General features: G+C 45.0%; 4 protein-coding genes across 7 annotated transcripts in view; 3 read left to right on the top strand and 1 right to left on the bottom strand.

The window, feature by feature from the left end:
- Positions 1 to 21,810: 21,810 nt before the first annotated feature.
- On the top strand, positions 21,811 to 42,503 carry ACBD7 (acyl-CoA binding domain containing 7). The gene is made up of 4 exons (XM_045005439.1): positions 21,811 to 22,008; positions 40,837 to 40,954; positions 41,179 to 41,241; positions 41,329 to 42,503. Exons 1-4 carry the CDS (start codon positions 21,997 to 21,999, stop codon positions 41,400 to 41,402), a joined length of 267 nt encoding a protein of 88 aa, XP_044861374.1. The 5' UTR covers positions 21,811 to 21,996; the 3' UTR covers positions 41,403 to 42,503.
- OLAH (oleoyl-ACP hydrolase) lies at positions 42,313 to 77,254 on the bottom strand. The gene is made up of 7 exons (XM_045005438.1): positions 77,030 to 77,254; positions 54,159 to 54,289; positions 51,620 to 51,758; positions 49,073 to 49,172; positions 43,177 to 43,346; positions 42,709 to 42,791; positions 42,313 to 42,467 (listed from the first exon to the last, which is right to left on the bottom strand). Exons 2-7 carry the CDS (start codon positions 54,286 to 54,288, stop codon positions 42,313 to 42,315), a joined length of 777 nt encoding a protein of 258 aa, XP_044861373.1. The 5' UTR covers position 54,289; positions 77,030 to 77,254.
- A 1,071-nt stretch (positions 77,255 to 78,325) lies between these two features.
- LOC123363726 (peroxisomal carnitine O-octanoyltransferase-like) lies at positions 78,326 to 114,615 on the top strand. Of its 4 annotated transcripts, XM_045005035.1 has the most exons (17): positions 78,340 to 78,381; positions 80,456 to 80,579; positions 89,033 to 89,157; positions 94,309 to 94,490; positions 94,701 to 94,825; positions 97,260 to 97,368; positions 100,814 to 100,907; positions 100,999 to 101,124; positions 101,750 to 101,851; positions 102,526 to 102,609; positions 102,698 to 102,805; positions 103,078 to 103,208; positions 104,658 to 104,781; positions 110,085 to 110,163; positions 111,526 to 111,619; positions 111,786 to 111,905; positions 112,387 to 114,615. In XM_045005035.1, the coding sequence occupies exons 2-17, from the start codon at positions 80,465 to 80,467 to the stop codon at positions 112,505 to 112,507; spliced, it is 1,839 nt and encodes a 612-aa protein (XP_044860970.1). In that variant the 5' UTR covers positions 78,340 to 78,381; positions 80,456 to 80,464; the 3' UTR covers positions 112,508 to 114,615. The 4 variants fall into 4 exon arrangements, 1 of the variants encoding a protein (XP_044860970.1); XR_006576875.1 differs by lacking the exons at positions 110,085 to 110,163; positions 112,387 to 114,615 and having other exon boundaries at positions 78,332 to 78,381; XR_006576877.1 differs by lacking the exons at positions 103,078 to 103,208; positions 110,085 to 110,163; positions 111,786 to 111,905; positions 112,387 to 114,615 and having other exon boundaries at positions 78,326 to 78,381.
- Positions 114,616 to 141,471: 26,856 nt separating this feature from the next.
- The window catches only part of LOC123362699 (acyl-CoA-binding domain-containing protein 7-like), a 23,481-nt gene continuing 22,060 nt past the window's right edge, over positions 141,472 to 142,892 (top strand). Inside the window, exon 1 of the mRNA XM_045003127.1 lies at positions 141,472 to 141,686. Coding sequence (XP_044859062.1) covers positions 141,675 to 141,686 — 12 coding nt within the window. The 5' untranslated portion in view covers positions 141,472 to 141,674. The remainder of the gene's footprint in view (positions 141,687 to 142,892) is intronic.

Here is a 142,892-nt window from a genome sequence, read left to right as displayed (position 1 = left end):
ATCACCTGCCTTGTAGGTGGGAAATTTCCTGGGATGGGAAACAGTGCCTAGAGAAGAGTTGTTAGGGTTGGCAGGAACATTCTGCTTAGCCTTTGCTAATTCCAGGGCCTGCTGGTGGGCCTCCCTCTGGAGCTCCAACACCCTTCTGTGGTTAGCCTCCCTCTCTTTTTCTTTTATTTCCATCTCCTTGAGTTTTAATTCAAATTCCTTTTCTTTTAATTCCAGTTCTTTTTGTTTTGTTTCCAGTTTAGATGCTTCCTTGGTACTCATGTTTTCTGCTTTCTGGTGCTGGCCACACACCCCTGCAGTCAGTGAATTGACTGTGTTGCTTCAGCTCAGGTTGCTTGGTTTACAGTTTCCTAACCTTTTTATTCCCGACTGAATAAAAAGAAAACAAAACTTTTCATTTGCAAATGACTTTTGCTGGTGGTTGCTGGCTCACAAGAAACCAGAAAAACTGGTTTTGTAACTTGTCTCTTGCAAACTGCTAATGCTCTCTCAGTGGGGGTCCTTTCTAACAAGCCTTGTTAGAAAAACTTTACACCTCTTCCCTCAGGCTGTTTTTCCAACAGCCAAAAAGGAAAAACTTCTCTGCTTTGGTTTCTAAAAAAAAATCTCCACTGCTGCCTACCATGTCATAGGTTTATTCCCCACTTGGAACTTTAGCGTCCACAAGATGGGGACCTGCATGGGCTCCTCTAAACTTAAATCCTAGTTTAGATCTGATAATGCTGCCACCAGCTAGAAATTCCAGTGTCTAGCACACTCCCTGTTCCCCCAAAACCTTTCCCTGGGGAACACAGATCGAAACTCCTTGGATCTTAACACAAAGGGAAATAAACCATTCCCCCCACCTTCTTCCCCCTCCCTTAGTCGTTGGGAGAGATTACCTTGATTCAACTCCTTGAATCTAAACAAAGAGGGATTCACCTCCCCCACCCCCACCTGTCCCTGGTGAGTCAAACTAATCCCCTGAGGTTTCAAACAAGGGAAAAATCAAACAGGTTCTTAAAAAGAAAACTTTTAATTAAAGAAAAAAAAAAGAAAAGTTAAAATTTTGCTCTGTAAAATCCAGATGGAAATTTACAGGGTATACAGCTTATAAAAACTAGAGAGAGCTAGCATCAGTTCAAATACAGCAACCAAAATTAAAATATTTCTCCAGCAAAACATACATTTGCAAATACAGAAATTAATTAGAAGACTAATCCGCCTTTCTAATACTATACTGAATAGAAGAGAATACTTCAGGAAGCTTGGAGAGCCTGGAGATACGTCTGGTCCCTCTTAGATCCAAAGAGTGAACAGCCCCCAAACAAAGAACACAAAGACTTCCCTCCACAGAGATTTGAAATTATCTTGTCCCTTGATTGGTCCTCTGGTCAGGTGTCCGTCAAGTTACTGAGCTTGTTAACCCTTTACAGGTAAAAGAGACCTTAACCCTTAACTATCTGTTTATGACAGGGGTTGTCCTACGTGAGAACACAGAGCTGACAGGTAACAGCATGCAAACCATTTAAGAGGGTACATGAGACTTCTGTGGAAGGGTGCAGAGTGCTAAAGGATTTTTGGCCATGCATGGCAGGTTACTTGTCTCAGTAGACAATGAGATACCCCTCTGCCTGCACACAGCCCCTAGCTATCCCCTCCCTTCACCCTGAGCTACTTTCAAACTGTTTGAGCTGAGCCCCCTATCTTTGAGTTATAATTCTGGTTGCATCCCCCGCCCCCCACCCAGACAGGCTAGGTGACCTGCTGAGGTGAGTCAGGGCACCATCTGCAGCTCCTCCACGAATGCCACCAACAATTTTGAATTGGTTGTCGCTATATCCTGCACCACATCTGTTCTGGGAGGAAACATCATGTCCACCACATCTGTTCTTGTGGCTCAGTACATGCTGCATGATTGTGCAGAGCCATGCAGGCTGCATGCTTCTGTCAGAGATGGCAGAGAGTGAGGAGGGCCACACGGGTTTGTGGGATATAGGAAAAAAGGTGCAAAAAATATGCATAATTGTACATATGCGATACGTATAACATTAGGGGATGGTGAGCACTGCACTATGTGAAGTTGATCCCTGTGTGACCCATTTTGCCCAGCATGCATTGCCAAAACTTCCAAAAGTACAGTACGGTGGTGAGTTGCACAGTGGGATACCTATCAATGATGCATCACACTGTGTATTGTTGATGCAAACATTTCTGGTGAGTACACTCAGCACCGACACAAGGACTCAAGAAGGCATGTGCACATGTGACATACGAACTGTGGTGATTCTACGGTGACATAAGTTGAGTTAATATAAGTTTGTAGTGTAGATACGGCCTTACCTATATGAACTGTTTGGAAGAGGTAACAGGAAAAGTATGAGGATAGGCCAAGATTCATTCAGGTGTTTAGGCTCCTGCTTTTGTGGAACTGGGCCTACTACACCCTAAAGGCTCATGAACAAAGAGGCACATAAAAAGAACCCAATATCATTTTTTTTTTATAATTGCATGACTTGAGGGTTTATAACTCATGATTTTCGAATTCTTGTGGTTGTCAAGCTATCTTGGGGTTACAGATGTGTGGTCATTACGTTGTGAGGGCCAAAACAATAACCGAGTTCAAAAAAGAATTTTATAAGTCCCTCAATAGGTCTATCAATGGTTATTAGTCAAGATGACCAGGGATGCAACCCCACTCTCTGGATGTTCCTAAACCACTGACTGCCAGATGCTGGAAGTGGACAACAGGGGATGGATCACTTGATGATTGCCTCTTCTATTCATTCCCTCTGAAGCACCTGGCACTGGCCACTGTAGGAAACCAGATTACTGGGCTAGATTAACAATTGGTCTGATCCACTATGGCCCTTGTTATATTCAACAAAAGTTGCAGAAGATTTTTGCCCTTGGGAAGGATGTAACATGAGACAGTATAATGCCCTTATTGAATATTTGTGAATCAAGTTCTACACAAAAGCAATGATGTGAAAAAGCGCTAAGGGCTGGATTGAGAGGTAAGATAACTAGCAAAAGGCAATTCTAATTGGTGGATCAACTACAAATGAACTGTTGACAACAGGGCAGGCAATCAGTCATGCTGGAAGTCACATGACCCAACAGAATAAACTTGTGCTATAAAAATAAAAAACCAAAAAGTTAGAATTAAAATCTCTAAATTATATATCACAGTACAAAAAAACATAGCAAGTGTTATACTAGAATTACAGATGGAATTGATAAAACTACTAGCAACTATTTACTTATAAATATTTTTGATGAGCATTCGCTATTAAAATAAAAAATAAATAGCGCAATGACATGCATCTGCACTATGATAACAAAGATAAATGATGAAGTGGTCAGAGCAATAAGAGTAATTGAAATAACATTTTAAAAAGTGCAAAACTATAATTAAAATGGATTACAAGGAAGGGAGCGCAATTCAGGGAATCACGGCAGCAAATAAGACACATTTGTGAACTGTTATGAGACTTCATGTAGACATATAAACTGATAGAGGGAGTGTATGTAAAATATTTCACTGCATCAAGTCTCCTATACCTCAGCATGTACCTCCTGTACCTCTCAGCATGTTATATCAGATAGAGAGGAGCTGCCATGCCTAAGGTATTGACAGTCTAGGAATTGGGATTGGGAATTGCGCCTGCACCTTTAAGAAACCAGCTCTGGGAAGCCTGCGCTGAGATGTAGCATCTTGTGAGAGGGGAAATAAAAAAGGTCCTCTGCCCCCTCCCCCCTATTTTTGTAAACATGACAGGTGGCTCATGCCACTGGGGTAATTGTTACCCCTTCTCCCCCTCCCTCTGCGGGGCTTTTGCCCCTGCCACGGTCTGGAGCATCTCCCCCCCCCCCCATCCTCCCGGGTTTAACCACAGCTCCTACCCCCCATCCCTGATTTTTCCCCTCAGCCTCTCTCCTGCCATTACCTACAGCCTCTTGACACACACCCCCTCCACCAGGCCAGTAATTTCTACCCCCTGCTCAGACCCTGACCTCCACCCTCCAATTTGCCCCTTTTTAAGCCCTCTAAAGAACAGGCAGCAGAGTAGAAGTAAGGGCAGAATGAGGGCAGCAGCATCAGCAGAGGTTACTGAGCCTGCTCAGTTTGTGTGAGCAGGCCAGGACTGCCCCCACCCCACCACCACCACCACCAGACACACACATGTGTGCGGGAAATTAGCCCCAGCAGGCCAACCCTAGCCCAGCACCCCTACCCCAGACAGGCCAGCCAGACCCAGACCTGCCCATCGTAGTGCCTCTCCTCCCCCCACCCCCCGCAAGCAGGCCAGACTTCCACCCAGGCCCCACCTTGTGCATGGTGAGGGCACAGTGCGTGCCCCCAGTATGGACCACCCCCAGCTTGTGTTAACCGGGCCCATTCCCCCAGATCCATGTGCTAGAATTAAGGTTGCTCATGCCACTATTCAGCCCCTTTGTGCATATGCATTATGACACAATCATTTCTATGATCACACTCACACACTGTTTTTCTCTCAGGTCCTCTTTCATCATTGAGTGCTCAGGGGATGCCCTGGGGATGAATCATGTTTGTGTAGTGAATGAGGCTGTTGGCTGTACAACTCTGCCTCCAGGTAGAAGTTGAAAGGTGTTTTAGCAAATAAGACGGGGCTGCTGGGAGAGAATGTAGTGCTCAATGTCATTCAGGCTTAGATCCAAATAGGTATTCAGACTCCTACCTTCCACTGATTTCCATGGTAGTTAAGAGCCTAAATATCGTTGTGTATTGGGCCTCAGAACTTGCAAAAGTTTCTGGTTTATTCAGTGTCTGGCTGTGCATAACGAGCTTCGCAATGCCCCACACAGACTCTTTGAGAAACTGAGTCCTTAAAGGCGTAGTCCCAAGTATGACATTTTCCCTTCCAACCCAGAACTTAAGCACAATAACACTTTTAAAAAAACAATATTAGTATAACACACAATTCCAAATAATCAAACTTGATAACGTTCAATTAATATTTGAGGTGTTTTGCATTGTCACATGGACTAGTGGGGTTCCCCCGGAACATCAGCCCTACTCCCATCAGGAGGTGGCAAGTCCACTTGCTCTGGGAGTTCCATGTTCTGGAGCTCTGGAGTCTCAGCCTGATGTGGTTGTTGCCTTTCTGAGACCCTCCTGGGCAAAACATCAGATTCCATGTCCCCTTCTCTCCGGCCTTTCTGTGCTTTGGAAAAGGTGTCACCTATCTCTCCTCAGTATGTATCCATCTAGGTGAGGGTGACCACCTCCTACAACCATGGGGTAGCCATTTGGGACACCATTGCTCTTTGTGAGCATTGTTTTCCATCAAAGAGACACACAACATCATTTTCATGAAGTGGTGGTTGCTCCCGTGGCCCCAAATTATATTGGTTTTTTTGTTTTGCTTTTTGTATCTCTTGTAATATTTTGCATTCTCAATCATGTTATAGTGTCCGCCACCCAATAAGCTTCATTCTGGACGGGGTGACTTGCTTCCATTGCCTGGCAAATTCTAAACGCTTTGTCAAGGGTTAATTCTGGATCTTCCATTAGTCTTGCTGTGAGTATTTTGTTCCAGATTCCATTCATATAATCTGGTCTCGTATTAGGGACTCTGAGCCCTCAGATCTCAAGATTGGCTTTCCAGCCTCAGATTAGTCACAAACTTGTCTATAGTTTCACCTTCCTTTTGTACCCTGGGATTATAAACATCTTTCAGGTCTCTCATTCTCATGTATAGTGCAGTATTCTTCACATTTCTGTACTACAGTTTTATAGTTAGAGGCTCTGCCTGAGTTAACTGAAAACTATTAAAGGGCGTCAGGTGCTTCAGAAACGGCCACTATCAAAAACAAGGTGACTTTCTAAATGTTTTCTGTTTTGCTCACACCAATTGCTAACAGATACAGAGTGAAACATTCTCTAAACTTCCTCCAGTTGTCTTCCACATTCCCAGAGAGTTTCAGCTCTGGTGGACCTTTCAATTGATCCATTCTTCCACACAGAGTATTTTCTTAATTTCTTTTTACCCTTTGTACCATAATGTGTTCAGTGATCAGTCGGCATTGAAGGTGCTTGCAGGATATCTGGTTTATTCAGTTCTCAGTGTTGTTAGATGTTTGGCGTGTGTGTGTTCTCCCTGGTGCTGTAATTTGTCTTTTTTTTAAATCTGATGTTGCATGTAGCAACACATTCCCATTAGTGCAATTACTGTTATGACTTGTATTCCCATTAGTATTACACTAAGTGTTTGGACTATTGGGTGTAGAGTAACATTCTCTGGGATTGGCCACCAAGGTGTTTTTACCTCTCTTTGCACACTTCCTATTTCTTTATTTGTTGTTGAATAAGATGAGCTGTGGGTATTAAGTATCAGGTTAGTCTGTATCCACAAAAACAATGAGGAGTCCAGTGGCACTTTAAAGGCTAACAGATTTATTTGGGCATAAGCTTTCGTGAGTAAAAAACCCACTTCTTCAGATGCATGGAGTGAAAATTGTAGATGCAGGCATTATTATACTGACACATGAAGAGAAGGGAGTTACCTTACAAAAAACTCCCTTCTCTTCATGTGTCAGTATAATAATGCACAGTGGGATAGTGCTGTACATAAGTATCATTTACCAAAGTTCCCACGCTGCTAGCATAGTACACTTTGGGTGGATTTTGCATCCACCTTGGGATGGCCATTATGATGTGAAGGGAGGCAGGGAGGGATAGCTCAGTGGTTTGAGCATTGGCCTGCTAAACCCAGAGTTGTGAGTTCAATCCTTGAGGGGGCCATTTAGGGATCTTGGGCACCAAAAAAAACCCCAATAATCTGTCCGGGACAGTACTTGGTCCTGCTAGTGAAGGCAGGGGACTAGACTCAATGACCTTTCAAGGTCCCTTCCAGTTCTATGGGATAGGTATATCTCCATATAAGGCTTTTTACTGTTGTTATGATTCAAACATCAAAATTAGCAAATTGTAAAAACACTGGTGCAATATTATTTACTCCTTGCTCCTGTATTTGTTTTAAATGGCTGTGCAGTCCAGTATTGATGGCCAATCTTGTAATTTTAATTGTAATAAGCTTTGCTTGATGATTTCAATTACTCTATCACCATAGGCCACACAGGCAACTGTCAGTGAAACATCATTTTTTTATGCTGTTAATAATTAACAGGATAGTAGAATTTAGGTGGCTGAACCCTAGAGGAATTGAATGTATATCATCAATGGTAATTGCATGTTGATTTAGCAATAAGAACATAAGAACAGCCGTACTGGGTCAGACCAAAGGTCCATCTAGCCCAGTATCTGTCTACCGACAGTGGCCAATGCCAGGTGCCCCAGAGGGAGTGAACCTAACAGGCAATGATCAAGTGATCTCTCTCCTGCCATCCATCTCCATCCTCTGACGAACAGAGGCTAGGGACACCATTCTTACCCATCCTGGCTAATAGTCATTTATGGACTTAGCCACCATGAATTTATCCAGTTCCCTTTTAAACATTGTTATAGTCCTAGCCTTCACAACCTCCTCAGGTAAGGAGTTCCACAAGTTGACTGTGCGCTGTGTGAAGAAGAACTTCCTTTTATTTGTTTTAAACCTGCTGCCTATTAATTTCATTTGGTGACCCCTAGTTCTTGTATTATGGGAATAAGTAAATAACTTTTCCTTATCCACTTTCTCAACATCACTCATGATTTTATATACCTCTATCATATCCCCCCTTAGTCTTCTCTTTTCCAAGCTGAAGAGTCCTAGCCTGCTACTGCCTTACTTATTACATTAATGATGCTGTTTATTTTTAGATTGAGATTTTTGATATCTGCTGAATTCCAGATGGACATGCCAAGACCTGAGCCTCCCAATATGGTCCCCATAAGACCTCTTTTTTCCCCATCTTTGCAGTAGGGGATTTTGAAAACCCTTCCAAAAATACAATTGCATTTCAATTTCTGAATTGAACCAATCTTTGTATTGTTAGGGGCATTGTATTGGCAGGGTTATACTAGCAAAATTTAGTTTTAGTGGCACATACATTTATCCCACATTTTCTACCATATACTCTGTTGTAGGGTGCAGGAAGATTCCTTATGCGGGCTAAGGTTGTAGAGTTGGACATTCCATTGGTGGGGTAATGATAGTGGTGAATAGAGTGGATGGGGATAGGGTGGTGTTTGAGTTGGACAGGCTCCTTCACATATCTGTCCATGATAAAGGCATTTCCTAATATTTGAGGCCATTGTCCAAATTCCTATGTATGTACCTTTGTCTTCTAGCTGAATGTTCTTTATATTAATGAAGACACTCCACCTATCCTCCAAATTAACAAAGGGCTCTATTTGACAATACCCCATGTGTTTTAACAGTTCCTTTGCTATAACTAATTACTATGTCATTTGCTCTAAATCAAACAATCCATACTCTCGCTCTTCCCTTTGGGTATGATTGAATATTACACGGTAAAGCCAGATTATCTCCTATCAGGACCACTAAGTGATGTTCCATTGTTTGTTGTGTGGTTAATAAAACTTGTGTCCTTTTTGGTGTTCCTGTTTTTTGTTTCTTAATCTGTGTGGGTTCATGGTCTATGGATGCCCCTCTCTCAGGTGTATTACTAGAACTGGTCTTTGGAGATATGGTAAGGGTTAGGAGTTGTTCACAATTAACCTCCTCATTCAATTTCCAGCAACAAGCATAGTGTCCCTGTGTCTCCTTGGTTAAAGTCAGTTCCTTTTCAATTCTTCGTTTGACTTTACTAATGTGTCTTGTGGGAATATGCTATATCTGGGTTGTGTCTTTCATACTCCATGCCCAGGCCAAAAGTATGGCTACAGGTGATTCTTTAAGGATGTCTTTCACTTGTTGTTTTCCTTCAGCTTCGCAGACCAATTTCAAAACAGTTCCAGCAGGATGGATTTGGTTTGCCACAGCCAGCACAGTAGAGTTGTTTGGAATCTCAATCTACACATTTCTGGTTATGAAATATGTTTGATTTATCTTTTTAGTATTTGACAGTCATTTTGCCTTTTGGATCATCACCATTACACTCAACAGTCTCCATATCCAGGTTGGCATCAGAACCTATGAAAATATAAATCAACAATCGCTTCTTTTTTTTCCCAAGCAGCAATAGTAATAGGTATAATATACCTTTTAACCTGCTCTTACTTTTTGGGTTTCTTTGCCACAGCACCTTCTGGGCAATAATTTCAGTCCAGTATAGCCAGGACCTTCTCGTCATTCCAGGGGCTTTATAAACAGATATTTTGTGCATAGGGGAAGAGTAGGTGTTGTGTTCATTCATCTGATTCCTGTACCCAACAGCCAAATAGACTGCTTTCCTTCTTGGTCCAATTTCTGTATCGAGGTGTGTTTGTCGTTCTACCAGATGGTGATTACATTTCCTCTGCCCCACTCAATTTGTCCCTTTGCACTCAATTGTCTTACAGGGTAAGGTTTATACACTTCAAATCTTTTTAATTGATTCCAGGCAATATGAATCAATATCAGAGGTGTGGATATGGCCTGGAGATTTACATTTAGTAAACCTTCATCATTCATTTGAAATGATTCATTGTGCTTACCTTAACCAGTTATTTTTTACACTTAATTTGCAAAAAAGCACAGAACATATAGTATGCAGTTTAACCCTTGTATTCCTTTAACTGCATGGCATGTTTCCAATGAGGCTGATCTTTTATTTTAATCAGATATAATGAGGGTCCCAGCTTGTTTATGATTGGCCATGGACCTTGTCATTCCTCCTCTGGAAATTTTTATTAGGTGTTGGTTTACTTTTAACCATTACTTGGCTTCCAATTTGCCACTGCTTAATATCACTGTTTTCGTCAAATGCTTGCTTCATTTTTTGTTGTTTTGCAGCTTGTTGTGCTGCAGCTGCTTTTTGGACTGTACCGAACCAGTGTTTAAGACTGTTCATTCAGATTGTTGTTGTCAATGCTGTTATAGTCTCCCAAACTGGGGATACAGCAAGTTTTCCCAGCCAGGCATGGGTCTCCCAAAGAGCACCTCATAAGGACTAAGTCCTGTCATGCGGTTTGGATGGCTCTGGATCCTCATAAGAACCCGTGGGAGCACCATATCCCAATTTGTTCCCAGCTCATTGCACACCTTGGATAATTCAATTTTAAGAGAGTTATTCATTCTTTCCGCTTGACCTCTAACTTGAGGGTTGTAGGGGATATGCAGTAGGAAGGGGATACCAGCCCACATACCCATGTTCCGGTACACTTCCCCAATGAATGCAGGTCCATTGTCAGAATCAATACTGTGTGGTAGTCCCCATTTGGGAAATACTTCCATCATTGCCGTTAGCAGCTGCACGGCTGTCTTCCTTTTTGGTGGGAAATGCCTCTATCCACCTGTAAGTGCTGCAAGTAAAGTGACCAGACAGCAAATGTGAAAAATCGGGATGGGGGGTTGGGGGGTAATAGGAGCCTATATAAGAAAAAGACCCAAAAATTGGGACTGTCCCTATAAGATCAGGACATCTGGTCACCCTAGCTGCAAGGAACCCTTTAAAGCCTGGTGCGTTAGTTCTCCACACCTTTTTCCTTCTAGCAGGGTCTTGCTTTGCACACTTTAAGCTGCTATGAATATGCATAGCAATATAAACCCTCTTTCATTTCAGGCCGCCAACCCATTTGTTTAAGTTTTTCTAGGGCCTCTTCTCGTTTAGCGGTCCCCCAACAACAGAACCATGTATCCAGTCTAAAAGGAAGTATTGCATTTGCTGAGGTATGACTAAGACCCATTCATTGTCCGGCTTTGCCAGAACTAAATTTTCTTCCTTTTGCAGAGACACACCTTTCCATTTTTAGGGACACTCTGCAAACCATTGCTGTATTAGCTCATCTTTTGCCTGCATGTTCTGCAATGCATGTTCTGGTATCCTTACTTGCAATCCTTCCTGGGTTTTTTTATGAACAGGTTTTACTTGTGCCCGGCTGATTACTGCCACAGACTTGTGTTCCAGTAAGTGCTGCTTCTTTGGCAAATTTATTTGCCTGTTCATTTCCCTTTTGTAATGGGCCTTTCCCTTTATGCGCTTTTATTTTGATGATCCTGACTTTGCTACATTCTACTGCCATTCTGCTGCCAAAGGATTCTGTGTTTAATTTCAGATCCATCTGTTCCCGTAAAGCTCATGGTATTCCACCATCAGGGCTGGCTCCAGGCACCAGCCGAGCAAGCTCGTGCTTGAGGCGCAGATTCTTAGGGGCGGCTTCTGTCCAATCCTAGGGCGGCACGGCTACCCTATTTTATTTTTATTTTTGCTTTGCCTCTGGGTCCAGCCACCCTTCACACAGGGTTTTGGGTTTTTTTGCTTTGCCTCTGGGTCCGGCCGCTCTGCACCCAGGGTTTTTGGGGTTTTATTTGCTTTGCCTCTGGGTCCGGCTGCCCAGTTTTCATATATATATAGCCATTTATATATATAATATATATATATAATATTTTGTTTGGGGCAGCAAAAAAGTCAGAGCCGGCCCTATCCACCATGAAAGGTAAATGGTGGTACCTTTGTAAACATAATCAGAATCAGTACTAATATTATTTCAGTTTGTTTGTTTTTCATTCTTTTTAACACTTCTAGAATTGCTAACACTTTTGCGAGCTGTGTTCCTTCCTTTCCTAATTTGTACTGGGAATAGTCAATTATTTGCATGTTTCCAGTGAGGGCTTGGCTACACTTACAAGTTGCAGTGCTGGGAGTTACAGCGCTGGTCATGCAGCTGTGTAGGGCCAGCGCTGGAGTGTGGCCACACTGACAGCTACCAGCGCTGCAGTGTGGCCACACTTGCAGCACTTTCCAGCGCTGTATTGAGAGGTGCATTGTGGGCAGCTATCCCACAGAGCACCTCGTCCCATTTTGGCGCTGAGTATTGTGGGAAGGGGAAGGAAGTGTGTGGGTCATTCCGCTTCCTGTGCCAACGCCCCGTGGTGCATCGCTTCACATCCCAGCATTCAGTCTTTCCGGCAACGTTTGGCGCCATTGTGAGTGTCTTTCTGTTACTGTGTGTGAATCGCGATTTCTGTGGGAAATGGAGCCCGAGCTGCTGAGGACTGTGCTGATGAGTGTCGCCAGCACAACACGTTTGGCAGTCGAGCTATTCCTTCAGCTCCAAAGTGACAGTGAGGAGTCTGACGATGATATCGATATCGATTTGCCTGCCGCGTGTGACACTACAGTGCTTGTGGCATTCACGGAAATGCTCAGCACCGTTGAACGCCGCTTTTGGGCTCGGGAAACAAGCACTGACTGGTGGGATCACATCGTCATGGAAGTCTGGGATGACGAGCAGTGGCTGCAGAACTTTCGTATGAGAAAAGCCACTTTCATGGGACTGTGTGCTGAGCTCGCCCCCACTCTGCGGCGCAAGGACACAAGATTGAGAGCTGCCCTGACGGTGGAAAAGCGGGTGGCTATTGCAATCTGGAAGCTGGCAACTCCAGACAGCTACCGGTCGGTCGGGAACCAGTTTGGAGTGGGAAAGTCGACCGTTGGAATCGTTTTGATGCAAGTTTGCAAGGCAATTAATCGCATCCTGCTAAGAAAGACCGTGACTCTGGGGAGCGTGCAGGACATTGTGGATGGCTTTGCACAAATGGGTTTCCCTAACTGTGGAGGGGCGATAGATGGGACGCATATTCCTATTCTGGCCCCCCCCCCCACCTGGCATCAGAGTACGTTAATCGTAAGGGGTATTTCTCTATGGTTCTCCAGGCGCTTGTGGATCACTGTGGGCGTTTCATTGACATTTACACAGGCTGGCCTGGAAAGGTGCATGATGCACGCATCTTTCGGAACAGTGGCCTGTTCAGGAAGATGCAGGCAGGGACTTTTTTCCCAGACAGGAAGATCACAGTAGGGGACGTCGAAATGCCCATTGTGATCCTTGGAGACCCCGCTTACCCGTTACTGCCTTGGCTCATGAAACCCTATACAGGGAAGCTTGACAGGAGCAAGGACCGGTTCAACTACAGGCTGAGCCGGTGCCGAATGACTGTGGAGTGTGCTTTTGGGCGTTTAAAAGCCCGCTGGAGATCCTTGTATGGGAAGCTAGACTTGGGGGAAAGCAGCATCCCCGCGGTTATATCCGCTTGCTGTACCCTCCATAATATTTGTGAAGGGAAGGGTGAAACATTCAGTCAGGCATGGACCACCGAGGTTCAAGTCCTGGAGGCTGAATATGCACAGCCAGAGAGCAGGGCTAATAGAGAGGCCCAGCACAGGGCTTCAAGGATTAGGGATGCCTTGAGGGAAGAATTTGAGGCTGAAAGCCAACAGTAATGTTTGCTGCCTTGCATGGGAGTGAAGTGCACTGTTTACACTGTTATTCTATTATCCCTAAAATGATTTGCAGTGCCTCTTTCTTTACTGGGCTAAGGTATCTTTCACTATCTGCTATAATAAAGACTGTTTTCAAAGCCAAGAATTGTTTTATTGAAAAGAAAAAAACTTCCTTGACAGACAGACAGACAGACACACAACATTTCATGAACACAAGAGGGCAGGGGTGTGGGTTGGTGAACTGTACAGTCACAAGTTTGCATATGTCCTGTCTGGAGTGCTGTGCAATGAATCCTGCACTTCAGGGTGCATATACTGAATGGGGGTTGGTGATGGGGGTTGAGTGCAGAGGGTAAGGGTTGTAGTTATCAGGGCTGGTTGGTGAACGTACAGGTGTTGGAGGCAGCTGGTGGTGGTAAGAACCTGGATGCTGGGGAAAGGGGGTTTGAGCTGACATTGGGGCACAAGGCAAAAAGCTTTGGGATGGGGGGGGGTGGGGGAGTAGCACGGTAGTGCTCTGCTTGCATGGCTACGAGTGACTCAATAGAGTCCGCTTGGCGCGACAGGATGCTTAGCAGCTGCTCTGTGCTTTTCCTCTTGGCCACTGCATTTCTCTGCCGGTTCCTGCTTTCCCTCTGGCGGATCCTGCTTTCCTTTTCTCTCCACTCCTGCAAGTTTTTACTCTCTCTAGCAGAGTGAGCAATAACAGGTTTCAGCATGTCCTCCTTGCTCTTTCGGGGATTTTTCCTCAAATTCTGCAGTCTCTGTGCTGTGGTACATCTGGTCAGTCCAGCAGTCAAGGTCACTTTAGAAAGGCAGAAATGACAACATTTAACAGGGTAGCATTGTTTTCATTATCTCCAGACAGTAATTCCCACACACTGAAGGAGTTCTTAGTCCTCACTTTAGCATTCTTTTACCACACACATAACACAACAGAAGACACGAAATGGTGAGTGAGGGGTGCTGCATAGAGGGAGAAGTGGGGCTTGAGTGATAGAGGGGTGCTGGTTGCTTCGGGGAAGTGCACCGAACAGCTGCAGTGATAGAGGGGTTGAGTGAAGATGCAGCTGCAGGGGTGATCTTCACTATCTCCCTATCTCCTAATCACTATCTTCACTAAAGAGTCTCCCAACATTTTTCACAGGAGTTACTCCTGGAAGATATCTCCCTGCTGCGGGTCACTAGGGAAGAGCGGGAGGCTCTTCTTGAGCAATGTGGATTCTGCCCTGGACCCTATGCGGGTTGCCTGTGTGCAGCAATGGTCCCACCTCCCCTCGTGGCACAGTGGCGCAGACGCGTTAGCCTGACTGGGACAAGGACCACAGTGGCTCTCCCTATAAACCTGCGCAGGCATATTGCCCACGCTCTGGCTGAAACTTTTGAGATTACTGCAGCCGATTACCGCGACGTGATAGACCACATCAATGGGCTATTCCACATCTAGGCTGGCATGCATGCAGCCCTAACCCCCCTTCCTCTCCAGAAACATTTCCACCCAGAAAATAAAAGCCGCTTACCGGTAACCCGCTGCTCTGCTTGTCCTTCTGCAACTGCTGGCTGCTGCGATTGGGTACTTTCCTCCTGGCTTGAGAAGAGCTCCTGGCTGCATGCCTCCTGGGACTCTGGGGTGTCTTCCCCCATCCCAGTAGCTTCACTCGCGTTTTCCTCCCCCCCCCCGCCGCCGCCTCCACCTCCTCCTCGTCATCCTCCTCCTCCTGTCCCCCACCCTGCTCAGAAGTGTCCATCGTGGTCCTGGGATTGGCAGTGGGGTCACCCCCAAGTATCGCGTCCATCTCCCTGTAAAAACGGCAGGTCGTGGGGGCAGCTCCGGATCGGCGATTCCCCTCGCGGGCTTTGTAATAGGCACTCCGAAGCTCTTTAACTTTCACCCTGCATTGTAGTGCGTCCCGATCATGGCCCCTATCCAGCATGGACCTTGATACCTGCTCAAAGATATCGTAATTCCTACGGCTGGAGCGCAGCTGGGACTGCACAGCTTCCTCCCCCCAAACACTAATGAGGTCCTGCAATTCGCCAGTGCTCCATGCTGGGGCTCGTTTGCCGCGTGGAGGCATGGTCACCTGTAAAGATTAACTGATTGCACTCCACACCTGGCTGCAGCAAACAGGAAGGAGATTTTTAAATTTCCCGGGGCATTTAAAGGGCGGGTCACCTGAGGCAAGAGCAGTAGAGTGCAAACTGATGAGCAGAGTGGCTGAACAGGAATTCTGGGATAACTCCTTATTCCCTGGAGGACAATTAGAGCGCTGGTGAGTCTCCACACCTGATGAGCAGCGCTGGATCACCAGCGCTGCACTCCTTATACCCCAACCCGGATGGGTTTTCAGCCAGCGCTGCAACCAGGGAGTTGCAGCGGTGGTTGTGCCCTGCAAGTGTGGACGGGGTGTAATTGCAGCGCTGGAAAGCCTCCACCAGTGCTGCAACTTGTAAGTGTAGCCAAGCCCTCAGGCATATCCTTGCAAATCCTGTAACTCGCTTCCCTCCCTTATAATATGAGCTATCATCCACAAACCAGATTGTTTGCCCAATTACCTGTTCAACCAGAGCTGAATAAAGACATGGTGCGCTTTAGATTCCTCTTGGGGTTCACAAACATGTTCTTGACAATTTAAGGTCAGACCCCATACAGATATTTTAGGGTCTTTCAGGATGATCACTTGAACATTTTCTGTATAGCCTTATTCACTCTCACATGCCCTTTGGATAAATTTTCCTGACTTAGTAGTTTTCCCAGAGCATGATGGCTTTTTACAATTATTTTACTTGCTCCGACAATTGCCTGGGCTTTCTGTATGTCCAGTAAGCAGCAAGAGCAGTTTGCTCAGATTCCCAGATTGCTTTCTGGAGCTGTTAACGCTCTGCTATAGTACGCAACAGGTCTTTCCCTAGTACCAGTATCCTGAGTGACCACACTAACAATACAGAAATGTTTAACACTAGGATATAACATGAAGGGGAACTCATTGTGAGGGGCACCCAAAGTAGGTGCGTCCATTAACCCCCTTTTCAACTTTCCCATGCACTGGCTGTTTCTTCTGTTCAAGTCCATTGTGCTCTTTTAAGCGCAAGAGACCCGCCTGCTGCCCTGCTAGAAGAGCTTGGCTTTCCAAAGCCTGAGTTACCTCTTTTACTTCCCTGGGTTTTTTCCATTACTTGCCTGGCCAGTACTGTGGCATATTGTTTAAGACATTTTACTACCATGGCCATTAATTGCAATATTGTACATTTTTCATTTTTGTTATCGTTTTTTCAAAGTTTCAGTTTCTGCCATTGCTTTACATATTTCAGTTCACGTTTCCCCACTTTCTTTTTAAAATTCATATGGACCCCCCTTGCTGGCAATCCAGTGGTTCCAAATTTCATCAAACTCTGAGGGGATTTGCAGGGAAGGGATAAGGGGGTTCTCCAGCTCTTAGTTTTTTGTCATGTTAGATTGCGATTTCTACAGAGGACAGCTCGCTTACTTACCAGATGAGAGGTTGTGGGTCACCAGTGTTGTTAGATTTTGGCTCTGTGTGTGTGTGTTCTCCCTGTGTGCTGCCCCATCTCTGCACAGACAGCTGGCACAGCAGACCTTGACAAAGCATGGAAATAGCACCTGGTAGACTCTACAAGGATATGAAGACATGTATGCTCGTGACAATGGATGCGGCTCAGGGAATGGCAAGACTTTCCATTCCTCCCTCGGCTGGACAAAGATACTGTCTGTTCCTGTTATCCTTGGGGGAATGTTTTTGTACCATCCTTGATATCGGGATGTATTTGCGTGAGCACTCTGTGCTTAGCACTTTTTACAAATGTGTATTTCTGCAATATCAGCCCTGTTCTTTCCAGATTCTGGGAGCAGATCCTGCCTCATACCAGACCTCTGATACAAGGGCTTATGTCTTAGACTCTCTTCCTACTATACCCAGTTCCAGCAGGCTGTGCATGACAAAAAGATCTTCAGGGCTCCCTGCCCAGTGTGTGTCTGTGAAGTTCAGCCCTTAGGCACAGTCCACAATACCACAGAGAAATTATGGTCTTCTGGTTTAAATAATTGAATGCTAACCTATGGGATTCGATTCTATCCCTGCCTCTGCCACAGAGTTCCAGAGTGATGCTGGACAAGTCACTTAAACCACATTTTTCATAGGTGGCTACTAAGAGCATGTTCCTTATTTTCTGGGTGCCCAGTTTGAGACTCCTGGGGTCTGATGTGCAGATGTGCTGAATATATAAAATGCCGTGTACTCTCTCTCAAAGTGGGCACCCAAAATTAGTGACAACTTTTAACAATCTCTCCTTAATCTCTCTGTGCTTCAGTAAAGTTCCCAGTGTAAATAGGGTTGCCAGGTATCTGGTTTTCAACCAGAATGCCTGGTCGAAAAGGGACCCTGGTGGTCTGGCCATTAAAAGTCCGGCTGGCGCTGGGCTTCTGGAAGCAGCAACATGTCCTTGGCTCCTAGACAGAGGGACGGCCAACCCCTGCCGCAGCCTGGTGAAAATGAGCGAGTGAATGAGGGTGGGGAAGAGCGCGTGACAGAGGGAGGGGGGATGGAGTGAGCAGGGCTGGAGCCCCTGCCCTGCCTCTTCCCCCCCTTAGGCCTCACCCACCATTTGCTCTTCTTCCCTCCTCCCTTTGTCGCTCGCTGCTTTTCCCCTCTCCTCTCCTCCCAACCCAGAGCTGGGGCTGGGAGCTGCAGCAGCTCAGTGTAGGTCGGAGGTGGCCCTGGCTGCATAGGGGATGGCAAAGGTGATGACCCGGTGCCTCCTCCATCACCTGCCTGCAGTAACTGGATTTTGGGTGTCCAGTCAGTAGATCTGAGCAAACACTGTCAGGTCCCGCTTTCAACCAGACTTTCTGGTCGAAAACTGGACACCTGGCAACCCTATACCTCACACAGATGTAAGGTCTGAGGCCTTTTTCTGCAGCCACATTAGGACAGCAGCAGCTATAAGCCAAGAAGCAGAACGTCAGACCTTCACATTCCCTCTAAATTATGTCAAAACAATGTACTATCAGGCTGTTAAGACGATCCTGGCCTAATAGTACCCACCCAAGATATGCTCCACATCTTGCAGGCTCAGCAGTCTCTTAAAAGCATCGTGGAAAATGACTATCTGGAAGTGTTGTAGTTAGCAAAACAGTGAAAATGATCCCTGGCTCTCTCAGTATATTGATTGTTGTATAACTTTTGTATTTATGATTTGTCTATGGTAGCACCCACAATGCCCTAGGTCAGGGGTCGGCAACCGGTGGCTCACGGCTCGCCAGGGTAAGCACCCTGGCGGGCCGGCCCGGTTTGTTTATCTGCCGCGTCGGCAAGTTCGGCCGATCGCGGCTCCCACTGGCCGCGGTTCGCGGTCCCAGGCCAATTCGGGAGGCAGGAAGCGGCGCGAGCCGAGGGATGTTCTGGCCGCGGCTTCCTGCCTCCCGCATTGGCCTGGAGTGGCGAACCGCGGCCAGTGGGAGCCGCGATCGGCCGAACTTGCCGACGCGGCAGATAAACAAACCGGGCTGGCCCGCCAGGGTGCTTACCCTGGCGAGCCACCGGTTGCCGACCCCTGCCCTAGGTGCTTTCCAGACACTAAAGATGGGATTGTTGAGGCCCTGAGAATCCCACATTCTGAGGGCAGACAGGCAGGTGGACAGAGGTTAGGGGAAGGATGATGCTTCCCAGGGGTATCCAGGTTGTGAGACACCTCGCAACCACCTGCCCTTAGCATGAGGAAGTCATGTCTGTTCCTGCTGTCAATCAGCTCCCTGAAACCACCAGCCCCTGGCAGCACAAGCACTACCTTCCAGGTCTCTGCAGGCCTGGCTCCAGGGGTGAGCTGCAGACGGTTCGCAACGGTTCACGCGAACCGTTTGCTAAAATTAGACGCCGGACAGAGAACCCGATGCTAAAGTTCTCTGTCCGGTGTCTAATTTTAGCAAACGGTTGGCGCGAACCATTGCGAATTCTGCCTCCACCTCCTGCCATGAAGCTCCTCCTTGCTTCTCCTCCCCCACGGCTTCCCGCGAATCAGCTGTTCACGCGGGAAGCCTGGGAGGGCTGAGAAGCAAGCAGGCTTCCCCGGCCCAGGAAGACAACGCTGAGGTAGGAAACTAGAGGGGCGTGTGCCCCGGCCGGTCCCTGGCTGCGGCCCGTCCCCGCCTCCCCGGTCGCGACCCTGCCCGGCCCCGCGTCCCCGACTCCCCCCGAACCCCTCCCCGGCCGCCCGGCTCCGGCCGCACACCCCCCCCGGCCCTGCCGTGCCCCCACCTACCGTCCCCGGGTCCCCGCCCGACCCTCCCTGGCCGCCTCCCCCCCCCGCGTTCCCGGCCCTGCGTTCCCGGCCGCGACCCTGCCCGGCCCCGGGTCCCCGCCCGACCCTTACCGGCCTCCCTGGCCGCGTCCCCCCCCCCCCCGCGTTCCCAGCCGCAACCCTGCCCGGCCGCGACCCTGCCTGCCCCCCCCCCCCGCCCCGGGTCCCCGCCCGACCCTTACCGGCCTCCCCGGCCGCGGTCCCCCCCCCCCCGCGTTCCCGGCCCCGCGTTCCCGGCCGCGACCCTGCCCGCCCCCCCCCCCCGCCCCGTGGCTCCAGCCGCCCCTGCTGTTTTGCCGGGGGGCCGGGCTCCGGCAGCGCGGGTCTGGGCGTGGCGGCGGCCCCGGCTGCCCGGCTCCAGCTCTGGCCGCAGCCCTCCCTGGCTCCACCCGGCCAGCCACCTGGCTCCGGCCGCTGGGCTCCCGCCGCATCCTCCGGCCGCGCGACTCCTGTCCCGGCCCAGCCACGTCCAGGCAGCGCGGTAAGGGGGCAGGGAGGGGGTGTTGGAGAGAGGGTAGGAGAGTTTGGGGGTGGGGGGGTCAGAGGGCAGGGAACAGGGGGATTGAATGGGGGCAAGGGTCCGGGGGAGCAGTCAGGAAAGAGCAGGGTTGGATGAGGTGGTGGGGGCACTCAGGGACAGAGAGAAGGGGTAGTTGTATGGGGTAGGGGTTCTGGGGGGCCATTGAGAATGAGAGGAGGGGTTGGGTGGGGCGGCAAGGGGCAGTCAGGGGACAGGGAAGGGGGGATGGGTCAGGGGTCTCGGAGTGTGTGTGTCAAGGAACATGAGGGGTTGGATGGGGCACGACCCCCCCCGGAGGGGGGGGAAGGAGGGAACCCGTTGTTAAAATTTTGGAGGGAGGAGGGAACCCGTTGTTAAAAATTTGGCAGCTCATCACTGCCTGGCTCTCTGTATAAGCAACAGGCACCCCCCACCCCCCCGAGTCCTCTGAGTGTCTCTCTCGAGTGCTCAGACCCTGTTCCTCTGAACTCTCACTGAACACTCTCAGATTTGCTACTCCCAAAGGAACAGTGCATGCCAGGATGCAAGATTCAACTCAGGCTCCCCACTGTGCTTAACACTCAGCATTTATATATATAAGTGAAAAGAAAAATATTTTTTTTATCAACAGAATAGTGAGAATATTGGAAACAAATGGTTAAATATAAAACAAAACACAACACACTTTCTTGAGCCTAAACTTAACTAACAAGGAATTCCCTATGTCCTACAGGATAGCTTCCCCCTTTCCCAGCATTTTGAATCAGGTTGGTTGAGATCCCTTCGGCTGTCAGCTTGTTCTCACAGACTGAAGAACTAACTGCGGGTTCATCTGCATCCCAGATGTAGTTTCAAAAGTTTGTTGTCTTGCGTCTAAACCGAATAACCCTGTCTGTTGTTGTTTTTTCCTGCAACCTCTGCAATCTATTGATTAGCATTTTGCTCAGACTGTAACTGGGAGTGGGGGGCATTGTGAATCATATAGTACATAATTTGCATATGACCAGCCAGAGTGATATAATCATCTCTTTCCCACTGCTTACCAGGACTATGTGGATCACCTTTTGGTGACTTGTCTTAATTCACAAACCTAAGGAGCATAATTTTTAGTATAGATGCATAACACTTCACATATTTTCTGTAAATACATCTCACAATGCTTATGATGACCAGTGGGACATTTGAGACCTTACATGACATTCTTTGGCAGACTAGTATGCAGATATCAGACCCAGGGGATCGCTGTAACCCTTACGTACCCCTGTTCACTTTGCCAGTTGGCAACAAGAGGTCTTTGGGCCACTGGAAGGGTAACAGCAAACATGGAGGTTTTAATACAAATCAGATTCACAGTAGGCAGCAAGGCAGAAGTGTTGGTTTCACAAAATAACTTGTTAAATGCTGCAGTGTCTTTTTTCCTGTTGCCAGTAGCCCATCACGCAGGAGTATAGAAAATGAGCCAGTGTGTATTTGTAGTTATCATTCTGATGAGGAATTTCAGAAAGGATACAGATTTGGGCTTTGTTGCCAATGGCGTCCTTGTTCCAGTGCATCCTTTGAGAGGGACACAAAGGATAAACGAGTAGTTAACAGCTGTTCTCTGCATCCAGCTCCTCCTGTAACAAAGCTGCTTTAGCTTTGCTGTTCTGACACTCTCAGCTCATACACAGAAGCCAGGCGCCTGCTGAGGGAGAAGTCCTTAGAGCTGATGTCATTTCAGTCCTGGTCCAATGAGGAAAGCGAAGTGCAGCCTCTTTTGTGTGGCCTGGGACTATAAGTGGAGCTGTAGGGCAGCACTGGAGGGGCTGAGCCTATAAGCACTGCATCTCTGCCCTGGGAGAAGTTAATTCATTGCTGCTTCTGCTGCCACTGCTATCATCATCATGACTCTCCAGGTAAGAGGGGGGTCTGCTGCAAGGTGAGGCAAAAAGAAGCTCAGTGCAGGAGAGCAAGGGATAAGGATAGGGATGTATTGTAACATCACTGGGCAATGCCCACCCCTGGCAACACAAGACAGAGCAAGGATTATCATTGCATAATCTGGGTTGTTTTGCAGCACAGCAAATAATTTTATTTTTTTTTAGTGTATGATGCAGGGGGTTGGACTAGATGACCTCCTGAGGTCCCTTCCAACCCTGAGATTCTATGATTCTATGCTTAATTGGTGCATGAATTTTTGCAGGGAGCAAAGGGTTGCCTCTTTGAAGTCTGTTATTTGGTTCATAAAATTTTCAGGGGATGGGTGGGCACCTGCTTTGAAGTCTGCATGCATTTTGATTGGGTATATGCATTATTTTTCTTATTGTGTGTGGTTGTAGCAGCACTATGATTGGGTACCTGCCTTTGGGAGGATGCATGTATTATTTTATGAGGGTGGGGTTAATTAATGAATTAATTTAGATTGATACAGAAATGAAAAGGGGCACCTTTCCCAGGATCTAGATTATTGGTACATAGATTTTTGGGGCCATGAGGGGTCAGTTAATTGTAGATGCTCTATTGGGGGTGCATGCATTATTTTCTAGGGGGGGTTGTGTTGAAGGCTGCATGCATTTTGCTGGCAAAGTTCAACTGCGTATGGACTGCTAGAGAAACTAGTTGCCTCCTTTCTGAGTTGGATTTGAAGCATTGCCTCTGCTGCTGGTTTTGAGCCCTCAATCGTTGCAGCAAGAGGGAAGCAGCCCTTTCCTTTTTTTTTTTTTGTCTATATCGTGAGCAATTTAGCCAGTTTCTCCACAGCAGTCACATTAAAATGATCTTTCCCGTTCCCAGCCTGTTCCATTGCCCTCTTCTCTGAGGGATTGGTGTCTATTTTGTGCAGGGAGGAGCAGTGTGGTAGTGAGTGATGCTTCCAGGGGGAAGTGATGGCAGCTCTCTCCTAATTCCTCCGTGACTCAGATGTTGGGAGTATATTGCCAGTAACTGCCGCTTCACTCCAGAGAGAGGGTTAATCTCCTCTGAAGTAGCTTGATCTTCAAAGGGGCATGAGCTGATGTGTGACTATAGTTTAACCGTGCAGAGATTTTTGTGTGTCACTTCACAGACAAAACTCAGACCTTCTCAAAGAGGTTGGGAACAGAACAGCCAAATCCCAGCTCTTGCTCCAATTTTAGTTCAGACCAGGTTTTGTTAAATGTCCAGTAGGTTCTTAAATTTGTTTCTCTACTTTTCAATTCACCCTTGAATGTGCAAAGTTGGAGTTCCTTTTGTTGTAGATTTTTGTCAGCACTGAGATTTTAAAAACAAACACCAAACCTGAGTGAGATTAGCTGGGGTAAAACACATTTATTACACGATAAACCACCTCCACAAAAAAATGCCCCTCATTCTATACAATGATCAAATACTCTGGCCGGAAACCATTTCAGTTCAGCATTTAAACAGCAATAATACAATGTGGAAAGAAACTTAATCATCTCCATAAAGAGTCTCAGAATCAACTTGGAGAGGAGTGGCAAGAGATTGAGGGAGCAACGTAGTAGCCAAGAATTCAGTTTTGCAAACCGTGGAAACACGGCATAAACAGAGGAGAGTAACTAAATACTCTCGCTTAAATAAATAAATGTCCTCGCTTATAGACAGCCTCCCAACCTGAAGCAAATACTCACCAGCAACTGCACACCATACAACATAAACACTAACCCAGGAACCTATCCTTGCAACAAAGCCCGATGCCAGCTCTGTCCACATATCCATTCAAGTGACACCATCATAGGACCTAATCACATCAGACACGCCATCAGGGGCTCATACACCTGCACATCTACCAACGTGATATATGCCATCATGTGCCAGCAATGCCCCTCTGCCATGTACATTGGCCAAACCGGACAGTCTCTACGCAAAAGAATAAATGGACACAAATCTGATATCAGGAATCATAACATTCAAAAACCAGTGGGAGAACACTTCAACCTCTCTAACCACTCAGTGACAGACTTGAAGGTGGCAATTTTGCAACAAAAAAACTTCAAAAACAGACTCCAAAGAGAAACTGCTGAACTTGAATTAATATGCAAACTAGATACTATTAACTGTGGGTTAAACAAAGACTGGGAATGGTTGGGTCATTACACCAATTGAATCTATTTCCCTATGTTAAGTTCTCCTCACACCTTCTATGGGCCATCTTAATTATCACTTCAAAAAGTTTTTTTCCTCCTGCTAACGATAGCTCATCTCAATTGATTAGACTCTGCCTGTTGGTATGCATACTTCCACCTTTTCATGTTCTCTGTATGTATAAATATCCCCTGTCTGTGTGTTCCATTCTATGCATCCGAAGAAGTGAGCTGTAGCTCACGAAAGCTCATGCTTAAATAAATTTGTTAGTCTTTAAGGTGCCACAAGTACTCCTGTTTTTTTTTGCGGATACAGACTAACACGGCTGCTACTCTGAAACCTGTCATTATGCAAGGCACTGCATTTAGCCGTATGGAGTGGAAATCCATCAACTTCATGAAAAAACTCGTACAGATACAGACAGACACCATCTTCCTTTCCAAATGCAAACAGATGGACATCATACCAAAAGGACTAAAGGTAAAAAATCCATTACCACACAGACTATGCTGACAGATTGTGCCACACACTCTCAAAGAAACTGCGAAACCACCTGATCAACATCCTATACAGCAAACAGGGGAAGATTAAGACTGAACTCTCTAAACTAGATATTCTGATGAAAAACCAACCTTCTGCACAAACTTCCTCATGGACAAACTTTACAAAAACTAGACAAGCCATTTACAACAAAAACTTTGCTTCTCTACAAAAGAAAAAGGACACTAAACTGTCTAAACTGCTACATGGCACAAGGAGCCACAACAGTAGCTCCCTTAACCCACCTAACAATATTGTTAATCTTTCCAGCTATTCTCTTAGCCCAGCAGAAGAATCTGTCCTATCTCGGGGACTCTCCTTTTGTCCTTCCAGATCCATGAATATGATACAGTTTTGCGGTGACCTAGAATCCTACTTTCGCCGTCTCCGACTCAAAGAATACTTCCAACACACCTCTGAACTACATACTAACCCACAGAATCCTTCCTACCAACGCTATAATAAAAAGGATTCTGCATGGACTCCTCCTGAGGGTCGAAACAACAGACTAGACTTCTACATAGATTGCTTCCGTCACCGTGCACGGGCTGAAATTGTGGAAAAGCAACATCATTTGCCCCATAACCTAAGCCGTGCTGAACACAATGCCATCAACAGCCTAAAGAACAACTCTGACATCATAATCAAACAGGCTGACAAAGGAGGTGCTGTCGTCATCATGAATAGGTCGGAATATGAACAAGAGGCTGCCAGGCAACTCTCTAACTCCACATTCTACAAGCCATTACCCTCTGATCCCACTGATGATTACCAAAAGAAACTACACCATCTGCTCAAAAAACTCCCTGAGAAAGCACAGGAACAGATCTATACAGACACATGCCTGGAACCCCGACCAGGTGTATTCTGTTTGCTACCCAAGATCCATAAACCTGGAAATCCTGGACGCCCCATCATCTCAAGCATTGGTACTTTAACAGCAGGATTGTCTGGCTATGTGGACTCTCTCCTCAGGCCCTATGCTACCAGCACTCCCAGCTATCTTCGAGACACCACTGACTTCCTGAGGAAACTACAATCCATCAGTGATCTTCCAGAAAACACCATTCTGGCCACTATGGATGTGGAAGCCCTCTACACTAACATTCCACACAAAGATGGACTACAAGCCATCAGGAACAGTATCCCCGATAATATCACGACTAACCTGGTGGCTGAACTTTGTGATTTTGTCCTCACCCACAACTATTTCACATTTGGGGACAATATATATCTTCAAGTCAGTGGCACTGCTATGGGTACCCACATGGCCCCTCAGTATGCCAACATCTTTATGGCTGACTTAGAACAACGCTTCCTTAACTCTCGTTCCCTAACGCCCCTACTCTACTTGCGCTACATTGATGACCTCTTCATCATCTGGACTCATGGAAAAGAAGCCCTCGAGGAATTCCACCGAGATTTTAACAATTTCCATCCCACCATCAACCTCAGCCTAGACCAGTCCACACAAGCGGTCCATTTCCTAGACACTACTGTGCTAATAAACGATGGTCACATAAATACCACCCTATACCGGAAACCCACTGACCGCTATACTTACTTACATGCCTCCAGCTTCCATCCCGGACACACCACACGATCCATTGTCTACAGCCAAGCTCTAAGATACAACCGTATTTGCTCCAATCCCTCAGACAGAGATAAACACCTATAAGATCTCTATCAAGCATTCTTAAACCTACAATACCCACCTGCTGAAGTGAAAAAACAGATTGACAGAGCCAGAAGAGTACCCAGAAGCCACCTACTACAGGACAGGCCTAAAAAAGAAAATAACAGAACACCACTAGCCATCACCTACAGCCCCCAACTAAAACCTCTCCAGCGCATCATCAAAGATTTACAACCTATCCTTAGAGATGATCCCTCACTCTCACAGATCTTGGGAGACAAGCCAGTCCTCGCTTATAGACAGCCTCCCAACCTGAAGCAAATACTCACCAGCAACCGCACACCATACAACATAAACACTAACCCAGGAACCTATCCTTGCAACAAAGCCCGATGCCAGTTCTGTCCACATATCCATTCAAGTGACACCATCATAGGACCTAATCACATCAGACACGCCATCAGGGGCTCATACACCTGCACATCTACCAACGTGGTATATGCCATCATGTGCCAGCAATGCCCCTCTGCCATGTACATTGGCCAAACCGGACAGTCTCTACGCAAAAGAATAAATGGACACAAATCTGATATCAGGAATCATAACATTCAAAAACCAGTGGGAGAACACTTCAACCTCTCTAACCACTCAGTGACAGACTTGAAGGTGACAATTTTGCAACAAAAAAACTTCAAAAACAGACTCCAAAGAGAAACTGCTGAACTTGAATTAATATGCAAACTAGATACTATTAACTGTGGGTTAAACAAAGACTGGGAATGGTTGGGTCATTACACCAATTGAATCTATTTCCCTATGTTAAGTTCTCCTCACACCTTCTATGGGCCATCTTAATTATCACTTCAAAAAGTTTTTTTCCTCCTGCTAACGATAGCTCATCTCAATTGATTAGACTCTGCCTGTTGGTATGCATACTTCCACCTTTTCATGTTCTCTGTATGTATAAATATCCCCTGTCTGTGTGTTCCATTCTATGCATCCGAAGAAGTGAGCTGTAGCTCACGAAAGCTCATGCTTAAATAAATTTGTTAGTCTTTAAGGTGCCACAAGTACTCCTGGTTTTTTTTGCGGATACAGACTAACACGGCTGCTACTCTAAATACTTTCAGGCATTTTGCTTTACACCAAAGAAGCCATTTAAGCTTATGTTTCTCTCCCATTTAATTGACATAGTGGTGATGCAATAGTAATTTGTGCATTCAAGTATAGCGAATGGGTTTGTGTACATGTGGTTTTAAATGTGTATAAAGTTTACTTATGGTAGAAAATTCTACTACTTCTAATTTGAGGAGTCAGAAGGAATTTCAGTCAATACATGATTAAAATAAGCTGTATTTTTAAGAGACACTTAAAAATTTTTAGATTCAAAATTTACCTATTTTACAAGAAACTAGCTCCTGTGCAACATTCCATGAACAGTGACTTATGTAGGGAGTGCTGAAGAGCGAAACAATGTGTGTTTATATTAAACTTAACTGTTTTACGCAGTTTAAGTCTTCCCTTCTATTCAGTTCTTATTGCAGATGGGAATGCATTTTGCATATATCATGATATGCTATTCCTGTAATATCTATTTTTACACTTGCATATGCAGCCCAGTAAACTAGGATTATATGCAGTATAAAATCATTTAGAGGCATATTAACTTAATTTCACAAATTAATTTTGATGTTTCCTCTCCTCTGACAAGTATGATCCCAAGCACAATCTCACTGCACTGTGAGGCCTGATCCAAATCCCATTCAAGGTAATGACTCTGCTGGGTTTGGTATAAGAACCTAGATAGAACATTTTTATTTGTTTGTCCTAGTAACTAAATATGACAATTCAGTGGATGTGTTATCATTGGTGTGTATCTTTGTCTGATTTGTAAAAGTTAGGTAAATGCTATTTTTATTTTAAGTGCTTGGATGGTGCTCAGAGATGTCTGTGATGGGGTACATATCAATACAGTCTGAGAATTTTGTTGGTGCTTTGAAGCCCATACGTATTTGTGTCTGTGGGGTCTTTTTTTTTTTTTTTTGGATGTTTTTTTAAAAACAGATTTTTATCCTTAAAAGGAATACACTTGATGTTTAGGCCCTCAGATTTACTTCCTTAAAGACAGGTAAATTCCCTTGGGAATGTCTTTTTTATATATTTAGGCCAAAATATTCAAACTTAGCTGCTTACAAGCAGGGTCCTTGATTTTTCAGAGGTGCTGAGCATGGACAGTTCCTATTTATTTCTGGGCTTATTTTAGATCCAGTTATTGGTGCAATTTTTTTACACTGGTCACATAATATATAAATGTTAATATTTTAAAAATATATTTAGTATTGGTTTCTATGCTTTGTAGGAATGATGTTTAGTTACATGTGTGCAAAACTCTTTTTATGATACCTGAAAAACTTTCCATTACATCAGTCTGATGCTGCACTGTGCAGAGAGCCACCTGAGCACGTCCCACTTACTCTCAAACAGTAGGTGGCTGGCAGTGTGGCCTAACTGATAGCACAATGGAGTGGGACTCCAGCAATGTAGGTTCTGTTCTCAGCTCTGCTGCTGACCTTCTAGGTGACCTTGGGCATGTCAATTCAGTCCTCTGTGTCTACTTCCCCATCTGTGGAATGGGGATAATTTATATTTACCTCCTTTGTAAAACGCTTTGAGAAGTGGAGATGCAGAGAACTAGATATTAGCTAACTAGACGGTAATCTGTACTTCTTTGATCATTTAATGTGTGTTCGCGTTGCTCTGCCAGAAGAATGAAGAACAACATTAAAAAAAAAAAGAAATAAAAGCCCCAAGCCTATCAAGAAAAAGATTAGCTGTCAAATACAGAAGTATTATGCAAAAATACTTTTTGCGGATACAGACTAACACGGCTGCTACTCTGAAAGAAGTATTATTAATTACTTTCTCACAATGGCAATGAGTCTTTTCAGAACATTTTGCCAGTAAAGAGACTCTGATGCAATCTCCTCTTGATGCTGATCATCTATGGTGGCCTTTAACTTTAGTCTCATCTCAAGCTCTTCACACCTATGGAATGCTCTCTGGTGATTTGCTACCTTCTCATGGCATGCCAGATTTTTCCAGTCCTTTGTTCCTGTAGAAGCCAATGTGGCTGGAACATTAGACTGGTAGAGTTTGCAACAAAAACAGTATTGAGCATTCTGCGTCTTTGAGTACATAAGCCTGGCCTCTCCACTTTGTCACCATTGGGGATTTCGTGCCAGTAATGTGTTGGATGGAAATTTCTATTTTCATTGTCTTTGGGGAACATGAAGTTTTTCACTTGCTGTGGCCCATGCAGTACAAGGAAGTCCTTCAGGCTACTGCTCAAGTGGGTCCACAGTCCTGGATCATCAAGACTTAAGGAACTAAACTCAGCAGCAGCTGTTCCTTGCGCCTCCACCACACTCTTCACTGATCTACACTATTCTTCAGGAATGTGCATGGTTACATCCATTTAAAGTGGAGATATGGATGCGGCAGTAGTTGCCAGGTCACCTGCACTCTGACTAACTGAAAGATCAGGCATCTCCCCACCACTCACCGTGAACATTTGTGTCTATGTATCTCAGGAGAGCTCCTTCCTGCTTAGATAGAAAAGCTTCCTTTGCTTTCTTTCTTTTTCTGAATGCTGCCCCAGAGGGGAGTTTTCTTCTTTCACTCATGACTGCTGTTCTGTGCCAGCTAGAATGGCTCTCAACACTTGACTGAAGGGGACAAATAAGCAGGCTGGTAGCAGGGCCCGAGTGAGGGAAGATATCAATGTCTTAAGGGCCTAACTGGCTGCTACTACTTCAGTTGACTGCCTGTTCTCCTCAAGTGGGTTCAGGGAAGCAGCAGAAAACAGGTAGCTCCGTGAGAAGCTGGTGTTAATCAGTCCAGGATCCTGGGGGTGCTAGAGAGGTACATAAGAAGCTCTTCCTTCTCTCTCTCCTTGCAGCTCCTGCTGCTTTCTGTTACAGGGCCGCCCAGAGGATTCAGGGTGCCTGGGGTCTTCGGTGGTGGGGGGCCCCTACTTCGGCGCTAATTCGGCCTGATTTTCTGATTTTCCCATTGCTAACATTTAGGGAAGATGCAGGATGGGACAGGACCGTCAGTTCAATCAAAAAGGTTTATATTGTACTTGAGGGTTTTTTCCTCCACCTTTTTTTTAATGAAGGGAAGCTATCAAACATGTCATGTCACTTCTGGATAAAGAAAAGACGACCTATTTATCTCATCAGTGTGCCAAATTTGAAATTACATGTTTGTTTTTATGGAACTAAGAACAAGCAGTTGGGGTTTTCTGATTAGCTTGCATATTAACCTAGCAACTGATTCCAAGGACGAGTATGCTCACAATCTGTGCTGCAAGCATTCTGAAGTTCTGCCAGCTAGTCTAAGAAATTGTGCTGCCTAAGCACTTATAAAGAAAGAGCTAGTTCAATTGTGTTTTGTTGTACCATTTCTTGCCTCTACTTAATCTGCTGATCAGCAGCTTCAGTATTCAAAGAAATACTAAATAACACAAAATCTCTGTCCTTTACCCACTGTAAATGCTGTGAAGCAGCTGGGCCATAGTTTTAATTTTTTTTTTAACCATCTTTATCCCTGGCAAAACTTCAATGACTTCTCAAAGGATGAATTTGTTCCATGTGGCCAATTGTTAAAATCTGGTCAGCAAGTATGAGATTTTTAAAGTCTTAGCACTTGCTGACCGGTATTAGAATCTACAGATTTCTTTTGTCCCTTCTTTGCTTAAATTCAGTATAATTATTATTATCTGATTAAATCTCACTTCAACAATGGTTACTTGTTTCATTTTAACATGGACAAATAAGACAGATCTTGGAAAGGATATAGATTAAATAACTTTTGCATTATGTGGTAAATACAATGGCCATTTGTCCTGATCTAACACGTTAAACTGCCTTAAAATACATTTAAGACTTGTATCAGTGATTAGTACATGTACTGCAATGGCCTCGTGGGATTAAAGTTGGTACAGTGATTTGAATGAATAATGTGCTGTATAACGTATTAGTATTTAGTTTAAATAAGGCTAGGCGTTAAATAACTGGAGGTGCATCTAGCTGCACTTTGATGCTTGCATTCTAAAGCATCTTATAACACATGTAAATGCTACTACTGTTACTGTTCCCCCCCTTCATTTCAGATGACACTACATAGAATCATAGAATATCAGGGTTGGAAGGGACCTCAGGAGGACATCTAGTCCAATTCCTTGCTCAAAGCAGGACCAATTCCCAACTAAATCATCCCAGCCAGGACTTTGTCAAGCCTGACCTTAAAAACCTCTAAGGAAGGAGAGTCCACCACCTCCCTAGGTAACCCATTCCAGTGCTTCACCACTTTCTGAGTGAAAAAGTTTTTCCTAATATCCAACCTAAATCTCCCCCACTGCAACTTGAGACCATTACTCCTTGTTCTGTCATCAGGTACCACTGAGAACAGTCTAGATCCATCCTCTTTGGAACCCCCTTTCAGGTAGTTGGAAGCATCTATCAAATCCCCCCCTCATTCTTCTCTTCTGCAGACTAAACAATCCGAGTTCCCTCAGCCTCTCCTCATAAGTCATGTGCTCCAGCCCCCTAATCATTTTTGTTGCCCTCCGCTGGATTCTTTCCAATTTTTCCACATCCTTCTTGTAGTGTGGGGCCCAAAACTGGACACAGTACTCCAGATGAGGCCTCACCAATGTCGAATAGAGGGGAATGATCACATCCCTCGATCTGCTGGCAATGCCCCTACTTATACAGCCCAAAATGCCGTTAGCATTCTTGGCAACAAGGGCACACTGTTGACTCATATCCAGCTTTTTGTCCACTGTAACCCCTAGGTCCTTTTCTGCAGAACTGCTTCCTAGCCATTCGGTCCCTAGTCTGTAACAGTGAATGGGATTCTTCCGTCCTAAGTGCAGGACTCTGCACTTGTCCTTGTTGAACCTCATCAGGTTTCTTTTGGCCCAGTCCTCTAATTTATCTAGGTCCCTCTGTATTCTATCCCTAACCTCCAGTGTATCTACCACTCCTCCAAGTTTAGTGTCATCTGCAAACTTGCTGAGAGTGCAGTCCACGCCATCCTCCAGATCATTAATGAAGATAGATCATTAATGAAGAGTCATTGTTGTAGTACTTGACCCATCCCAGAGAAATTCAGTAAAAATCAGTTTACATACTGGCAGTACTGAATTAAAGAATTTTAGGTCCCTCTGCACTACGGAAATCGGGGGCCTCTTCCCCATCCTCCCTGTCACAACAGAGGGGCAGGCGAGCCAAACCTGAGCAGCACTACAACTCCACACACCAGGTCGCAACACCAATCACTCAAATGTGGGCCAGCCACCCCTCCATCATGAAAGAGGGGTGTCAGGGCCAAACCTGAGTGGTGCTGTGACCCCATGTGCCAGGTAACAATGCCACCCACCCAAATCAATGGCTTAGGAGGCTCCCTTAAAATGCAAGTGCACCAAGTACACATTGGTTAATCTGGATCTGCATACTAGGACTTCCTGCGTAATAAAGAATAGTCAAAGTACTAGAATCCCAGTTAAATTAAACTTTTTTTTTTAAAGAAAAGTTCCCAAAATCTAGGTGCTATCCAGACATATGGTGAGATGCAGGTCTTGCTCCAAAGAGTTTAGTGCTTTAAAATAATCTATATATTTTCAGATTCCAGACAAATCTTCTCTTTCTGTTAGTAAGAATACTGGGCAATGGCTTTAAAACTGCAAACCCACCTGCCACATACAGAGCAGAGATTCTTCCTTACTTCATCCTTCAATCACAGGCCGGAAGCCACCATTATGTAGGTAACCTCTACAGTCAAGGGAGATGCACTATGGTGCTACCATCCATTATCCAAATGTCTATGATGGAAACCTCCCTGTAACCTGTTCACCATGCTAATTTAGGTCATATTTCCTCCCTCCAATTATAGATCAAATTTGTGTTAATCTACAGTATACATTGTGGCTCCATCCCTTCACAGTATGCTTCATACACCTTCCTAATACAGCCCCAGTATAGGCATCCAGGGTAAGTAGTGTTTGCTATACAACAACCCCCATTCTTCTCATTTATTTATATATGTGCAACAGGGCAGATGTAAGTCTCTTTTATGAGGCAGCTGGTGGGAGGGGAGGGGTTCTCCCCAGTTGGTCAGGAAAGGATGGGCAGATATAAGGTTAGTCATGGAAAGTTAATTGAGAATTTCTTTCTTTCTTTTTTTTTTTTTAACTTATTAAGTCTGGGTGTATTTTAATTAGGTTGGGCCTGAGATTTTTTTTGTAATTGATACTGAATCATTAAGATGCTAATGTAGCGTCTGTTTTTAAACAGGTTTCAGAGTAGCAGCCGTGTTAGTCTGTATCCACAAAAAGAACAGGAGTACTTGTGGCACCTTAGAGACTAACAAATTTATTTCAGCATGAGCTTTCGTGAGCTGCAGCTCACTTCTTCGGATGCATAGACTGGAACACACAGACAGGAGGTATTTATACATACAGAGAACATGAAAAGGTGGAAGTATGCATACCAACAGAAAGAGTCTAATCAATTGAGATGAGCTATCATCAGCAGGAGGAAAAAAAACTTTTGAAGTGATAATTAAGATGACCCATAGAAGGTGTGAGGAGAACTTAACATAGGGAAATAGATTCAATTAGTGTAATGACCCAACCATTCCCAGTCTCTGTTTAAACCTGAGTTAATTGTATCTAATTTGCATATTAATTCGAGTTCAGCAGTTTCTCTTTGGAGTCTGTTTTTGAAGTTTTTTTGTTGCAAAATTGCCACCTTCAAGTCTGTCACTGAGTGGTTAGAGAGGTTGAAGTGTTCTCCCACTGGTTTTTGAATGTTATGATTCCTGATGTCAGATTTGTGTCCATTTATTCTTTTGCATAGAGACTGTCCGGTTTGGCCAATGTACATGGCAGAGGGGCATTGCTGGCACATGATGGCATATATCACGTTGGTAGATGTGCAGGTGAACGAGCCCCTGATGGTGTGGCTGATGTGATTAGGTCCTATTATGGTGTTACTTGAATAGATATGTGGACAGAGCTGGCATCGGGCTTTGTTGCAAGGATAGGTTCCTGGGTTAGTGTTTATGTTGTATGGTGTGCGGTTGCTGGTGAGTATTTGCTTCAGGTTGGGAGGCTGTCTATAAGCGAGGACTTTCCTGTCTCCCAAGATCTGTGAGAGTGAGGGATCATCTTTAAGGATAGGTTGTAGATCTTTGATGATGCACTTTCATGAAACCTCAGAGGTGTGGCCCAGAAGTTCCACCAGTATGACTAGGTGTAGAGTCCAACAGAAATTGTACTTTGTCTTCAAAGGCAAGCACCAGGGAAATAAAAGCCTGCAACCCACATGAAAGCTACATTTGAGACCTTACAGTGGGTACAAGTTCTGATAGTGGAGCATGTAACTAGTGTGATCCCACTTACTCCAAATTGTGCACTTAAACTATAGGACCGATAGCAATGTAGATTATAACTTTCACCTGATAGTCCTGGTGAAAATTTTGAGCTCATATTGGCTACAGTTCAGAATTGAGGCTTAACTATGGTTTTTTTGTTTGTTTTTTTTTAAAACAAACACCTGATAAAAACTTGGGAGAAAAAGTCTTTATGAAATATTCAACAACTCCACCCCCGAGAGCTGAGAAAGCTTGCACTTTACTTTTCTAGTCTTTTGGCAAAACAAGTAATCATACCTGGTGTTTCTAAACACCACCTTCCTCCCCTCCTAACCTTCCCCCCTCACCTTTGCACAACAAAATGTTCATACTTGCGTTAAACCTCATATGACGGTATAGACTGTCACACCTCAGAAATAAACAAAAAAGCCATAAGTACATTTTTTCCTCTTTGCAAGTCACTTTTAACTCTTAATCAAGTCATAGTCAACTTAAAGCAGTTTTCATGGTCAATTTAACTCCCTTGAGAACACTGAATTTACAGTGTTCAATTAACAATCAGAATATACTGAAAGGCAACACATATTTAGCTTTGATAGTGAGAAAAGATCACATGGTGTAATTATTTTAACACTAGAAATACAGGTTTCCTATGTATTGTGGAGCCTGATGAGGCTGTATTTGGAGACATAATTTTGACCAAGTTCAGTATAGCATTCTCTGCTAACTTATTATTCTTAAAAAAACCATGTACTTACCCTTCACCACACCTTATGCCACCAAAATAAAATCTGTTTACTTGGTGCACTTTCACATTAAATAAATCACTGAGTTAAAATATATAAATCATTTCACTCCCTGCTGATACAGAATTTAATGCAGTAACTCTACAAAAATCACATTCTATGTAGCACAGTTCAGGGCAACTGCACCTGCATTCCCCCCATGTGGTCCACCAAGGGCACCCATTCTAGGCACCCAGCTCCCCTGATGTTACCTCTCTTGGGCAAAGTCCCATCTCTCTCTCCCTCCTGAGGGGAATTTTTTGAGGCTGCACAGTTTCCTACATTGTGAGTTCCTCAGCAAGCCACACTGCCTAAACAAGCCAACATCTGCACTTTGCTTTCTCTCCAAAGACTATGAACCAGTTGTAATTGCCCTCAGTCATAATTACCACTTAGCTCTTTATAAGCAAGTACATTCATTCTTAAGGTGAAAGCATTACATAGATAACATTTAAAACATTAAAAGAATCTACATGCATGCTAATAAACTTACCAGGGATTACATCCAGCTCCAACAAGAGCTCTGGTAGGAATCAGTGCTTCGAATCCCACAAAGCGTTGACTTGTTTGGTTGGTTGTTTTTTTTGTGTTTACAAATTCATAACAGCCTCAGTTCAGAAGTAGCACCTGCCTGAATAGATCAGTCTTCCCTTTACAGAGCTTGGGCCTTTGATCTTGAGACTCCAGGAACAGGTAATCAGCAGACTGTGGTCCTCTCCTACACCCCCCTACACATTATTGCTGTTATATAGTTAAGAACATAAGAATGGACATAGTGGTGTTGCCGGCCCAAAGGGCCCGAGGGGGGGGCAACAGCGAGGTTCGTTGCCCAGTGTGCGTCGCACTAATCAACACACCAGGGTGGAGAAGTAAACCAAGTTTATTTGAGCCCAAATAAGGTGCAAGGGAGACATAGCAATCTCAAATCCTGCACACCCGCACGCAGGCGGGGTCCCAGCATTTATACCCCTTTGTGAGGGTTTATCTGTACTTTCCCACCGTGGGGGCTACGTTCTCATGCATATAACTTTAATTACAGCATCTGCTTTCCGCCTATCTTATCTAGTATTGGCTGCATCTAGTGCCAAGCAGCCTTGCAGCTGCCAGTAGTCAGCACATAACACAAGAGGTTACAAAAGTTTAGTAAGGCTAACAAAAGCACTTCACATAAAGGTACTTTGGTTCACATAGGCCCAAAGCCATCCTCCCGAGTTACCTAGATTTATGCCTAGTGACACCAACTGTGGGACAGCCCAATGGTCCATCTATCCCAATATCGGTCTACCATGGTTGGCCAGTGCCAGATGATTCAGAGAGAATGAACAGGGCAATTATCAAGAGAGCCATTCCTTGTCCTGCAGTCCCAGCTTCTGGCCATTACAAGTGAGGGACATCCAGAGCATGGATTGCATCCCTGGCCATCTTGGCTAATAGCCATTGATGGACCTACCCTCCACGAATTTATCTAATTCTTTTTTTAACCCAGTTATGGTTTTGGCCTTCACAACATTCCATGGCAATGAGTTCCACAGGTTGACTTTGCATTATATACAGAAATACTTCCTTTTGTTTGTTTTAAACCTCCTGCCCATTAATATGATCAAGTAACACCCTAGTTCTTGCGTTATGTGAAGGGGTAAATAACACTGCCTTATTTACTTTCTCCATACCATTCATGATTTTATAGACTTCTATCATATACCCTCCCAGCCCCCTTCCCTGGCTCTCTTCTAAACTGAACAGTTCCAGTCTTTTTAGTTCCTCCTTGTATAGAAGGTATTCAAGGTGTGGGCATATTATGGATTTATATATATAATATATTTATGATATTTTCTGCTTTACTATCTATCTCTTTCCTAATGGTTACTAATGTTAGCTTTTTTTGACTGCCGCTGCACATTGAGTGGATGTTTTCAGAGAACTATCCAAGATGACTCTAAGATCTCTGTCTTGAGTGGTAACAGCTAAGTTAGACCCCCATCATTTTGTATGTATAGTTGGGATTATGTTTTCCAATGTGCATTACTTTGCATTTATCAGCATTGAATTTCAGCTGCCATTTTGTTCCCCAGTCACCCAGTTTTGTGAGAGCCCTTTCTAACTCTTTGCAGACAACTTTGGATTTAACTATCTTCAGTAGTTTTGTATCATCTGAAAATTGGCCACCTCACTGTTTTGCCTAAGTGTGACTAGTGTCAGAACAAGCATGTCTCAACTAAGATTTTAAAGAGGGCTACAATAAGGAGGGTTGATGTCAACGGTACATATGGTACTTCAGCAGAAGCTATCAGTGAGTCTATTGTGTCCGCTTTCTTATCCTTTTAGGAGAGTTAGGGTAGAATGTTCAACCAATGCAAAGCACTTGAGGAGTAGATGTCAAAAAAAACAAACCCTTTTCACGGAGATTTGTGTCCAAGTGTCTAAATTTAGAAGTAAATTAAATGCACCGATCCAACCTGATCCCTACTGGTTATGAAACCATAACTTCAAATCAGAAGTTTGCACAGCTACACACCACAGGGTTAAAACCGCATCTCTGACCACTCCTGCCTGTGTGACCTAGTCAAAAATGAAGATTTTTTTCAGCGTCCTGGCCAGCTTCTTCCAAATCCAATTGGCATCATCCTTCCCAATCATCTTCTTTTATTACTATTCACAGCTCTAGCTAGCGGAGTTCCTGGGCTTGGCCACTCAAATGCTGTTACTTCTAGTTAAAAAAGAGTAGAACCCCTCCGCCCCCAATAATAAAAAGTACCATGCTACTCGGTGTAGATTAGTGCTCAGGTGCAGCCCGAACTCTGGGACCCTCCCACCTCACAGGTTGCTAGAGTGCAGGCTCCAGCCTGTGCCTGAACTTCTACACTGTAATTGAACAGCCCCTTAGCCTGAGCCCCACGAGCCTGAGTCAACTGGCACAGGCCAGCCATGGATTTTTAATTGCAGTGAGGTTCTACCCTAAGTTTGTCTCACCCAGTTTCCAGATTCCTCAAAAACAGTCTTCTAGGTACCAGCTATGATCTCTGCCCTCTGGGAGTCCATCCATCCAGAAATCCATTTCCAGAAAAAATCAAAAGTTCTTTCCACCTCAGGAAGCAGCAATTAACTCTCTAGGTGGAAAGGGTCCAGGCCTCTGTGGACAAACACTGCAATGCAGCTACCTAACTGTCCTTGCATATTTCTACATGATGTTACTGCCTGAATGTGCTAGCATCAGCTGATGTGTCGTTAAGTTGATGAGCGCTCAGTCTTGTGATCGCATGATGGGTCCTTTGAAAGGAAAGAATGGGACAAGAATGCAGCCTCTCATTAATTCTTTTCTATTTCCCTACCCCTCATTTTTAGCCACAGTAATCTGTGTTTCTTTTAGTCCTTGTTCATGTGGGGACTGCAGTACAGAACACTCAAGTAGGTGACAGTAAAAGCACAAAACATCAGCTGTTGCTCCTTAGTTCTTTATTTCTGGGGCCTATTCCAGCCAGTACAGTCACTCGCCCAGGACGGTTTCAGGGTTAAGACACAGATTCGTGCTAGGGTGGGTTCTAAAATATGAGGGTGGGGCTGACTTCTCCCATTGCAAGAGAAGTTCTCACCTGAATAAGAAGAGTTGACAACCAGTATGGAGAGGATGGTTGCATCCTGCTTGGGTAGAATGATAAGGCAACTCCCCAATCCCTGCTGAGGAGACCAAGCCACAGAAGTCAAATTGACAGCTTAAGGAACACTGACTTTATTGAATACATAGCATATTATAGCACAGACTTGTAGGGAATACATTTTAATTTACAAATACTACACATATGTATAACATATACCCTACGGTGTTTTACAATGTCATTCTTGCAAATATAGCAAACTTTGGATGAAACTTTCAGAAAAATGCATGTAGTAATTTTGCATCATTATATAGAGTTATGTATTTGCTTTACAAATCATTGAAACTAACAGATTGTGAATTACATTATCTGCACTTAGGGGCTAACCCAGTGCAAAGGACCAGAAGCTCTGAGGTCACAGAAAGCTAGGTAGGTGGTTTTGGAAAAGGGTAGAGAACTCTGCACTAAGGACTTAACTGGGACCAGTAACATAGGGACAGAGAGCAGCTAGCTCAGTGTGATTAAGATGAAAAGAGACTTTCAAACCAAATCGCCCCCTTTGTGTTTATGTAATGGGTAGCTACAATGTGTCCTTGCACTTCTGGCATATAAGGGTGATGCATCAGTTAGACTGACTGTTGCATTAGCCCCCCATATACAGTTTTGTCACCACTGTCATGCACGCACACAAAGTTGCACTGGCAGCAGAGAATTGAAAACAAAGTGGGAGTGTACTGAGCATCTTTTCAAAGGGCTTTACAGATCCAGGAATTGCTTCTTGGATGCAGTTTCCATAAACTGGGGGGTATAATAGGCCAGAGGAGGCTAAGCCTCCCCTAGTGCAGACGCTGCTGCCCTGCCACTGGACACTTGGGCCACGATGGCCCCGCCGACGCTCCGCCTGTTCCTGTCCCTGCTCAGCCCCTTCCCCGAGGACCCCACCGCCCGCCAGTGCCTGGCTGAGTCCCTCCTCTCCTGCACTCCACTCCCCACTGCTCACCACTTCCTTGTGAGCAGTGGGGGCCTCACAGTGGAGGGGGGGCATGGAGAAGAGGAGGGATTTGGGGAGAAGTGGGGGGAGGGGCTTATAGGGGAAGAGGATGGAGGAGGGGAGAAGGCAGCAATCAGTGGCAGGGGGAGCCGAGGGGGGAAGGGGGCCAAATGGAGGTGGGGCCTGGAGCAGAGCGGGAGTGGAGTGTTGGGTGGGGCTGCAGGCGGAAGTGGAACCTAGCCTCCCCCAGGGGAAGCTTCAACCACCATGGTAGTTCCTCTGCATCCCTGACTTCAACTCAGACTCTGGATACAAAAGACCTATAGTTCATAGAGTTTATAAGCAGCTTGCATGATCATACCTGTGACATTCCATTTCACCAATTAGGCTGTATATGGCTTCAATTATGTAGCTGTAAAAAATATGTATTCTCTTTTGGGAGGAGAGTGTTGGCTTCTTTTAAGTGTTGATTTATCAGCCAAGCTGGCCAAATTTCTGGCCAAGTATAACTTGATTAGGGAAGTATTGAGAATCATTTACCTTTGTGTATCACTGATGGCAGGGAAGCAGTTAGTAAATTTATGAGGATGCTACAAAGCCTAAAGCACACAACATAGGGATTAAAATGTCTAATACTCTATTGTTTGATTCCACACACCCCACCCCCGCACCTTCAGGCTGATTTCGACAGTGCTGCAGAAGATGTAAAAAAAATAAAAACAAGGCCAAGCGATGATGAGCTGAAGGAACTATATGGACTCTACAAGCAGTCTACTGTTGGAGACATTGATACTGGTACTGCGTGTGTGTGTGTGTGTGTGTGTGTGTGTGTGTGTGTGTGTGTGTGTGTGTGTGTGTGCGCGCGCGCGTACACGCGTAACCCCGCCACCACCATGACACACACATTTAATTCTGTAAATTTACTAAAACTAAACAATCTTTAGGTAAAATGGTATAACAACCACCAACAAATGTTTGTGGGATTTTTTGGTTTTTTTTTTTTTTTTTTTTTTCAACAGAGTGTCCAGGAATGCTAGATCTGAAAGCCAAAGCCAAATGGGAAGCATGGAACGTTAAAAAAGGTGTTTTTACCATTAAGTTTACACTAAGTAATCAATGTTATAGAATACCAAATAAGGAAAGATAATGAGTACTATTTTCCTTTGCAGGTTTATCAAAGGAGGACGCCATGACTGCCTATATTTCTAAAGCAAGAGAGATGATAGAAAAATATGGGATCTAAAATACGCCACAATAATTGCCATAATTCATTATCTTTTCAGTAGCTAATGAACTAACTCTTTTGAGGAAAAAAATGCAATACTAACATTTTCGTGTTTAGTTTGACACTAAGATTTACCAACATGAGCTACTCACCTACAAGGTAGCATTTACACATATACTGTACTACTTAAGACACTAACTGTACTTATTTTAGAAACATTTTTACCTACAAGATTTATTTAGGGTTTTAAACACTCTTCTTTTTCCCTTTTTTTGAGGAGGCAGAAAGATCACATTCCTCCTGAAGACAAAACTACTTACCTGTCTTTTTCTCCAAAAGATGTAATGGGATACAGGGAGGGGGATTGAAAAAGAAAGAAAAAGAAGAGTCGTTTTTACGATAGTTGAGTCAGGCTAATGAGGTCTCAAAGAGTGCCGATTTAAAGGAAACATTAGTTACTTCTTGGATCCAATAATGGATAAATGAACTTGCACAAATATATCTCCCTTCTGTTACAGTCATAGAAATGCTGGTGTAGAAAAACTACATTTTAAAGGGAAATAACTTTGGGTCTCTCCCACTCCGACAGAGCTTATTCTTGCTTAGTTGCTTTATTGGGCCAGATTAAGCTATGGTAAAGGCAGAGGGAAGCCACTGAAGCCCGACATACTACCTTTGCAATGCTTTTAGCCTACCATCCTCCCACCAGCCCCAAACTCTAACCACCACAGGGAAGCAAATTAATGTACTGGCTGTTTATTTTTAAGAATCAGAATTTTCCTAAGTATCGTCATAAATTATATCCTGGAAAAACCTTTGGCTGTAGGATGCACCTGTATTAATACATCAACTGTTAGCCCTGTTGCTACAGAAAGTTGCTGACCTTGTCACTGTGGTAGTTGTAAAGTTGTATAGAAAATGTTTTGTATTATTTACTGCTTTGGACTAATCTTTGATCAGCAGTTTCTATACATTTTCTCATATGGTCTGTCATGAAAATTTCATTAGCAGGGTCCAGCAGATAAAAGTGTCCTCCAGGAAGCATGTGAACAGTGGTATCTCCACTTGTTACATCTTTCCATGCTGAAAGAGAATTAAATATGTAAAGCATGAGAGAAATATCAGCTTGTGTAATTGTTTTATGTAACTTGTTTCAAGATTATGGAAATCTTTCTAATTCCTTACGAATCATTCTGGCTCATATAGTGCAAGAATCCTTCATATTTCCATATTGATTAAAATGAGATTATGGACAGAGCTGCTCATTAATCTGATTCAACAGAAGTATAGCTAAATATTAGAGGCAAAGCACGCTACTAGTTACCTTCTAAATCAAGTGGCATATCTTCAGACCCACCAAAGCATGTAAGACCACAAGAGAGACCATCCATTACCAGTTCCTTAAAGCTGTGAATATAAAGGAGAGCTTAAATCTTTCCATTCTAGGTTCCCCCTCCATACACAAAATATCTTTCTCTTCCCTCTCTAAAACATAATAAAACACTTTGCCAATGTACTCTTTAGTGCAGAATGCAACCTGCTATTTACTTACTATAAATTGGATGGGGAAGAACTGAAGGAGAAGGAGTTGTTCTACCTTTAAGATTCTAGGCTGGATCTTTAATTATGCTGTTGTTTCTATTACACAAATGCTTTTATCATGGAAACAAAGATTCAGGGACAAAAATGGGAGATCCTTGTGTGATAGGTCTCAGTACAGGTGAATGTTCTATTTTAGACTATGAATGAATAGTCTTAGTCTCAGAATATACTGTAAAACTGTACTACTTACAGAAAGGAATGAACAACTGCCAGATCTGCTTTTAATGCAGGAATGTAGTGTTTCATAAAATTTTTGTTCTGCAGAAATGCAGGAGGAGTACCTCCAAGAGACTGTAGCCCTTTGATAATTTCTTCTTCGCCTTGGTCTTTTACCGTGTGGAGAGGATAACAAAGTGTTGTCTGAAAGCATCATATAAAATATATTAGGTGTTTCATAAAATACACTGTAAACAATTGTACCTAAAAGATTTAAGTCTTAGGAAAGAACCTTAAAGAACATCTAACCTGTGGTGTTTTCCCCTGTCCCCAATATAATAGTTGCATTATGATTTAGTGGCTGGTTGGTTTCAGAAGTCACACAATCTTTATAGAGATGATAATCTTCGAGTGGAAAAGAGGCTGCCCTAACACTTTCATAGAACACGCTGTACTGGTTATTCAGTGGATTATAACAAAAGGCATTGCTAAAGCTTTGTGTCTGTCTCTTGCTGCTAGACAATAGTTTCTGAAAATGTAGCATGTGAGGGAGACAGAAATATAAAAGCTATTCAATTTTTGGTGTGAATTTTTTTATTCTAAATGCTGAAACCAAACTACCAAAATAATGTCTTTATCAGAAAGCGAAGCAGAACTGTAGACATAAATTCAGCTGTAGTGGTGCTTGAGGGACCCACAGGCCCAGAAACCTTGCAGGAAATATTGTTTTCATGGAGGGATGAGACGTCATCCAAAAACACTGTTTCTAAATGGCCTGGAGGGAGATGCAGTAGGCGGTGCATGAGAAGCAGCAGCCTGGGGAAAATAGCCAAATCCCTGCTGGTCCCCTGAGAAGAGTGGCAGAACCACCAGGAACTCCGGAGTGTGAGGAAAGAGGCAAAGCCACCAAAGAATGGGGTTGGGAATTAAGGAGAGGGCAAAGGTACCAAGGACTGAGCAGGAGGTCCAGGAGAGGTGGTGTGTGTTAGGAGGGTGATGTACACCACTTCCATTTCTGGGAGGAAGGGTATGCTGGGTTTTGCCTGGATGCCTATCTGACTAGTAAGTGCATCACTGTAACAGGTAATGTGAGATGCTCTAACAACCTCAATTTAAGCTCCTCACAGATAATGGACTATACATGCATGAATCCTCATGTGCAGTGGTTGTCTTTTCTCTATAGACTTTACTAAACTCTGCATGCTAGGGTAGAGTCAGCTGCACTTTGGAAGGCCAAAGCAAGTACTTTATACATGATGGTTGTTGTTATGTCCTAGGGGCAGCCGGTGTAGGAAGCAATCACTTGAGGCTAGAGAGCAGACAGCTAACCAAAACCTCCATTTTATTTACAGGAACAGAGAGCTCACTCAGCCGGTTGAAACCGGCTGAGCTATCCCTTAATAGTCTAACTCAGTTGCCATAGTAACAAAACCCATGACAACCAAATACACAACATATTCCTCCCCCCCTAATAAGAACATCCCCTAAATAAAACACACACTAAACTAGAGAAGGAGGGTAGACTGCCTCCATTCCCGGCTAAACCCTGGGGATCATTTTGCCTCATAACCGTGGGTTCGCCCTAACTAAAGATCCAGCCGATGAGGAGGCCTTCTGTCTCTAGGTGGATTACGGCGAACTTCTGGTGTTGTTGCACCCAAAAGTACTAGGGGCTCAGGGTCCGCAGCACGAATATGTGAGGAGGTGGTATCAGCTCGTGCTGGGCAAAGGGGTATCTCAGCTGCCGGCAGTAATGGAGGAGAACAGTCAGGAACAGGTGAGACTCATGATTCGGTGTCTCACCAGGAGGGGTGAAGTCAGACCCCTCAACTGCAGATGGGTCCTGAAGACTGGCATGACCTGGCAACAGCTGATCTACATGTCGCCGCCAGGTAAGATTCTCTGCAGTCCGGACTGTATAGGAAACAGGTCCTGTTTGAGTGATGACTGTGGCCGGGACCCATTTAGCTCTGGAAGTATAATTCTGAGCCAAAACTGGCTGCCCTGGGCTAAAGGTTTGGTCTTTTGCTCTGGGTGCCCGTCTGATTACTTGATATTGCTGCTGATGTTGCACAGTTTGTCTGGGTTCAGAAGGTTTCAGCAGATCAAAGCAAGTGCGCAGCTGTCGTCCCATCATTAGAAAGGCTGGGGAAGCCTGGGTCGTAGCATGAGGTGTGTTTCTATAGGAAAGTAAGAAGGTATCCAGACGCTTTTGAATGGAGTGTTGTCCCTTTGCTGATTTCAAAGCGTTTTTCATTGTCTGCACAAATCTTTCAGCTAATCCGTTGGTGGACGGATGATATGGTGCTGACGTGATGTGGTGTATCCCATTTGCCTTCATAAAATTTTGAAACTCCTGAGAAACGAACTGCGGTCCGTTGTCGCTCACAAGTTGTTCTGGCAGACCAAAACGACTAAAGAGTCCTCGTAGTTTTTGGATAGTACTCTCTGCAGTAGTGGACTGCATTATAGAGACTTCTGGCCATTTAGAATGGGCATCTACTGCCACCAAGAACATGCTTCCTTCAAGGGGGCCAGCAAAGTCAACGTGAATACGTTGCCACGGGTTTTCAGGCCAGTCCCATGGGTGTAGGGGTGCCCACTGGGGTGCATTTCTTACACTCTGACATGACATACAAGCTTTTGCCTTCTCTTCAATAGCACTGTCCAATCTAGGCCACCAAAAATAGCTTTGTGCAATTTCCTTCATGCGCACTATTCCACAGTGACCGGAATGTAGCTGTTCTAACATCTGTGATCTCAGGGGTGGTGGAATAATGACACGCCTCCCCCACAACAAACAACCAGATTGGACCGATAACTCCGTCCGCCTGGACATGTAGGGAACAAGGTCGGGTGAGACCGGAGAGGTTTGTCGAGTTTTTCCATGCATCACCAGGTCCATAACTTGGGATAATACTGGGTCAATGCGGATTGCCTTCTTTATCTGAGTAGCAGTGATGGGTGTATTCTCTACCTGTTCAAAGTAGAAGATTTCCTTTTGGGCACTATCTTGATGTTTGACCGGTAAAGGCAACCTTGAGAGGCCATCTGCATTGCCGTGCAGAGTGGATTTCCGATATTTGATTTCATATGTGTGCAGAAAGTATCAATGCCCAACGTTGCATACGACTAGCAGCTAATGGGGGAATGCCTGTGTAGGGTCCAAAAATTGATGTCAGAGGTCGATGGTCTGTAAGAAGAGTAAACTTTCGCCCAAACAGGTACTGATGAAACTTCCTAATTCCAAAAACAATTCCTAATGCCTCACGTTCGATTTGGGCGTAGTTAGTTTCTGCTTTGCTTAGAGTGCGTGAAGCAAAAGCAATAGGTCTTTCTTCTCCCGAAGGCATAATGTGTGACACGACCGCTCCCACTCCATAAGGGGAAGCATTGCAGGCCAATTGCAGGGGTAAGGATGGATCAAAGTGCGTTAGAACTTCAGAATTTAACAATGCATCCTTAACTTTGTTAAATGCAACATCACAGGCTTCAGTCCACTTCCAGGCCTTGTTCTGCCCAAGGAGCTCATGAAGTGGTTTTAGCAGTGTGGCTAACTGTGAGATGAACTTTCCATAATAGTTCAGTAGTCCTAGAAATGAGCGTAGCTGGCTTACATTTCGAGGTGGGGGAGCCTCCACAATAGCTTTAACTTTTGCAGGGGCCTTATGAAGACCTGCAGAATCGATGATGTGTCCCAAATATTCAACAGAGGGCTTGAAGAATTCACACTTGTCTTTGCGAACTCGTAGGCCATACTCTTCCAGTCTTTGTAGGGTAGCCTCTAAATTCTTTAAGTGATCCTCTTCATTTCTTCCAGTGACCAGGATATCATCCAGATAGCACTGAACTCCTGACAAGCCACACAAGATCTGGTCCATAGCCCTCTGGAACAGGGTGGGAGCCGATGTGATTCCGAAGGGTAGGCGACAGTATCGATAAAGCCCCTTATGAGTCACAATAGTCAACAGCTCTTGGGACTTTTCATCGACGTGCATCTGTAAATATGCTTGACTCAGATCAATCTTACTGAACTTTTGTCCCCCAGCCAGGCCTGCGAAGAGGTCATCGATGCGGGGAAGCGGGTATTGCTCTGCACACAACACTGGGTTGACAGTGACTTTAAAATCACCGCAAATCCGGAGAGAGCCATCTTTCTTCACTATTGGAACGATAGGAGTGGCCCATGAGCTATGGGTAACTGGTATTAGGACTCCATTGGTGACCAGGCGCTCCAGGTCTGCTTCAACTTTTGGCCTGATGGCATATGGCACAGTTCGGGCTTTCAGATATTTTGGTGGACTGCCAGGTTTAATGTTCAATGTCACAGTGATTCCCTTCATACTTCCCAAATCATCTCCAAAAACTGCAGCATGTTTCCTTAGTATAGGGGTTAGACTGGTTTCTTCTTTAGTCATCCGGTGCACTTCTGCCCAGTTCAGCTGAATCTTCCCAAGCCAAGACCTACCCATTAAGGCTGGGTAGTCACCTCTCACCACAAACAGTGGCAATTTAGCCGCCTGTCCATTGAGCTCCATCTTAACATCAATAGTGCCCAACATGGGCACAGCTTCACCTGTATACGTCTTCAGAACAGTTTTTGTTGCCTTAAGCGGAAGATGCTGTAGCTTTTCCTTATACACAGTCTCAGGAACCAGCGAGACAGCTGCACCGGTGTCTAGTTCCATGCGTATAGGTTTGCCCTCCAATAAGGGGGTTACCCAGTATTCATGTGAGCCCGCTGCCAAAGACAAAACATGCAGTGGCACTTCCTCTTGTGAGGAGGTGTCACCTTGATCATCCTGGGTCTGCTCTAGGGTATGCAAGGTTCCTCTTTTTGTCGGCCAGACCACAGGCCTCTTTTTCTTTTGTTTACAGGCATACTCAATGTGTCCCTTTTTCCCACAGTGTCGACACACCAGGTCCTTACACCAGCATTCTGATGCCTGGTGACCCAGCTTACCACAGCAGTAACATTCTTGACTCTGCACCGTTTTGTGGGTCAGTTCTTGTGACACTTTTTGCACCCTAGGGGATGCACCGATGTATTGTGCCTCCCTTGTAGCCAATTCCATGGAGACAGCAATATCAACAGCCTTCTGTAATGTAAGCTGAGCCTCTGTCAGTAGGCGCTTCCGTATAGCTTCACTGCAGAGGCCACACACTAACCTGTCACGCAGGGCATCATTTAACATCTCTTAAAATTCACAGTGTTCTGCTAGCTTTTTTAAAATGGCTACAAATTGTACAACGGTTTCATCTTCCTTTTGGTCTCTTTTGTGGAACCTATATCTTTCAACAATTACCAGTGGTTTTGGGGAGAAATGAGACCCCAGGATTTCCACAATGTCACTGTAAGATTTAGTCTCAGGCTTAACAGGGTGTAGTAAGCTGCGTAGCAGAGAGTAGGTTTTAGCCCCTACAACAGTTAAGAATATTGGCACCTTCTTCGCTTCTGTAATGTCATTTGCAATACCAAAAAGCTCAAAACGCTCAGTATACACATGCCACTGCTCTGTATTCTCATCAAAAGGCTCCAGGGGCCTGGTCAGAGTAGCCATGATTTTTAGTTTCACTTTCACAGTCAGTGCAAACAAGCAGCTTTTTTTCTTTGTTTGGTCTTTACCTTGACTTCTACTTCCTTCTGTTACTGGAGCAGCACCAGGATCCCATCCTCGTCGCCAGTGTTATGTCCTAGGGGCAGCCGGTGTAGGAAGCAATCACTTGAGGCCAGAGAGCAGACAGCTAACCAAAACCTCCATTTTATTTACAGGAACAGAGAGCTCACTCAGCCGGTTGAAACCGGCTGAGCTATCCCTTAATAGTCTAACTCAGTTGCCATAGTAACAAAACCCATGACAACCAAATACACAACAGTTGTATAGCTAAATACTATTTTATTTCATATTATCAAAGATTATATCACTTACATGTGGGGCACCTGCGCTTGATATAAAAAGATGCAATGGTTGTAATCCATATTTTTCTTTCAAGTGTACTGCAACCGCAAAACTAACATATGATCCAAAACTGCATTTAAAAGAGAAGCCAAATTAATCTGACTAAAAACATATCTTGCAGGACCCATTTAAACACAGTTAGAATCCCAACTCTAGTAAGGTGCAATTACTGTGGTAAACATTCTTAGAAACCATAAAATGGTACTTTGGTGCAGTGTGTTATAGGTCTCTAATTACGAGAAGTAACTCTAATGAGTAATGATGTTAGTCAATTCCCATGTAAAAGAGAAATCAGATTGCAGACCAGACCTAGTACAGCACTTTTGCTTCTTTCACTGTTCCACTTTGCTTACAATATGAATGAATGTTTTGAATATTCCTTGAAAACTAAGTAACCTTCAAAATCCATTTGCTCTTCCATTATTAGTGTAAGCAGCAACATTACTATTAAGAGTAAACAGTCATAATCTAAGTAATTATTATTACACTAATACACTTATTTAGAAGGTATCTGTACCTGAAAGGTTCTGACCCTGACCAATATACATAACAAGAATTTCAAAAAAGCAACAGTGAAAGGATGGTCTAGTGGTTAGGGCATTAGCTTAGCCTGAGCGCAAGTCCCTGTTCTGCCACAGACTTACATTGTGATCTTGACCTAGTCATTTAGTCTCCCTGTGTGTTCATTCTCCCTCTGTAAAATGGGGCTAGTAGCATGTCCTTGACTCACAGGGGTATTGTGAGGTTGAATAGAGTAAAGATTATGAAGTTCTACAATGATGGGGGCCATATAAATACAAGAGAGAGATCATGGCCATAAGCAAACAGATCTCAGAACTTACCCCCCCACACACATTAGTGCTACTGATGTACTTTGGCTTGTAGTGTGGCAGGCATTCTAAAGACAGGTTGTTGACTGAAAGTACTCTGCCGCAATGGCACTGTGCCATTGTACACCAGCAGAGGATCTGGCCTGCAGGGTGAGACAGTGGGCAGTTCCAATTCTGTTTGTTTCACATGTCACTCTCAAAGATAAGGCTGAACACTGTGCAACCCAGAGAGTGGTCATTTATTAGTTAAGGCTTTATGTTATATGTGCTTTGACAGGCGTAAGCTCTGTAATATATACTTGCTGACAGTTGGCTTTCAAGGATATCCCAAAGCAGTTCCTTGCAGTAAAACACAAAGGTGTTGATTACTAGGGAGAGATCACCATTCAGAACAAGTAAACTTCCAATATTTTGAAAATGGAAAAAAGCACTTTTGACCTCCCCCACAATATGGGCCTCCATATTCCACTTATGGTCATAACTGACTGCTCAGTCATGAATCCAGTTCTGTAAATCCCATTAAGAGAGAGAGCTACTGAAGAAGAAATATACTCCAGAAGTTTTCCACTATCCAGAAGCAATAGCTCAGTCTTATGTGCACTGAGCCTCATCCACTTGTCCCACATCCATCCTTGCAAACTCAGCTAGGCAGGAAAGGCACTACTCTGTTGTGGGGACACAGTACTGTAGATCTGGGCATACTGCAGATATCTCAGGGTGGGTATCATATCAGTTCACTGAATGGCTCCACTTGTACACTGAACAACAAAGATGACAATTGATCACCACTAGAATCCATATAGAAGTGATTTCAGGATAGGTGTGTAATCACCCAAGCTCCACATCTACAAGTAGATCTACTCTGGAACAATCCTAGTAGGACAAACAGCTCCTTGTGGTTGATGGTTTCAAAAGTACTGAGCAGATTTTTCTACTGGTAACATCAGACTGTTTCACAGAAATGACAGACACTACATACCACTTGGCTATACCACAGCCCCAGCTGGATTGGTCTACATCAAATAGTCTCCTTCCATGCATATGCTCATGAAGTGCACCCAGTTTAGCCACCATTCCTTTTTAAAAAAGGAAGGTCAGAGTCTAGGTAATAACTAAGCACAGTACTTAGTTTCAACAAGAGGATATTGAACACATACATAATAAAGAATAACTGGCTAGATGGTAGTACTCCAGAAAAGGATCTGGGTGTTATAGTGGATCACAAATTGAATATCAGTCACAATGGAAAAAACTCTTTCATAGTTCTAGTCTCTACAAATGTGCTGCTGTAGCACTTGTAGTGTAGATCTACCCTCTGATTCTGTTTCAGCCAGTCCAGCACTCTGCCCTGGGGGAAAGAGCTAAGGAAGTCACTGTCTACACTGTGCACCTTACAAGGGCGCAGCTGTGCCGCTGTAGCCACACCGTTGTAAGGTGCATTGTGTACCTGCTCTTTATCAAAATAAAACCACCTCCAACAAGGGGCGGTAGTTTCATCGCTGGGAGCATGGTTCCCACCGACAAAGCGCTGTCCACACTGGTGCTTTTCGTCGGTATAACTTTTGTTGTTTCTTCACACCCCTGAGTGACAAAAGTTTAACAACAAAAGTGCCAGTGTAGATAAAGCCTAAGTATCCAGCCACAGATTTTAGGCTCCTTTGCCACATATTTAAAAAGATTTTTTTACCTGTGACCAAAAAATGCAAAAGGTTTCTCTTGCAAGTCTTGAAGCAAACCACCAGTAATGTCATTAACGATAGTTTTCATGTCTTTTGCAAAAGGTTCATTAATACGAGAGCCTCTTCCAGGAAACCTTATAGAATAAACTAGAGGGGAAAAGAAAATTATAGTCATTTCAGGTCTCTCTAAAATTCATGCCTTTAGATTACCAAAACAGAAATTAACCACACAGTTTTTATTTATTCTGCAGAAAGCAAATATTAACAGCCAGTTACATAAAGGAAGGTTTTTACATTAGCGAGGATAAAGATTAGGTGAAATTTTAACCCTGTGGTCAAAATTTTAACCCTGTGGGCTTCACTCAAGAGCTTGGTATTAATTTTTTTATTCCCAACTATTATTTGCCCAGTGTAAACGGGCCGACTCACCGCCGCGGCGCCTCCTGCTGGTTTACCTGGGGAATTGACTCTTTTCCAGCGCGGAGCGCCCTCTGCAGGCCGGTGATCCCCCTTTTTACTATCGGCGCCGTGTCCCTCCCAGGACCCGGTGCCCCTTTTACTATAATTGGGTCTCCCCCTCCCAGGGGAACCCCCACCCTGCTATCCCCACTTTGCCTCAGTAGTGGCCACTGACAGTCATGGTCTAGCCCCACACCCTGGGGCAGACTGCAGTATCAGCCCACTCATCACAGACAATAGGGGTTTGGACCTGCTGCTTTGTCCTAACCCTGGGCTGCCCTCTGCAACTCCCAGTACCTTTGGCCCTTTGCTAGGCCGCAGCCTGGGGCTTTCCAGGCTGGAGCTTCCCTAGCTCCTCAGCCTGTCCCCCAGCCCTGCTTCACTCAGGTATCTAGTCTCAAGCCCTAAGCAGCCAGGCCTATCTCCCTCTAGAAACAGAGAGAGACTGTCTGTGCTCTGGCTTCCCTGCCTCTTATAATCCCTGTTCAGTTTGGGGCGTGGCCTCCAGCTGCAGCCACTTCCCTAGTCAGCTCAGCCAAAAGCCCCTTTCCAGGGCTGTTTTAAAGCCCCACCAGGCGGGAGCGGATAGCCACTCCGCTACACCCAGTTTATTTGGATTGTAAGATCTTTGAGGCAGGGACTGTTTCTTACTAGGACTCTTGACAGCAACCCAGCACATAAGCCCCTGATCTTAGGTGGGGCTTCTAGGTATTATTGTAATATAAATAATAATCAGCATTTTAGTTGAAGTATGAATGTTCTCTATAAAATACCATCCCGCTAGAATCCTAAACTCTATTGGCAACTCTTTTGCACACCCTTTGCAATCTTTTTTTCTTTGCAGGCTTTTCACTTATTACCCCTAGTAGAATTTGGAATCGTGAAATTTATTGACATGGTTGTATGTTCCTTTCAGAAGCTTGGTCTTCAAAGGACCATCCCTGCATTTTTACCCCACTGTTGTATAGGGCAACTGAACAACGGGATAGATTGTAAAAATGTTACTGTTTTTTCATTCTCCTGTTCATAGGACATGTCCTTCAAAGGTCACATGGAAGCAGGGGGGTCACACACACCAAGAACTAAAAGTATTGTACTTAAAATAAGCCACCACATAATACAATAGGTAGCAGGACAAAAATACAGGGTCAGGCCTTTTATAACTTTTTTGAGCACAGTTAAGACAGTTCTGAAAGCGCATGCTGCTCTCTGAATTTTACTCAACAGTAGCTGGAATTGTTCTGAGGCCCCCCTCTCCCAGTAGCTTTTCTGGAAGTATTTCCGTCTAAACAGAAGACTCTTTTTTTACTTCAAGGAAGATTGGATGTGACTGGCACAGCAATTCACTGGAGGTATTCAGAGTTTGGGGGACTGGTTTTATTTTAATGCTCTCATGTAATGCCAGATTATTCTCTTTTCTTTGTGAAAGGTCTGGAAAATAGCCATGGCTTCTCTCCTTCAAAAAGTGCAAGTATGAACCTTTTCCAGAGCTGATACAACATGATAGCCATGGGAATGACTTCACTCTGTAACTAAATGCCATTTTACTGTTACAAAGCCATTGTGTGACATTGGTTTTGATACAGGGAATGTAGAATCATGCAGAGAAGTGTAGCTAACTGCAATTCATTCTGCACAGGAAAAGGGTCTGCAGCTTCCCAGCATACTGAAATGAATTTTAAATGTTCCTTTTTGAGCAGTTTTGCTGCATGTACATTTTTTAAAATATAATCAAACATGTTACTGTATTGCAGACCCATTTAACAGATCTGTTTCTAAAACAGTCAAGCCTGTTTTAGCTTTGAGAGAGAAATTTAATTGAAGGTAGATATATTCATGTTTTGAACCCAGGAACTTGGGACCTGCTTTGCGGTGGCATAGGAGTTGAGGGAACTCAACATCCCAATGGAGGTATTAAGCACTTTGCAGGAGGGAGCCATGGTAAGAACATTATTAGAAAGATAACTCAGCTCTCTTTACCAGGGCTGAGAATATTCTGTTTAAGATCTTACTACTCTGCATGTTAGTATCCTGTCTAGCTGGCACATCTTTATTAAATTGTACTTGTCATACACAAAAATTACTGACCTTCTGTTGAGTTGTCAAAGCGTTTCCCCCATCGTGCAAAATGGGTAGCGCCACTTCCACCCCAGGGGAAGCAAATCAGCCTATAAAGCGCATTAGGCCTTCTGTATAGACAAGCAGCAACCTTCTCCATTCTTGAGGAAAACAAAAAGAAATCTTATTCATTTGTTCTGTGGTTTTTGGGGGTTTTTTGAGTGTGGTTCTAGACTTCATTTAGTTTGAAACAGACATGTTTTCTATTGTCAAAACTGCTAGCACTGTATCACCTGCCTGTTGAAAAAAAAAAGTCCTTTTATTTTTAAAAAAAAATTCCAGCAGGCTGGGAAGTGATTTTAGTCAGATTATTTAAAACTTTGCCTTTTGTTCCCTTTCTTAACACTTATTCTTCTATGTCAAATAAGCACATGGAATAAAGTTAAAAATTCAGCACTGCCTGTCCTAATGATTTAAGAGGTGAAAGAGCTCCCAGTCCAGATCTGAGAATTCTTAATGAGCCTTCCACCAAAAATTAGGAAAGATCAGACTTAATCCTGATATTTCTAAGGCCTTGTCTACACTACAAGACTATTTCAAATCAACTTAGTTCGAATTTGTGGATTCGACCTTATGAAGTCGAATTTGTGTATCCATACTAAATACACTAATTCGAATTTCTGAGTCCACATTCACGGGGCCAGCGTCGACTTTGGAAGCGGTGCACTGTGGGAAGCTATCCCACAGTTCCCGCAGTCCCCGCTGCCCATTGGAATGCTGGGTAGAGCCCCCAATGCCTGCTGGGGGGAGAAATGTGTCGAGGGTGGTTTTGGGTAAGTGTCATCATTGAACCGTCAATCACAACCTCCCTCCCTCCCTCCTTGAAAGCGCCTGCGGGCAATCTGTTCGTGCACTTTTCTGGTCAGTGACAGCGCGGACGCCACAGCACTGCAAGCATGGAGCCCGCTGCGATCATCGCCGTTTTCTCCTCCTCGCACTTTATCGTCCACCTCTTCCACAGTCAGCTGATGAGAAATTGGGCTACTTTTCAATGGTGCTGCAAGCACTGGGGGATCATAGGGGACATTTTGCAAACATCAACGTCGGGTGGCCGGGCAAGGTTCATGATGCGTGTGTTTTCAGGAACTGTGGGCTGCTCAGACGCCTGCAGGAAGGTAGTTTCTTCCTGGACCACGAAATAACTGTTGTGGATGAGCAGATTCCTAAAGTCATCCTCGGGGACCCAGCCTGCCCGCTAATGCACTTGCTCATGAAGCCCTATACAGGCGCCTGGGACAGCGACAAGGAACTCTTCAAATACCAGCGAGCAGCGTGACCTGTGACTGTTCAGTTTCTATACAGAGAAGCTGAACCTGCCCCTGTTTCTTTACCCACTGACTGTTGACTCTCCTCTTCGGTTACATACCCCGTTCACCCCGTTTCCCCCACTTCCAACACACGTGTAAAAATAAAATACATGTCCCATTGTTACTGAAGAAAGGTTTCTTTATTCATGACTTTGCGTTAAAGGGTTGAAACTGGGAGGCAGACTGTGCTGGGTAGGGTGTGCGGTGATGTAAAGACCGCCTCTAAACTCAACGAATGACAGGCTCCTGCTCCTAGAGCGGTCCGCAGTGCCGGAATGCTTCTTTCAACGGAGCCTGCCATCCCTCTTTTTCAAATTCTGTGTGCGGGGGGATATGTGACCTTGTGGCGGAGGAGTACAGATACAGATTCCTCTGCTGCGTGACTCAGCGGTCCAGGACAAGGACCGCTGTATAAGATCTGTAACCGCCCTCCCCCGCTAGAAAGTCACATCCCCCCCGCCCACACAGAACCTGGAAACCACCTCCCATACCGACCATGGTGCCTACTGACTGCACTGTGTGTGTGACCCGCTGCTGATCCTGCCCCCGTGTCTGTACCCTGGGAAAGGTGACTGTCCTATGCAATTAACAACCTCCTTCCCCACGCCCCCCATTCAAACACAGTCTTCTTTGAAAAAACATGACGGAAACAGTAATTAAAGGCAAAGTATTTTTATTACTTAAGTAGACACTTAGGGGATGGAACTGGGATTGGGACTTGTGTGAGTCCGGAAGGGAACGACTTCTGCAAATGTAGGGTATGAGAGCTTTTGGGTACTTGAGCACTCTGCTGGGGTGCAGTGACAGTTTACACGGCCTCTGGCGCCCCTCCTTCTGGTTATTTTGGGTGAGGGGGGTATGGGACTTTGTGGCGGGGGAGGGCGGTTGCAGATACACTGCAGGGGGGCTCTGTCCTCCTGCGGTCCTGCAGAACATCCACAAGGCGCCTGAGCGTGTCCGTTTGCTCCCTCACTAGTCCAAACATTGTTTGAGTCGCCTGCTTGTCTTCCTCACGCCACCTCTCCTCCCGTTCGCTGTGTGAGCGCTGGTACAGAGAGACGGTCTCCCTCCACTGGCTCTGCTGGTCCGCCTCGGCTAGGTAGCAGCCCATACGTTCATCGAACATCTTGTCCCTTGTCTTTTTCTTTCTCCGCCTAATCTTTGCCAGCCTCTGCGAGGGGGATGCTGTGGCAGGTCTGGAGACAGTGGAAGCTGTGAGATGGGAAACAGGGAGTGAATTCCTTGCAAAGATACATTTTTGCGAACAATTAACTGAGTCTAGGCTGTCTCTGTGAATTCTGGGTTGAGACCCCTGTGCCTGCTGGGGCACAAATAATTTTCGCGGTGGATTCTGGGTAAATGTTGCCAGTCATTCCTTCCTCCGGGAAAGCAACGGCAGACAATCATTTCAAGCCCGTTTTCCCAGAATTGCCCTGGCATACGCCATAGCGTGGCAACCATGGACACTGTTTTGCCTTTTGTGTATGTCACCGTATGTGTACTAGATGCCGCTGACAGAGGCGGTCCAGCAGCGCTACACAGCAGCATGCTTTTGCTTTTGCATGACAGCAGAGATGGTTACCAGCCATATTGTACCATCTACCATACCATAAATTGGTAATAAGATGGTAATAAAATGGGCATGGTTACCTGTCCTTTTGCACTGCACCATTTGGTGCTGTCATAAGTGCCCCTGGCCAAGCAGCCAGGGGCGCAAAAGCAAAAATTGGGAATGAGTCCTGAGTCCTGCCTAGATTATGGGCAAGTGTACTAGAGAACCACTGTATCATAGAACCAGATAGCACAGCTGCTCTGTGTCCGATCCTGCATAAATTTGGAGCTGTATGCTATTCACAGGGGGTGCTCCTGCAACAACACCACCTGTTCATTCCGGCCTTCCCACAGCCTTCCTGGGCTACCATACCATTGTCCCACCACTTGTGTGATGAAGTAATAAAGAATGCAGGAATAAGACACAGTGACTTGTTTGTGAGAAATGAGTGGAAGGAAGCCTCCAGCTGCAATGATAGTCCAGGCAGGACATTAATTACTGTGGATGAAGGAGCCCATCATCCCTCTGCTAGTCCAGGGGCAATTCAATCTTTTCTTTACACAGGAAGGGTGGGGGCTGATGGAGCTCAGCCCCCTGTTGCAATGATGAGGATGGTTACCAGCCATACTGCACCATCTACCATGAAAAATTAGGGCCAGGCGCCCTTGATCGACCTCACAGATGCTAGTACGCATGGTTACCAGTCCTTTTGCACTGCCCCATGTGCCAATAGGCTGATGATGAGGACAGATACCAGTCGTTTTGTACCATCAGCCATCCATAGCGTGGGGGGAGCAAGGATGTTGGTGTTGAGTGCTGCACCATCACGTCTATCTGCAGCATTCAGTAAAGATAGGGTGACATGTAAAAGAGTCAACAGAGGATTGTTTTCACTTCTGGTGGTGGGTGGGGTGTGTGCGCAAATTGCCGAACTATGCCCTGACCCACCGCAGACACTGTGTTTGACCCTAGAAGCATTTGGAGCTCATCCAAGAATGCAAATACTTTTCGGAGACAGCAGGAACTGTGGGATATCTTGCGTCCTCATTCCCCCCTCCCTCCATGAGCGTCCATTATATTCTTTGGCTTTCCGTTACGCTCGTCACGCAGCTGCTGCGTGCTGAGTCTGTGCTATGCCGTCTGTCCGTGGATTTATTAAAAATACTTTGGACCAGGCGCACCATAACAGTAATTCCACTACTTAGATGCATGAGTCTCCTAGCGAGATCACCGTGAGGACGGGCACTGAAGGAGATAGAGAGCGCATGCTGCGTGAAATCTATCACGAACCACGGACCGATGCAGCCGTGCTCGGGGAGGCAATGCTCCCTGAATACCGCATGAAAGCCTCGCGCGGAAAAGGGTGCTATCACGGAGCACCCAATAAGGCAGCTCTCCCCAGGAACCTCCTGCTGATGCTTATCGATTAATGGAAGGAGAGCTTCGTGGAGATCTCCCAGGAGGATTTCTGTTCTATCACCATATATAGAGAGACCTCCTTCTCACACACTTCAGATTCCTGTTATATTAAGAATAAAAGTTAACATGGTTAAAGCACTTACCGACTGCTCCTTCCCCTGATTCAGGATCCGGGTTCATGGCCGGGGAGGGTTGGTAGGGGATCTCCGTGACGGTGATGAAGAGATCCTGGCTGTCGGGGAAACCAGCGTTGTAAGCGCTCTCGCCTGCCTCGTCCTACACAAACACTTCCTCATCTTCCCCGTCCGTGAACATCGTCGAGGAACTGTCCATCAACACTGTCCCATCATCAGAGTCCACGGTCACTGGTGGGGCAGTGGTGGCAGGCTCCGTAGCGTCCGTTTGCCGCTTTGATTTTTTGGTAGCCTTGTCTGGGGTCCTTGGTTTTCACGCGGCGATGCGTTGCATGACGGCTGTATCCTCTGTCTGGATCATGGCTTTGGAGACCTTCTCGTAGGTCTTTGCATTCCGTTTGTTGGAGCGCAGCTCCGAAAGCACAGACTCCTCGCCCCACACACCGATCAGATCCAAGAGTTCCCGGTCAGTCTATGCCGGGTCCCTCTTTCTATTCAGAGATTACATGAACTCCTCTGCTGGAGAGCTCTGCATTGCTGCCTGTGCTGCTGAGCTCGCCCCGATGTCCAACCACGAAATGAGATTCTAACTGTCCAGAAAGGAAAAGGAATTCAAATTTTCCCGGGTCGTTTCCTGTGTGGCTGCTCAGAGCATCGAAGCTCGGACTGCTGTCCAGAGCGTCAACAGAGTGGTGCACTGTGGGATAGCTCCCGGAGCTACTAAGTTCGATTTGCATCCACATCTAGCCTAATTCGAGCTAGCCATGTCGAATTTAGCGTTACTCCACCTGTCGGGGTGGAGTACCAAATTCGAACTAAAGAGCCCTCTAGTTCGAATTAAATGGCTTCCTGGTGTGGACGGTTGAGCGGTTAGTTCGAATTAACGCTGCTAAATTCGATTTAAAGTCCTAGTGTAGACCAGGCCTAAGGTAAAAATTAAGCAGGGAATACACTGACAAAATGTTTTAGCCTTTTTTCTACACTCTTGAGAAATTTAAAAGAGCACAAGGGCAATTAAAAAACATTTTCAGGTCAACTTGAATCTCTGATTCTAATGATTTGGAAGGCATATCAGTTGCTATAATGTTAGAACTGAAGTGTGAGAGGGACACAGATAGCAATCAGATGACAAGATATTAAAGGTCCCATATTCTGCAGCCTGCTGAAGCTGCTTTGGAAAGCAGAGAATCCATCAAACGCTGATATCTGGAACAGCCTCACTCCTCCACGCACACTTGAAAACCTCACTCTCCACCTCCAACCCACACTTCTTTGCTCTGTAATTCCACCACTAATCTCTGTCACTCCTACACTTTTTAACTTTCATGCTACAGTAGCTCCTAAAAGCCTCTACCAGGTTGGGTCCCATTGTGCCGGCCCTTGTCCACACAAATAATAAATGACAATGCGTGCCCCCAGAGAGCTTACACCTGATCCTGAATGGATTTAAAACAAAACAAAGCTATAAGAAACAAGCGTAAAAATCAGTTTAAACACATTTTCCCCTCTTCCTGTTTTGTCACCTCACTGCCAACATAGTGGTTTAGAAAGTCTTTGCTTCTCTGTTTTGCTAGACTGTAAGATCCATGGGACTGGGACCTTTTTTTAGGTTTGTGAAGCATTATGGAAGCATATGGCTTCTAATCAGAAAACAACTAACAAATCCACCCATATCTACAGCTCCAACACACAGAGTTTCCAATTTGGATGGGCAAACTCATTCAGTCGCAATGGGAACTAGCCTGAACTGCTGCCATCTTTTAAACCAAACTGGTATGCATAGCATTCCTTATTCTGGCATAAATGTTGTTTCAAAGACTCAGACTCTTCCAGTGATAAAAGGCTTCATATATCCTAAGGGCACAGGAAGCAGGAATTCCTGAGAGCCCATCTCAGCGCTGCCACTGACTTGCTGTGTGGTTTGGGGCAAGTCACTAGTCCTGTCTGTACCTATTCCTCCAGCTGTGAAATAGGACTATTACTAGTCTCCTCCTCACACTGGGTTTCTGAGGTTTTAAATAATAATCCAATAATAATCTTTCATCCAAAGATCTGTAAGTTCTTTACAAAGGTGGGAACACAAGTCAGTGGTAGAGTGATGAGTAAGACAAAAGCCTCATGATCATGCCAAACTCATCTATCTCTTTATTGCTATTATTCTAAACTATGGGAGCTATTTTATTCAATAACTGTACTTTCTGACTGTTTTCCTAAGCTCTCAGCATTTTGCCGTGAGCCACTCTGTTGTGCAGTAAACCCACCCCAGCATGATTTGCTTCCATTCTGCACCGTATTGCCAGCATTTATGAACTAATGATCGGTGTCAGTTAAGTAAACAAAGGCATTCTAAGTTCCTTCTAGCCTTTTCCCATAAAGCAATTCAATCACAGTTTGAGATCTGCAATTTGGCAGGTCATTAGTGTAATTTTGACTCTGGAGTGACTGGCTGCATACTGTGCTGGAATCCTAGTTGGCTGGTTTGTGCTGCCCTGCTGCTAGTTCTACTAAAGTTAGGGTGACCAGATAGCAAGTGTGAAAAATCAGGACGGGGGTGGGGTATAATAGGAGTCTATATATGAAAAAGCCCCAAATATTGGGACTGTCCCTATAAAATCGGGACATCTGGTCACCCTATGTTTCTATAACACACTGTAGAAAAACACACACTGGCAGTGGGGAAAAATTACTGTGGGGCTACACCGCCTTAAAAAGGAAATTACAAGAAGACATTGGGGGTGGAACATCCTCATAATCATCTCTTTTGAAGTTCCATTAAACAGGGGTCTGAAAGGAAGATTAGATGTTATAAATGATTTATAGATGAGCAATCTAACAAAAACACAGTGTGTTTCCTGCACACTTGGCTAGCATGCTCCGACTCCAAGGAGGAAGAGGCAGAAGAAGACGATTGTGACCTGGATCACTCAGGGAAAGGAGGCTTCCAGGTGTGAGGCAACAGCATTCCCCACTAGGCAGGAAGGTATGTTGATGGAGGAGGAGGACTGTTTTCACCCTTGATGACTGTCTCCCACCCAAGGAGTTTCTTCCTCCAGGGTCCACTACTCTTAGTAGCCCCAAATGAACTCTGAAAGAACAGCAGCCAGATTTTCTCTGATGACACAGGATAAAGTGGAGCCTTGCCTGCAGTATGCTCTCTCTCTTCAGAGGATCTACACTGCTTCCCTCAGACAAGGTGCCATGCCTGCTGTTGCTGTTGAGGGGCAGCATCCTTCATCAGGGCCTGGAGCTAGACAAGTGCAATGGAGTGCACAGTGCCAAATACCCTTTTCCCTGAGGATTTCAGCTGCCTCTCACAGAAGTGGTGACCTGTGAGATCTTCTCCCTGGGGAGTGAGTCTTCCCATTCCTGTTTCCATCATTCTCTTCCTTCTTTGTCTTTCCTTCATCTCCTCCCTGTTTCTTCCAGTTCCCATATTCCCCTTTCTCCACCTCCCCATGTCAGTCTTTCTTCTTTTATTCTCCCCTCAGTTCTGTCCCTCTTTCTTATCATGTTTCCTCTTCCACCCACAAACCATTCAGACAAAAAAAACTGTAAGATGGCTGCTATCTTATTTCCTCGTTGCCAGAGACAATAATTGTATAGCTATTAAAGGCCCAAAATTATTTCCCACAAACATTTGGACTTAAGCTTTGCTCATATTAATATTTATGACAACTGAATAGTAAAGAATTTTGGCAAACCAAAATTCAATTTCTAATTTGTTGAAACTGTTAATACAATCCGATATATACATGTCTTGCTTCTCCATGGCATTGCACCATGTGCAACTCATGCAGACATTTACATTTTCACCAAGTGCACCCAAATCAGAATGGTGGCATTTTACATCCACCTTGAACACATAGCAGTGGAAAAATCTGCCCAGAGTGTGACAGAAGGCCTCAGTTATCTTGACTTTCATGTATGTTTAAATTGACAAGATTATTAATTCTTTTCCATTACTATTTCTGAGGATGGGCCACCTCAACAGGAACCAGAAAAAGGCAAAGCCAAGAGAAAGTTAACAGAAATAAAACATTAGCTGGGAGTCAGGGAGATACAAACTGCTGCTGTAGGCTGCAGAATAGCTACTGCACAGCTAACTACTGGAAGACAGCGTGCTGGGAAAGTCCCCTGGGATCTTTCTGCATTAAATGCACATACCTGCATATTTGGTATTAGTTATTCTATTTTCATATAAAGAAACCAGAGTAGTTGCTACCTCCTTCAGCCTCCCAACTGATTGCCTCTCCCAGTCATCACCTCCTGAAGGGGACACTACTTTAACCTCCCCACAAACTGATCACATACCCCCACAACTGTGTCCCCTCCCTCAGGGAAACGCCTCGCTCCAGCCCCAATGATCAGCCAGGGCCCTCTCCTGCAGACAAAGGGCAATATGCTGCTTCTTCCAACTGATTGAAGTTGTGCTGCCCCAGCACTCAGTTTACAGGTGATTAAGACACCACATTAGTCAGAGTCCTTCCACTGTCTTACCATTGCAATACTAGACACTTCAGATAAATCTTCCAGTCATGGGCTTTCACCCTGCTCTCTGCCTTCTGCTCAGTCATTTCACAGATTTGTCACCCTCTGGTTTCCCTTAACCCAATCATACCTCAATTAGCAAGATGACTTGAATGCCCGTACACTGCAGCCTGGGGATTTCCTTTATTTTCCTGCCCCAGGAAATTTCCACCACTTGCATCTGAAGAAGTGGGTATTCACCCACGAAAGCTCATGCTGCAAAACGTCTGTTAGTCTATAAGGTGCCACAGGATTCTTTGCTGCTTTATTTTCAGTGTGCAGCATGAAGCAGCAACAAGCCCAGAGGTGCGCTGACAAGCAGTTGGAGCAAGATTAGCCTACCCAGGAAGAGAGGGAGATGGTGTTCAGGTGACACTGCACCTCTCTTTAAATCCTGTCTAGGTAGTGTAGGGGAGGAGCCAGAATGCTCACAAATGGCACCACAAATGGGAATGCAACAAGGGGTGGAAAAGCAGAGCATCCTCAAATAGCAAACAAATGTGGAGTGACCCACATAATACGAAGCACGTGACAGAGATATACGGGGGTCAGAATCATAATTTGGTCTTACTCCAAGGCATTTTAAAAGTACACATTACATACACAGAGATAATAATATAGAAGACTGTCACATGATTTAAGTAAAATAATATCTTTAGTTAACAGAGAAATTACAACATATATCATCCAGGTGCTGAAACAGTGCAATAAAGAGAACTAGCAGTAACACCCTACATTTATGTGTAATAATCTCATATTTTCCAGTATGTGATGTGGCTAATGGCCGAAAGCCAATAATCATCTCAGAAATACAAGTTGCTGTTACTGATTTTATATTTTTTTCTTTTCACTGTAACTATGTAAGAAATAAATGAAGACAACAAAGAAGAAGAATTTAAGTGTAAGAACATTTAAAATTAATGGTCAAAATGGTCAAGCGGCTGTGGATTTTGATGCTTGATTTAAGGCATCCAAGTTTAACTATTTTAACCAGTACCTGTTTTGTTTGTTTTAAAATGTGTAAGAGTTTTTCCATTATTCTCCCTACATTTCTCTCCACCACTTCTAGGAAATTCAATACTCTGTGGAGTTTAGGAACTTGCACATTATGGAAAACCCCAGCCAACGAGCACAGCTGATATCCACAAGAGAGCCCCAGTCTTCTCCCCACCGCCACCTGCTATACCTGTCTCAGACTGACAGAAGCAAAATCAAGAAGGTGATTATATTAAAGCCTCTTACCCCATTTCTACCAACTATTTCAGTTTCCATGGAGACAGGAACAGGAATGGATAAACTTTGGCAGTGGCTGCTAATACTGAGCAAATGTTGGTTTCAAACAGCTCATACACAGGAGGTTGGGAGTGAACTATTTCTATGGGGTATTATTTAGAGTGCTTTTATTTTGGGAACAGTAGGGAATTTATTAAACTACACTTACCTTTTGTAGGTGTCTGATGCAAGGGAGTATGAATTGAACTGATAGTTTTGCCTGCAGTCTGCCCTAAGGTTGGTACTCATGCTCTACATAGGCAAACACACACTCCTTTGCTTAGGATAGACCTGTTTAACAACTTTTGTCCAGGCAGGGCTGTGTGGTTTTTAACAGATACTAATAACATCATATAGGGGGAATTTCATAACTTTACACATACTATTGCTACATACATTTCACCATGATATTATTTGACCAATGAGATATTAGTTTTCAAATGATAGCTCACCTGGCATATTTTGTACAAAGATTATTACAAGAGTGTGCAGGGTGTGAATATACGAGTGCTTTTGGTCACATCCACATAATCTTGAACATGACAAATGCCAGTGATCATAATTAAGGCTGCAATTTAGTCACACAAGACACAGAATCTGTGACTTCCAAAGACCTCCGTGACTTCAGCCAGCGCCGGATGGAAGCTACAGGGTCCCCTGCCATTGCAGGCGGACCCCCCCACAGTTCCCGTCCGCCATGTGTGGCAGGGGGACCCCTGGAGCTCTCTGCCTCTGTGGGCAGCAGCGGGACCCCCAGAGCTCCTGGCTGAGTGGCAGGGGTGATACCTGCCACTCCTAGGCACCGCAGGCAGCAAGAGTGAACCCCGCTGCTCCTGGCTGCTGCAGGCAGCAGGGGACCCTCAGAGCTCCCGGCTGTTACCAGATTTGCCCGTTACTTTGGGATGGGCTCATTTATTAGGGCTACTCTTCGGGGGGTTGTTCTTTAATTCTATCAGTATACTGCTTGTTTCACTTGTGTTTTCATACAGAGCTCTGCTTCTCCCTTCTGCAAGTTCCCTCCCAGTGGAGCTATCCTGCAGGGCCTAGGTGCCCCAGGGCTGGGTTCCTCAAGCCCCAGAATCTCTCTCACACACACACACACACACCCAAGTCTGAGTGGACGAGGTGAATCAGCACTACCAAGCTGACCTCTTATATGTCCCTGACTCAGCAGGCTGGGTCGAGCAGCTCTTCCAAACTTTCGCCCTTATATGCCATGGGCACTGCACCGGAATAGAGTAAGCTTGGATAGGCTGGGGCAAGCAGCACTTTTAAGCTGCCACCCTTATATGCCCCTGGACTCAGAAGACTGGGTCGAACAGTACTTCTAAGCTTCCACTGTCCTATGCCACAGATTCGGCACATCCCTATCCCCACTTTCACATTACAATTGTTCTGGTAGTAAGCCACTTGATGAGCGAACCCCACAAGATTTTTGGGCGCTACAGGGATCTTTAGCTTAGGTAAGAGGAGTGTTGCTTCAGAACAAATGGGGAAGCCAAAAACCAGAGAGAGAGACAGAGAGGGAAGGAAGCAACCAGTATAACCATAAAAGTTATTTATTGCCAGGTAATAACCATGCAAGGAGAGCCAAACAAACAAAACAGTTATAATATTAAATCTAGCTTAAATCTGATTACAAAAATCAGGTTTAGAATACTATACCTGATCACACAAGTCAGGATTAGAGAGCTATACCTAGAGTAGAGAGAGAGTTGGGTTCTCACCACTCCGTGAAGCTTGAACCAGTGGGGTTCCCAGGTGGTCGTGATAGCTGAAGGTCCAGACTGCTGGAGACAGGCAGAGCCCCCAGCACAATCAGTCAGGAGAAGATGAAGTCCCAATGGAACTGATACAGATTTTAGATCCAGGCATTAGAACACTTACTTGCGCGTGGATAGGGGTTTTTTGTAGGGAAACAACAATGGTTCAAGGGAGAACACTAGATTTGTTTGTGGGTAAACTGGTGGCTCAAGGGAGTATACCAAAGTTGTCTTGTTCAGGTTAGACAATAGGAACTGATCATTCCTGGCTATGGGCGGTGTTCCTTCCAGGGAGCTCACATTGCAATTAGTCAGCTTCAGTATTTTGGATACCAATCAAGGATTCATTACTAGAATTGGTCTGATAACTACTGAGCTGGGTGTGGGCAGGCGGGTTCATTAACAACTGGAGCAGAGATCCCCATCATGCAGTGCTTCCCTGCTTTTCTGGTCCCAGAGTTCAGCGCAGTTCTTGCCTAGGAATCTCTGTTTTCCATTCTGTATGCTAATGGAGATGCCTCCCTGTCTCATCTTCAATGCAAATGAGACTAGGGGAGTTTCCTTAATCCTGTCACCCTTGTCCAGGGGTGTTTAGGTGTGTGTCTCACTGCCTTTTCATTGCTTTTTGTAAGTCTTTCTTCTGACTGGTTTTGGTTGAAGCAGAGGCTTGGGTGGGTGTTCTTCATAAGTCAGACAGGCTGGATACTGCACCTTGGTTCCACAAGAACACAGAGGTGACCGGTAACATGGCTGCCGTGGGTGGCAGGGGGACCTCCGGAACTCCAGGACATCACGAGCAGCAAGGGGAACCCCCACAGCTCAGAGCCACCAGCAGAGGAGGACCTTGGAGTTGCCAGTCCGCCTGCAGCTGCCCAGGCTCCCAATTTTGTCATGGATATTTTTAGTAAAAGTCAGGGACAGGTCACGGGCTTCTGTGAATTTTTCATTATTGCCCATGACCTGTCCCTGACTTTTACTAAAAATATCCGTGACAAAATCTTAGCCTTAATCATCACTGACTTTAACAGTTACAGCATCAAATGGGGCTATGGCATAACTGATTAAAATAGTGAGCTAGTTGAATTGTAGGCAGATATACACCATTTGATCTTAATTCACTGTTCTAAGATCCCCAGTTCTTTCAACAAGTGCAGATAGAAATGGGATTACAACCCTGATCAGGCATTTGTCAGCAATAAGATAGCTATTCATGTAACAAACTTTGTTTGGGTCCAATTCCACATTTACAGCCCTATTGCCAAACTCAGTACCATTTTGGCACTGCTTAAATTGTAAGAAAGTGAATAGAAGGGATTCACCAGTGACTTTGATGCTGTTGTAAGATCAAACCAATACCAGAAAATTATGACAGGTATGTCAATGCAATGCATACTGTATTGATGAAGTATATTCCACAAGGCTGCAGAACAAATTATGTGCCCAGACTAACATCTGAGATATTGGATTGGGATGCAAAGTTCAAAACAGACCCCTCCGGCAAAGAGCTGGTCTCTGCACTAAAGGAGGAAAAACAGAAAAAGAGAAGTCATGGAAGAATCTCATTGGGAGCGTGGACATGACCCACAGCGGTAAGAGAACATGGATAATCAACTGGAAGCTTAACATCATCCAAAAAAAGGCAGAGCAACATGACAATATTACTGCAGATGAGGTCACATTAATTCCTAGAAAATGGCAGAGGACTAATTCTTCCTCCGTTACATGGGGCCAAATCATTGATTGCCTGCATGGGAATTTGTCCTGCTATGGCTTGCCAAATCATTCCCATGATTACATTCTGGGTGAGAGCCTGAGCTTGCTCAGATGCTGAGGTCAATGAGACATTATTCTGGAGGGACTGTACACCAGACATCATTAACTCTTCATCTTTTTCTATGAGTCTTTCGCACCCAGGAAATACCTTACTTATTAACTGCTGTTCCTCACTTAACTGTTTTAAAGATGCTGTTCATGGGGTTCCCATCTTTCCTATATTTTTGGTGGCATATGATAGTTTATTAGCCAGAACTTCTATGTTTGCAGCATCAGCTAAAGAGATTCTTGTTCCTACAGGTGCAATCCAATCACTTAATTTCTTTTTTACTCTATTTACATGGTTGGCCCCTTGCCATATTCTTACCCATTCATCCCAACCCTTATGGCCAGTTCCAATCAAGGGAGTGCATACAGGTGCAATGTGAGAAGATATTCATGCCTTCTAAGTGGATTTGAACCTCCTTCAGAGAAGTCTGAGGTTGAAGAACCAAATGTTCTTGTCGATCCAATTTCAACACATGTGGACCTGAAATTGGGGCTCTTAAACATCAGAGGGGAATGAGGTTTGTGATCAGATGACAATGATGACACGTAGGGCCATGGTTGCTCCCCAAACAGCGGAGGAAACCAGAACTATCCTGCACCTTCTGCTTCCCAGGAGGCTGTCACTGGTTGTGTTTGATGGTGTACATTCCTTTCAAGACCACAATGGCTTACAGAAGAATGAGATGGAATCTGGTGTGATCTTAGTTTCATAACAAAACTTGAGTGACTCCCCCATGGCACTCTGATTGCAATTGGCAACGCTTTCTCAGGGGCAACCCAAGGAGTTGCCAACAGCATAGAACTGATAGTGACGCTGCAGGGTTGCTACCATTCCCATAGAATCCATGCACGTGGAACAGCAATTTTAATTCCTGGGCTCCAGCTGGCAAGCACCTCCACAGGCTCAGAGGGATCACAGGTTCAGCATAGAGCCTGGACAACATAAACTCCAGACACTTATGAACAGCAGGGTGCTGGGTCACGATGAGATGTCATGGCTCATGTTCGGGACCTGTGAGGGGGCAGAGAAGAGAGAACAAACTTCCACACTTCTCCTGTATATACAAGTTGAGGACTTCTCTGTCCTTTTCCTGCCTCAACATCAGGATAGGCACTGACAATCCCACCCGAAGCGTACTTTCCAATGGCCACAAGCTAGCCAAGAAGAGTGGTTGGCAGGATGGAGAAGACAATTTTACTATTTCTTGTGGGTCAGGTGGTTTACCCTTCCACTCTTTGAGCTGTGAGGAATGAAACCATTTCCACCAGGGTTTCCCATTTTTTCCATTCAGGATTTCTACCTGATAAACACTGGAGCTGGCCCAATTCACAATAAAGCAGAGGCCATCCCAGGTGTATGTCAAAGAGTGCTCCTCCGCTGAAAACCTTCTGTTCATTACTGGTTGGCCTAATTCCCATATTAAAGGAGGTTTTACCCAGCCTAGTTTTTTGTCCATGTTTTTCTGTACTATGCCTAGCTGTGCTGCCATTTGCTTGTGTAAAGCAGCTGTCATCTCTACTAAGGTTTGTATCCATTCATCTGTTCCCACCTTCCCTTCGCAGGCACTAGGCAGTTCCACTCCCAACCACCAACTTTCAGGCATGCACATTTGCCTTCCAGTCATAACTTCAAAGGGAGTGTACCCATGTATCACCTTAGAGGCTCTTCGAGCCATTCAGATGATTGGTAGCTTTTCATCCCAATCCCTCCCTGAGCTCTTTACTTGTTTTTTCAAAGCTTCCTTTAGTGTGTGATTGGTTCGTTCAACTTGTCGTGAGGACTCAGAGTGTCCAGCTATGTGGAAACATTGCTTAAAGCCTTACATAGCTCTTGCATAACATCTCCCACAAAATGGGATTCCCAAATCTGAATCAGTTACTCTGGGAATTCCATTCTTGAGAAAACTATGTTAAAGAGCTGCTTATCAGTGACAGAGACAGTGTTGGTTTTATTAGGGATGGCTTCTACCCATTTGCAGAAGGGATCTACTATTACCAGGCAGTATTTATTCCCTCTACTGGCAGTGGGTAAAGGTACTATGTGATCTATCTGAATCTGGAACCAGGGACCCTCTTTCTTTGGTGTCCCAATGCATTTTTTTGAACCTGGCGATCAGCATTAACCATGGTGCACTGCAGACAATTATTGCACCACTGATCTATATCCACTTTCATGCCTGGCCACCATCCTGTATCTTTAACCCAATTTAAAGTACTCCGTTTTCCTCTATGCCCTTGCTCATGCACAAACTGAATCAGGTCCCTTCTGTACCTGGCTGGGGACTATCCAGTGCCTTTGACCACCTGCATCCACTGCCCACTATATGTCTCCAACCTGCTCAATTCTGAATTTTCCTGTGGGATCTTTCCCTGTCTTGGTTAAGGACCGGATTTCTGTATCCCCATCTCGAAAGGTACTTAAATCCAAGGTATTTATTCCTTTTGCCTAAAGTTTTTTCCTGGGTAGTTACTGCCTCTGTTTGGTCTACCTGGTGTGTGTGTCTAATGTGGTTTCTAGTAGCAGCAACTTTGGCTAAGGCATCAGCTCTGTTGTTCCAGTGTGCTTCTTCTGAGTGATTTTTCTGATGCCCCTTTGTGTGAGTCGCCCAGGTGTCCCCAGTTCTTTCCTTGATAACCTGTTTATCAGTGGGTCTCCCTCCGGAGATCCACCAAGGACTTAGAATGTTTGCTGATGCTCTGGTGTCCACTAGCAATTGGGCTCATATCTCTGGGTTCCCCACAGGGTTCCTCACAGTGGGTCTCCCCCAGATGTTGCATTGAAGTCTTGTGATCAGCTGGGGAGACCCACGGGGAATCGGGCACCCCTACTGATCATCTGACTCTCTCAAGTGCCTCCACTCAGAAGAGGGGGCCTGGATCTGGTTTTGACAGGGAGTGGGCCTGTGAGAGTACTGGGGCAGTGGGCCAAGAGGGGGAGGCTCCCTGCATTAACTCGGTTCTCTGCATGACCTGCAACAAAGCATTAATCAGGATGCTGAGGGGCTGGCGATCATATTTTCCAATATCCTCCCCTAAGTTCACCAGCTCCTCCCAAATCATGTTCCTAAAGGTCTCCTTGGGTCGGGGCTGTCCAGAGTTTTGGGAGGTAGGGGGATTATAATTGGGAGGGCGACTGGCAGGGTGAGAACCATTAGTTGCAAATGTGACAGCCTGTACTGGCTCTGAGGTAGTCTTTTTGCTGATTTGTCTTTTTAAGACACCAGTCTCTCTCAGCAAATCCTCCTGCCTGTTTAATTTTTGCCACTAGTCCATTCCAGGTTAGGTGTTCTATATCCACAGCTCCCATGGTCATTTTTGTCTGAGAATTTAGTCATGCATAAGTGCTCTGTACTAATTCAGGTCACTGATAATGGGAAGTGATAATCCCATTCTCTTCTGTCTGGGGTAATGAATCAGAGTGAGTTGCCAGCATCTTTTTTCAAAGTAGGTAAGCATAAGGGGCCACTCCTGGTTTCTGCTTTTCCATTATATATAGTTTCTTGAGGAAAGAAGCAGGCAGTAATATTTTGAGAGCACTTATCATCCACTCCCGGGGTTCAGCGGCAGTCTGCTCCCAAGAACCTTTGCCTACGTCCAGAGCATCTGCATCACAAGGAGAGGCAGATAACTGAGCCGATTGGGTTAAGTCCATGCCGTCAGCAGAGGGGTACATTTGCCAAATGCAAGTCAGCCATGCCACGGCAGTGACACGGTTCAGTGGCCCCAGTCTCTCGGCAATAACCTTGGCCTGACTAGGAGACCATCTTACTATGTCCATGACCAGTTCCATCATGAGAAGATTGGCTCCTGCCACTACGGTTTAACCTCCCTTGTGGAAACAGGGGCGACATTCTGCATGTGTGGCCAATCAGGGTTGAATGGGGTTTGGGGGTCAGCATCAGGGGGTCTCTCTATTTTCCCAGGGGGTGCCTAATCACAATCTTCTCTCAACCTTACAGCTGCTACCACCCCCTTATGGGTGCTAAATTGGGCGCACAATTTACTAATCTCTGCCTCTGAGGGTTTGCTGCTGCCTTGGCTGCCTTATTCTCATCTACAAGGAAGCAAGTTGCTGCTCTTGCTTCTTCTAACAAAATTTTTGAGTATGTTGAGTCTTTCCTATATTGTTCTGCATCGCTGCTGGCCATGTCTCTCTCCTCTTGCATATTTCTAAGTACAGTCACCATTTTAAGTTTTTCTGCTATAAATTCACACCCAAATATTTCACATTTGTTCAAACGCTGTTGTAACTGCTTTTTCTCTAGCTCCAGTTCCTGCCTTCTCTTTACCATTTCAGCCATGTCCAAACATGGATAAAATAATGCCCATGCAGCAGCCACATCCTTTGCGCTACCCCGTGGCTTAAAGGTTGTGCAGTATTGTTCAAAGTTCAGACTTGCTTCAATCAGGGGATTCTCACCTCTAAAGCACCCCCTTTCCCGGGGCATTTCCCCTTCTTCGTTACCTATGTCTCTAACCTGTTGGTTTTCTCCTGTCTCAAGTGAGCAGCCAAGGGTTTTTTTTCCAGCCGTCTCTACTTCCTTTATCTCACTAATGATCCCTGCCAAAAGCCCTTTCACACAATCACAGTATTGCACTCAAATCTTTACTTTTAAGGAACAACACAACTCCTTATTGCACGGTCCTACAGTTATTCTAAGCACGATTCTTAACTTAAAAGTTACAGGACGTTACCAAATATTCTATGAGGGAGGGACTGTTAGAGGGCTTATTCCTTCACCCTACCACTTCCCTGGTCCTTCTCGCATGAACAGAGAGCAACAATACCCCAAGTCCAAAGGCGCAATTAGATGTTTATTGGGGTGAACTTCCAGCAAGTTAAATCCAAGTTCCTTTTTCCTTATTTTCGAATCCCAACTTACTTCCTGTTTGCCCCTAATCTATATAGTAATACTCTCAGCTATACCTTAACCAATCATTTTACTGAAATTTACCTAACCAATCCTAACATACTGTAACATGATTAGCTAATCAATTATATCCCACCACCTTAATTAGTTTACACCCAACAAAATTAATTATACAGCAGACAGAAACAATCACAGAACCATACAGAGACCATGCAAAGTGGGAACTATAATGACAAAACAATACAGAAGTGAGGATTTCACAACTACATCTACACAGACATAAGGGTTTCCCAACTATGTCTATTGATAAGTGAGTCCTTACCAAACAGAAAACTATCAAACTAAATTTTCTTTTACATCTTCTAGGCTCTTCCCTTTAGCTGGCGGTGATAGATCAGATCACCTTTCTAACAGCCGCAGATTGCCTTATTTCAATATGACTGGTTTGAAATATGTGATGACGTGACCATATGCTTTCCAGCTTATGGCTCCTCCCACTGCTTAGCCAAAGGCCTTAGCTTAAGAACGGGGCCTCAGTTTGTCACAGTCAGAGAAGGCCCTTACACAGGCAGACAGTGATTTTGATTCTTTCTTTCATCAAATTAATGCAGTTGAACCTGATAAAAATTTAAATGACTAATTAATTATTTGTATGCAGGGTACTTGTAGTCATGTCTGACCTGAAGAAGAGCTCTGTGTGGCTCAAAACAACTTCTCTCTCAGCAGCAGAAGTTGGGCCAATAAAAGATATTACCTCATCCACCTTGTCTCTCTAATTAATTATGTGTTAAATAATGAAATAATAGGAATCATAGAATATTAGGGCTGGAAGAGACCTCAGGAGGTCTTGCTGGCAAGAATACTGTGGGAGATCATATCAAAAGCTTTACTAAAGTCAAGATATATCACATCCATCGCTTGACCAATATCCACAGAGCCAGTTATCTCATCATAGAAGGCAATCAGGTTGGTCAGGCATGACTTGGTGAATCCATGTTGACTGTTCTTGATCACCTTCCTCTCCTCCATGTGCTTATATATGTCAAGAGCTGGGTTTCACCTGACTCTGCAACAAAATAAGACTGGGATTTCCCTAAATAAAAACGGGCATACGGGGTCAGACCAAAGGTCCATCCAGCCCAGTATTCTGTCTACCAACAGTGGCCAATGCCAGGTGTCCCAGAGGAAGTGAACCTAACAGGTAATGACCAAGTGATCTCTCTCCTGCCATCCATCTCCACCCTCTGACAAACAGAGGCGAGGGACCTGCAACCATCAGACTGTTTTGAAGGTGCTGGGACTCATTGACCTGAAGCTGTGTTCTTAAGCAATGTGCTGTCACGTGTTCCAGCCCCATCCCACTTCCATATTGTACACAGGGCTTGAATAAGGAGCTGGGTTTTGACAGGCTATATGACAAAATATATATTAAGCAGAGGTGAAAGTAAGCCAGTACAGCATACCGGTAAGAAAGTGGCTGCCGGTAAGGGCCAGTACACAGCTGACGTTAAAGCTCTGCCGCGGTAGTGGTTTAAGCACCATACCGGCAGGGCCGTTGACCGGGGGAGGGGAGAGCTGCCCCAGGGCCTGGCGATTTAAAAGGGCCTGGAGCTCCCAATAGTGGCCAAAGCCCCGGGCCTTTTAAATCACCGCTGGAGCCTGGGCGGTGCAGGCTGGGCAGCGCTGAAGGGCTGTCTGGGGGAGTCTGACCCCATCCCCACCCCTTCCGCCTGAGGCCTTGTCCCTTCCAGGCGCCCAGAGCCACCCCCCGCCCTTGCCCAGCCGCCCGGTGGACCAGTAAGTCCTTTAGGTTACTTTCAGCCCTGATATTGAGTCTCCCCAAATGATAAGTCCCTGCCACCTTTAGTTCATTATGAAGAAATGATAATATGCTCGTCTCAGAGGTTAACCTTTATTTTAGTGTCACAAATATTTTATCTCAGTTTTATGTTCTGTTTTCTTTGTTAGTTAACATGCAATATTCATGTAAAAATCAACAGCAATAGTCAATCAAATAGCAAGTCCAGGTGCAATGTTTTCACAGAAATTAAATGATAGTTACAAATGAAGAAATCTGTAGGAACTTTGGTTTGTTAGATTAATTAAGAACAGGAAAAATGGTGAAATTAACCAAAATTTGTTTAATTGTATTACAGATTTTAAAACATTTGGTATGATTAGAAGTGTGTGCTCTGCTTTTTACACAACAAAAAGACTAAGATGACACTTTCGGCTTAGTTGGCTCCTGAATAATCATTTTTATTAATTATATGCAAACATATAAGGCTTAATGCATGCTGCTGCTCTGAATAGTTTCTGATGGCTTCTAAAATGCAGACAACTGAAAACCATTAGAGTGCTCACAAACTACTTAAAGAAAAACTACCCTATTTCTAAGCAGTACAATTAATTGAAACAGCTAGTATCTTTTGTGTTGCTGTGGGACTCGTGCAGCAGCAATGTGGCTTGATATACTTTAATGGAATTTGGATAACTGTATCTGTGGCTAGAATATCTCCATCTCTGTTACCTTTTAATTCCAAAATTCCATCACAAAAATGCCAACCCTTAGTGGAAAATTACAAACTGGTTCCTAGTGTTGCCTGTTATCCAGACATCTTTGTACCAATAATGACAGTACCTTTCTTTAATAAATTCTACTGTATGCAAATAACTTTGATAACTTCCATTGACCAGATCAATATTTGAAACAGTATTAGTGCTATATTCAAGTTACATGGAAAAGTGCTACAGAGAGGGCAGCTGAAAGTTTTTTTCCAGGACAGGGACATTTCAGTTTTGTCTGAATAGTCAGCAGATGGCATTTGAGAAGACACAGGTCACTACTTTGAGATGCATCCACCAAAATACATCTTGTTTTCTTTCAACTTATGTGCTATCATGCACAAAAATCTCTGATGGAAATAGCCAACAGTCACATTTTTGAGTCTTTGGGTATTTCTACACTACCCCCCGGATCGGTGGGTAGTGATCAATCTATCAGGGATCAATGCATCAGATCTCGTCTAGACGCGATACATCGATCCCCGAACGCACTCCCCATCGACTCCGGAACTCCACCAGGGCGAGACGCGGAAGCGGAGTCAACAGGGGAGCGGCGGCCATCGATCCCGTGTGACGCGAAGTAAGTCAATCTAAGATAGGTCAACTTCAGCTACACTATTCTCGTAGCTGAAATTGCATATCTTAGATTGATTCCCCCCCAGGGTAGATCAGGCCTTTCTGTGATCAGACATAACTGCACGTAATGAGTAAGATGCATGGTTTACCATTATTGAAATGACATGTACTCCATTGATGTAATCCATTACCCTTTTTCACTGTGATTCTGACATGTAAAATAAGTAAAGGAGGTGATATTTATGAGAACATTTTAAAAATTAATGGAGCAATTGTTGCTGTTGTTTGTGCTGATCACTAATGACACCCATATTTAAGCATTCCTAAGGATTTGTATAAGACTCTTGTTTTCAAAAGAATGGAAGTTTCTTCATGAAATTCTGCATAGAATTTCTGTATAAATTGGTGCTTTCTACCTCTCCATAAGCAAGGTTAATGGTCTGTAATCCTGACATGACCAATTACTGCACCAAATATCCACACAGAGGGGAGAACTTTGATAAAGTGTGTGCAGAAGGGCCGGTAACAGGTTTCAGAGTTTTCAGGCCAGAAGGGTCTATTAAATCATCTAGTCTGACCTCCTGTATAACATCATAGAATTTCATGCAGTTACTCCTGTACTGAGTCCAGTAACAAGTTGTGTTTGACTAAAATATATCTTCCAGAATAGCATCCACTCTTGATTTTAAGCCATTAAAAGAGGAAGAATACTTCATTTCCCTTAATAGTCTGTCCTGAAGGTTAATCACCCTCACTGTTAAAAAATTGTGTCTAATTTGAATTGGTCTTGCTTCAGCTTCCAGCCATTGCTTCTTGCTCTGCCTTTCTCTGCTAGATTAAAGAGCCCTCTAGTCCCCCTATTTTGTTCACATGAGGTGAAGGTATTTATACACCACAACCAAGTCACAGCTCAATCTTGTTTTTAATAAGCTAACCCGATTGAGCTTTTTAACTTTGTCACTGTAAAGTATTTTTTCTAGCCCTTTATTTCGTTTTGTGGCCCCCAGTGTAGACCAGGCCAAAGAAGGAAGTACCTGCCGCCGAAGACCGATGGCGACCGACAGACCTGCCGCCGAAGTGAGTGAGTTTAACAATTGAAAAGGCGCTCCCCCTGCCGGTCACTGCAGCCTAAGCAACGAGGAAATAAAAAACCAAAACACCAGAAACAAAATATCGGGACACATGGTGTCCGGACCGTACTTCGGACAAACTGCTCGATATCAGGACAGTCCTGATTTTATCGGGACGTCTCGTCAGCCGTTGGCTGAGCGGGCTCGGGGCGTGTGTGCGTGCGCGGGGGGGTTCCTGTGGGGCGGGCGGGGTCAGGGTGTGTGTGTGTGCGGGGGTGTTCCCGTGGGGTGGGCGGAATGTGTGCATATGTGTGTGCCCGTGTAGGTCCTGTGGGGTGGGTGGGGCCGGGGTGTGTGCGCGTGGGGGGGGTTCCCATGGGGTGAGCGGGGCCAGGGCGTGTGTGTGTGCGGGAGTGTTCCCGTGGGGTGGGCGGGATGTGTGCATGTGTGTGTGCACGTGTAGGTCCCATGGGGTGGGCGGTGCCGCGGTGTATGCGCGTGGCGGGGGGTTCCCGTTGGGTGAGCGGGGCCAGGGCGTGCGTGTGTGCGGGAGGGGGGTTCCCGTGGGGTGGGCGGGGTTGGTGTGTGCGCGGGGGGGTTCCCGTGGAGTGGGCGGGGTCAGTGTGTGTGTGTGTGTTTGCAGGGGGGGGTTCCAGTGGAGTGGGCGGGGTCGGGCTGTGTGTACAGTGGGGTTTCAGTGGGGTCAGTGTGTGTTGGGGGGTTCCCGTGGGGTGGGTAGGGCCGTGTGTGTGTGCGCGGGGGGGGGTTCCCGTGGGGTCAGTGTGTGTTGGGGGGTTCCCGTGGGGTGGGCGGGGTCGGAGTGTGTGCGTGTGTGTGTGTGTGCGCGCGGGGGGAGGGCGGGGTCGGTGTGTGCGCGGGGGGGGTTCCCGTGGAGTGGGCGGGGTCAGTGTGTGTTTGCAGGGGGGTTCCCGTGGAGTGGGCGGGGTCGGGGTGTGTGTACAGGGGGTTTCCAGTGGGGTCAGTGTGTGTTGGGGGGGGTTCCCGTGGGGTGGGCGGGCTCAGTGTGCGCGTGGGGAGGCTCCTGGGGGGGCTGAGCGGGGCCAGGAGCCGACTGGGGCTGTGACACGTTCCCGCCGGTAGCGGAGCGCGGCTTTGGGGAGCGGCGGCGGCGGCGCTGCAGGGACGCGTGTCTCACTCACGTCCCTGGACAGGGCGCGGGGCCCGGCCTCCCGCCCGCCCCGCCTAGTCTGAACAGGGCGAGGCCCCGGCGGCGCTTGCGGCTGCTGCGCTCCACGTCACTGCGGCTGCGGGGCGGCCGGGGCTGGCGGCGGCGGCGGGGGGCGCGCAGGGGCGAGGTGAGCTCCGCGGTGGGCCCGCTGGCGGGGGCGGGACAGCCCCCTTGCCCGGGGCGCTGCAGCCCCGTTCGCTGTTCCCGCCGGCAGGGCTGCCCGAGCTGGCGGCTGCTGCAGGGGGGCGAGGCCGGACCCCCCCCCCCCTCGGGCACGGCTGCCACCTGCAGCGCGGGATTGGGCCCCGGGGAGGGGGCCTGGGCCGTAGCGAGCTGCCTGCACGTACTCACCCGCCAGCGCCGTGTGCCTAGGCCGGGGGCCGTGCCCCCAAACAACCCCTGGGGCAGCAGAGCTCTTAGAAACTCCCCCAGCCTGCCCGCATCTCCCAGCACCTCGCCCACAGCTGCCCCCGCTAAGCTCCTCCATGGCCGCTGGGCCGGGGGAGCGCGTCTGGCTGGCCACAGGCCCAGGAGCAATCGGCCCAAACTGAGTAAGGCAGAAGTCCCTGTCCCGCTGCCTGTCTGCACGCCCCGTCCTGCGCCCAGGCCCGGCTGAGGCCCCGTTGAGGCCGAGTCCTTGTTTGTTCCGTGCTTGGGTGCGCCTGGTGTTCACAGGCTGACACAAGGAGCAGGCCACGGCCACAGTCCAAGCGTTTGTCTGCAGTTAAAAGGCTGCAGCTCCAGCTCTTTAGTGACCTATCGGGGGTAGCCGGACGCTAACGCCTGCAGTTGTAATTTTCACTCCATGCAGCTGAAGAAGTGGGTTTTTTACCCAGGAAAGCCTATGGCCAAATACATCTGTTAGTGTTTAAGGTGCCCCGGGACTCCTCGTTGTTTTCACTTGAGTGAAGACACTACTTCTGCCCATGTGCAGGGGCGGCTCCCATCCACATAGGTAATCCATCCCCACCTTTCCAGAGTGGGTAGCTGTGCCCATGGGTGAAGCCCTGCCGTTGGCATAGCACTCTCTGCACCTAGAGTTAGGTTGGTATAACTGCATCCTGCAGGTGTGGAAAATCCTAGGCGATGTAGCTTTATCAACATAATTTGATAGTGTCAACCAACCCTAAGTGTGATGTAACACTATAATAAAGGAATTATAGTAGTACAAAGGTTATAGAAAAGAGGTATTTATGTGCACATTTTAAAAACAATATCCTTGTTTTTAAAAATCAAATATAAAATGTTATGGATAGAGTTTAGACTGTAAAATTGCAATAATCAGTAATAAACAATTTATATCTGACTGTAAATGGACTAATATGAATTATGAACACAAAGGGTAAGTACTAGATGCTCTCCATCTTTCCCAAAATATATTTCTAGCTCTAAAATTTTACTGCTTACATAGTTCATTACTGGAGCACCCACTGGACTGGGGTGGCCAACCTGCGGCTCCGGAGCTGCATGCGGCTCTTCATAGGTTAATATGCAGCTTCTTGCATAGGCACTGACTCTGGGGCTGGAGCTGTAGATGCTAACTTTGCAATGTGCCGGAGAGTGTTCAGTGCTCAACCCCCTGCTCTGCCCCAGGCCCTGCCCTCACTCCACCCCTTTCCCACGCCTGCCATGCCCTCACTTTTCCCCCCTCCCCATGCAGAACCTCCTGTGCACCGCGTAACAGCTGATCGTGGCAGGCAGGAAGCACTGATTGGTGGGGCTGCCGGTGGGCAAGGAGAGCTGCAGGTTGGAGTCGGGGGAGCTGATGGGGGGCTGCTGACATATTACTGAGACTCTTTGGCAATGTACATTGGTAAATTCTGGCTCCTTCCCAGGCTCAGGTTGGCTACCCCTGCACTGGACAATTCAGAACCCTTGAGATGTTACCAGAGGAACTGTAAACAGCCTCCAAGTAATAGATTCCACATCTTGTTTTGGGCATCCGTCACCCACTCCGAGTGTTGTGCCACCAAGAGACTTTTCTGGCCCTGTTACCATGGTGGTGTTTGGTTTCTCTATTAGATATGTCCTTCCATAGCACAGGTGGCTGGGCTTGATTACCTCTTCTAGGTCCCTACATTTCTGTAATTCTGTGTTTTACAATATAAGAGGCAGAAATCCAAGCAAAGTAGATAAAAGTGGAGTGGGGATATGTAAGCATTCTATCTAATTTAGGCTTCATAATTACTATTTTGCTTCAGATCCACATCATGGAAAACCAAGTGTTTGAATCCTCTGAAGAGAGAACCTTCCAGTACCAGAATTCTCTTCCTTCACTGCCAGTGCCTACTCTTGATGAATCTTTAAAGAGATACCTCGATGCAGGTATAACTGTTATAATCCCTTAATAAACTTTTCTCTTTTAGAGAGGTCCAAAAATTGTTGGAAATAGGTGTTTGTTTGCTTGTGGCTGCCTTTGTCCAGCATCCCCATATAAACAAAGATTTCAAGGCACTTTTCACATTTGTAAATACAATTTTTTGTTACTGTTGTTTATACAGCTCCAAAAGTCTGCTTGAGTCTTTTGAGCAATCTCACTTGGCAAGGCTCCTGCCCTAAAGAATTTACCATCTAGTAAACAAAATGCCACAAAGGAAAAGGTGGCAGGGAGAACACAAATATGAATGCGTTCTTCTTCTGTTTTATGCCAGATGGAATTTGCTGATTCGTAAATCATAGACCTCTATTATGTTAGACTCTTAGGCCTGGTCTACACTAGGGGGGCGGGTCGAACTAAGGTACGCAAGTTCAGCTACGCGAATAGCGTAGCTGAACTCGAACTACCTTAGTTCGAACTACTCACCCGTCCAGACGCCATGGGATCGAAGTCCGCGGCTCCCCTGTCGACTCCGCCACCGCCGTTCGCGGTGGTGGAGTTCCGGAGTCGACGGGAGCGCGTTCGCAGTTCGATATATCGCGTCTAGCTGAGACGCGATATATCGAACTCCGAGAAGTCGAACGCTACCCGCCGACCCGGGCGGGTAGTATAGACGTAGCCTTATACAGTAACTCCTCACTTAACGTTATGTTCCTGAAAAATGCTACTTTAAGCGAAACGATGTTAAGCAAATCCAATTTCCCCATAAGAATTAATGTAAATGGATGGGTTAGGTTCTACGGAAATTTTTTTGGCCAGACAAAAGTCTGTGTGTGTGTGTGTGTGTGTGTGTGTACACACACACACACACACACACACGGAATATAAGTTTTTAAACAAACAGTTTAATACTATACACAGCAATGATGATTGTGAAGCTTGGCTGAGGAGGTGAAGTCAGAGAGTGAAAGAGAGTGGGATATTTCTCAGGGAATGCCTTACTGCTAAATGTTGAACTAGCACTCAGCTGAGCCCTCAAGAGATAACACGTTGTGAATGTAGCCTCACACTCTACAAGGTAGCCTGAATGGAGGGAGGAGAGACAGCATGGCAGAGAGAGACAGAGACACACACACACACACGTGTGTGTGAGAGAGAGAGATGTGCATTGCCTCTTTAAGTACCGTGACCCCACTCTACACTGCCTTTTTAAGTAGACCAGCAAGTTGAGACAGCAGCTGCTGCCAGCAAACTTCCTCCGTCCTGAGCCCTGTCTTCTCTCTCTCTCCCCCTCCCCGCTCTGTGGAGATGAGGTACAGGAGCAGGGGGTGAGGACACTTTGACATTAGCACCCCATCTCGACACAGCAAGCAGGAGGCTCCCAGGAGCAGCTCCAAGGCAGAGGGCAGGAACAGCACACAGTAGTGGGGGGAGGGACACCCGAACTGCCTGGCAGTTGATAGCCTGCTGGGCAGCTGGCACACAGGGAACTTAGGGGAGTGGGGAGCTGATAAGGGGCTGCTGGTCCATCCTGATTTCAAGCCCCCACCAGCTAGCTCCATTGGGCTGCTCTTTCTGCAAGCAGTGGACAAAGCAGGCGGCTGCCAAACAACATTATAACGGAGCATTGCGCAACTTTAAACAAGCACATTCTCTAATTAAGAAACAACGTCACCCAAGATGATGTTAAGTGAGGAGTTACTGTATAGTAAACAGGTCACAGATATAGGAATGAGCTGTCTAAATTTCTTTCTAAATAATTTTGTCCTTCCTTAAATCACTGCCAGAATTCTGAGACTTCTGAATTTTTCTTTGCAACTACTGCAATTTCTCCTGCTAACCCACCTGTAATGGAAAAACTTTACCTGAGCAACTGCCTTGGAGGTGGGGCTCTGACAGCCGTACCCAACTAGAAACAAACATTATGCCATAATTCCTAGATCCACAGAGGGATCAAGTGCTGCGGCACTGAGCGTTGCAAAGCCTAACTTTTAGACACCTAAGAAAAATCACAGGAACTACAGTGCAATTCACAGAGCCTGAGTTAGGTGGCTAGGTTCCCTATAAAATGAATTGAGAGAGAGAGAGACCTTGGAATGGGATCCACCAAAACTAGCTAAGAGGAGATGCCCCTCCCCTCTCAGGAAATAGGTGATTCTCTGCAGCTTGGACTTAGGCAACTATCTCTGCGTGCGATCCATGGCTGGGAACACTTCTCTTCAAGTCAGGTGACTTAAGAGTCTAAGCCATTTCTTGTGAGAATGAGTAGGATGTAGGAGAAACAGGTGGTTCAGCTTCCCCTCTGCTTGATGGAGTGAGATTTCCCACACTTAGCTATGATATATACTGGTATGGGTCTCCTTCAGGGTCTCCTGTATCCACTTTGGATAAATAATTAGTGTCATCGGGCGAGAGAAAGAGAATGACATTCTAGCCTGGAGGGTGGAGGGAGGGACAATCCAGAGTCCAATTCCCCTGCGCCATTCACTCTTTCATTATTTATATACAATAGAACAGCTGCAAAATAATGAGAGAAGTTGGAGTGGACCCTGGGTCTCCCACCACCCAAGCAGCTGCCCTAACCACCAGGCGATAGAATCATTCATTCTCTCTCTCCCCCCCCCCCCCTCACCTCCCTAACTCTAAGTATGTATCCAAAATGAAACAGCTTCAGCAGGAGACATTGAGAGAAACCTATATTAGAATATCCCATAGCCCAGTGGTTAGAACACTCTCCTGATACATTTGGGAGGTCTTTGTTCAAATCCTCTTTCTCTGTGTCTGAGATGGCTGTTGAACCTGGGACTCCCTCATCCCAGGTGAACACTGTATCCAGTGGGCTAAAAGTTGTGGGTGGTGATGACACCACCTCCTCTGGTGGCTGGATTTGGAGTGGGACCTGATCTGGTAGGCATCTTCTGAGCACACCTACTGGATTGGGGCCTTTGGATGAGATAGGCTGAAGCCCCTCACCCCCAGTTCATAGATTGCACTGGGGCTTTGGGAGGAGATAAGCATCTGCATGCCTAGAGTGAGGCAGCAGTGTATGTGCTCAGAGGCAGAAACTTAGGCACCTAGGGAACTTTTACAGCAAAAATGTAGGCACCAAGCAAGGTTAGATAGTAGCTAAACAAGAGTTTTGTGGATTGCAGTGGTGCCTACAACTCAGACTTAGGCCTCCATGTATCTTTGTGGATCTGTGCCCAAATCCCCAAACTCACTTTGCATTCAATTCTGCTCCTACTGAAATCAGTGGAAAAGTCCCAGTTGGCGTTGTGGTTGCAGGATCTTGCCCCTTATGAGTGAGTCTTTCCAGCATTGTTAGCTCAAGCTATGAATTTTGTCCCTAACCTGACTCCCATCCATATAAACACACAAGTTTCTAGCTCAACTTAAAGCAGTGCTTTAAGCCTGTGCTTGCTAGCCTGTTGGGGTATGTTTACATTGCATTGGAAACCCAAGACTGTGGGACCCAGGCTTGTGGACTCGTTGTTTCCAAGCTTGTGCTTGAGTTGTCATGCTGCATTGTAACCTTGGTTTTACAATTGCTGGACCTGTGTCTTTTAGCCATGCTAATACATCCAGACTGCACTGCAGGACTTTCTGACTCGGGTCTGCGGCTTAAGCTATATCCACACTACAAAGTGACAGGGCTTGGACCCGAGTCACAGCGGGACTCAGACTCTGATGTAGTTCTCTAGGAAGGGTCCTAGGACCCGAGCCAGATTGATTTGCGTGTGGATAGAGGTGGGGCCTGGGATCAAACCTGAGTTAGTATGCAGCGTAAAGGCACTCACAGGATATGTATACACTGCAGTAAAACACCTGTGGCTAGCCTATTAGCTGATTCAAGCTTACCCTCCCCCTTCGGAGTCCCAGAGCCTGGGCTTCGAGCCTAAACCTCTACACTGCAATTTTATAGCCCTGCCAGCCTGAGTCAGCTGACTTGGGGCAGACAGAAATGTTTTATTGCAATATAAAAATACTCTCAGAAGGTGGGCTGAAGTTATAGTGCTACTGATGCTCTAGCTTGTAAAGCAGTGGGAATGCCGCTGCTCAAGTTACAACTCTTCAGCTGCTATTGGAATCATTCTACTAATCAGATCACTCTATGTAGCTCAAATGTTGTTTTGCTGTGTGGTCACCTTCACTTGAGCTAGAGTAGCTTGAGTGGAGTAACTTGAGTATACTAACTCAAGCTGATTGTTGCAATGAAGACAAGCCCTCTGTTGCTATGGTTAATTGAGGGTATATCTGTACTACAAATGCTACAGCTGCAGTGCTCCAGCTACACCACAGTATTGTATGTAGACACTACTGCAAAGGAAGGGTTTTGCCTGTCACTGTAGTAAATCTACCCTATCGAGAGGTGACATTATGTCGACAGAAGATTTCTTCCATCAACATAGCTTAGTCTACAGAGGGGTTAGATCAGCTTAACTACATCATGTAGGGCGTGACATTTTTCACAACCCTGAGTGATGTAGCTGGGCCTGCGTAAGGTTTAAGTCTAAGGCTATTATGTCACTCTTTTTGATGCAGAGTGCTAAATTAATGGGTATATTGTTTTTAAAAAGGGGAAGTGTCTCAAACGTTTGTCTCTCAGAAATAACCCCACTTTAATTCTAGTGAACTGCACTACAGGGAGAAAATAAAGATGTGCTGTGATTGTGGGCAGATTGTAACATAGCAGAATTGCATATTAAAACTGAATTTTGGAAATCAAATCTGCCTCTCCAAATTAATAAATAAACTGTACCTGAATGAATTAAAGCTCTCTCAGAGCGTTTGCACACTTTTGCTCTTGAACTGTATATGCAACCCCACATTTAACTGGACAGGTCTCAACATTATCAGTGAGGTTAGTTCAACTGTTTACCCTCACACCCACTCACCCACATAAATCCCAAAAGGTCAAACAACACAGGTATATTTATCAATCTAGTATGATAAGACTTTGAGAGAAAGATGCAGCTTAAGGTCCTGATCCTGCAATGAACTCCATGCAGATATAGACCATTGGTTCCGGTCAATATGTGTAGTGTCCCTTTCTATGCTAGAGCCGCACAAGATGTGGTCTGTTACAGCTCTGAGCGTGCAATCCTGTCTCTTTAGCTCAGCTGTAGAACCTTGTCTTTCAGGTCCGGAGGCAGGATGGATTAAAAAAATATAATTAAAAAAATACTTACATTTTATTTTTTTATTTAATTTTTTCTTTTTAACAATAAACCTGTTTAAAATTAAATCTAAATAAAATACAAAACGTTAACGCCTGAGATATTTATCTCTTAAAACATTTTAAATAAAAAATATACGCTGAATCCATAAGCCTCTATCAAAAACTCTGTGTTAAAGGCTCAAGGTTAAAGGCTGTTTTTCTATATAAAGAAAGAATCGAGGAAAAAATATCTAACTTTTGAGTTCAAGCTTTATGAATATGACACAACAGGTCATGTGCTGCATTAAGAGCTTGTTTTGTTTAATAAAAATAAATTTTATGCTGTGTTGCGTGTTTAATTAAATTCCAGTTGCCATCTTAATGCAGCTTGACACAAATCATAAGCAAAAAGTTAAATAGTAAATAAGTCATCTTTCATTTTCCATTTTCTAACATACTAAAAACGTCTAATTTATCGGAATCTGAAAATATTAAGCTATATCTTTACATCAGTAAATGCATATAGTTATAGTGTACGCTCCTAGGTAGCAAAAGGATGTACCAAATCTAGTGTAAAGACTCTATTTATGTGTAAAGCAACATGTTTAGTGGTTAGATTAACCAATGAGAATGCATCTTTCTTTAAAAAGTAACTGAAGCCACACTGATGTTTTTATTAAGCAAAATTATGTTGGTGTAAAAAATGTGGTGTTGGACTATATAAGGAATCAAACTCAAATATGTTCATACATAGTCATAAAATAAAAGGTAAGAGTGATTTTTTTGGGGGGAGGGGGAAATTCCATGTTTCTGGGTGTGTTATGTATACTTATCACAAAACCAGAGAGGGGAAAAAAGGAGCTTTAATCTCAGGCTATGTCTGCACTAGCACTTTTGTCAGTAAAACTTTTGTTGGTCACGGATGTGAAAAAATACCCTCCTGACGGACATAAATTTCACCGACAGAAGTGCTGGTGTGGACAGCGCTACGTAGGCAGGAGACACTCTTCTGCCAACATAGCCACCGCCGCTCATTGGGGGTGGTTTCTCCTGGCATAGAGTGGCTACATGAGGTCTGTAGTGTAGACATAGCCTTTGTAAACAAGAAGTTACTTTGGCAACACCATAAGAAGTATATACATACACACAACAGCACAGGCTCATGGTTAGCCAAATGGGATACCCAAGGCTTGTGTAGTGTAGAACATCTAGTTTCTCTGAAAGACTTTGTTCATGCTGCATTAATGAAAAATCACCTTCTTAGACGTAGAGATAATTACTTAGGAGAGATCAGTTGTTACATTGGAAATCGGTCATATCCCATGCTACCCAGTGCAAATTCAGCAACCCATATGGATAGATGTTTGGAGAAAGACTCCATTAGACCAAAATCCTGGCTTCTACTCCCACACAAGGATTGACCTTTTTCCCTGCTACTAGGAACATAGTAGAAAATTCAGTCTAATTACACAAATAGATAAGTGTCAGCAGACCATACACCACTGTTCTGTGCTCTAGAATAACTTGTTCATGAGACTATGAAGCATGAGCACTATGTGTGTCAAATGACAAACCAGATAAAGGAATATATTGTATAAAATATAAGTGGGGGTGTTACACCTCTGGGGTGGAAAGCCTACAAAACAGAAATATAAAAAGTTTTATATGAAGACATAATAATCTTTCCCCCCACACACTGAAATTTTGAAAGCACCAAAAAATAAAATAAAAATGGAGACTAAATTATACAAAACTGAAAAAGAATGCCAGAAAAATATATTGGACCCATGGAAACATTACAACTGGACTTAGTGTTTTTTAAGACCATTATAGCTATATTTTCATTAAACATGTCTTATGAACATGCAAGTAAACTTGGAAGAGTAATAGTCAATATAAATGGTCATGAAATCTCAAGGGTAATATAGGGATCTTACTTACAAAAGCAGCAGCCTTGCCCAAAGTATTTCAGAAGTATTGAGCTACTAAATCAGGATAGCAGAGTTGGACATCCACTTTGCACTCACTTCCCTCAGGTGTAAATGGCTACAAAATGTGTAAAACATTGGAGAATCAGGCCCTTAGATTTTAACCAAGGGGGTTTTGTGAGGAGCAGGAGACTATCAGGAACCTAAAGAGGTTATCCAATTTGATTAATTATAAAGCCTATCTATGGCTGCTAAGAGAGTAAGAACAAAAAAGACAGTCCTTGCCCCAGATTGCTTTTCAGCCTGAGTATAATATCCAACAGATGATACAATACAAATGGAGGAGTACAGGAAAACAATGAAACGGTATTGGTCAGCATGATAGGCAGTGGTCTTAGCACACCTGTTATCAAGTTTTTGTAGGCATCATGGCAAAGGAGAGTTTGAAGGAGGAATTTGAAGCAGGATAATGAGGTAGTTTTGCAGATGTTTACAGGGAGCTTCTCCCAAGCATGAGGGGCAGCAGTGGAGAAAGCACCAAGGTGCTTGTTTAAAAATTTAACAAGGAGGCAATGGAGGTTGGCATCATTGCCCAATTGGAGGTAAGTATCTATCTAGAAAGTGAATTGAGAGATGACAGGTTGGTTGGGGCTAGACCAGTGGTGGGCAACCTGCAGCCCACAGGCTACACGCAGCCTGTCAGGGTGATCCGCTGGCGGGCCACGAGACAGTTTGTTGACATTGAGCATCCGCAGGCATGGTTGCCCATAGCTCCCAGTGGCCGCGGTTTGCCGTTCCCGGCCAATGGGAGCTGTGTGAAGTGGTGGCCAGCGTATTACCCTGACGGGCTGCACGCGGCCGCAGGTTGCCCACCACTGGGCTAGACACGAAGAGCCTTGAAGGTGAAGACTAGTAGCTTATGTTTGATGCAATAATGTGATAGCTGTGTGGACTCACCCAGTGTATTAGGCTGCTACTGTGCCCACAAACGAAGTAGAAACAAGTTTGATTAGTGAACGAGTTTCATGGGAGCTGCAGAGTCACAGAACTCCATAGTATCTACCAGCTTAGGTCCTAAATATTTCTGTTTTCAGTCTCTTATTTGATTTAATCTCTTATTTGATGTAGCAGGCCTTTTGTATCCACTCTTATTTGAGAAGAGTGATAGTCTTATTTAACTTACATTTTTTTAATGTATTTTTACATTAAGAGTTCCTAGAACTTACTCTGGCCTTTTTAAAATATATTTTTCTTCCAACAAAGACCTCTGTATTTATTTATATTAAAAATTTCTCTTGGGGTCTGTCAGGTTCAGGGTCTGCATGGTGGGGAGTTGATACAGATCTGTATTTATATACATTTTCCTTTTTTACAGTAAAACCATTCCTAAATCAAGAAGAATATCAAAGAACTGAGGACATAGTTAAAAAGTTTGAACATGGGATTGGAAAAGTGTTGCAGCATAAGTTACTGGAAAGGGCTAAAGAGAAGAAGAATTGGGTATGTTTTGAATTATGATTTATTTAAGGTTTCCTATGTGTTTCTCATAGATCTTGATACATCTAGTTTTCGGAGTATAAGACATCAGTATTTTTGCAGAGCACAGTCAGAAAGTGAGCTAGTTAGGGCCTGATCTTGTGAAGTGCTGAGCTTTAGGCTCAACCCTTCCTTATTCTTGTTACGTAACTTTATTATGTGACTAGAGTTATTTACAAGAATAATGTTTTCAGGGTCAGGCCAAACCTTTGCATATGAGACCCAGTACTAGTGTTTATTGACGGAGCAAAGACTAAATATTTTAATAGCTAAACAAACTGGAAAAGGAGGAGGAATCTATGAAAATAGTGTTTTGTTCAACATTTTTATATTTATGAATTGTTAGAGACCAGTTTTATTACTCGTTTTGTTATGGCTGGCTCAGTAAACAATCACATAAATAAGATTACAGCAAATAAGAACTTGGATTTAATTCAGTTATCTTGAGGTATCATATTCTGTCATATTGCACAGGCTGAAGATGACTCAGTATTTGGTTTGTGATAGTGCTCAAAAGCCCAAATGTTCTAGATGCTGAAGAACACATCAGACAACACAGAGTAAAATTTTCAAAAGCAGTCAGGTGACTGAGGATCCTAAGTCCCATTGACTTGCAATGATTCTTAAGGCTTCTTTACACAGCCAGTTACTGAGTGACAAGTCATGGTGTGAATCTACAATGCACCACCTTTTCACACAGAAATAGCCTGTGTGGACACTTTCCAATGAAAGTCCTGGAGCATGAGACAAGCAGGAGCACTGTAGATTCACACCCTGGCTAGCCCCATAGTAACTTGCTGTGTAGATGAGCCCTTAGGCCCCTAATTGTCTAAGTCACGTTTGAAAGAGGAATTTAGGCTCCTAAGTCATTTAGGAACTTTTGAAAATTTTACCCATGGTCTGTGCCCTAGAGGGCATACATTCTAGTCTCTTTCTTTTTGTGAAGAGCGGTAATACATGTGATGGCAATCTGACAGTCAGGTGGCCTCGCAAAAAAGAAAGAGAAAAAGGAACTACTAGTAAATTTCAAACACTCTTTGGAATTCATGAGACCATCATCAATCCCAACATGTCTATACTTACATTATCTCAGAGCAGGTATTCTGAAGAATTTTCATAGTGTGGAACACTCTGAAAAGAGAAATTATATTTTGGACCGTTTCCCCCATCACTAATAATCAGATAGACCGCCTCTCCTCCCATTCATGATTCATAGATTAGAAAACCAGAAGGTACCTAGTCTGACCTCCTGTTGTAGAAGTGATAAATGAAATTGTTTTTAATTGTTCACTTTATTAATGTAACTTCATATGTAAAGTTTTAGGAATGAAACAACATTCATTCATAAAACCGGTTACCCCAATAACTGGCTGATTGACAATGAAGATGCTGGTTAAGAGCCATAGCTGTTTAGCCAACTGCCTTTGTAAGTTTCACTATCAATCCAATTCCTGCTTAAATCACTGAGACTTGCACTGTTTCAGTATCTCAATAGTGTAACTTCTGTTCACCATTCATTACACTTACCTACATTGTAACTTCTGTTCACTGTTTGCCATCGACTACACTTGTCTATATTGTAACTTCTGTTCACTGTTTGCCGTATTGTAATCCAAACCCCATTTTAAAACGCTTACTCCATTTTGTAAAAGCTTGCTCCAACCTTCATTTTTGCAAATCCTGTTGTAATCTTATTAGTTTAGTTTAGATGTGTGAATGAGGTATGTATGGATGATGGAATCAACCTCTAGCCCCAGCCTGTGCTGATGAAATAGAGTTCAAACACCAACGGTTGAAGATGCAGACAAGAGCCCTAACAAAGTAAGAAGAGTCCATCCTAAAAAGAAAAGGTACAATAGAAGGAAGATCAAAGCCAGGTCCGAGGCTAAAAGTCATGTCTGCAATTGACGGGTGATCAATCACCAAACCCAGAGGCAGCGTGATACAGCAAGACCTATAGACTCTGGATTCAAACTAAAGCCTACAAAAAGGATGGGTGAGATGGAAGACTTTTGAGGGTAACATTCTGCTGCCAACATGGAAGGGCATCGGTGCATGCCAACAGAGACCCAGCTTGTCCTTGTGCCCAGCTTTCCTGGCCAGTTAGCCGCCACAAGCTACGAACCCAAGCTGCAAAATCAAGCCACGAACTCAAGCTATGTTCAGGACTGGTAACTATGCAGCAGCTACAGAACATCTGATGGAGGGATGTATGTATGTATGTGTGTGTGTGTGTATAGGTATTAGGTATAATGTGTGTGTATAAGAATTAAGATATTAGTTATTGGTTATAAATCAAATTGTTATCATAATAAATGTGGCATCTTTGTCTTGCCCCTGAAAAGATCCTGTGTAGTTTTGTCTGTATAACACTGTGTAACACAGGTCATAGAACTTCCCTGAATTAAATCCTGTTTGAACTAGATCATATCTTTTAGAAAAATATCAAGTCTTGATTTAAAAATGCCAGTGATGGAGAATCCATCCATACTTTTGGTAAGTTGTCCCAATTGTTAGTTACCCCCACTGCTAAAAATCTGTGTTGTATTTCCAGTCTGAATTGGTCTAGCTCAGTGGTTTTCAAACTTATTTGATCACGCCTCCACCCTTCTTTGTGTCCGTAGTAATTTACACCCTCTTCCCACCCACCACACAAGTACATACAGTAGAACCTCAGAATTACGAATGCCTCAGGAATGGAGGTTGTTTGTAACTCTGTAATGTTCGTAACTCTGAACAAAACGTTATGGTTGTTTTTTCAAAAGTTTACAACTGAACTTGACTTAATATAGCTTTGAAACTTTACTATGCAGAAGAAAAATGCTGCTTTTAACCATTTTAATTTAAATGAAGCAAGCACAGAAACAGTTTCCTTACCTTGTCAAATCTTTTTTTAAACTTTCCCTTTATTTTTTTTATATTTAACACAATACTGTACAGTATTTTTTTTGTGTCTCTGCTGCCTGGTTGCGTACTTCCGGTTCCAAATGAGATGTGTGTTTAACCAGTCAGTTTGTAAACCTGGTGTTCGTAACTCTGAGGTTCTACTGTATACCGATATATGCGGCTGCAGTGCTTCACTTGAATCAGTTTCAGCTTCTTCGTTTTTCACTTTTTTTTTTCTGTTGCATGAATGAACTAACGATACATTTGTAATAAAAGCAAAAGCAAATCTGCAGTTGTGGTTCATGCGTACAATTAAGTGTGCACACCACGCCGTAGTAAATGGATTAACGTGCAGATGGCAACAACTTTCTGTAATGCTATGCAAGTTTAACAGAAATCTGTCAGAATGCACAGTGCCATCTGAGGACCTCAGAGGTTTGTAGGAATCAGCTTTGTTAGTTATTCATTGCTGTGGGTAAAATGTGCGCAGTAAATTTATTCCCCCCCCCCTAAAGTTTCTCATGCCCCAGCAGAATACATTCTGCACTGCCCAGGGGGGCCCATCCCCCAGTTTGAGAATCTCTGGTCTAGCTTCATCTTTTGGCCACTCGATTAAACTTTCTCTGCTAGATTGAAGAGCCCATTATCAAATTTTTGTTCCCCGTGTAGCTACTTATAGATTGTTACCCCCTTAACCTTCTCTTTGTCGAGCTAAAGAGATTGTGCTCCTTGAATTTTTGACTATAGGGCATGCTTTCCAGTCCTTTAATCGATCTCGTGGCTCTTCTTGGAGCCCTCTTCAATTTATCAGCATCCTTCTTGAAGTGTGGATGCTAGAACTGGACACTGTATTCTAGTAGCTATGTTCTCCGTACTCCTACTCAGGGTTCCCCTGTTTATTCATCCATTGCATTAGCCCTTTAGTATCACACTAGGAGCTCATGTTCAGCTGATTATCCAATGTGACCCACAAGTCTTTTTCAGAGTTACTGTTTTCCAGGATATAGTCTCCCATCCTGTAACTAAAGCTTATATTCTTTGTTCCTAGAGGTATAAATTTACATTTGGCCTTATTAAAATGCATATTGTTTACTCATGCCCAGCTTACCAGGCGATCGAGATTCCTCTGTATTAGTGACCTGGCCTCTGCATTATTTACCATACCCCTGCAAACTGTTTTCTTCCTGATCATTGATAAAAAAGTTAAATAGTGTAGAGCAGTGGTCCCCAAACTTTTTAAGTCATACCCCCTTGCCGCTAATGTAATTTGCCTGTGACCCCCCAAGAGCCACGGTCGGAGACTGAAGCTGCGGTCGGGGGCTGGAGGCCCAGGCCATGGCCATTGATGGTGCTGCAGCTGGGGCAGGGCCAGGGGCCAAGGCCACGGCTGGGCCGGGGCTGAGGCCAGGGCCAGGAGCAGAGCCGCGGTCGGGGCCAGGGCTGGAGCAGAGCTGGGAGCAGAGCAGGGCTGGGTGGCTCTCCCTCCCTGCACCCTGTAGGGACTGGCCTAGGTCCCACCGCGCCTCCGCTGAACATTCCTCCGTGCCCCCGTAGGGGGTGCACCTCATTGTTTGGGGACCACTGGTGCAGAGCCTAGAACTGATCCCTGAGGGACCCCACTAGAAACACACTTGCTCAATGATTATTGCCCATTCACAATTATATGTTGAAAGCTAGATAGAAAAGGTGGGTTAGGTAATATGTCTTTTATTGGACCAATGTCTGTGGTGAGAGAGACAAGCTTTCAAGCTTACACAAAGCTCGTCTTAAGGTTTTCTTGAGATCTGTCAGTTAGCCAGGTTTCAATCCATATCATTTGTGCCATGTTAATTTTGTATTATAGTTTTTTTTAATCAAAATATAGTGCAGTACCAAATCAGATATTTTACAGAAGTCTATTACATTAAAACTTAGCTTTGTCAGCTAAAATTTGTAATCTCATCAGAAAATAATCTCTGGCACGTGCAGCAGTCAACAGCTACAACAACTGGTTACAAAGAAAATTAATATTAAGAAAGTAATTAACATAGCACCTGGAAATGTAATGTAGCTGTCTCAGTACCATCAGTAAGTGCTTCATGGATCACTGGTCTGCCTTTCACAGTTCAGGAACTATTTCAAAGTATTAAAAAGTAACAAAAAATTAGATAGGTACAGTAGAACAATCAAGTGATTATTATAGAGCTATTCCTAAAATATATTGTGATGCTAATCTCTGTTCCTTTTCAGCTGGAAGAATGGTGGCTGAATGTGGCTTATCTTGATACTCGCATACCAACACAAATATATTATAACTTTGGAGGAGCCGGCCCTTATCTTGAACACTACTGGCCACCAAAAGAAGGAACTCAAATAGAAAGAGGATGCATAGCTATATGGCATACCTTGAAATACTGGGAATTAATAAGAACGTAAGACATTTAAAAAAAATATAATTGCTTCTAAATATCAGTGTAGTGTGCATGCTTACAGTCATGAATAATATGGGACAAGTTCTTCCTTGATGTAACTCAACTGTACTCAAGGATGAATTTTGCCATATTTTATTTGTTGATGTATTTTTCACCTCATGCTTAAAAGTTAATCAGAACCTATACTTTTGTATATTTTGTTTACTGCAGGGAAAAATTGGTTGTGCATAGACATGGAAATATGCCTCTGGACATGAACCAATTCCGAATGCTGTTCTGCACTTGCAAGATTCCAGGAATTACTAGAGATTCTTTAGGCAACTATTTTAGAACTGGTAAACATATGCAACTTTCCTAGGGTAACAGACAACTAATTTTATGTTACAGGACTAAAGTGTGGCCATATTAACCATGAAACAAACACTATATTTTTGTCTGTTTTAAAAACCTGCTGTAGCTGAAGAGCATTTTGATTAGCTATTGGTGTTATAGGGTAGCTGGTCTATGCACTCTGTACATCCCACAGCTGAAGTGATGCCTCTGTTGCACCTTCTAAACTGATATTTATCTTTATAATTGGGTTGGATACAGACAAAGATAAAGGAATCAGGCCAGATACGAATAAACGGTTAGAGCATCAGGAATGGACTTAACTTACTTTACTTTACTTTAGCCCTCATGCCCCTTTTGGTACAGTATTTGGTGCTTCCTTCTTGCTGTTGAATGAAAGGGGTTATTTCAAATTATTTGTTTGCAGCTTAATCACACTTACATATGCCAGTAGTAAATATGCGTGCCGTGTATTGTAAAATTACGATATGGAATTGTAATTCCCTCCCTATCCCTGTCTCCATAGTCCCCTTTTCAGGGATATACTCCCCCCTATGTTCTGATATGTTTCCCCCTCCTCCCAGTTCTCAGCTTCCTATCCAGCGCTCACTTCTGTCTTGTCAGAAGTCCACCTGCCCCAGTGGCCCCTGTAATCCATCCTGCTAAACTCCTACTGCTTTTGTGAAACCTACAAGCGTAAGAGCCATGAGAAGACTGGGGCGGGAGTGGCACCTAACGAGCCTTGGAAAGATTGGGGATTCCCTGACAAATCTCATAAGGCTCAGCAAGATGTTGATGCACTTACCTCAGTGCATTCCTGTATATCTCCTAAGGTTCTCAGAGGTGGAGCCGCCCCCTCCCCCCCCCCCTGCCTATAGTCTTTAGGAGGTGTGGATTAGCGAGGTGCCTCTCCTCCAGAGCTCAGGAAGTTGGGAGGAAGTGGGAAGCCTTCCTTATTCTCCTTCCCTCCCCAATCCCTTGTTAGGACTGTAGTAAACTTTTATGTATGGGAATTTCTTTAATTTTTAAAGAAAAGTTAAGATTGCAGGCCCATAACAATGGTTTGAGGATGCATGACCTTTCAAGAACATTGGTTTAAAAATAAAACACAGAAGAAAATCCAAACAATAGAAACTCAGGGAATTCAGAATTCTTAAAGCACTCAAAGAACCTCAGCTGTCCCTGTGAAGATGAAAGCCTGTTATCTCCCTTCTTGGCGTGTAGTATATTTCAGATGTTCACGACAGCACCTTGTTTTTGTAAGTTTTCATACATGTGCTAATTTGTTACCTTACTAGTTATTGCTCTTCATGTAAGTGCTGTAATTTCATGATCTCTGTAGATGACATTTACATGTGGAGACATTCTAAAGGGGGAATGATTTCCTTAATTTTGCTATTTATTTAAATCAGGAACTTATAATTTTTGTTGTGAACGTTACAATATGATCATGAAGAAAGACGGAAAGCAACAAAATTACTATATGAATAGGATTAAGGCATTTTTATGGGCATTTGTTAAATGGAGCTCTATGGATATAGTATACATTTCTCATTTTTTCAAGGCAGAGCTATGGGGCAGAGGTGAGGTAAGGTTGCGTAGAGGCCTAGTTTGAGAAGTGCAACATTAGTGCTGTGTTCCTTGCATTCCTAACTTCTTTTTGGTCTTAACGTTCTTGAACTTGGTTAAACCTTAACTTTATGGTAATACATTTTTGTGTGTGGCATAACTAATAAGACTGCATAGGCAATTATGGGCAAGACTTCCAGTGGTGCGTGCAACAACGGCATCTCTCCATAATATTAAACATTCGTGTATCAGTGCACAAATGCTCAGATTTGCATATGCAAATTGGGTACTAGCAGATCCATTTGTGCATTAACTCCTGATTTGCATAGACAAAAAATTGTAGAATATAGTGTCAAGTGTTTTTGCTTATCTTTGAAGCCACTTTCTATGCCAGCCTTCTGAAACTTCACCCAGTATCATCTTTTCTTTCATCAGTATGTGGGTGATTTTCCATGTAGCATTTCTGCTTCCTGATGTAAGAATAACCTCCCCATTTACAAATTTGTTAAAGTTATGAACATGGCAGTAAACATTGGTAGGAGTTAATAATAACCAAGGTTACATGCATCTATGGATTCTGTCAGTTAATCTTGCAAATGCAGCCTTTGAGATTTATTTCCAAACTGCAGGAAAAAACCCCATAGAATTGCTCTCTGAAAGTAGATGACGAGTTTGGTCTTGGTTGCTGTTTTTAAATGTACAAAATCTTAAATGTTAAAGGCCAAAATAATGTGCTGTATTTGTACACGTGCATTTTTTTACCTGGTCACTTAAGTGTGTCTGTAACGTATCTCCCCACTCTCTCTCATTCACATTATAACTTTATCCAAAAAGTGTTGTGTTCTCATGTTTATTTTATCTTCCTTTCAGAGAGTGAAGGTGAATGCCCATCCCACTTAATAGTCCTGTGTCGAGGTCGAGTGTTTGCTTTTGATGCGGTACATGAAGGTCATATACTGAGCCCTCCAGAGATTTTCAGGTTTTTAAATTATTTCATATTAATTGAGCTGCACAGTGAAATACATTGGGCCTTGTCTGCAAAAGAACAGTACTCCCTGAAAGTCCAGACTGTACAAAACTGGAATGCTTATCATGGCAGGATGCTGGTCTCCCATTGTGTTACTTGTAAACTGTAGTAGGTGCCTGTTTTTCAGATGAAAATGTGATTTTTCAGGCCGAGCAAATCCCTTTAAACATTTTCTGTTGAAGTTTGGAGGGATTGGAATTTTCCCTCCATTATAGTATTTTGATAGTCTGTGCGACTAGGTAACTTTAGCTGAACAGCTGGTACATTTAAAGTGAAGGAAAGCTTGTAATAGGCATGAACATGAGCCTGCACTTAGCACTGCAAAATATGGCAAGGTGCCTGGAACAACAAGCAAATGTAGGATTCTAAAAGTATACCATGAAGGTGTTTAGGTAGCAAATATCAATTACGTGTTGGGGTTCATGGCATGAAACTGTATCAGGATTATCTGATATATCTTTTTTTGAGAACCAATCCATGTAGCAATGAGATATTCATCATAATCATTAACAAAAAGCCAACCAAACAAAACCCACCACCATCCTTTCCCTTTGCTCCCTCTTGACCACATTTTAAACATAATCAAAGCTGTGCATGTGAAGTCATGTTTTAGCAGTGATATATTGGCCATATTTCCTGCTGCTGAGCTCCACAGAGGCAGGATTGAGCTATAACATGTGTTGTCTGGTAACATGTTTAAGGGCCTTTTCTGCCACCTGGGGATTACTGGAACACAGTGGGACTCCAGCCACATATCGCACCCCTACACCAGGGCCTGGAAGTCTGACCTGCTTTTTGGACTTTTGTGCCACTAAGGGAGTGCAAAGGAGCTGTATTAGTGGGAAGAGGGGTGGAGAGAGACAGAGAGAATATGGCCCTCTATATTGTAGACCTCGGTGTTAGAGTACACTGCTAGGTGTTTATTGTCACAACAGATGCTCTCTCTCCAAGGAGCTGCCATATGTATACTTAGCACATGAAATTTCTGAATTTCCCCAATAATTATTAATGATTACCACTAATATAATCATTACACACTTCCCAGAAGTGGTTTGAGTAATCCGAAAAATAGGTGAAGATGCTAACTTTCCAGACTGGTAATATTATTCGACTGTGCACATGCTGGTTTACCCTACGGGCCAAATTCTGCTGGTGTAGATCTAGAGTAACTCTTCTCAAGTCAGTCCAAGCCATTCCTGGTCCTAGAAACTTCTGTTTCTAGGAACAAAGTAAAGAGACTATATTTACAGGATGAGGGACTCTGTGACTATGAAAAAAGGACAAGAGTACTTGTGGCAGCTTAGAGACTAACAAATTTATTTGAGCATAAGCTTTCGTGGGCTACAGCCAACTTCATCGGATGCATGCAGTGGAAAATACAGTAGGGAGATATATATATAGATATATATATATACACACAGAGAACATGAAAAGGTGAAAGTACCCATACCAACTGTAAGAGGCTAATTAATTAAGAGAAGCTATTATCAGCAGGGGAGAAAAACTTTTGAAGTGATAATCAAGATGGCCCATTTTGGACAGTTGACACGAAGGTGTGAGGATATTTTAACATGGGGAAATTAATGTGCAAACTAGATACCACCAACTTAGGTTTGAACAGAGACTGGGAATGGCTCGGTCATTACAGTAATTGAATCTATTTCCCCATGTTAAAGTATCCTCACACCTTGGTGTCAACTGTCCAAAATGGGCCATCTTGATGATCACTTCAAAAGTTTTTCTCCCCTGCTGATAATAGCTTCTCTTAATTAATTAGCTTTTTACAGTTGGTATGGGTACTTCCACCTTTTCATGTTCTCTGTATGTATAAATATCTTCTTACTGTATGTTCCATTCTATGCATCCAATAAAGTGGGTTTTAGCCCATGAAAGCTTATGCTTAAATAAATTTGTTAGTCTCTAAGGTGCCACAAGTACTCCTGTTCTTTTTGCTGATACAGACTAACAAGGCTGCTACTCTGAAACCTGTGACTATGAAAAAACTTGGGAGTCACAGTGGATAATCAGTTGGATATGAGCTGCCGGTGTGATGCTGTTGCCAAAAGGGTTAATATGATCTTTGGATGTACAAACGGAAATGCTGAATAGGGAGATTATATTACCTCTGTATTTGGCATTGGTCCAACTGCTGCTGGAATACTGTGTCCAGTTCTGGAGTCCACAATTCAAAAGGGATGTAGATGATAAATTGGAGAGGGTTCAGTAAAGAGACACAAGAATGATTAAAAGATTGGAAAACCTTACATGGGTAGATTCCAAGAGCTCAATCTATTTAGTTTAACAAAGAGAAGGTTGAAGTGGGACTTTGATCACAGACTATAAGTACCTACATGTAGAACAAACAATTGATAATGGTCAATTCAGTCTAGAGACAAATGGCTGCAAGCTAAAGCTAGGCAAAGTCAGACTTGAAATAAGGCACAAATGTTTAGTAGTGAGGGTAATTAGCTATTGGAACAACTTACTGAGAGTTGTGGTGGATCAGGCAAACACCAAAGAAGCGAACAAACAGAAATCAAACAATTTTCTAACAAGAAATGCCAGACACAAATTAATTCATGATGCACAAAAACCTGATGCTACCTACGAGTATTGCAGTTCTGCTTTACTGGTAACCTGATTTTGAGGGTGGTCTATCTGGTTTGCCTCGCTTGCTATATATGAATACATCTGTATGAATGTTGTTTAAATTCTGATTAGTACTAATGTTTAATTCAGAGAGAGGTTTTTTAAAAGGGGTAACAAGGTAGACAGAGAACACCAAGTACAGTATGTACAGAGTCACGTTTACAGGTAAAACTGTCAGAGTACAAAGCTTTGAATGAAGTTTTTGGAAGTGCTGGTGCAAGTAAAGGTTAAGAAGAGAAACGTTCTTACATTGTTTAAGATTTGGTGCATAATACAATCTCAGCTGGGTGGGATGGAGTATGATTCCCTCCTATGATTCTCAGGCCTTGTGTGGATTGGAGATTTGCCCTTATTTCAGTCATTGTTGGTAGTCACTGATATAACTGTACCTGTGGAAATTCCCAGTGTGGAAATGGAAAGTGTGACTTGCACTATAAAGGTGTCCCATGTTTGAAACTGAGTTAAGTGTCACTAGTGCAAGTGGTGGTTTTCTTTGTCTAAACTATGGGTTTGCATTGGTGCAGCAGTCCCCAGAGGCTGAAATCAGGGCAAATCCCCAGTGCAGACACGGATTAAAAAGGTCATGTGTCCTGAGCAGAATTGATACACTTCTTGAAAGTTCACTTAATCTGATGATTAGATATGGAATAAGAAATATTAACCAGACTACTGGCCTACTAAAGTGAACAATTTTAATCCCGTCTCTGTCTTCATTCTATTTTACTAATTTAAAAAAATCTTCTTAAAGGCAACTTGCTTACATCCAAAAGAGGTGCCATAATGAACCTGATGGACCAGGGCTGGCGGCTTTAACAAGTGAGGAGAGAACCCAATGGGCAGAGGTTGGAAAATTTCAGTGATCTTTCAGAAAAATGTTGATTGACTGGATTTGCAACATTTCAATTATTTAACCACTTTTTCATTGTCTTCTAGACACGTGAATATTTAACTAATCTCGATCCAAAGAACTTATGTCTACTGGAAAAAATTCAGAGCAGTTTGTTTGTGATCTCCCTGGATGATTCCAGTCCCCATGGAACCCCTGAGGATTATACTCCGGTAGTTACAGATTTAAAAATAATGTTACTCCTCATTTTAACCAACTTTTGTGTCTCAGTGTATATGTGATTTGTTTGTATAAAATATTCTGGAAAGGCAGCTTAACCATCTGCCTGAAGATTCCCTTAGCAATCTAACAGGTCTTACACCATTGTGTCCTGGCCTCCCTAGCATAGGAAAATGGGCCTGGCCATGATTCATTGCCTCCTGTTGATGACCAGGACTGGACCAATGCCTACCACATCTAGGATCTTGGAGGTGTAAATGTGGTGTAAATTTACCCTCACCCCTCTGCACCCCCCTGAATTTCTGACCACCAGAATCTGTCCTTTTATTTTTAAACACCAAACACCAGGCTTGTATAGATGGTTTTTCTTCAGATGGATATATTTGTTGCATTTTTGGCATGTCTGCTGTCATGCAGACAGCCGCCTTAGTCATGGCTCATCTAAAAGCTCCGTAGGGCAGGGACTTTGTCTTGTCCAGTGCAGTAAGTCATAGCTGCTTTCGAGTGCGGAGGGTGGTACTCATTAAAAAAGTATCCAAAAATTTCCAGTGTAATGTGACAGGACTCTGGCGCACATTCGGATATTTCTAACCCCCATGATATTAATTCTTGATTTAGATCACCAAATTGGCTCTAATAGGAGATCCAACCATACGCTGGGGAGACAAATCCTACAACTGCATACTATTTTCCAATGGGACATTTGGTTCAAACTGTGATGTAAGTAAAATATGATTCCCTTTTTCCTAGCATATTTACAGTGGGCTCCTTTGTCAGTTTTTCCCCTTCCACAATGGAATTTTTTTTTTTTTTTTACAGGTTTAAACTTGTTTTTCTTTTAGTGCATTTTCACATATAGGGCACCTTATCTGGCAAACATCCCAGGATAGGTGCTGTACATTTCTAAAGGGGAGATTATGCAGTGTATGTGTTGACTAAAAAGATTTAGAAGTCTAAATTTTACTTTCAGAAATATTTTAATGAGGGAGTTTCTTGCATTTGATCAATAGGGAGTTCAAAGAGAAGGGGAATATCATGCAAAAAAAAAATGTAAGTTAGTAGGTTTATTATTTGCTTGTATCACAGTAGTGCCCAAAACATGCTAAGCACTGCTCTCTCACATAGGAAGACATTGTTTCTGCCCAGATCTGTGCCTCATCTTGGTGCCATATTTTGCCTGTCTACCTGGCTGCAGAGCTAACAAGAGAGTAGATAAATGCTGTATGGGGCTCTGTCTGTACAGGTAGAAGGGCTAGAAGTGTAATCTCCTAATGAATTCTGCACAACACAGGAAAACCTTCAGCATAATTAAGAAGGAATGGGGATGGAAATAAGGAGGCTTGATCAACTTTTAGCTATGCAACCATCATGGTATATTGTCTCGTGTGTTCTAGCATTCTCCTTGTGATGCCATGGCTTTGGTAGTCCTGTGCTCTTATATTGATCAGAAGATTATTGAAAGTGAAGGAAGGTGGAAGGTATGTATCCATTAAGTTTCCATCCTTATGAATTAGCATTTCCTCTCTTACAGATATTGATTCCTTTTTTATTTAAAAAACAAAACAGGGGTCAGATAAAGTGCGAGACATCCCTTGGCCAGAAGAACTTGTTTTCACGTTGAACCAGAACATGCTAAATGACATTGAACGTGCTAAAGAACGGTATTCTCAGCAGGTGAAGTTTCTCTATCACTTTCTTAGTGATCACTGAGGCTTTCATTTTTTCTAAACGTTAGTAGCTGGCCTCGCTCCAGGCCAGAGAACAAAGACCACTGGGACAGATTCAATCCTGAGGTAGCTCCACTGAAGCCAGAGGAGTTACATCAGGGTAAACCTGATCCATTGTTTTGTGAGGTGAATGCACAGTTCATTACATTTGAACTGAAGCAGGTTGTGATTAGAGAAGTTGCTGAATTCTCCTATGGTAACAAATTCTTTATTTGTCAGGTATCTGACTTGCAGCTAGTGAATTATGCCTTTACATCCTTTGGCAAAGCACTGACCAAGAAGAAGGGACTTCATCCTGATACATTTGTTCAGCTTGGCCTCCAGCTGGCCTATTATAAACTTCATGGACAGTAAGAAAAGTTTATTACCCAGGCTAGCAATGAAATGTATAGTTGAACAAACTGACAAATCTGGGCAAATACAAAGGGCTTTGCATTCCATTTTATATTTTGCTGCAGTCATAGAAGAATGACGAAATATGTCATAATGTTTTATTTAGTTATACAGGACCTTATCCTCTGCCACTGAAGTCAGCAGGACTTCTGCCATTGACTTCAAAAGGTGCAGGAGCAAGTCCTTTATGTCACAGTGTGGTAGGTGCTATACTACAGGTACTGTAAGATGAAGGGCAGCCAGCCAGAACTTTATTAACATTCCATAAAACGTACACATGGGCTGTACTGGTTAAATGATAAGGCAAGGACTTGGCCCACAAGGATCTATATTACCTCACTAACTGAGAGACAGTGTGGGTGAAGTAACATCTTTTATTGGACCAACTTCTACTGGTGAGAGAGACGAGTTTTTTAACCCACATAGTTTTTTAACTCACATAACTCTTCTTCAGGTCTGTGTAAGCTCAAAAACTTGTCTCTCTCACCAAGAGAGAAGTTAGTCCAGTAAAAGCTATTACCTCACCCACCTTGTGTCTCTAATATCCTGCGACCAACACAGCATACCTCACTAATTGCTCATTATTATATAAGGGGATCTGGCCCAGGTGTAGATGAAAGTCTCAGCTGTAATCTATAATTAAACATTATTCGGTGGTGATAAATCTCTCTCTTCCAATATCCCAACCTTGTAAAAAGCCTTAGCAGACTCATTGTTGTCATCCTGTCCACATCACCAACAAAGGCTACCTGTAAAAGTTATAACAGCATAACAAAAAGATACATCCCTCCTTTTCCCCTGCCTTTACTACCATCTGTTAGTATTTAAAATATTTTAAATATGAGTCATCACAGAGCTGGCAAATAGTTGCCTGAGGGTGTCGTCTGCAAAAAGGCCACATTCCTTGCACAGATCATTGAACACTGGGTTATATTAATTGCCTAACAAAAACAATCTGGGTAAGGGCCCTTCTTAAACTTGTTTGTAGATGCCCCCTGTTACTAGTGGATTCCCCCAGTCTGTGGGTCTTGTGTGGGGCAGATGCCTTCTCTCCTTTATCCTTCATGGAAGAATACATAGGAAATTGAAGCTTGCTTACTTTCTACTCACCTACATAAGGATATAGAAGCCTTAGCATTTGCAAAAAGCAGCTCATGAAAGAGTCCAGATTTTTTTATGACTTTATAATGGCATCTGAATTTTCTTAGTCCTAACTTGCCTCTTGAAAACTTTATCATTGAGTAATCTGTATTACATTTCAGACACTTAAAAGAAAATGAGTGGCTTACTCTTGCTTGTAATTGAGTGTAATGGGACAGAATATTTTTTATATGACATTTTTCCTTTAGAGAGGAGAAAAGATTTATCTTTGTAGTGAGACACTTTGTCCTAATTTTCCTTCTTAGCCCAGGCTGCTGTTATGAAACTGCTATGACGAGACGTTTCTACCACGGACGCACTGAGACTATGAGACCATGTACGGTGGAAGCAGTGGAGTGGTGCAAATCCATGCTGGATCCATCTTGCAGTGTAAGTATTGAAAATCTGCTTTAGCTGTAATGTATTGAAAAGACCTGCCATCTCATCTACTTTAGATAAGAGAATATGCCATTAATTGTGTCAGTAACTGGAGAAGAAGTCATCTTCAGCTAGTTAATTCAAGCGGGTATGTGACCACCAGGGCTGGCTCTCAGAATTTTGCTCTCTTAGGTGAAGTGCAGTATATGACCCCACTCTCCTTTTTTATTTAAATTCTATTTTTGTTTTTAACTCTGCTTTATGTCATACACTCCCCACACATGCACCTCACCCCTCCCAATTAAGTGTGGTCAGTGCTGTGCCAATGGCATACTTATCGCAATGAGGCATGGAGTCTGGGAGCTGCACATGCTCGTCTGTATGTGTGAAATCTGCATGGGGAAGTTGCTGGCAGCAAGACTGATTCCAGAGTTTAAGGGTCTTTCATCTCCTGAATACTTGAGCTGGGGAGCTGACCTCTCTTCTGTTTCCCCCACCTCCCCTACCCAAGCTTCAAAAGATTTAGCTTATCAGCAGAACCTGCTTCTCTCTCTCCCCAGGCGCTGGCTGCTACTGAAAGTTTCTTCCTCTGCTTCTCCCTCTGCGCCTGTCTGAGAGCCTGAGGAGATGAAAGGAAAGGGAAAGGATCTTGCAAGATATGTTTACATATCTTCTTAGAGAAAATCCAAAGCTTCTTCATGTTCTTCATCTTGGATACTGGGCTTACACGGCACTGTGCCACCAAACCACATCTGTTTGATGCTTTGCTTTACTATTCTTATTTCTTCTCTCCTCTTCACTTCATTGGCTTCTTATTCATTTGTGCTGCTGCTTTAAAACTGACATTTAATACCATCACTCAAATCTGACTTCCCTTTGTTTTCTTATCTTCCTCCCTGCTTTTCCGTTTGCTGTCTTCATTTATCTTCTTACAGTCAGACTCATACAGCCAATTAATATGGAACTTTTATGTTTCTAGCACTGATCCCTTGGGATCTCTCTTCCTCTCCATTTTTCTGATTCCCTTCATCATTTTAAATTTCATCTCAACTGCTCTCTCTTCCGTTTCTGAATGCTGTTGCTTCTGATGAACTTCAAGCACATGCTTATCTGCTTTGCTGAATAGAATGCATTTGAATAGGTGCTTAAAAGTTAAGCATGTGCTTAAGAGCTTTGCAAAAACAGAGCCTTACTATCTCATCACTTCTTTTTCTTTCCTTAGAATCATAGACTCATAGAATATCAGGGTTGGAAGGGACCTCAGGAGGTCATCAGTCCAACCCCCTACTCAAAGCAGGACCAATCCCCAACTAAATCATCCCAGCCAGGGCTTTGTCAAGCCTGACCTTAAAAACTTCTAAGGAAGGAGATTCCACCACCTCCCTAGGTAACCCATTCCAGTGCTTCATCACACTCCTAGTGAAAAAGTTTTTCCTAATATCCAACCTAAACCTCCCCCACTGTAACTTGAAACCATTACTCCTTGTTCTGTCATCTGCTACCACTGAGAACAGTCTTGATTCCTCCTCTTTGGAACCCCCTTTCAGGTAGTTGAAAGCAGCTATCAAAACCCCCCTCATTCTTCTTGTAAGCTTAATAGTTTGTTGTTGCTAAGAATCCATCAGTTATTGACCATTTCAGTTTGTGTCCTGTTACCATTATCCACCATTTTTGGTCAAAGGGGCTTCATAAATAAATAAATGGAATGTAGTGTCAGAGCAGAGACAGATCTTGGGCTTAGTGTTTGGAGCAGTTTGCTGACAACCATGCCATCTGTAACCTATATTTGTGCTTACATTGCCAGGAGAATAGACTAACTAGTAGGACTTATCTCTCTCTAAAATCTATGGTTAAACATAATCACAAAACTCTTATACTTTTAAAACCATGATGGTGGGTAACAACACTAATTGGCAAATAAACCTATAGCTAGCTAGAGGAAGGAGAGAGCATGATCAATGAAAAAGTCCTTCCTGACCCTGAGAGAGACTGGCTGGCTTAACTCTACCCTTACACTTATTATCCAACCCCATGAGAGAGTGCAATAGGAAAGAAAAATTGGGGATAAAAAATAACACGTACTTACCAACTGAATAACAGAAAGCTGCAGCAGCCATTTGCAAACTAACCCTGTCAGGACTACAGCTGATTGCCTCTGCCAAATTTAAAGGGCCAGCTTCAAAAAATGCATGCTGGGGGAAAAGTTCTTACAAATGGCAGTTCTGCACTGGGGAGAGCAAGTAAAGACCAGAGAATTGAAGTTGGGGTACTTATCACTAGTCAAACAGCATTTACAGTGTTTTTGCAATTGCTCACCCCATCGCATTGTCAAAAGCTTTCAGAAAGTCCTGGTATACTGACCCTCATTTTTCTCATCTGTCTAAACCAACAGTTGTTAGAAAAGTAATTAGATTATTCTGAAGTTATTCTCCTCTCACAAATCCGTGCTGTTTCACTTCTGAACTGTACTTTTCCAAATGCATTTTTAAAGTGTAATTTCTAGCTTTTCTTTATATAGTTAAGTGTACGGCTCTGTCATTTTCAGCCTCTTTCCTAGAACCCTCTCTTACATTTGAGCTATACATGAACTGTTTTCCAGTTACATGGCACCTGTCTTGTATGAAAAGACTTTCTAAAGGTAACTGAACAGTTCCAGCTTCTTGACTTACCCCTAATTTCTTATCATCCACAAAAGTAGCCCCCTCATTTTACATGATGGCTATATAGCTGTTTCCATTGTTTAAATAAACTCAGTTTTTTCCAGTCTTTCCTCATTAATACTCACAAGTACATCAATCAGCAGATTTAAAATAAACAAAAGGAAGTACTTCTTCAAACAATGTACAGTCAACCTATGAAACTAGATAAGTTCCTGGAGGATAGGTCCATCAATGGCTATTAGCCAGGATGGGCAGGGATGCAACCACATGCTCTGAATGTTCCTAGCCTCTGTTTGCAAGTAGCTGGAAGTGGACGACAGAGGATGGATCACTTGACTGCATGTTCTTTTCATTCCGTCTGAAGCACCTGGCATTGGCCACTGTCGGAAGACAGGGTACTGGGCTAGATGGACCATTGGTCTGACCCAGTATGGCCATTCTTATGGATGCATTGCCAATATTCTGTTGATGCAAATAAGTCATTATTTTTCAATAACCAAGTTATCCTTGCTTTGCTATCATGTTAATAGGCTTATTGTTCTCTTATTTTTCTGTCCTCTGATATAATTTGATAGTATACTTTTTTAAATCTCTAGCTATTTGTTCTTACTCCTCTCTGTTCTTCTTTCAGTACATCCTTTCTACTAATGCTGTTGTCTTTTGCCCCCGGTATTTTATTATATTTCTGTATTTACTCATGGTTAATTACAACAGCTTAGGCCTGGATCCTGCAATCTGATCCTCCATTGAAGTTGATAGAGCTTTGCCCAGGCAGATCGAGTTGGGACCTAGCAGTGAGCCAGTCTATCTGAGAATCTTTAATAACGTAATAAAGCTCAGAGCTTCCCTAGTGTTCATCCATTTAAAAGATCAATCTGCTTCCCTTTCAATCTGTTGCACTCGGCTTTATGGCAACTCTTTTCAGTGTCTCACCTCTGGGCTAGATTCACAAGGGGGACTAGAGCACTTCAATGCTCCAAACTCCAAATTAGGCGCCCAGGCTCCCTCTACAGTGTGTGAGGAGAAAAAGTGATTCACAGATGCTATCATGCTGAGCTGAGCACTGCATAAGCAAGCCAGTAGGAAATGCTGAGGAGAGGGCTGGGGCCTATACATCGCTCCTCAAAGGAGTTGGGTACCAATCTGTGCTTGGGATTCACAGACATGAACCCTCTCCTGGAGTTAGGCACATAGGCTAGGTCAGCCCTTTCTGAAGAACAGAGGTGGTGCCCCTCTTCCCCCAGGCCCAGTGGTTAAAGCATTCACCAGGATGTGGATTTGGATTGTGGCTTTGGATCTCTGCTGTGCCTGACTTGAACCCAGTTTTCCTATCTCCTAAGTGAGTGCCCCTAGCACTGGGCTATTGCTCTCTCCTGTTGAAGCTATTCCACTTTGTATGAAAGACCTAAATATTCAGTGGAGGAGGGACTGAAACGTGAAACCACCAGGCTGTAGAATCATTCTGGCTCTCAGGTCCAATGATAGTAGAACAGCTTCAACAGCAGAAATTGGGAGAGACCACCCCAGACTACCCCATTGCTCAGTGATTAGGGCACTCATGTGGGAGAACTGGGTTCAAGTCCCTGCTCTGAATTAGGCAGAGTTGGGATTTGAACCCAGGTTTCCCATGTGCTGGATGAGTACTCTAACTATGGGATATTGGGGGTGGGGGAGGGGCACCATCATTGTCATTTTGTGCGGGGACGGCTACAGTAGTTGTGCTATAAGGTGGTCTCTGAGCCCAGGCGATATAAGCAAGGGAATGCATAGTCAGGGCCATACAGAGGTTCTCGGGGCCCAAGCCAAAATCTGAAACTGAGGCCTCCCCACCCTTTCAAAAAAAATTACCGTTGCAAGGGGTTTGGAGACCAAGCACTCCCCCGCAGTGGCAACTTGGGTTGGGCCCGGTACCTCTCTATGCAGTGCAGCCTGGCACATGGTCACAGCACTGTTCAGGTTTGGCCAGGCTGCCCCTCTATCTAAGGACTTTAGTGATGGAAACTTAGATGCTTATAGGATTAGGCTGCAGCTGAACAGTGGTTTTGTGAATGCCAGTGGTAGCCGTATATTGGACATAGCTGCCTAACTGACACTTTGGTGCTTAAGCCCTCCTTGTGCATCTAGTTGCTATGCATGTTTAATTTAAGAGCAATGAAGTGAGACGCTTCGCTATTTCCGTTTGGCTTTCTCTTTTCACTTTTGTGATTTCCACATGCAGTTCCATGTCTGTGAAATGCAGTCATGTGCGCTACTGTCTGATGTATTTCTAAAAGTTGGTGCTAGTGTAGGAAAGCCATTGTATCTAATCTCTTTAGTTTAAAGTGACCATTTTCAATTCCTTCAGTTTCTGTCATTAGTGGGGCGGGGGGGGAAGAGAAGGGGCTTAAGGTTTAGAAAACTGTTCTGCACAGATGGTGACTGGCTAAGACCTAGGAAACAAATTATCAAGAGCTCCTGTGCAAAAAACAGGGTTCAGGAAAAATAAATAAATCACAGGAATTAAAAAATGAGACATAAGGCACACATGTAACTTTTCCATGCTCCTAAATTTTCGTCTCTTCTTAAGCTCTGAAGCTTGTGGAAGGAAGGAACTTGCTTATCTGTGTCTGTTGTAATATTCAACTGGATTGGTTTTGTTTTTCTTATTTAACACAGTCTCATAAACGGCAGCAACAGATGCTAAAGGCATTTGCAAAGCACAACAAGATGATGAAAGAGTGCGAGAATGGAAAAGGTATTTTCTTTCTAACGACTAATTTTCTCTTGTGCCTGAAAAAGGAGTTTTACTTTGTGCTAATATGATTTCTCCGGCTTCTTACTAGGTCAGTCTGAGTAATGTAAGACCACCCAGGGGAACCGAAATATTACGAATTTCTGCTGGGAGCCCTGCCTTTTTATACCCCTTGGCATTTCCTTCTAGCTTATGTGTTGCCTCTCTTTGTCCTGCAGGGGGGAAGGTGCATGGGAGGGAGGAGGGAGTGAGGGTAGAGGAGAGTGGGAGCTAGGGTCCTAACCATGGACGTTTAATTCCAGTCCCCTGGGGCTAGATCCACAAGGGGACTTAAGCATCTAACTGCCACATAGGTGCCTAAGTCCAAGATTTAGATCCTCAAAACCCAGCTCAGCTGCTGCCTAACCCTGTAAGTGCCTAAGTTCTGCAGTAAACTCTTCTGAGTGCCTAAAAATCCACTGCTGGGCATTCACACACTGCCTAAATCCTGATGCTATTAGCCTGCTCAGCACCTAAGCCCCAGCAGAATGCTCAAACTAGCTGTGCCCCCGGCCTAGCTCATGGCCTCATCTGGTTGGCAGGCTCAGAGGCCACCTTAGAGCATGCCTACCATCTCAAGCCCCACACAAAATATAGAAGAGGAGGAGCTGATGGTGCTGGCCTGAGGCTAGGCACCTAACTTACTTTAAGGGGCAGGGCTTGGGCAACACCCCTCTCCTCAGCATTTCCTACTGGTTAGCTTAAGTGGCTGCATGCTCAGCAGCAAAAATTTTTAGTTTCCTCAGCCACGCACCCGTGCTGAAAAGCCACCCAGACCTAGCAGGAGCCCAGAGTAGATTTCTGGGGTGTGTGCAGCACAATAGTTTTTGCCTAGTCTGAAATCTCATCCTTTCTAGATACAGCCTTTCAGTAGCCAAGCTTGCGGGATCTTGAGAGTCTTTTCCATCTATATGATGAACTCAACTAGAATGCTCTGGCCTTCAAAACATCCATTGCTAGATGGATGAAGGGAGTGTCAGAACATATCATGTGAAGAAAGGCATGTCTGTGCCCTCGATCATTTGGGCCCATTCCCAGACGGTGCTGGTTGCCACCTAGCGTGAAAGGAGAGATGTTTCTCACTGGAGCTGGAGGGGGCTAGTAATGAGGTAAACTGTATTTTTATCTCCATTGTAGGCTGAATGCAAAGGCCTCTTTGGACACCACATTTCGGAGATGGCTTCAGGGTGCTGCAGTCTGGATCCCTCTTTCTTTTTAGGGCTCTCCCATGATCTGTTCTGGGTCCAGCATTTGAAATTCCCATTGTCCAGACCAGGAAGAACTAGATATTTCTCTCAGTTATGAGGTTTCTTGTTTGTTTGACAGGATTTGACCGTCATTTTCTGGGTCTCCTACTCATAGCAAAAGAGGAAGGACTCCCTGTGCCAGAACTCTTCACAGACCCTGCATTCACTAGAAGGTAATTATTAGTCTTGTCCTATATGCAAGTCAAACCTCTGGATGTTGATGGGTTTATCACATTTGCCTTCAGCTTGCCAATCTCTTGATCCCAATAATTTTGTATTTCTTAGCTCCACTTTTTAATACTAATTTAAATCAAACAATTTGCTTTTTTTACTTCACAGTGGGGGAGGTGGAAATTTTGTGCTTTCCACTAGCCTGGTTGGCTACACTAAAATTGGTGGAGCTGCAGTCCCCATGATACATCATGGCTATGGCGTTTTCTATAGAATCAGAGATGACAGGTAAGGGTATTTTCTCACCTTCTTGGGCCTGGCATCACTCCGAAGAAAACTGTGTAAAGCTTTTATCTGAGCTTCTTCCCCATTTTTACGTTGCCCGATTGTATCAATGTCACGAAGGTAAAGGAAGTTCACAGCTAATAGGAGAGAAAGAGAGAGAATATCCAGAATCTTAAAGCTAGTTGCAGTAAAGGAAGATATGGACAACATGTTCAAATGTAAGTGACTAAAGTTAGGTACCTAAATCCATCTCAGCATCTAAACTACAGGGGCCTGATTTTCAGAATTGCTGAGCACCTACATGTCCTACTGAAGTAAATGGGAGCTCTGGATGTTTAGCTTCTTTGAAAATCAAGACAATGTTATTTAGGTGCCCAATTTAGACACCCATGTTTCAAAATTTCAGCGAATAATTTTATAGTTTGTGTGGGGATGCGCTTAAAGTTCATGATCTAAAATAACTAGTTAACCTTTATACTGATAGAATTGTTGTGACCTGCACTGCCTGGAAATCATGCCCAGAGACCGATGCAGAAATGCTGTGTAAGAACTTGTTCCAGTCTCTTCAGGACATGATACAACTAATGGCCACAGCCCATCTGTAGAGTTGATAGTGACGTTACTGTGCCTTCACATATTGTGCATTATTGTGTCTGGCACTTGCTAAATGAAATGCTTGTCACGAAGAGCGTTAAACTCTATGTAAAACACTTAATGATACTTCAGCATAGACGTTAAGCAGAACTAATGCAAAACCTGTCCATTTTAAGAGATTTACTGCAGCAGCAATGCAAGTTTCTTTTAAGAATAATATATCCATTTGCACCAACAATGCAAACTATGGCAAATGATCAGCGAAGAATTATGCAATATTAAACTATGCCTCAACAATGCAATTGTATCAGACTATCGTGATTTTTGGAAACTGGAGAATTTGTGATGGCTTGTTTTTATAACCTTCCTAATGGTAGCTGATAGAGTACGTGATAATCCGGTGAAGTTTATTTCTACAGTGCACTTATTCTGTAGTTCAGAGTAACCATTCCAGTGCTAATACATTATGGTGCTATCGCAATGGACATTGGTGACAGTTTTTATGATTTTTCATTTGTGAAAGAATCAAGGAGAAATATTAGAATAACAGACTCTTCAAGTTATATATGATTTTTATTATTAGCTGTCTTCCATTTTCACCATTGGGATGATTTCAAATCAAGAGCTTATTTGTGAATAGAGACTAGTTTCTCAGGTGAAGGCTGAGGTCACTATAGTTTGAAAAATACTTTTAAATTCAAGATGGTTCCTTTTCAAAATAAAGAGACGAAACTAGGATGGCTACTTGCAAGTTTCCAAAGGATGACATACTTGTGATGAAATAACTACAAATATCACTGCTGCTTAACAGAAATTAAGTGCAAATTTAAAGCTGGCACTAAGTATAGTCTGATAAAACTCTCAGGATTTTAAGCTCTTTTTGGATTTTAAAGAAGACTTTTGCTTGATAAACTTTGTAATTTCTTCTTAGAAATAAAACAATCCAAAAAGTTTGTTTCATGTTGGTTGATTGGTTTATATCTATACTGCTTGATGCATAGCAACCAAACTTTCCAAAAGGGGAATTTATTGTGTCCAGATGATGAAACTGACTTAACACAGATTCTAAAATCCCCACTGTTTGCCCTTCTGGAGGTATTGGGGCCCCTGGAGAAGTCAGGAATTATTATTGTTTCTATTACAGTAGAGCAACTAGAATTCTCACTGAGATCAAAACCTCATTGTGGTAGTTACCATGTTACAATGGTGCAGTTAGCATCACTTTAGTTAACCTTGACACTAACTTACTCTTTAATAGCCAACTTTTCTAAGTGCTCTAAAATAAACATAAGAAGAGACTATCCCTGCTCTGAGGAGTTAATCAAAACAGACAAAATGTTTGAGTAGAAAGAGAGGTGTATGACTTGCCAAAGTTTATACAGCAGATCAACAATCAGGCAGGAGCAGAACCCAAGTCCTTCTTACTTGCAGTTCAGTGCCCTATTCGTTAGACCACCGTGATATGTTCATACCCATGTGCTGTGTGCACGCAGTCACTACAATTGCTAGAATACTAGGTGTAACAGATTGAGTGTTTATTCTGGCCAAATTGTACACTTCATGTTTTGTGAATCAATTTTGTGATTGTAACCTTTACTGCAACTGTTAGTGTATTGTAACCTCCATATTGGGTTAAGAAATCCAGGTGGTGTTGAAAACCAATCTAATCTTGACAAGATAAGGACATTCTGTGGTCATGCTAGGTTTTGGGACACCTCAAAAGGGTAAACAGTGCGAGCCATCAATGTTGAATTACTTTTTCCTTCTGGAAAAATGGGTTTTTACTAGCAAGGCCATTGACTATCTACACAAGTTGGGGGAGGAGTGGGGAATGAAGCTGGGAACTTCATCAGCCAAAACACATGCATAGAAATGGTATAGAGACTATTTTGAAAAGGTGGCTGCTTTGCTAACAGAGGACCATACCATTGGCACCTGTAAGCAGAACTTGCTGGAGAGAGTGACAGCAGGAGAGTATCTGCTTGAGGACACTGACCAGAACCAGGACTCCCAGACAGGGTGAGATTGGACCAGGGGGATTGCATTCAGGGCTGTTTGTTGATTTCCATGGATCTGTAATTTGCTTGTGCTTTAAGAATAAAGTGGTTGTGGTTAAGAATTCCTTTGCTAAGCCTGTGTTCATTGCTTTGCTGCCAGGTTGTCCCTGAAGGGCATAACTAGAAAACCAGAGCACTCAGAGAAGGCAACAGGGGGCTTGGGAGAGGTGGGGCATTGGTTCTGAGGTTTAGGTGGCCAGATTGCTGTCCCTCTGCCCAGGAAGAGTGACCTGTACAAGGTCTGTACCAGGCAGTGTGCCTGAGCGATCCAGAGCTGGGAACAGTGATCAGTCACTACCCAACCCAGGGGGGCTTAGAAGTACATGGGATTTAGGAGTGGGATCCATTCACAACAAACTTGTGTCCATCCAGAGGGAAACAGGGCCAGTTTGTGACAACAGGTTAAAACAGTGACAGAGCTAGTAACAGAACTCTTCGTGGCTGGAGCTGCAGGCCTAAATGTTTAGATTATGAAATAATGGAGGACTTTGGTATATGCTTGGCTCAGTGTTTCTTGGCTTTCCAGGGTTTAACAGGACCTCTTTTGTTTACAGGCCTTTTCTGAAAGCAAAGGGAAGATTGATGGGTAATACTGTCGTTTGTAAAATACTGAAACAAATGCACCATCACACTTCAGAAATATGGCACTGCCTTTAATTCATGTTTCATGGTCCAGCTGGAGCATTAACTAGAGCAGTGTTTTTCAAAGTTCAGGTTGTGACTCAGTACTGGGTTGTGGCATGTAAGGCACTGGGTCGCCTTGCTCAGCGACCCAGTGGCTGTGGTCAGCATTGCCAACCGGGATGTTAAAAGTCCCATCGGCAGTGCTGCCCAGCTGAGGCAGGCTAGTTCCTACCTGCTCCGACACCACACTGTGCCGCGGAAGCGGCCAGCAGGTGGTCCATGGGGATCTGCGTGCTGCCCCTGAGCACCGGCCAACGGGAGCTGAAAGAGAGGGGGGCGGTGGGGGCAAGTGGTGCCTGCAGGCAAAAGCCTTGCGGAGCTGCTTGTGCACCTCCGCCTAGGAGCCAGACCTGCTGCTGGCCGCTTCTGGGGCGCAGCATGGTCCTCAGTGCCAGGACTTGGGGGAAGCCTGCCTCTCACCCCGGTTGTGCTGCTGGAGGTAAGCCCATGCCCCAATCCCCTGCCCCAGCCCTGAGCCCACCCAAACCCAGAACCCCTTCCTGCACCCCAAACCCCTCATCCCCACCCCAGAGCCTGCAACCCCAGCCCAGACCCCCTCCTGTACCCCTTCTTCCTGACACCCACCCCACAGCCTGCACCCCAACGCTCTGCCACAGCCCTGAGCCCTTCCCACACCCCAAACCCCTCATCCCCAGCTCCGTTGGGTCGCGGGCATCAATAATTTTCTTCAGCTGGGTCCCCAGAAAACAAAGTTTGAAAACCACTGAAGTAGAAAATAGTAGACACCTCTTTCAGCCAAGAGTTGCTGATGTGTTCCTTCTACAATCCTTCCATTCTGGATTACTGCTATCTTGTCAGCTTTCTGGATACGTGATGAGCTATTACAATACAGGTGCGACCTTGTCTTGCTTATCCAGTGCTTCTTGGACAACTTGTTCAATTACCAAAGCAGAAGATACTTGCCAAATAAGTTAAAAGTGCAGTGCAGAGAAACCCCTTACAGCTGTCGGTAAGTGAGGTATCTAATCTGATATCTTATAATTTAATTAAAATATACCAGTGAGAAATGTGGGGCTGGACGGCTCAATGGGATGAATGTGTAGCTTCCTGGTTTAAATCTAGCCTGTGTTGACAATGAGTGAAAGTTGTTAATATTGATGAATGTTTGGCTGCATGTTTGAACTAATGTGGTTGTCTCAGGCCAATTGCTAGTGCATAGGTGTCCATGTCACCAATATCATCATCACAACTTGCACCCTTGTTGGCAGTCTTGGCAGAGTGACCAAGTATTGTAAGGGCACAGCGACTGACCAAACCTCAGTGATTCCTCTAGGTCAGTTTTAAGAAGTGATGGAAAGCTTGCATTGCCATTGTTCTAAGGAAATCAGGCTGATATCTTTCACAAGCACTAAGTTCACTTTAAAACAACAAAGAAACCTGCATTGACAGCAGTGGGCCACATCTCAGTATTGCCAATTCCAAAAATCTTGAGATCATGACGTTATAATTCATGAGATTTTTCAATAATATTGTGAGTTCTTTTTTGTCATCTGGTTTCTGAGCCTTTTGGGTGCATTTGGTCACATTTTCAAGCTATTCTCCCCAACCATTGAAGCTAGAAGGTTTTTTAATGACTGCTGAATTTTCACATAATTGCATGATTGCAGAAGCTGGGCCTTAAAAATCAAGAACAAATACTGAGAGATTTGCGATACAATTGAGTGAGTTGAAAACACTGAGTCTTTCCTGGCAAACAAATATTACTTGTTGGGTGTTGTAACCTGGCGAGTCGGGGCTCAACCCTCCTGCAGACCGGAGGGGAACCACACCGACTCGCTCCTTGTCCCCTCTAAAGGTGGGCGACAAGAGTCCGGGGTTAGCTCAACCCTACGCCTCGGGCCCTCTGGAGCAGGGCCGGGCGGCAATCAGTCTCGCGAAGGTCGCAGGGGTTCAGACCCTCAGGCAGGGGCTGACCTCAAGGCACACAGTCAATAAGTATACGCCCCGACCCTTGGTCAGGGCGGGCAGCCGGACAGCCGTCCTTGGGCCCAGACCCTTCTAGCAGGGGCTGGACAATAGCACGGGCAATGTAAGCCCCGGCCTCTGGAGCAGGGGCTGGGCTACAGCGGAGTCAATATAAGCCCAGGCCTCTGGAGCAGGGGCTGAGCAACAGCTAAGTCAATATAGGCTCAGGCCTCTGGGCAGGGGCTGAGCAACAGCAAAGTCAATATAGGCTCAGGCCTCTGGAGCAGGGGCTGAGCAACAGCTAAGTCAATATAGGCTCAGGCCTCTGGGGCAGGGGCTGAGCAACAGCAAAGTCAATATAGGCTCAGGCCTCTGGGGCAGGGGCTGAGCAACAGCAAAGTCAATATAGGCTCAGGCCTCTGGGGCAGGGGCTGAGCAACAGCAAAGTCAATATAGGCTCAGGCCTCTGGGGCAGGGGCTGAGCAACAGCAAAGTCAATATAGGCTCAGGCCTCTGGGGCAGGGGCTGAGCAACAGCAAAGTCAATATAGGCTCAGGCCTCTGGGGCAGGGGCTGAGCAACAGCAAAGTCAATATAGGCTCAGGCCTCTGGGGCAGGGGCTGAGCAACAGCAAAGTCAATATAGGCTCAGGCCTCTGGAGCAGGGGCTGAGCAACAGCAAAGTCAATATAGGCTCAGGCCTCTGGAGCAGGGGCTGAGCAACAGCAAAGTCAATATAGGCTCAGGCCTCTGGAGCAGGGGCTGAGCAACAGCAAAGTCAATATAGGCTCAGGCCTCTGGAGCAGGGGCTGAGCAACAGCAAAGTCAATATAGGCTCAGGCCTCTGGAGCAGGGGCTGAGCAACAGCAAAGTCAATATAGGCTCAGGCCTCTGGAGCAGGGGCTGAGCAACAGCAAAGTCAATATAGGCTCAGGCCTCTGGAGCAGGGGCTGAGCAACAGCAAAGTCAATATAGGCTCAGGCCTCTGGAGCAGGGGCTGAGCAACAGCAAAGTCAATATAGGCTCAGGCCTCTGGAGCAGGGGCTGAGCAACAGCAAAGTCAATATAGGCTCAGGCCTCTGGAGCAGGGGCTGAGCAACAGCAAAGTCAATATAGGCTCAGGCCTCTGGAGCAGGGGCTGAGCAACAGCAAAGTCAATATAGGCTCAGGCCTCTGGAGCAGGGGCTGAGCAACAGCAAAGTCAATATAGGCTCAGGCCTCTGGAGCAGGGGCTGAGCAACAGCAAGGTCAATTGCAGGCTTCCGTGCCTGAGCGCTAAGGTGAGGGGGAAACTGCCACCCGCGAGTGGGGTGGCAGGGGGAACACAGGCCCGCCCACTCCACTGTGTTCCAGCCCGGGGCCCTAGTAGCGGCTCTCACGGCCGCTGGTCAGTGGGGTCCTGACCGCAACACACTGACATGGGGACCTCAGTGTCCGTAGCCTGACAGGGGTCGGCTATCCCCGGGCTACACTCCATATCCCCCTCGGGGCCTACCTGCACACTTGTATTCGGTTCGGGCCAGCCAAAGGTCCTCGGCTCCTCCGGGTCTGGGCTTGGGGGGAGGTCTGGTAGTGCCTCCGGAAAGTCCGGCCAGGCCTGCTCCGGCGGTTCCTCCGGGAAGCAGGGCCGGGGAAGCCCCGGCGGCTCCTCTTCGGGGGGGGCGCAGGGGCGGTCCGGCGGGTGGTCCCAGTACCTGTCACGGGGCGGCTCGGGCGGCTCCTCCTCCTCGTAGTGGGCGCGGGGAAGCGGAGGCCAGTCTGGGCAGCTGCCTTGGTTCCTAGAAGGCTCCCGGTCAGGAGCTCCCGCCGGCACGTCTGCTCCCGGCGGCTGCTGGCTCCTGACTGAGCTCTGGCGTCTTCCTTTTATACTTCCTGTCCCGCCCCTTGACTTCCGGGGGGCGGGGACAGGAAGTGGTGTCTCAGCCCACTTGGGCGTCTGGCAAGGAGCTCCCTCTGCTGGACCGGAGGGGAACCACACCGACTCGCTACAGGTGTATTATGCAGAGAGCATTTTGGGGGTGGCAAAAGTTTCCACACCCCTCCTACTGTACCAGACGCATGACCTACAGAACTCTTTCTATTTTAGTCCCAGGAATTGCACGGTGTAACCAATTCTGTTGTCTTCACCACAAGGGGGAAAATGACTCAAATAGGGGTTACAAGTGAAAATGTAGGGTTTGTCTACATGGGGAAATTTATATTGGTATAATTATATCAGAGTTATATTGGTACAACTCACCGTGTGGACACACTTATTCTGGAATAAGAATGCTTTATTCTGTTTTAGCTTATACAGTTCCCAAAGTGATATTTCTAGCCTTCTTTCAAGGTAGGATTTTTTATTTTTTTTCCATAAAGAAGTTTAAAAAAAATCTTTTCTCAGTTAGAAAACTGAAGTTGTGTACCCATTGAGCATAGAGAAGAAAAGTTTGCATTATGCTTATGGTCACTGTGTCTTAACGCAAGATTAACATCTCCAAGGATCTTAGTGCCTCACCCTTCATTAAGATATTTCCTGTTGTTTTACGTGAGTAACTCAGTAACTTATGGCAAGTCTTGTGATAATTGTTTTTCTTAAAGCCCAAGCTCCTGGAGAAAAGTGAATGTGAGAATCTCATCTTAAAAGTTTTTTGGTTTCATAGAATCACAGAATATCAGGGTTGGAAGGGACCTCAGGAGGACATCTAGTCCAACCCTCTGCTCAAAGCAGGACCAATCCCCAACTAAATCATCCCAGCCAGGGCTTTGTCAAGCCTGACCTTAAAAACCTCTAAGGAAGGAAATTCCACCACCTCTCTAGGTAACCCATTCCAGTGCTTCACCACTCTCTGAATGAAAAAGTTTTTCCTAATATCCAACCTAAACCTCCCCCACTGCAACTTGAGACCATTACTCTGTCATCTGGTACCACTGAGAACAGTCTAGATCCATCCTCTTTGGAGCCCCCTTTCAGGTAGTTGAAGGCAGCTATCAAATCCCCTCTCATTCTTCTCTTCTGCAGACTGAATAATCCCACTTGTCTCAGCCTCTCCTCATACGTCATGTGCTCCAGCCCCCAGTCATATTTGTTGCCCTCCGCTGGATTCTTTCCAATTTTTCCACATCCTTCTTGTAGTGTGGGGCCCAAAACTGGACACAGTACTCCAGATGAGACCTCATCAATGCCGAATAGAGGGGAATGATCACGTCCCTCGATCTGCTGGCAATGCTCCTACTTATACAGCCCAAAATGCCGTTAGCCTTCTTGGTAGCAAGGGCACACTGATTCATATCCAGCTTCTTGTCCACTGTAACCCCCTAGGTCATTTTCTGCCGAACTGCTGCCTAGCCACTCTGTCCCTGGTCTGTAGCAGTGCACAGGATTCTTCCATCCTAAGTGCAGGACTCTGCACTTGTCCTTGTTGAACCTCATCAGATTTCTTTTGGCCCAATCCTCTAATTTGTCTAGGTCCCTCTGTATCCTATCCCTACCCTCATGTGTATCTACCACTCCTCCCAGTTTAGTGTCATCTGCAAACTTGCTGAGGGTGCAGTCCACGCCATCCTCCAAATCATTAATGAAGATATTGAACAAAACCGGCCCCAGGACTGACCCTTGGTGCACTCCGCTTGATATCGGCTGCCAACTAAACATGGAGCCATTGATCACTACCTGTTGAGCCTGATGATCTAGCCAGCTTTCTATCCACCTTATAGTCCATTCATCCAACCCATGCTTTAACTTGCTGTCAAGAATACTGTGGAAGACCATATGAAAAGCTTTGCTAAAGTCAAGGAATAACACATCCGCTGCTTTCCCCTCATCCACAGAGCCAGTTATCTCATCATAGAAGGCAATTAGGTTAGTCATGCATGATTTGCCCTTGGTGAATCCATGCTGCTGACTGTTCCTGATCACTTTTGTCTCCTCAAAGTGCTTCAGAATTGATTCCTTGAGGATCTGCTCCATGATTTTTCCAGGGACTGAGGTGAGGCTGACTGGCCTGTAGTTCCCCGGATCCTCCTCCTCCTCTTTTTTAAAGATAGGCACTACATTAGCCTTTTCCCAATCATCCGGGACCTCACCCGATTGCCATGAGTTTTCAAAGATAATGGCCAATGGCTCTGCAATCACATCTGCCAACTCCTTTAGCACCCTTGGATGCAGTGCAATTGGCCTCATGGACTTGTGCTCGTCCAGCTTTTCTAAATAGTCCTGAACCACTTCTTTCTCCACAGAGGGCTGGTCACCTCCTCCCCATACTGTGCTGCCCAGTGCAGTAGTCTCGGAGCTGACCTTGTTCATGAAGACAGGAAAAAAAAGCATTGAGTACATTAGCTTTTTCCACATCCTCTGTCTCTAGGTTGCCTACTCCATTCAGTAAGGGGCCCATACTTTCCTTGACCACCTTCTTGTTGCTAACATACCTGTAGAAACCCTTCTTGTTACTCTTAACATCTCTTGCTAGCTGCAACTCCAAGTGTGAGTTGGCCTTCCTGATTTCACTCTTGCATGTCTGAGCAATATTTTTATACTCCTCCCTGGTCATTTTTCGAATCTTCTAACTCTTGTAAGCTTTGGTCTCCTTTCCCTGGTGAACCTAGTTTAAAGTCCTCCTCACTAGGTTAGCCAGCCTGCTTGCGAAGATGCTCTTCCTTCTCTTCATTAGGTGGAGCCCATCTCTGCCTAGCAATCTGTCTTCTTGGAACACCAAGTTACTTCTCAGTTAGGGCTGCATGACGTAATGGCCAGAGTCAATATAACTGCCCTCTCGGCCAGGGTTGCGTGGCCTAATGGCCAAAGTCAATATAACTGTCCTCTCTGTCAGGGCGGTGTAGCCTAATGGCCAGAGTCCATAAAGCAGCCCTCTCAGTTGGGGCTGTTGTGGCCCAGTGGCCAGAGTCAATATAACTATCATGGGCGGCGGGTATAATAGGCCAGGGAAGCTGCAGCCGCTGGACCCCCAGTTGCAGGGTTTTGGGGCGGGGAGGGGAAGTTTTTGATTTATTGTGCTCCATGCAGGTTCCAGGGCAGCTGTGGACTCCAGGGAGATTACTAATGAACCCAGGAAGGTGAGTAGAAAATACCACCTCCTCAGCGCCCCAGAACCTGCCTGGGGCATATCAAATGCTTCTTCCAGAGGAGCGTCTGAGAGACACTTCTCCGGGTGGCTTGGTGTCTGGGGAGGGAAAGCGCAGAACGACTACAGCTGGCCCGGGGCTCCTCCGGTCAGGGGGGCCTTGGGGCTTTGGCCGGCCTGGGGCTCCTCTGGTCGGTGGGGGGGCTTGGGGCTTCGGCCGGCCCGGGGCTCCTCCGGTCAGGGTGTGCTTAGAGCTTCAGTGTAGTGTGAGAAACTACTATCTGTAGGAATTTGCTACCTGTTGTAGTTACTCACATGTAAAGGATTGTAAAAAAACTGCTATCCGATGTAGCCAATTCCTACTGATAGCAGTTTCTTGCACTACACCAGTGGGGGGAGGAGGGAGCAGGCAGAAGGGATGGAGCCAGGGCTCCTCAAAGAGGGGCCTCCACCCGCTACCCATGATAACTACCTTCTCTGCCAGGGTGTTGTGGCCTAATGGCCAGAGTACATAAATCTGCCCTCTCGGTTACGTCTGCATGACCTACTGAAACACACTGGGCTAAGCCCCAGTTTTATGACCAATTCCCCATTAAGTTCCTCTGGGTTACTTCCTACCTGTTCCTCCATGGCTTGTTGTCTCGGGGTTCCCATGGCCTCTCCTCCCTCTGCGGTGTTGGGTGCCAGGGGAGGGGGTCATAGGTCATCACCATCTAGCTGGCCTCCACATCCTGAAGTGCTGGCAGTCCTTCCACAGGAACCTGCAGAGCATCTCCATTCCCTTTAGCAGTTAGTGCTGAGTGAGCCAAACTGCTCCCTTTTATATCTATGTTCCAGCTGGAGCATGCCCAGCAGAGCCAAGGGGATGTGGCTTCCTCAGCCCACAAAGTAGGATTAAGTCCTGCTGAACCACTGTGCGGCTAGTACACCCCATCACACTGTCTTGCCCGTGAACACCCTCACCCTCCTCACAAACACACACTGCTCCTCAGCTCAAAATGGTGCAACAGCTACCCCCCCTCCATGTGGCAGATTTGAAAAATAAAAACATCCATTTTGTACAAAACAAGTTTATTGAGAAAGAGGTTACAGGAAAAGAAGGATTGAGCTGGGATTACTACCCAAATCGCCCCTGATGCCCTTTGCTAACTCTTTCAATACCATTTAAACACTTCCAAGGCAAAGCCAGACTAGGAACATAAATTCACAACCCCAGTCTCCAAAGTAAAACAGCAAAGTCAAACATTATATACTGTATAGACAAAAATCCCAGTGCATCTCTCTTCATACACACACCACTTACCATCTCTGAGGTTTCTCCAAGACTGGGAAGAATCTTAGGAAGGCAAAGTCAGAAATGCTGGAATATGAACAATAATCACTTTGGGTTTTTTTTTTCCTACTCTTACAGCCACAACACCTGACTGGCCAGACCCTCAAGGACAGGGCCTTTATCAGTGATTGAGCAGCTGGCTAACTTGAGGGGCAGAAGAGAGAAAATTCAGGATGAAATGTTTGTGAACATCACTGCAGAGTCCCCAAACCCCTCAAATATAGTGGACAGGTGGAGGTTATATTAGAGGACACAGACGGAAACAGACAGGGAGCTCTCCAGAGCAAGGACAGCATGGCAGTTGCCAGGAACAGCACGGCACCTACTAAACTAATCTAACCTTCACATCATGTTATCCCGTAGACATCTAATCTAAGTATAGTCTGCAAATTTTGCCACCGCACTGTTTACCCCTTCTTCCAGATCATTTATGAATATGTTGAACACCACTGGTCCCAGTACAGATCCCCACTATTTCCCTCCCTCGACTGTAAAAACTGACCATTTATTCTTACCCTTTGTTTTCTATCTTTTAACCAGTTACTGATCCATGTGAGGACTTTCCCTCTTATCCCATGACTGCTTATTTTGCTTAAGAGACTTTGGCATCGGAGAGGCCCAGCTTAACAAAGCCCTGGCTGGGATGATGTAGTTGGGGTTGGTCCTGCTTTGAGCAGGGGGTTGGATTAGATGACCTCCTGAGGTCTCTTCCAACCCTTATCTTCTATGATTCTATGACCTTGCCAAGGACTTTCTGAAAGTCCAAGTACAGTATATCCATTGGATCACCCTTGTCCACACGCTCGTTGACACCCTAAAGAATTCTAATATATTGGTGAGGCATGATTTCCTTTTACAAAAGTTGTGTTGACTCTTCTCCAACATATTGCGTTCATCTGTGTGTCTGTAATTCAGTTCTCTATTATAATTTCAACCAATTTGCCTGGTATTGAAGTTAAGCTTGCCGAGATCAACACTGGAGCCTGTTTTAAAAAAAAAATCTACATTACATCATCAATCTTCCTGTCATCTGGTATAGAGACTGATTTAAGCGATAGGTTACATACCACAGTTAGTAGTTCTACACTTTCATGTCTAAGTTCCTTCAGAACACTTGGGGGATTACCATCTGGTCCTGGTGACTTATTACTGATAAATTTATCCATTTGCACCAACACCTCCTCTATCGATACCTCAGTCTGAGACAGTTCCTCAGATTTGTCACCTAAAAAAAATGGCTCAAATTTGGGAACTTTCCTCACATCTGCTGTAGTAAAGATCAATACAAAGAATTCATTTAGCTTCTTCACAATGGCATTGTCTTCCTTGAGTGCTTCTTGAGTGTCCAACAGCCTAATTGAGTGTTTGGCAGGCTTCCTGCTTCTAATATAGTTAAAAAAAAATTACTGTTAGTGTTTGTCTTCTGCAGTTGCTCTTGAAATTATTTTTTTGCCTGCCTAATTACACTTTTATACTTTACTTGCCAGAGTTTATGCTTCTTTCAATTTTCCTCAATAGGATATGACTTCTAATTTTTATATACTTTTTGTCTCTAATTGCCTCTTTCGTTGTTGTTTATGCAGAGACACATTTTTTTTTGGTCCTCTTTTTTTTTTTTAATTTGGCATATACACGGAGAAACTAAATTATATCCTTGAATGAAGACAAGACATGAATTAAACATCCTCAAGAGTTTAAAATCCATCTTGGTTCTTCCTTCAACTGTTGTGAACATACACAGAACTAATAGAGATTTTGCTGTGTAATGTGAATATTTAACAAGTAGATTTTGCCAAAAAACAAACCTCTTGTTTCAAGCTATCAGTCTGAACTAGTCCCAATATTTTGTTTAAATAGCGTTACCCTTATAGTCAGGTAAATACACACACTGCCCTGTAAAAGTGAAGAAGAATAAAGCCAGCAAGCAATTTAGGCCGGGTCCTTGGGTAGCTGCTAAACAATCATTTTTAAAGGCGCTGAGTCAGGAGGGAGACTCCCATCCTTCGTTTTTAATTAATCCTACTGCAGCCCCAAAGCCAGGCACCCCCACATACACCATGCTGCCTGGGGCCACCAAAGCCCTGGGTCAGGCCACGCGCAAAGGCTCCCACTCTAAGCCCTGTGGACGCACTGCCCAGGGCGACGGGGACCAGCCACCAGCCCAGAGCCAGCTGCGTGGTGAGGGGCTGGGATCCAGAGGGCAGAGCTGGGCATTCACCTGCACGAGGCAGGGTGGGAAGCGATTGCAGCCGCACAGACAGAGGCGGGCACAGCCCGACGCTGGGGGCAGTGCTGCAGGGGTGGGGAAGGAGGGGAACTCGCCTCCCCACAGGGCGGGCACGAGACGGAGGCAGAGCGAGGAGGAGCCGCGGGGCTGGGGAGTCACCTGCAGACGGTGATCAGGTTCCTCCTCTCCACAGCCGTGTTGCGGGACTGGACGCTCTTCCTACAGGCCAAGACATTCAGCTCCCCAAGGCTGAGGGAAGCCATCGCCATGGGAGGCAGGTGGAGCCACAGGGGCTGGCGCTAGGGTGACCAGATGTCCCGATTTTGGGGTCTTTTTCTTATATAGGCTCCTATTACCTCCCACCCCCGTCCTGATTTTTCACACTTGCTGTCTGGTCACCCTAGCTGGCGCGGAGCCTTTGTTCCCGGCCTCCTGCTCTCCGGACTGCTGCTGCCGCCACCACCACAGGGGAGGACGAGGCCCCCGTGTCTCCCTCGCCTGGTGCCGGTGTCTGAGCAGCAGGTGCTGCTGTGCATCCGGCCAACACAGGCAGGGAGGGAGGGAGCCGGGGTCCCCCACCCTGGGCAGCCGGAGCAACCGCAGGGCTTTAGAGTTGCAGCTGCCAGGACTGCAGAGTACCTGCCAGCCAATCAAAAGGCAGGAGGGGGCGGGGCACAGAGCGGCAGATGCTTCAAAGAGGCGCGTGCTCTTAACGGAACCAACTGTCAAGTGCGCGATGATGCGGCGTGGGGCACGTGGGGAATTCGGGGAGGAGGCGGAGCTGAGACACTGCGAGGGCGGGGCGTCAGTAGGAGGGGGGTGCAGGCTATGAGGGACACCTGCCTGCAGAGAGCAGGGAGGAGAGGCTGGGGATAGGCAATGGGGAGAGGAAGCTGTAGGGCAAAGACCCCAATTCCTCACTGGCCCTCAGCTAGGGTGACCAGACAGCAAATTTGAAAAATTGGGACGGAGGGTGAGGGGTAATAGGAGCCTATGTAAGAAAAAGACCCCAAAATTGGGACTGTCCCTATAAAATTGGGACATCTGGTCACCCTACCCTCAGCAGCCTTGAGGCCATAGGAGCTGTGCTTGCTGGTGGTGGTTTTAATTGCCCAGCTGCTGCTGAGACAGAGGATATGCCAGGGCATACTGTCCCAGTCTGGACCTCCCCCACCTCCAGTCCCTCCCTGGGAAGGCCAACAGGGCCACCCAGAGGATTCGAGGGGCCTGGGGCAAAGCAATTTCAGGGGCCCCTTCCATAAAAAAAAGTTGCAATACTATAGAATACTATATTCTTGTGGGGGCCCCAGCGGGGCCTGGGGCAAATTGCCCCACTTCCCCCCCCGCCACCTCCTGAGCCGCCCTTGGAAAAATAAACATTTAGAAACCTTCCGCATCTCGGCACAAACCCAGTCAGACCAATGGTCCATCCCGCCCAGTATCCTGTCTACCAACAGTGGCCAATGCCAGGTGCCCCAGAAGGAGTGAACCTAACAGGTAATGACCAAGTGAGCTCTCTCCTGCCATCCATCTCCACCCTCTGACAAACAGAGGCTAGAGACACCATTCCTTACCTATCCTGGCTAATAGCCCTAGGTGAAAGTAACTTACAGGACTTACCGGTACTGCTGGAGTCCTGAGGGGGGGCGTGGTCTCATCCGGAAGGGGTGTGGCCTCTCAAGATGTAAAGGCCCTGGGGCACCAGCTGTGGCTGGGAGACCCAGGGCCTTTAAATCAACCAGGGGCTCCCAGCTGTAAAGGTGGCTGGGAGCCCCCCAGGGCTCATGGGCAAATTAAAGAGCCCGGGGCTCCGGGCGCCGGGGGGAACCCCGAGCTTTGCAGGGCTGGGGCAGGGATTTAAAGGGCCCAGAGCTCCTGCTGCTGAGGGGAGCCCCGAACCCTTCAAATCCTGGCCCCAGCCTGTCTGCCAGAGCCGTGGCCAGGAATCAAAGGACTCTGGGCTGCCCATAGCGGCAGGGAACTCTGAGCCCTTTCAATCCCCGCCCTGGAAGCCGGTGTGGTCCAGCACGGCGCACTGGCTCTTGCTGGTTCGCCGGACCGGACCGGCCTGGCTTACTTTCACGTCTGCTAATAGCCATTAATGACTATCTGTTGATGAATTGATCTGTTTCCTAGAGACTGGCTTGATGGGGTCCCTCACAAACTGGAGACGGTTACTCTGGGTTTGTCTTTAGTATAGTTTATGTACATACTCCACGAACTGAGCATTTGAGCTTGTTCCAGAATCTGGGATGAGCCTATGTTGTGAAAACTGAAATGCTCAAAATAGCAGATGCATGTTAATGCTAAAATTAAATTAACCCAGGGGGTCTCAAACTGGGGGTCGGGACCCCTCAGGGGGTCACGAGGTTATTACTGGGGGTTGCGAGCTGCCAGCCTCCACCTCAAACCCTGCTTTGCCTCCAGCAATTATAATAGTGTTAAATATATAAAAAAGTGTTTTTAATTTATAAGTGGGGGTCGCACTCAGAGGTTTGCTCTGGGCGGCCCTGAAGGCCAAACTCGTCCTGGAAATATTTGCCCTCCTGCCTCAAGTGAACTGCGGGCAGGTCCTCTCTGTTCTGTGGATCTGCAGCTTTCCCTCCCCATTGCTATTCACTGCACAGCCCCACACATCTCTGTGCTTCCCACGGGGAGAGGCCTGCGCAGGTACAAAATTTGAATCCGCATCTGATCTGCAAACATGGTGAAAAATATATCCATGGATATAAAGCGGATATCCTCAGATTTGCAGGTATTTAGATACAAAATTTGGATCCGCATCCATCCAAGATCTGCAAACATGGTGAACGATACAGCCGCATCTGCAGCTATAAAGCAGATATCCATGGATTTGCAGGGCTCTACCCATGTGTGGTCCACCTGCTGTCAGGTAGAGCCATGGCCTCAAGGCAGGCCTCAGGGACAGAGCCCCTGAGGCACTCTGTCATGGTGTGCCAAGGACCCTGGTGGTTGGTCCTGGGGAATTACCTGCCCAGACAAAGCTTGATGGGCCAATAGCCCTTGGAGTCCAATCATATGGTTGCTAGTGCGGATGCAATTGTTAGTGACCAGTCCAGACTTTAGTTCATAGATGATGATTACTCAGAGAAAGCTGTAGTCCTATGATACAAGCAGATTCACACGCTCTTCTATACACCCACTGCATCACTTTAATCAATTCTGGTTTATTGGAAAGTGTTATCCAAGTTTGTTGAGCTGCAGGTTTACGTTATCGTGGAGTAGCCGAACATCATATACCATCTCTTTAGCTGATAGTTGAATGCTCATATTTGAACCCTCTCATCTCCATCATCTTAAAACAAATCAATGTGATCTAACTAATTGAAGGAAAATCTGTGAGCTCAGCTTTTTCCATGTGGGAGTTCATTTGATCAGTACCTGGATTGTACTTCGCTGAATAGTGTTGGATCTACTGATTAATCTACCTTGTATCTGGTAACTGATGCTGAAAATTATATCAAGATTACTTTTGCAATTCTTTATCAATGAGGTTGCCCTTAGAACTTCTCCAGAATTCCATACAAAAAGTAAAGGAAAAATGGGATTCAATCAGGAATTTTCTCTTCTATCATTCTCTCCTAAACTATCCTGCCCAGTAGAGGTTATTCTCCATTCTCTTCATGTCACCAAACCATCAAGATTTATTTAAATGGACAGTATCTTTTGAAAATAGGATACCTTTTTATTATTTATAGATAAGATAGACTAGGTGATACGGGCTTTTAAAGCTAATATTTTATCATCCATTTAAGCATCTTACAGGGAATCATTTCAAATTTGAAGATTTCCTTTTCAGGTATCTGGGCAGCTAACAACTTTTATCCATAAAGAAATGAGGCTTTGCTCGCCAACTGTTACAAAGTAAATGTGGACACAGTAGTCCAATGGTTGGTAGCCCAGGAACGCCAGATATTCAGTATGATGGGGTGTGCCAACTCCATACAGGGCCTGAAGGAGTTAATGAGGACCTGTCCATGCAATCAGCCTCAAGTAACTTGGATTTCCTTTGTTTTGAGTCCTGCAGAAAAGTCAGCTGGGGAAGAGACTGTGAGAGAGGCCTAGCTGCAAGTCATGGTAGGAAGCAGCCCAGGGAACAGACCTCATCTGCTTCATGCAGGGTCCCTGGGCTTGAACCCAGAGTAAAAGGTGGGCCTGGGCTCCCCTACCAGCTCACATAGGGTAGGGCATAAAGACCCCAGAGCCAAGGACTGATGTTGGGACAAACCTCTCGCATGATACTGCCAGACCAGTGGCGTGCTGAACTCAGGTTTTCTCAAAAGGGGCAGCATAAACCTAGCTTGACATGAGTAATTAGCCATGGGTGAGTTCTCATTTATTGTGAGACAGGATTAGGGAGGTAAATAGATCCCTAAATAGGTAAACAGAATGGCTGTGCTAAGTGAGATAGGTAAATGGGGCAGTAAGCTAAGAGACACAATGTCTGTACTAGCTAAGATAAGGGGAAGGAACATCCAGGGAACTGTTTACAAAGAACAAGATAACTATGGACTGGAGAGGTTAGGAACATAAAGATGAGGTAAAGAGTAGATCATACATGGACAGTGCGTGGACAGAGGATGCTGTACAGGTATTGAGTCCTACAAAGTAACCAAACCAATCCCAAGACATGTGATGCAATGTATAGTAAATGCAACATGACATGTAAAGGTATATAAAGGAAGAAGGTTTCTGTGTAACTTTGGATCTGTGATGTACCCTGAAACCACCTCCAGCATTTGAGTCTGATCACCTCAGCGGAGCCTTGCTGCATGCCAAATACAGATATCTGAGTGACGAAATGTGAAGTCGAACTGAATGTTTGGGAAGCTTAGTGGGAAGAGGTCTCAAAGGGAATCCAAACAGGTAGGACAAAAGATCTCCTGGCTGTAGGGCTGAGTTATAGGACGACCACCACAGAGCTATTCTTGGTGCCTTATTCAGGGCTACCAATTCTTGGTATTTCTCTTTGTAAATCTTGGGGTATGTCTACTACGGGATTATTCCGATATTACAGAAACCGTTTTTTTAAAACAGATTGTATAATGTTGAGTGCACGCGGCCACACTAAGCACATTAATTCGGCGGTGTGCGTCCATGTACCGAGGCTAGTGTCAATTTCCGGAGCGTTGCACTATGGGTAGCTATCCCATAGTTCCCGCAGTCTCCCCCACCCATTGGAATTCTAGGTTGAACTCCCAGTGCCTGATGGGGCAAAAAACATTTTCGCGGGTGGTTCTGGGTACAGCCTCACCCCTCCCTCTGTGCAAGTAGCAGACAACTGTTTCACGCCTTTTTTCCTAGGTGAACTGTGCAGACGCCATAGCACGGCAAGCATGGACCCGGCTCGGCTCAGCTCAAGACAGCAATCATGGACGTTGTAAACACCTCGCACATTCTCGTGCAGTCTATGCTGAACCAGGACCTGCAAAACCAGGTGAGGAGGAGGCAGCTACGGCAGCGCGGCGACGAGAGTGATGAGGACATGGACACAGAAGTCTCTCAAACTGCGGGCCCCTGCACTTTGGAGATCATGCTGGTAATGGGGCAGGTTCTAGCCGATTTTGGGCCCAGGAAACAAGCACAGACTGATGGGACCGCATAGTGTTGCAGGTGTGGGACGATTCCCAGTGGCTGCAAAACTTTCGCATGCGTAAGGGCACTTTCATGGAACTTTGTGACTTGCTTTCCCCTGCCCTGAAACGCCAGAATACCAAGATGAGAGCAGCCCTCACAGTTGAGAAGTGAGTGGTGATAGCCCTCTGGAAGCTTGCAATGCCAGACAGCTACCGGTCAGTCGGGAATCAATTTGGAGTGGTCAAATCTACTGTGGGGGCTGCTGTGATGCAAGTAGCCAAAGCAATCATTAAGCTGCTGCTATGAAAGGTGGTGACTCTGGGAAATGTGCAGGTCATAGTGGATGGCTTTGCTGCAATGGGATTCCTTAACTGTGGTGAGGCGATAGATGGAACACACATCCCTATCTTGGCACCGGAGCACCAGGGCACCCAGGACATAAACCGCAAGGAGTACTTTTCCATGGTGCTGCAAGCACTGGTGGATCACAAGGGACGTTTCACCAACATCCACGTGGGATGGCTGGGAAGGGTTCATGACGATCGCGTCTTCAGGAACACTACTCTGTTTAAACGTCTGCAGCAAGGGAATTACTTCCCAGACCAGAAAATAACAGTTGGGGATGTTGAAATGCCTGTAGTTATCCTGGGGGACCCAGCCTACCCCTTGATGCCATGGCTCATGAAGCCATACACAGGCAGCCTGGACAGTAGTCAGGAGTTGTTCAACTATAGGCTGAGCAAGTGCAGAATGGTGGTAGAATGTACATTTGTCCGTTTAAAGGCGCACTGGCGCACATTACTAACTCGCTCAGAGCTCAGCCAAACCAATGTCCCCTTTATTATTGCTGCTTGCTGTGTGCTCCACAATCTCTGTGAGAGTAAGAGGGAGACCTTTATGACGGGGTGGGAGGCTGAGGCAAATCACCTGGCTGCTGATTACACGCAGCCAGACACCAGGGCGATTAGAAGAGCACACCACGAAGCGGTGCGCATCAGAGAAGCTTTGAAAACCAGTTAATCACGGGCCAGGGTAGGGTGTGACTGTTGTGTTTGTTTCTCCTTGATGAAACACCCCCTCCCCTTGATTGACTCATTCCCTGTAAGCCACCCACCCTCCCCCTTTGATTACCGCTTGCTTCCTACGGAAATAAAGTCACTCTCGTTTAAAATCATGTATTCTTTATTAATTAATTATAAAAAGAGGGCGAGAACTGACAAGGTAGCCCGGGTGGGGTTTAGGAGGAGGATAGAAGGAAAAAGCCACTAAAAACATTTCAAAATAATGACAGCCTTTTGGTTGGGCTGTCCACTGGGGTGGAATGGGTGGGTGCACGGAGCCTCCCGCCACGCGTTCTTAGTCGTCTGGTGGGTGAGGAGGCTAAGGAACATGGTGAGGGGGGAGGGCGGTTATACAGGGGCTGCAGCGGCACTCTGTGATCCTGCAGCTGTTCCTGAAGCTCCACCAGACACTGGAGCATGTCAGTTCGATCACGCAGCAGCCCCAGAGTTGTATCCCGCCACCGCTGATCTTCCTGCTGACATCTCTGATCTTTCTGCCGACACCTCTCATCTCGAGCGTCTCTCCTGTCCTCACGGTCATTGGCATCTTTCCTGTACTTTGATACCACGTCCTTCCACTCATTCAGATGACTCTTTCATTGTGGGTCACTTCCATGATTTCCGAGAACATTTCGTCTCGTGTCTTTTTTTTCCCGCCGCCTTATCTGAGATAGCCTTTGGGACGGAGGAGGGAGACTTGAAAAATTTGCAGCTGCAGGAGGGAGGGAAAAAAGGGAGAGAAGTATTTAGAAAGATACATTTTACAGAACAATGGTTATACTCTTTCACGGTGAACAACACTATTCACCTTACATAGCACATGTGATCTCACTACAAGGTCGCATTTTGCATCTTAATATTGAGTGCCTGCGGCTTTGGTGTTAGAGATCACAGACACAGGTCTGGGCATCAGAATTCGGCTTGCATGCGGCCATGGTAAGCCATTGTCTTTCGGCTTCTGCAGCCTTCATATATCCAGCACCCTCCTTTCCCAAATAGCAAGCAAAGCCCGTTGAGTGCTGCTTCTTTCCTGTTAATGTGCAGCACCAGAACCGCCCCCATCCAATTCTCTGGGATGATCGCTTTACCCCTCCCCCCACTGCGTGGCTGGTAGCAAGGAAGATCCCAGCTAGCCAAACGTGGAAAAGCTCAGCGCCAATCACCCGCCTCCCTTTCCCCTGCTTGGCTAAATGCAGGGAAAGATTTCTTTTAAGCCACAGGCAAACAGCCCAACCATCTCTGTCCCCTTAATTAAATTCCCGTATTTCAACCAGGTTACCATGAACGATATCACTCTCCTGAGGATAACACAGTGAGATAAAGAACGGATGTTGCTTGAATGCCAGCAAACACCGGGACCATACGCAGCTAGGCTTTGTCATGCAATGATACCAGATTACTTGCTACATGCATGGCGTAGTCAAGTGTCCTACCATGGAGGACGGAATAAGGCTGCCCTGCCCAGAAACCTTCTGCAAAGGCTTTTGGAGTACCTCCAGGAGAGCTTCATGGAGATGTCCCTTGAGGATTTCCGCTCCATCCCCAGACATGTTAACAGACTTTTCCAGTAACTGTACTGGCCGCAAATGCATCCCAAGTCCTCAGGGAAAATTAATCATTAAAAAACACTTGCTTTTAAACCATGTTTTATATTTACAAAGGTACACTCACCAGAGGTCCCTTTCATGGCTTCATTGTCTGGGATAGTGGCTTGGGAAGGCTGGGAGGGTACTTCTGTCAGGCTGAGAAAAAACTCCTGGCTGTTGGGGAGAACGGAGTGCTGTGTGCTCTCTGCAAGCTCGTCCTCCCCTTCCTCCTCCTCATCTTTCCCGTCCGCAGAATTCTCAGGCAAGGCTAAGATTACCCCCACCTCGGAATCCACGGACAGGGGTGGGGTAGTGGTGGCGGACCCCCCTATAATTGCATGCAGTTCAGCGTAGAAGCAGCATGTTTGCGGCCCTGCCCCGGACCTTCCGTTTGCTTCTTTGGTTTTCTGGTAGGCTTGTCTGAGCTCCTTAATTTTCACACGGCACTGTACTGAGTCCATGGTGTGGCCTCTCTCCATCATGGCCTTGGAAATTTTTTCAAATGTTTTTTCATTTTGTCTTTTGGAACGGAGTTCTGTTAGCACAGAATCCTCTCCCCATATAGCAATCAGATCCAGTACCTCCCGTGCGGTCCATGCTGGAGCTCTTTTTCGATTCTCAGACTGCATAGTTACCTGTGTTGATGAGCTCTGCGTGGCCACCTGTGCTGATCAGCTCTCCATGCTGGGCAAACAGGAAATGAAATTCAAAAGTTTGCGGGGCTTTTCCTGTCTACCTGGCCAGTGCATCCGAATCCAGATTGCTGTCCAGAGCGGTCACAATGGTGCACTGTGGGATAGCTCCCGGAGGCCAATACCATCGAATTGCGGCCACACTAACCCTATTCCGAAATGGCAATACCGATTTGAGCACTACTCCTCTCGTCGGGGAGGAGTACAGATATCGATATTAAGAGCCCTTTAAATCGATATAAAGGGCTTCGTTGTGTGGACGGGTGCAGGGTTAATTCGGTTTAACGCTGCTAAATTCGGTATAAACCCATAGTGTAGACCAGGCCTTGGTATTACGTTTTGGAAATGCTCTCTGAAGCCAGATTTAGGCACCAACACAGAAATGTTTTTAGGTGGACTGCCAATGAGACAGGAGTTGGTTTGATAGGTCAGTACCTAGAGTCCTAGAATTGGCAGATGTTCACTCTCAAGAAAACCAATATACAGCTAAGAAAAAAATATCCTTTTTCCAGTAGGCATGCTTTCTTACCAGGTAGCTAATTAAAGTACATGAAGAAGAAATATTACAAAGGAACAAAGGCAAGCAGAGCGCGCAGAATCAAGGAAGAACATTGGCGGACAAGAGAATAAGAACATGAAAAAGTAACAGACAGAAAAAGAATGAGTGACTGAAAGATGCTAAATTAGAGATTAGAGAACTTTTACAGAAATGTGGTAGAAGTACATTCAGTTGTGTTTTCTTTTTCAAACCAAAGAGAAAGGGGAAAGAGTTTGGACAATGACTGTTGTCATTTCACCTTTCTTTTCCTATCTCTTTTTAATTTCTCCTTTCCTGTGGTTTTTTTTCAGCATCCCCTTTTTCTTTGGAAGTGAATAGGATGTGGCCCCTCTGTGCCTAGCCTGTAAGACATTTGGACTTTGCATCAATTACTTTAGATCATCTTATCATATATTAGAGTTTCTTAAGCCTTTCCTCTTCTCCTGTTCTTGTTAAGTCTGTCTTGCTGTACATATCTGACTACAGCACTCAATCCTCGCCTAGGCATCTCCAGATCGAATGACAGAAGATACATAACCTGAATTTTGAGAATCAGGCCATTTTGAAGTTGAAACTAGTTGTTACATATGAACCATATAAAACCACTCAAGTGAAGGGGGGATAAAAAAGTTCAATCTAAGAGTTCTAAAAGTTTACAATTTCAAATTGCAGTTTGAAGTTGTTTGTTTAAAAGGAATGGAGACGGAACATTTATGCATTTTCATGTGCCATGACAAAGTGGCTGAAGTATTTTCTTGCAGACAGCTCTTCAATGCCATGCTTACATGCCATGGGAGTGATTCAAATCCACACACTAATGGAAAAGTAAAAATATGTTAGTTTACTGAGTTGTCTGTGCTGCTGCAGTAAATATATTTCTGTGACTTTCTAGAACAGATATAGGAAATTAGAAAAGAATCAAATCAACTTGGTTAGTTGCCACGAAAATCTACATGCAGGACACCAATTTTGTGTTATGTTCCTATTCTGTTTTCCTTTAAAATGCTGTATCTTTCTAAAAGCTATTTTAGTAGTTCATCTTCAGTCATTATTCCTTAACTTGATTAAAATCACACTAATAGAAGGTGTAAACTTAATATTTTTTAGTGCAAAACCATGGTTTTGATTCTCTTAGTTCAATAAATTAAACTATCTAGTATATTCTGTTGTAATTAGTTAGCTTATGAAAAGCCACCCATACATTTTCCCCTTGTGGCATATGTCTGCACCCAGGGTTTTTGGGGTTTTATTTGCTTTGCCTCTGGGTCCGGCTGCCCAGTTTTCATATATATATATATATAATTTTGTTTGGGGCAGCAAAAAAGTCAGAGCCGGCCCTATCCACCATGAAAGGCAAATGGTGGTACCTTTGTAAACATAATCAGAATCAGTACTAATATTATTTCAGTTTGTTTTTCATTCTTTTTAACACTTCTAGAATTGCTAACACTTTTGCAAGCTGTGTTCCTTCTTTTCCTAATTTGTACTGGGAATAGTCAATTATTTGCATGTTTCCTGTAACTCGCTTCCCTCCCTTATAATATGAGCTATCATCCACAAACCAGATTGTTTGCCCAATTACCTGTTCAACCAGAGCTGAATAAAGACATGGTGCGCTTTAGATTCCTCTTGGGGTTCACAAACATGTTCTTGACAATTTAAGGTCAGACCCCATACAGATATTTTAGGGTCTTTCAGGATGATCACTTGAACATTTTCTGTATAGCCTTATTCACTCTCACATGCCCTTTGGATAAATTTTCCTGACTTAGTAGTTTTCCCAGAGCATGATGGCTTTTTACAATTATTTTACTTGCTCCGACAATTGCCTGGGCTTTCTGTATGTCCAGTAAGCAGCAAGAGCAGTTTGCTCAGATTCCCAGATTGCTTTCTGGAGCTGTTAACGCTCTGCTATAGTACGCAACAGGTCTTTCCCTAATACCAGTATCCTGAGTGACCACACTAACAATACAGAAATGTTTAACACTAGGATATAACATGAAGGGGAACTCATTGTGAGGGGCACCCAAAGTAGGTGTGTCCATTAACCCCCTTTTCAACTTTCCCATGCACTGGCTGTTTCTTCTGTTCAAGTCCACTGTGCTCTTTTAAGCGCAAGAGACCCGCCTGCTGCCCTGCTAGAAGAGCTTGGCTTTCCAAAGCCTGAGTTACCTCTTTTACTTCCCTGTGTTTTTTCCATTACTTGCCTGGCCAGTACTGTGGCATATTGTTTAAGACATTTTACTACCATGGCCATTAATTGCAATATTGTACATTTTTTATTTTTGTTATCGTTTTTTCAAAGTTTCAGTTTCTGCCATTGCTTTACATATTTCAGTTCACGTTTCCCCACTTTCTTTTTAAAATTCATATGGACCCCCCTTGCTGGCAATCCAGTGGTTCCAAATTTCATCAAACTCTGAGGGGATTTGCAGGGAAGGGATAAGGGGGTTCTCCAGCTCATAGTTTTTTGTCATGTTAGATTGCGATTTCTACAGAGGACAGCTCGCTTACTTACCAGATGAGAGGTTGTGGGTCACCAGTGTTGCTAGATTTTGGCTCTGTGTGTGTGTGTTCTCCCTGTGTGCTGCCCCAGCTCTGCACAGACAGCTGGCACAGCAGACCTTGACAAAGCATGGAAATAGCACCTGGTAGACTCTACAAGGATATGAAGACATGTATGCTCGTGAAAATGGACGCAGCTCAGGGAATGGCAAGACTTTCCATTCTCCCCTCGGCTGGACAAAGATACTGTCTGTTCCTGTTATCCTTGGGGGAATGTTTTTGTACCATCCTTGATATCGGGATGTTCTGGTATCACTTGATATCGGGATGTGTTTGTGTGAGCACTCTGTGCTTAGCACTTTTTACAAATGTGTATTTCTGCAATATCAGCCCTGTTCTTGCCAGATTCTGTGAGCAGATCCTGCCTCGTACCAGACCTCTGATACAAGGGCTTATGTCTTAGACTCTCTTCCTACTATACCCAGTTCCAGCAGGCTGTGCATGACAAAAAGATCTTCAGGGCTCCCTGCCCAGTGTGTGTCTGTGAAGTTCAGCCCTTAGGCACAGTCCACAATACCACAGAGAAATTATGGTCTTCTGGTTTAAGTAATTGATTGCTAACCTATGGGATTCGATTCTATCCCTGCCTCTGCCACAGAGTTCCAGAGTGATGCTGGACAAGTCACTTAAACCACATTTTTCATAGGTGGCTACTAAGAGCATGTACCTTATTTTCTGGGTGCCCAGTTTGAGACTCCTGGGGTCTGATGTGCAGATGTGCTGAATATATAAAATGCCGTGTACTCTCTCTCAAAGTGGGCACCCAAAATTAGTGACAACTTTTAACAATCTCTCCTTAATCTCTCTGTGCTTCAGTAAACTTCCCAGTGTAAATAGGGTTGCCAGGTATCCGGTTTTCAACCAGAATGCCTGGTCGAAAAGGGACCCTGGTGGTCTGGCCATTAAAAGTCCGGCTGGCGCTGGGCTTCTGGAAGCAGCGACATGTCCTTGGCTCCTAGACAGAGGGACGGCCAACCCCTGCCGCAGCCTGGTGAAAATGTGCGAGTGAATGAGGGTGGGGAAGAGCGCCTGACAGAGGGAGGGGGGATGGAGTGAGCAGGGCTGGAGCCCCTGCCCTGCCTCTTCCCCCCCTTAGGCCTCACCCACCATTTGCTCTTCTTCCCTCCTCCCTTTGTCGCTCGCTGCTTTTCCCCTCTCCTCTCCTCCCAACCCAGAGCTGGGGCTGGGAGCTGCAGCAGCTCAGTGTAGTCGGAGGTGGCCCTGGCTGCATAGGGGATGGCAAAGGTGATGACCCGGTGCCTCCTCCATCACCTGCCTGCAGTAACTGGATTTTGGGTGTCCAGTCAGTAGATCTGAGCAAACACTGTCAGGTCCCGCTTTCAACCAGACTTTCTGGTCGAAAACCGGACACCTGGCAACCCTATACCTCACACGGATGTAAGGTCTGAGGCCTTTTTCTGCAGCCACATTAGGACAGCAGCAGCTATAAGCCAAGAAGCAGAACGTCAGACCTTCACATTCCCTCTAAATTATGTCAAAACAATGTACTATCAGGCTGTTAAGACGATCCTGGCCTAATAGTACCCACCCAAGATATGCTCCACATCTTGCAGGCTCAGCAGTCTCTTAAAAGCATCGTGGAAAATGACTATCTGAAAGTGTTGTAGTTAGCAAAACAGTGAAAATGATCCCTGGCTCTCTCAGTATATTGATTGTTGTATAACTTTTGTATTTATGATTTGTCTATGGTAGCACCCACAATGCCCTAGGTCAGGGGTCGGCAACCGGTGGCTCGCGGCTCGCCAGGGTAAGCACCCTGGCGGGCCGGCCCGGTTTGTTTATCTGCCGCGTCGGCAAGTTCGGCCGATCGCGGCTCCCACTGGCTGCGGTTCGCGGTCCCAGGCCAATGCGGGAGGCAGGAAGCGGCGCGAGCCGAGGGATGTTCTGGCCGTGGCTTCCTGCCTCCCGCATTGGCCTGGGACCGCGAACCGCGGCCAGTGGGAGCCGCGATCGGCCGAACTTGCCGACGCGGCAGATAAACAAACCGGGCCGGCCCGCCAGGGTGCTTACCCTGGCGAGCCACCGGTTGCCGACCCCTGCCCTAGGTGCTTTCCAGACACTAAAGATGGGATTGTTGAGGCCCTGAGAATCCCACATTCTGAGGGCAGACAGGCAGGTGGACAGAGGTTAGGGGAAGGATGATGCTTCCCAGGGGTATCCAGGTTGTGAGACACCTCGCAACCACCTGCCCTTAGCATGAGGAAGTCCTGTCTGTTCCTGCTGTCAATCAGCTCCCTGAAACCACCAGCCCCTGGCATCACAAGCACTACCTTCCAGGTCTCTGCAGGCCTGGCTCTCTGTATAAGCAACAGGCACCCCCCATCCCCCCGAGTCCTCTGAGTGTCTCTCTCGAGTGCTCAGACCCTGTTCCTCTGAACTCTCACTGAACACTCTCAGATTTGCTACTCCCAAAGGAACAGTGCATGCCAGGATGCAAGATTCAACTCAGGCTCCCCACTGTGCTTAACACTCAGCATTTATATATATAAGTGAAAAGAAAAATAATTTTTTTATCAAAGAACAGAATAGTAAGAATATTGGAATAGTGAGAATATAGTGAGAATACTGAATATATTGAGAATATAGTGAGAATATTGGAAGCAAATGGTTAAATATAAAACAAAACACAACACACTTTCTTGAGCCTAAACTTAACTAACAAGGAATTCCCTATGTCCTACAAGATAGCTTCCCCCTTTCCCAGCATTTTGAATCAGGTTGGTTGAGATCCCTTCGGCTGTCAGCTTGTTCTCACAGACTGAAGAACTAACTGCGGGTTCATCTGCATCCCAGATGTAGTTTCAAAAGTTTGTTGTCTTACGTCTAAACCGAATAACCCTGTCTGTTGTTGTTTTTTCCTGCAACCTCTGCAATCTATTGATTAGCATTTTGCTCAGACTGTAACTGGGAGTGGGGGGCATTGTGAATCATATAGTACATAATTTGCATATGACCAGCCAGAGTGAGATAATCATCTCTTTCCCACTGCTTACCAGGACTATGTGGATCACCTTTTGGTGACTTGTCTTAACTCACAAACCTAAGGAGCATAATTTTTAGTATAGATGCATAAAACTTCACATATTTTCTGTAAATACATCTCACAATGCTTATGATGACCAGTGTGACATTTGAGACCTTACATGACATTCTTTGGCAGACTAGTATGCAGATATCAGACCCAGGGGATCGCTGTAACCCTTACGTACCCTTGTTCTCTTTGCCAGTTGGCAACAAGAGGTCTTTGGGCACAGGAAGGGTAATAACAAACATGGAGGTTTTAATACAAATCAGATTCACAGTAGGCAGCAAGGCAGAAGTGTTGGTTTCACAAAATAACTGGTTAAATGCTGCAGTGTCCTTTTTCCTGTTGCCAGTAGCCCATCACGCAGGAGTACAGAAAATGAGCCAGTGTGTATTTGTAGTTATCATTCTGATGAGGAATTTCAGAAAGGATACAGATTTGGGCTTTGTTGCGAATGGCGTCCTTGTTCCAGTGCATCCTTTGAGAGGGACACAAAGGATAAACGAGTAGTTAACAGCTGTTCTCTGCATCCAGCTCCTCCTGTAACAAAGCTGCTTTAGCTTTGCTGTTCTGACACTCTCAGCTCATACACAGAAGCCAGGCGCCTGCTGAGGGAGAAGTCCTTAGAGCTGATGTCATTTCAGTCCTGGTCCAATGAGGAAAGCGAAGTGCAGCCTCTTTTGTGTGGCCTGGGACTATAAGTGGAGCTGTAGGGCAGCACTGGAGGGGCTGAGCCTATAAGCACTGCATCTCTGCCCTGGGAGAAGTTAATTCATTGCTGCTTCTGCTGCCACTGCTATCATCATCATGACTCTCCAGGTAAGAGGGGGGTCTGCTGCAAGGTGAGGCAAAAAGAAGCTCAGTGCAGGAGAGCAAGGGATAAGGATAGGGATGTATTGTAACATCACTGGGCAATGCCCACCCCTGGCAACACAAGACAGAGCAAGGATTATCATTGCATAATCTGGGTTGTTTTGCAGCACAGCAAATAATTTTATTTTTTTTTAGTGTATGATGCAGGGGGTTGGACTAGATGACCTCCTGAGGTCCCTTCCAACCCTGAGATTCTATGATTCTATGCTTAATTGGTGCATGAATTTTTGCAGGGAGCAAAGGGTTGCCTCTTTGAAGTCTGTTATTTGGTTCATAAAATTTTCAGGGGATGGGTGGGCACCTGCTTTGAAGTCTGCATGCATTTTGATTGGGTATATGCATTATTTTTCTTATTGTGTGTGGTTGTAGCAGCACTATGATTGGGTACCTGCCTTTGGGAGGATGCATGCATTATTTTATGAGGGTGGGGTTAATTAATGAATTAATTTAGATTGATACAGAAATAAAAAGGGGCACCTTTCCCAGGATCTAGATTATTGGTACATAGATTTTTGGGGCCATGAGGGGTCAGTTAATTGTAGATGCTATATTGGGGGTGCATGCATTATTTTCTAGGGGGGGTTGTGTTGAAGGCTGCATGCATTTTGCTGGCAAAGTTCAACTGCGTATGGACTGCTAGAGAAACTAGTTGCCTCCTTTCTGAGTTGGATTTGAAGCATTGCCCCTGCTGCTCGTTTTGAGCCCTCAATCATTGCAGCAAGAGGGAAGCAGCACTTTCCTTTTTTTTTTGTCTATATCGTGAGCAACTTAGCCAGTTTTCTCCACAGCAGTCACATTAAAATGATCTCTCCCGTTTTAAGATTTGCAAGCCCATTCCCAGCCTGTTCCATTGCCCTCTTCTCTGAGGGATTGGTGTCTATTTTGTGCAGGGAGGAGCAGTGTGGTAGTGAGTGATGCTTCCAGGGGGAGGTGATGGCAGCTCTCTCCTAATTCCTCCGTGACTCAGATGTTGGGAGTATATTGCCAGTAACTGCAGCTTCACTCCAGAGAGAGGGTTAATCTCCTCTGAAGTAGCTTGATTTCCAAAGGGGCATGAGCTGATGTGTGACTATAGTTTAACAGTGCAGAGATTCTTGTGTGTCACTTCACAGACAAAACTCAGACCCTTCTCAAAGAGGTTGGGAACAGAAC

This window comes from Mauremys mutica, chromosome 2 (assembly GCF_020497125.1).
Source record: "Mauremys mutica isolate MM-2020 ecotype Southern chromosome 2, ASM2049712v1, whole genome shotgun sequence".
Lineage (NCBI taxonomy): Eukaryota > Metazoa > Chordata > Testudines > Geoemydidae > Mauremys > Mauremys mutica.
Note: the sequence above shows the minus strand (reverse complement) of the source record. Positions and strands in the feature narration are given on the sequence as shown.

Coding starts and splice junctions, on each gene's coding strand:
- LOC123363726 (XM_045005035.1), top strand. CDS start 80,465: ATGGAAAACCAAGTGTTTGAATCCTCTGAAGAGAGAACCTTCCAGTAC. Junction 89,158..94,308: donor CTAAAGAGAAGAAGAATTGG/GTATGTTTTGAA, acceptor GTTCCTTTTCAG/CTGGAAGAATGGTGGCTGAA. Junction 102,610..102,697: donor AAAGTGAAGGAAGGTGGAAG/GTATGTATCCAT, acceptor AAAACAAAACAG/GGGTCAGATAAAGTGCGAGA.
- OLAH (XM_045005438.1), bottom strand. CDS start 54,288: ATGGAGAAGGTTGCTGCTTGTCTATACAGAAGGCCTAATGCGCTTTAT. Junction 42,792..43,176: donor GCAGTTGTTCATTCCTTTCT/GTAAGTAGTACA, acceptor TTATATTCACAG/CTTTAAGGAACTGGTAATGG. Junction 42,468..42,708: donor TATGCCACTTGATTTAGAAG/GTAACTAGTAGC, acceptor ATTCTCTTTCAG/CATGGAAAGATGTAACAAGT.
- ACBD7 (XM_045005439.1), top strand. Junction 40,955..41,178: donor TGTTGGAGACATTGATACTG/GTACTGCGTGTG, acceptor TTTTTTCAACAG/AGTGTCCAGGAATGCTAGAT. Junction 41,242..41,328: donor AGCATGGAACGTTAAAAAAG/GTGTTTTTACCA, acceptor TTTCCTTTGCAG/GTTTATCAAAGGAGGACGCC.